Source organism: Alligator mississippiensis, chromosome 2 (assembly GCF_030867095.1).
Source record: "Alligator mississippiensis isolate rAllMis1 chromosome 2, rAllMis1, whole genome shotgun sequence".
Taxonomy (NCBI): domain Eukaryota; kingdom Metazoa; phylum Chordata; order Crocodylia; family Alligatoridae; genus Alligator; species Alligator mississippiensis.
The window spans coordinates 160,641,915-160,786,093 of record NC_081825.1 but is presented as its reverse complement, the minus strand read 5'-3'; the positions used below and the strand labels follow the sequence as shown (position 1 = coordinate 160,786,093).

The window sequence follows — 144,179 nt, the reverse complement described above, 5'->3', positions numbered from 1 at the left end:
GGCAGAGGGTAGATTCAGACTAGACATCAGGAGGCGCTACTTCACAGTCAGGACGGCTAGGATCTGGAACCAACTTCTAAGGGAAGTGGTGCTCGCTCCTACCCTGGGGGTCTTCAAAAGGAGGCTAGATAATCACCTAGCCAGGGTTGTTTGACCCCAGTACTCTTTCCTGCCATGGCAGGGGGTCGGACTTAATGATCTTCTCAGGTCCCTTCCGACCCTACCTACTATGAAACTATGAAGTACTGTTCAAAATTCATTCACTCCTCAGACAATGGTAATGGAGACATTCTCAGCCATGGAGACCCCAGACATGGAGTAGAGAGGCTACACCTGGACCAGCACACATTGACCCTGAGTGAAAGGTGCATATGAGTCGGACATCCTGACAGCTCAGAACCAAGGGCGTGGGGATAGCATTTTCTTTTCTATACATATATGCCAAGCTTACAAATGCCAAGCTTACAAATCTAGATAGATAGATAGATAGATGGATAGATAGATAGATAGATTTGTAAGCTTGGCATTTTAATAAGGGGTGGAGATTTTGATTATTTATGCAGTAATTGAAGATGTAAACCTGTTCTGAAGATTCGGGAATTAATTAAGGGTCCTGAATTGATTACAGTCTGTGCTAATTTGAGGGAATGTCCAAATTGAATAACTTTTAAGATTGATGAGGAATCCGGATGTTGTGACCTGTGAATTAATTATTTTTATTTATGGATTTGATCAAGGACTTTGATGATTTCTCAATTGATTGTGAAGCTCTTCTGTTTTGTGAATTAATCATGGAAAATATTGATAGGTAACATCCTAGTGCAGCTGAATCAACCATACGTGAAGCATCTCATGATTAGGACATTTTTAAGAAAGAAAAACTATACCAAACACACTGGTTGCATATGCCCAAGATACCAAGCACCATAAGGCTGATGAGCTTTGGCTGGCGAGTGGACAGGGTGTAGGAGACGAGGAGCCCCAACAAACATCTATGAATACAGCATACCCAAGGGCAGTTGATAACATACTTGGAACCTACCTTTCTTTTTCATGAAGACCAAGGTATGCATCTTAAAAACCTACAAGGATAAAGAATCCACAACCTCTCTGGGTAACCTGTTCCAGTGCGTTACTACCTTCCTTGTGAGAGAGTTTTTCCTAATATCTAACCTAAACTTCCTTTGCTGCAACTTGAGACCATTGCTCCTTGTTCTGTCATCTGCCACCACTGAGAACAGTCTAGTTCCATCCTTTATGAAACCAGCTTTCAGGTAATTGAAGGTTGCTATTAAATCTGCTCTCCATTTTCTCTTTGCGAGACAAAATAAGCCAAGTTCTGTCAGCCTCTCCTCATAAGTTATGTGCCTCAGCTCCCTAACCATTTTCATTGCCCTCCACAGGACTCTCTCCAATTTCTCTAAATCCTTTCTGTAGTGGGGGACCCAAAACTGAACACAGTACTCCAGATGTGGCCTCACCAGTGCTGAATAGAGGGGAAGAATCACTTCCCTCATTCTGCTATCAGTTTCTATTAATGCAGCACAGTATGCCATTAGCCTTCCTCACAACAAGGGCACACTATTGGCTCATATTCAGCTTATTGTCCTAGGTCCTTTTCTGCAGAGCTGCAGCTTAGCCAGTCGGTCCCCAGCCTGTACTGGTGCATGGAATTGTTCTGTCCTAAGTGCAGGACTTTACACTTGTCCTTATTGAACCTCATGATATTTTTGTTGGTCCAATCCTTCCATTTCTCTAGGTCTCTGAATCCTAGCCCTACCCTCCAGTTTATCTACTACTTCCCTCCCCCCCAAGCTTGGTGTCATCTGCAAATTTGCTGAGGGTGCACTCCATTCCATCTTCTAGGTTGCTGAACAAAACCAAAACCACTTGACACTGGCTGCCGACTAGACATCAAGCCATTGATTACTATGCTCTGAGCCCAATAATCAATCCAACTTTCTATCTACCTTATGTCCATTAATCCAACCCATACTTCCTTAGCTTGTTTGTGAGAATGTTGGTGAATCCATGCTGACTGTTCCTAATCACCTTTCTCTACTCCAGGTGCTTAGAAATTGATTCCTTGAGGACCTGCTCCATGATTTTTCCAGGAATTGAAATGAGCCTGAGTGGTCTGTTCCCTGGATCCTTCTATTTCTCTTTCTTAAAGATGGGCACTATACTTGCCCTTTTCCAAACATCTGGGACCTCTTCCAATCACTATAGTTTTTTAAAGATAATGGCCAGTAGCTCTGCAATCACATTGGCCAACTCCCTCTGCACCCTTGGGTGCATTACATCTGGCCACATGGACTTGTGCATGTCCATCTTTCCTAAATAGCCCCTAACCTGTTCTTTCACCATAACTGGCTACTCACGTCCTACCCAGACTGTGCTGCCAGGTGGAGTAGTCTGTGAGTGGGCCTTGCTTGTCGCCAGTTACTCCCTTGTATAGGCTTCAGCCTTCTTAGTCTTTGTTTACAGGTTACTCTGGCTATTGACTGATAGCCTAGGCCCACTGTCTCTGGCCTGGCCTTTCAGTCCCAGCCTCTTGTCAGCTCCTGGCCACCTCATTCACCCCTTCTGGGCTCAGGCCCCAGCCCTTTTGACCTCAAGCTACCTATATTGCCCCCTCTAGCCTCAGGCCCCTGTCTTCTTGTCCCCCTACTCTCAAATTCAAGCCCTGGCCTTTTTATTTTCAGCCAGATTCTGTCTTGCACCCTGCTCCTGGCAGGGTTCAAAACTTGGCATGCCACTTAGGCTCCCCTGTCATTTCCTATTTTACCTCTCCAACCGCACCTGATCATCTGGTATAAACTAGAACAAAAATCCAAGCAACCACCTTTGAACTCAGACACTCCCCCTCTGGGTCACCATACTACTGCCAAGCCACCTTCCTGCTCTCTGGCTTTCTCAGCCTCAAAAGTACCTACCATGGCTTGCAACTCTCACTCCCCAGCATCCTGAACTGGCAGGAGCTCCTCTCCCTGCTGAGTTTAGGGTCACACCACCCTTCTGCCTCAGATGCCCAGGCTTATATCCCCTGGCTCCTCCCCTTCCAGTCAGGTACTACCTTAACTGGCCGTAGGTGTGTCCCTTCAGCCTCCAATCCAACTCTCCTACTGCTAGGCAGCTAGCCCAAAATGTACAGTCTTCCCTAATCTGTGGATAACCCTGTTGCAGCTTCTTAAAAGTAACAGGAGCCCATGGCTCCATTACAGGACAATATTCTCAGTGCCCCCCCCCCCCCCCCAACACACACACACACACCCCTCTCTAGCCTTCCTAAACAAGCTATACCTATCCAAAACTCTACTGCAGTCATGTAAATGATGCCAAAATGTCTCAGTTATATTCATTACACCATAATTAAGCAATTGTAAGAAGACCACCAATTCTCTTTGTTCCCAGGATTCCTGCATTACTATATAAACATTTTAGGTATCTAATGGATTATTCTCTCTTCTACTTGAGAACATCACAAAGGCTACAGCTATTTCTTCCACTTCCTAAGAACTAGGTGACCTGGATAAAAGTTTATTTATATAATAAGATGAGAAAAAATAAGGTATAACTGTCTAGAAAAAATGTTCTGACTGGAGTTCTCCCATAATTCTTTCTTACTTATATACCAATATGACTCTTTCATTTTTTCTTCATTTATAATATCTTATTTTATGATTTAAGAAAGGGTCAAACACCCTTAAACATTACAAGAAGAAAAATGTAAATGTTGAAAGATGAAAAAAAAAATCAAGAAAAACAAAATAGTGATCTTGAATTTTAGCAAGCTCCACAGGCACAAGGCAAAAAGAATGACTCCCAGCCTGGAATGGGAAGTTGCACAGAAGATACAGAATGCCATGGCCACAAGGTTGAGAAATGGTTGGGGAAAGAAAGGACCTGATCATTTGGTGCAGCACTCCACAATGGAGGTGAAACAGGAAATCTGATGCCTGGAGAAGAAAAGCAAGGTAGTCCACTGAGGGCGAGGCTTTGGGAAGCTTTAAATGGAGATGGGAGGCTGAATGGTAAAGGAGGAAGACTCCTGTTAACTGATGCAGTCACTGCACTGAGAGGAAGAAAAGGACCAAAACCCTCAAACATGACAGACAGCAGAAAGGTAAGTGTTGAAATGTGTAACAAACTCTAAAAACAAATCCAGCAATGGGAAATACAGAGTGAAAATGGCATAAATGGAAGAAAGGGGAGGGAAAGCAAGTAGGATAGAGGATAGGAAGAGAAGACCAAAGGGCATAGGTTTCCAGGGAATATTTGCTCCCTGAAAAGAAACAAGGCAAACAAACTGGTAAAGGCGACTCATTGAGAGGGTGTGTGAACTTTTGCAAACCTGCTGATTAAAGCACTATTAAGGAGATGCCTCTCAGCATCTCCTTCACCTGCCCAGGACTATTGATGATAGAGCTTGCCTCCAGGCCCCACTCAGTCTGAAGAACCTGTTAGCAGGAATAAGCCTTCTGACACACTGCCAGCATAAAACCACTGCAGCTGTCACTGAGGTGCTCATTCATGCAGCAGCAACCAATCACTCCATCCCAGAAACAGCTCATGGAAAGGCCTAACTCCAAATAATGGGAAACCATTGTTCTGGGTGGGGAGAAGTCTGACAAGGGTGCAGAAGCCTGAAGTATTGGGCAACGCCCGGGTCCCCAAATGAGAGGCCAAAGAAAGGCTGCCAGACTGATATGAGGAATCAGCAAAGAGACTCAGAGTGCCTTGGCCACACGATTGCCAGCTGGTCAAGAAAAGAAGAGCTCTGATTATTTGGCACAGTGCTCCACATGGGTGACGAAACAGGAATTCTGCCTACTGAAATAGAAGAGCAAGACACTTCATTGGAGGTGAGGCTTGGGGCGGCTATAGGGGAGATGGGAGGCCGCATAGTCAAAGAAGACAGCACCTCTTCAGTGGGGTACTCGCCAAAATTAGAGGAAGAAAAGAACTAAGACCCTCAAACAGGATGCACAACACAAAGATAAGTGTTGAAAGACCACAAGGACACCATTTTTTAAAATGAAAACCAGCAGTGGAAAATGGAAAGGGAGGAAAGGAATGAATGGAGGAAAGGTAAAGGAAAGCAAGTAGGATAGAGTTGAGGGTTCAGAATACCAACGAGCACAGGTTTCCATGGGAGATTTGCTCCCTCAAAGGAAGTGGGGGGGAGAACCAGGTGAAGGGGGGGTCACTGAGTAAGCATATGATATTTTCCAAACCTTGCTGCTTAAAGTACTGTTAAGGAGATGCCTCTCAGCATCTCTTTCACCTGACCAGGACTGCTTGACAATGGAGCTTAGCTCCAGGCCCCACTAGGTCTGACAAGCCTGTTAGGAGGAACAAGCCTTCTGGCACATCACTGGCAGACAACCACTGAAGCTGTCACTGAGGTGCTGTTTCATGCAGCAACAATCAACCATTTTCTGTCCCAGAAACAGCTCAGGAAAAGCCCCAATTACAGATATGGAGAACCCATTGCTCTGAACAGGGAAAAGTCTGACAAGGGTGCAGAAACCTAAGATATTGGGCACAGCCAGGATCTCCAGGTGGGGGTTTAGAGGAAATGCTGCCAGCCTGGTATCAGAGTTGCTCAGGAGGCTCACAGTGCCTCAGCCACAACATTACCATTAGCAGTCACACCATCACGGTCAAGGATGATCACTCACACAAGTCAAGTAAAGGGTTTTTAATGAGTCCATTGATGGCTAAGAAGGATGATCCCAGGGCCAAAGAATCTGGAAAATGCCACAGGTGGTAGTTAAAGGAAGGGTCGGACTATAGATTTCTCGGTCTTGTTTCCGTTCTTTCCCTTTCTATCAGTTTTTGCCTCTAAGGCAAGACGGTCTTCCTCATATAAGATTTACTTTCTCTCACAAGACATCGCCATTTAGCCCTGTCCTGGGCTAGTTTTCCCAAGTTGTGATGTCAGTCCCATACTTCTTGATGTTCACCTTGAGGGTATTCTTGAAACATTTTCTCTGCCCCCTACACATCCTTTGTGCATGGCCAAGTTAACAGTAGGGCAGTTGTTTTGGTAAACGTACATCAGGCATGTGCACATAGTGCCCTGTCCGCTGCAGTTGATGTTGAGTAGTCAGTGCTCCCATACTGATGGTGTTAGCATTGGTGATGACACTGACATTTGTGCAATGATTCTCCCACTTTATGCCAAGGAATTTCTGGATGTAGCTCTGGTGATGGTGTTCCAGGCTTTTCAGGTGGTCCCTGTAGGTCACCCGAGCTTCACAGACGTAAGGAGGAGTTGGGAGTATCGCAGCCTTATATAGTTAGAGCTTGATTCGAGTCCTGAGCACACGATGATTCAGTCTTCTGTAGGCAGAGCTGGCACATTGGCTCCTACACTGGATCTTCTCATTGATGCTGGCCTCCTTTGAGAGATGGCTGCCAAGGTATGCAAAGTGTTCAACATTCTCCAGCTCCTGTCTGTTAATGAGGATCTTTCCAGAAGTGGGTGGGTGAAGGGGGGGTGTTGATTAGCCTGGAGCAGGCTGGTGAAGCACCTTTGTTTTTCTGATATTAAGATTCAGTCCCAGGCACTATGCTTGGGACAGGTAATTAAGGGCTGTTTGGAGGTCCTCCCTGCAGCGACCCAAGCCCCAGGGGTTGAGACATGCACAGTGTCTCCACTGTGCTTTAGAAGCATGTTTTTCCTGCGTGTGGGAGAGCATGCTACCATTGAGTTCATAAAAGAGCAGCTGGGGCATTGGCAAGCTCTGGGAAGCGGCACAGGAGCAAAGGCACTATGGGCTGTAAGGAGCGCCCTTGCAGACCTGGTAGAAGTCAGAGAAGACGCTGAGGGAACACCACTATGCTGGCATGGAGGAGAACCAGGAGCACCTTGACCCCTGAAAACCAGCAGTGAAGCCCCAGAGCATGACTGGTGGGACCCATCGTGAAAGTGAATCCATCCGACGGAACCTCAGACATGTGAGTCCTGTTCCCCGAGTGGCACCATGCCAGATGCCAGGGTATTTCTAAAGTTTTTGGTTTTCTTTTATTTTGAAGGTTTCATTGCCATGGGAAGCGGTGTCAGCCCAGGGGGAGTACCCCGGCATGACCCCAGGAGGTCTGGTAGGGAGAGCCGGTAGCCACAGACTTCCCCCCTGTAAAGGGGATAGCTAGAGCAAGGCAGCTTCGGCCAGTTATCCCGGACTTTGAACTAAGCAGGGGATTAGATTTAATCCAAGCCCAGGAGGGGTGCTACAGATGAAGTCAAGCATGCAGCGACTGGGTACCTGATTGGTGCTGTGACTTTAGTTTGCTTGGTGAGTGGACAGGGTGTAGAGGAGTCGCAGCCTCAGGTCACTCACCCTTGAACCAAGCCAGCCTGAGAGGTTCGTATTACTCTCCTCTGGACCTGTCTGTCATCTGATACCCCAGGTAACCTGCTACCAGCTGACCACCTGCATTCCTTCACACATTTCCCTCCCTCCCCCCACCCATCTCTACCCATTCATTGTCTTCCAAACTTCCACCCATTTGCATTTTCATAGATCTGCATGTTGTAAATCAGTTCTTTTCTACCTTGGAGAACACATAACACCAGTAGAGTCTCCCTATGCCTGATCATGGGTGTTTGTGCCCAAAAGCTTGCAAAGAACTTTTCCCCAACTATTTAGCTGGCCTAATAAAAGTTCTCACATTTATCCAAAGAACCAACCTGAGAGTGGAAGGAAATTTCATCTCCAGAGGAACCTCCCAACTTTCTTATACCATCAAGACATGGCAGGTGAGCAGGAGGAAGATCCACCCCAGGTAGAGAAGCTCTAAATACTCAATTCATCCTTGCCAGGTACACCCTATTTATAGATATAGCTATCATCCCCTTCACCCTTGTACCCAGAGTTCTATAGTCACTCTTGATCTGCTGAGGGTCACCCCTCGCAGTATCACTGATGCTCACATGGATAAGCAGCATGGGGTACTAAGAGAGCTGGACAAGTCTCAGTAATCCTTTTGTGACATCTCAAATCTAGGCTCCAGCCAAGCAGCAGACATTCTGGGAAAACAGGTCAGGCTGACAGATGGATCCCTCCATCCCCCATAGAAGGGAGTCACCAACCACCACCACCCATCGTTTCCTTTTCTAGCAATGGAATGCGCTCCTCCTTCTCTGTTGCTAGTGTTCCATATCTGTTCTCCAAGCAAACCACTGCACATGGGGATGACAACTTCTTCTTGCTGCCAGAAGATACAAGCTTCCAGCTTTCACCTTCCTGGGAGCTCTGATCATTTGGTGCAGAACTCTACACTGGAATGGGAATTCTGCCTCCTGAAGAAGAGCAAGGTCTTTCATTGGAGGTGAGGCTTTGAGGTGGCTATTAGTGGAGATGGGAGGCCACTTGGTGAAAGAGAAAGGCTTCTGTTCACTGGTGCCTTCCATGCACCATATGAAAGAAACATACAGAGATCCTCCAATGGGACAGATAACAAAAAGGAAATTGCTGAAAGAGGGAAGAAGAAAATATACAAAGGGAAGTCAACAATGAAATATATATAATGAGAAGAGAAATGAATTGAAGAAAGATGAGGGAAAGCAAGCAAGAAAGAGAAGAGTGGGAGAATGCCAATGAGCATAGGATTCCCCAGGAGATATGCTCTCTGAATAAGACCAGGAGAAAACCCAGTGCTACAAAGTCATTTTGCTAATATTTGATCTTTTTCATCTCCTGCTGCTTAGACCATCTCTGAGGAGATGGTTCTAAGCCTAGTGCTGACCTGACTAGATCTTCCTGACAACGGGGCTTTGCTCAGGGCTCCATTCAGGTTGTATATATTGTTAATAGAAACAAGCATTATGGCACATCACCAGGAAACCACAGCTGAGGCTGACTGAATTGTTCTTTCATGCCACAACTATCAACTACAGTACACCACTGTCACAGCTACAGGAAAGGCCTGACTGTACAGATGGGGAGTCTGTTGTTGTGGATAAGAAGTCAGACATGGAAGAGCTCTGATCATTTGGTACTGTACTCCATAGTGACAGTGAAACTGGAATTCTGCATCCTGAAGAGGAAAAGCACAGTAGCTCCGCTTGGGCAAGGCTTGGGGCAGCTATCAGAGGAAGTGGGAAGTTACATGTTCCTGTCCACTGATATATTATTCAGCATGCTGAGAAGAAGTTCAATGGCTCTTCAAATGCACAGGGAAAAGAAAGGGAAGTGATGAGAGAGAAAGGGAAAAAAAAAGGTGAAATTATATAATAAGTAGGGGTCTACCAAACTCAAGGAGGTGACTGGATGATTTCATGGGCAGGTCCTGGGGCCAGCCACCATTTTCATGGGCTCAACACAGCAGACTCCCCCACCTCCACCCGCCCCACACACCTCTGACTGGCTGAGGGGTCCCAGCAGTCCCGTCCCTTGCCACAGATTGGCCAGATGGCCCGAAACCACAAATTAAATTACCCTGATTAAGCCCAGAGAAGCCATTAATCTATGTATTAATAAGAGTGGATTAATGGCTTCCACAGGTTTAATCAGGGTGTCGCAGAGCAGTGAGGTGCCCTGCTCCTAGAGAGGGGAAACTGCCAGGGAAAGAGCCCTAGCAGGGAATAAGGAGCCCACCTGTGTGTTGCCAGGGCAAATGGAGGCAGCAAATGACCCACACCTGCCAGCGGTCAGCTGCCTGTAAGGGGCAAGACCTGGCTCTTATAAAGCCCAGGAGCTGAGGCCAGGGCAGGCCCTGCCAGCAGCCAGAGAGAAAGGAGCTCCTGGAGCAAAGATGCGAGGAGAAGCCTGACCGTAGGTACTGCTCTAGCAGAGTAAAGGATGGCATCTCGAAGATGTCTGAGCAATGTTGTTATAGCCAGGTGGTTTATGTTTAAGTTGTAGCCAAGAGGCTTGTGTTTTGCTTTGTTGTTATTTATTACACTGGTGGTTTGGGTGAGGCTATTAGGGGTTAGAGGAGGCCTCATAGGGACCCACAGTGGTGTGGGGGCCCCAGCGCCAGTAAGGGCGCGGTGTAAGGGATGCATAGACCCCAGCCCCAGAGAGGGGGCACTACTAAGAAGCCCCAGTGCGGGCATGGCGAGCCCCAGAGAGGGGGTATTACTGAGAAGCCCCAGTGCGGGCGTAGTGACCCCTGAGAAAGGGCGTAGCGTTGCGGTAAACCTTGGAGACGGGCGTAGCGTTGCGATAAACCCTGGAGAGAGGGGGTAGTAGTGCGGTGAGCCCTGGAGAAAGGGGGTAGCAGTGCAGTGGGCCTGAGAGACAGGCAGCTTTACAGAGAAGTCCCCAGGAGAAGGGCGGCTTTACAGAGAAGTCCCCAGGAGAGGGGCGCGAGAGTAGACCGAGAGACCGAACAACGTCTATTCCACCTGCAAGGCTTGGGGCGTGGTATAAGGGGTGGTAGGAGCCACGCATAGCCCATAAGGCTAGGGTGCCCTTGAAGTACCCATTGTAGAGTGGGACCCACGAAGAGTCCGGGAGTTCATGGGGCCAGAAGTAACTGTGTCCAAGGAGACGTAAGGCAGCCTCCCTAATATACATTGGAACATCAAAGATGTGGCGGGCAAGAATTAGAGGGTGCCCTTGGGCCGACTTGGCACGGAGAAAGGGGGCCTTAAGGAGATCACAGCCCTCCTGTAGGACCCCGCTGTGACACAGGGTAATAAAGTTGCAGGTTTGGGCAATCCCCACAGGCAGGTCGCACAAGCAACTGCAGCAGGTTCCTGGGTTGGCTGTGGCAAGCAGCCAAGAAACTTGCACCAGGGTCCATGGAGCCCCTGTGTGAGACCCACAAAGACAGCAAGCAAAAGCAAAGAAAATATTGAAAAGGACTAAAAAAGAAAAAGCCAGCAATGGAATTGAATGAAAGAAAAGGGTAAGTAAGTAATATACACAAGAGTGTGAGAATGCTAGAGGAGGCAGGTTTTCCAGGAGAGGTAGCTGGCTGCCTAGTGTTGGCCTATGTTAGCCATTGAAGAAGGGATTCTTCAACGAAGTGATTACAAACTTTATTTAATAATAAATCTGGTGTCAATCCTCTCTACTCATTGAAATCTATGGCAAAGCTCTTTTTGATTTAAGTAAGAGAATGAGTCCTTAATGTTTTAATATCTGTACCTGCCAGGCAGACTCTTAAGTTATGGCAAGATATACACTCAAGGCATGCCTCCGTTATAACTAATCCTTTAGTCATTTATAGAAATTTCCATTGAAGAACCTCAGAACACTTCACAAAAACTGATAATATAATCTGATGATGCGAAGGGACTTTAGGGCATACCACTAGAATGAAGCCCAACTTGGTTAACAACTCTGTCTTTCTGCACTACTGATAAATCAATCATAATTAACACTTCAGAATAAAGGAAACCATCTTTTCTCTCTTGATGCAGTTAGAACATTCCTCATTAATATCAGTTTCCTCATCAGATTTCTCCTGAAAAATTCAAACTATGTTGTTATGAGTCAACTCTGTTTACTAACTAACTATCTCTTTGAATATTATAGAGATTTTTAAAATAGCCACAGACTCCTTTGACATTATTCTGTAGTGTCAAACATATACCAGGAAGCTTCCAAGACAAAGATTAATTCCCACATAATTATTTTTGCTTGTGGCTCACTAATTAAAATAAAAACATAACAAAAACAGAAAAGCAAGTTTTACATTTGAAAAGCAAAAGGTATACTATCATCTGCTTATACAAAGATCCTATGGATGGAGAGATAAGAACAGCAAATTAGTTATTTGGATAATGCAAGACATGTGGCATACACTGTTACAGTGATAGCCATAATAAGAGGGTATCTTGATGCAGAATTTCACTGAAATAAATCTCTTTCCAACGAGCAACACATTCCATAAAAACTCATAAAGCTTTCTCCATGTAGTCTTAATACACACTGTCCAAGAGATATGAAAAAAAATCAAAACTTGTTGAAAAATAATATTTCCCTGGAATTCTCACTGAAAATACAAGTTTGCAAGTCAAACTTTCTGGCACGGCATAACCCACAAAGTAGTTCTATTAGTATGTTTGTCACAAAGGATGTGCAAAGGAGATAATTAAACATTTTCAGTAAATGCTGGTTATATTTAAAGCAAATCAGATCTCTCATTGCAAAACTGACTTAAATTTCAATACAGGCAAACTCAAGTAAGAACTTCAAAAATTAACACATTCAAGTTATGTAGAACTTACATAAAAATATTAGTAAAATAAGTGAGCTTCTTGAAAATACAGGTTCTGCAGCTGACACAATGATCCATAATGCATAATCAAATATATGAAGGTAAAGCAAAAAAGGTAATGTACCCACCTCTGCTCTACCAGGTGTTCCCGCGCCGCCTTTGCCTGGGCCCAAGGCTTCGTGTGCCCTGGCTTCGTGAATGCACCCCGGAGGTTACCCCTGCTGGTACCAGGGGGACCCCTGAACTCGCCTGCCACGACTTTGATGGTACCTTCAGTGGGAGGTCCACCCTTGGGGTATCCACCGGTGTCGGCGCGTTCCTCGGCGGGTAACCTCGGGGCTCCGTCCTCCCCTACACCCCGGCCACTCGCCACCTTAGGCTCTTCCTCTTATGGCCTCAACGTCGCTCCTGGCTTGCCACCCTCTTGCCTCAATACGCCGGCCGTCAACAACAATCTTCGGGCTGGGCGTACTGCCTATAGGGATGCCAGCCCGGTCCCTCCAGCCTGGTACCTGCATTCCTCCAGGGGTCCGCGAAGTCGCCGTATCTCCCGCTGGCTCTCCTCTGTATGAGGCACCCGGTTACCTCACCAATGCCCTCTTTCTCGATGCAGCTGGCCTCTCCGCCGCTCCTGCCGCTCACACTGCAGCTGCCTTCACTATCAGCTCTGCGGCTTGGGATCCAGCTAGCTCCTCCCCCGGCTCTCTTGCCGGTGCCGCAGCTGGTTTCTTCCCCAGCTATGCTGATTAGGATCCTGCCAGCTCCTCCTCTGGTCCTGCTACCGGTGCTGCCGCCGGTTTCCCCACCGGCTAAGCCGATAGCCACAGTGCTGGCCTCTCCACCAGCACTGCTGCCAGCTGCTCCGCTCCGTCTCTCGGAGCCGGGTCTGGCTCTGCCTCCTTCCCTCCCACACTCCGTGGGTGGCGGCTTACTCCCCGCTCGCTGAGGCTTCTCGCTCCAGCTTCCTCCGTCCAGCTGCCCCGTTGCCTCGGCAGGGTCGCCTTTTGTTCCTCCCGGAAGGCGTCCCCCGCCCCCGCTGTTTTGCCACAGCCGGATAAATGCCCAGCTGACAACCCGTGCCGGCGTTCTCAGCACGTGGGCCTCCCTCAGTTCTTTCGGCCCTGCAGGAGGTAAGCAGGACCCTTTGCTGCCCCGGGGGCCTTCCAGCATCCCAGCTCCCCTGGGACAGGTAAATTGCATCTGCCATGTTTAATGCAATTGAAATAATACCAAGATATTTCAACCTAAAGCCCCAGTTCTGCAATGCTTATTCATGTCAATAACACTGAATGCGAGTCGTCCCACTTCACTCATTCAGGGAATCAAACATATGGAACCATACATATACACATATAAATACATACATACATAATGTTGTTCATGTATGCATGTGTTTGGCATCTGGCATCCAAGACTGCAACACAAAACACACAAACACACCAAAATTTTGCAAAAAAACTACTACTACTGTAGTAGTTTTCAGACCAATACAAAAAATAAGCCTGCAAACTATCCTTCCTGCCTTTGCAATTAATATAGAAACAAATGTTTAAAGTTTTCTAATTCAAAAAAAGTTAACTCTTATTTGGTTAAAATATTGAGAATTAGCTTTTATATATGTATTCTAAAACTGTAATTATAAAGTGACAAAAGCAGATGAATTTGTTATTTGAAATAATTTAAACCATGATTGCACATACAACCCTGGCACCTGACTGACCTCCTGTGGTTCAACTCCTGTGGCAACAAGTTCCACAACTACATGCTGTATGAAAAAAAAAAAAAGTACTTCCTCATGTGCATTTTATACCAGTCTCCCTATTTCAGCAGGTGCCACCTAGTTCTTGTATTCTGTGTCATGACCCAAAGGTCTGATTTTTTTGTGTGTGCTTCGGCACTACGAATTATCCCCATGGGTTTACAACTTCACTGCACGGAGGAGTTCTGCTGCACAGAGAACCCACGTGCAAAGAAGTTTTCCCGCCACTTTGCAGGGATCTTTGCAGGGTGCATTTCCTTTGCAGCACAGAAATGCCGGTGCAAAGGTTTCCCGCTCGTCGTATGCAAATTCGTGCCCCGCAATTGGCTAGTTCTAAATTATTCACACGTGGCGACTAGCGATTGGCCTGCTAGCTGTATAAGAGGCTTGAGCAGTTTCCGCCCAAGCTGAAGAGGACTCCGCATCCATCTCGTGGGGACTCTGGGTGTACGCGGCAGGGTAATAGAAACCCTGTGTGTCGCTCAGAGGAGTTTGGCGGCCTGATCCACCGCCCACCTCTTCCCGTCCTCGAACGGAGCCTACTATAGGACATAACGACGAGTTTAATGCGCGCTTGTCCTGGACATCCGGAGTTTGTCGTGTTCTGTCTGCGTGGAGCCTTGCAACCTCCACGTGTGTTCATGTTTTTTGTTGTAACCACAGCTCAAGCAAGTTCTCAGCCTACACCACGACCATCTCGGTGTAAGTAAAATAATCTTAAAATCAACCGTTACGTGTCTGTGCCTAATTCTAGCTTGGCGCCCGCCCTCTCCGACCCAGCCTGCCCGGGCTGCTGGCCACAGCCCGCGTGCAGAGCGACGTAAGCGACCCGGGGTCAGACCCGGCGCGCACATTCTGGAACTCAGTAAATAACAGTTCGTGCTTCATTTTATCTATACTCTTCATAATTTTATAGACCTCTACTGTATTCCCCCTCAGCCTTCTTTCCAAACTGAAGAGTCCTACTATTTTAGTCTCTTCTGTTATGGCAACAGTTCCATACCCCTGATTATCTTTTTTTCCCTTATCTGTCTCTTTTCTAATTCCATTGCATTCTTTTTGAGATGTAGAGACCATAACTGCTCAAAAGATTTCATAGATTTCATAGATTTCATAGACATTAGGGCTGGAAGGGACCTCGGAAGATCATCGAGTCCAGCCCCCCGCCCAAAGGGCAGGACGTCAGCTGGGGTCATAGGATCCCAGCAAGATAAGCATCCAGTTTCATCTTGAAGGTGTTCAATGAAGGCGCTTGAACAACCTCCGGTGGCAGGCTGTTCCAGACCTTGGGGGCTCGGACAGTAAAGAAATTCTTCCTTATGTCCAGCCTGAAACGATCTTGTAGCAGTTTGTGACCATTCGTCCTCGTCATCCCTTGGGGCGCTCTGGTGAACAAACGTTCCCCTAGATACTGGTGGTCACCCCTGATAAACTTGTAGGTGGCCATCAGATCACCCCTGAGCCTGCGCTTTTCCAGGCTAAAGAGCCCCCAGATGACCTTTTATTGTGAAACTCACAAATTAATATAGTATATAGGAGTCACAGCCAAGGACCAAGCCTTCCAAAAAATTACATTAGGAAAGACAACAGATGGAGCCAAGAGAGCATGTGGGGAACACAGTGATACATGATGGTCAACATGATGAGCCATAGTCATAATACAGCCTAAATCTTGTGCATCCTAAATGGTGGCTACCAGCAGGGCAAAACTGCATCGATGGAAGCCAGGGAAAAGGATGTTCCAGCAACCAAGACAGAAAATTATGAGAACTTCAGTCAAAGTTATGAGAACTTTCGGTGTCGATGCCAACACAGTCAGATGGGTCGCAAATTGGCTGGAGGGTCGCACCCAGAGAGTGGTGGTGGATGAGTCTTTTTCAACCTAGAGGAATATGGGCAGTGGGGTCCCCCAGGGCTCGGTCCTCGGGCCTGCACTGTTCAACATCTTCATCAGCGACTTGGACGGGGGGGTGGGGAAGCACCTTGTTCAAATTCGCAGATGACGCTAAAATGTGGGAAGAAGTGGGAGAGTTGGAGGAGAGGAACAGGCTGCAACTAGATCTAGACAGGTTACAGGGGTGGGTGGGAGAGAACAGGATGGGATTCAATACTGACAAGCGCAAGGTACTGCACCTGAGGAGGAAGAACCAACAGCATACCTACAGGCTGGGGAACTCCCTTCTTGTCAGCACAGAGGCAGAAAAGGATCTTGGTGTCATTACTGATTGTAAAATGAACACGGGCCACCAATGTGGGGATGCAGTCAGGAAGGCCAACCACACCTTGTCATGCATCCACAGATGCATCACAAGCAGGTCCAAGGAGGTGATCCTCCCCCTCTATGTGACACTGGTCAGGCCGCAGTTGGAGTATTGCATCCAGTTCTGGGCGCTGCACTTCAGGAGGGATGTGGACAGCATCAAGAGGGTCCAGAAGACGGCCACTCGCATGATCAGGGAGCAGCAAGGCAGGCCCTATAAGCGGAGGCTACAGGACCCGAACATGTTAAGCCTCCACAAGAGAAGGCTGAGAGGGGATCTGGTGGCTGTCTACCAGCTGGCCAAGGGGGACCAGCAGGCTATGGGAGAGTCCCTGTTCCCCCCGAGCACTACCGGGAGTAATGAGGAATAATGGCCATAAGTTGACCGAGAGTAGATTCAGGCTAGATATCAGGAGGCACTACTTCACAGTCAAGGCGGCTAGGATCTGGAACCAACTTCCAAGGGAAGTGGTGCTCACTCCTGCCCTGGGGGTCTTCAAAAGGAGGCTAGATAATCACCTAGCCGGGGTCATTTGACCCCAGCATTCTTTCCTGCCCATGGCAAGGGGTCAGACTTGATGATTTGCTCAGGTCCTTTCCGACCCTACCTACTATGAAACTAAGAGTTTTAGCTGTGACTTTGGAGAAGCCACTTAACATCTCTGTTACTGTTATTTCTCCCGTCAGGAAAATGGTTTGAATAATAATAGAAGGCTGCAAAAGTAACTGAACATCTAGATGAAGAAGAAGGAACAAGGAAGGTACTTACCAAGAGCCGGCAGCAGCCGACGAAAGAGAGAGGAGTGCCCTGGGAGCCGTGGTTCTGCAGCAGCTGCTCCATACAGCTAGAGCAGCCCCAGAGGGTGGAAAAGAAACATGGAGAGACAGAAGTAGAGAAGTGTGGGGAGCTCAGAATGCTGAGGAGCAGGCATCTGGGAGCTCAATTAGGCTGAGAAACTGCTGCAGTGAAAGAGCCAACTGAAAGGAGAGCGGCTGAGCCCAGTTATAAGGGTACTGACTTTGAAGTTACTTTCTTTTCTTTTTGTTTGCTTAGTCTGTCATGCCTTTGCCTCAATGGGCTGGCAACATACTGAGTCAGGCAGCCGGAAACCCACCCTGATGAACATAAAGGGGAAAATCCCCAAACTGATTAATATGCCCTGGGGCCAGGAGTAGACCAGGAACATCAGCCTGGGTGGGCTTTGTTTCTTTTTTGTTACATTGTTTCCTTTCACTTGTTTGTACTACTAGAGGGCTTAACCCTCGAGTGAGACCAACTGCAAGACTCACCTGAGACTGGAGAAGAAGCCCAGTAGCCCAAGTTGATTCTACTCTGTTGAGACGCATGTGAGCCTAAAATAGAAAAGAAAAGTCACCAGCTAAGACAGATGCAAGCAAATGATGGTGTAATATCTGTGTGGAACTCGGCTGAGGTGTAGGGGAGGTTGAAGCCCCAGAAGAGAGCTACATCGAGATATCATTGTCCAGTGGCAATTAGAATTACCACCTCCCGAATGATATCACCCTAAAACATCAAGATGTGGCAGAAGAGAATCAGGATCACTCCTACGGAATACACACAAGTGTTCATGAGACTGACAGTCAGGGCTGGGAAGGTACTCAGTAGCAGTGCACATAACTTTAACTGGGCCTACACCTTACAAGCTATATTTGATCCAACCCACTGTCTGCTTTTTAGACAACAAACTAATATCCTTTTATAAATACTACATACATGGTATTTAATATTGAATACAATAATCTAGAGAGATTTGAATTGGATTCTGGGAAATATGAAATACATCTAATTATACATATTGTCCCAGGGGAACACAAATGGAGGTCCTGGAACACCCTCTCACGGCGGGACCCAAGGCCAGGGTGAGCTTCCAGAAGGACAAAGCCAAAAGCCCTAAGGAGGGGGCATACTTACCTTTGACAGAAAAAGCCGTGCCGCGCTGAGAAGAGCCACCAGCATGGTTCATCAGCTGCTTTTATTTGCAGCTGGGAGTGGCCGCTGCCCAGCTGGCTGATTTAAAAGCCAGTGGCGGGGAAACAGCGGGGGCAGCAGCTAAGCCTGAGACAGGAGGCAAAGCTGCTCCCCGGGCTACTGGACTGCAGAAGAAACAGATCTGTGGGGGACCAGATGGGGACTCACCAGAAGGGTCCTGGCTCCCTTAAAGGATAAACACCTGGCTCAGCAGGGCAGCTGGGCCAAGGAGGATAGCGTGGAGGGATCCTGATGACCACAGACACCAGAACCGTGAGTGGGTTGAATGCAGTCAAGCACCAAAGTCCTAGGAACACATCCCACGGCCAAAACTAGGTGTGCTCTCTAAGGCTGCTAGAGATCACCTATACCAAACTAGACAGGTGCATATATCTTCATGAACACACACACACACACACACACACACTTTAGTATCACACTGTGCTAGGTCCTACACAGACCAGCTCTGGAAAACGTATCAGGCACAAATGTTTCTTTTTCCTTGAGAATTTGTAAAGTAATTTCAAATCCTAAGAAGAGGGCTTTAAAGGGCTTTAAGGAACTCAGATGAAAGAGAATCATATACATGAAGAATATTATCATCAATAATAAAAGGAGACTTGTACATTTGTCACAGTTTAAAATGTAGACATACCAGTTAGGGCATTTTTGGTTTACAGCTTCTGGAGTTCAGAATTATATCCTGCTCCCATCTGCTTCATTGGGCACATCTACACATCCATAATTATGGCACGTTAAGTTTAGTGCCTGTAATAGCAGGCACTAACTTAATGTGTTGTAATCGGTGCTACTGTGCGTTAGTGCAGATGGATGCTTTCTTTGATGTTAATGTGCATTAGACTAAGTCTACTGTGCATTAGCGTATTAGCACTTTTTTTGCCAGCCTTGCTAATGTACAGTACACTTAGTCTTCTGAGCATTAAGCGTCCCATGTAGACGCATCCAATGACACTAAGTTCAGGCCCAGAATCTCTTTCAGTGAAGTCAGCACTACATAGAGCCAAATTTCAAAGTGTATCATAAACAGAATCAATCTGGATTTTATAAAAAGTTATGCCGAATTAAGGTTTGTATTGCTAGTTACTACATCCACTAATGCTAACACAGTCTAAAAGAAACAATTTAAATCAATGAACATTAAGGCTAGGACTATATCCTGCACTGCAGTAATTGCCCACTGAAATGATGTTTTCAAGAGACCCTAAAAATTATCACTAAGGGTTTTATTTTAGCATTGGGAACCTGTCTGGCAATTATTTTGAAAATTAATAAGACTCAGAATTATTTTTGTGATACCACTGTAACCAATGGCTTCACACTACATTTAATTTTAGCAGAGTTTTACTTTTAAAATGAATCCTGGTCAGTTTGTCAAAAGGATACTATAATTTGGCTGTAAGGAACAGCAATAAATCAAGTCCCTTCCTGTCTTATACTTGTTAATCGGAATTTATTGGCTAAAGCAAAGTAGGCAATGTTAAACAGTTCCTTTTGAAAGCAAAAATATTGACCATCCCAAGCAAACAGAAGAATGAGTAAATCAAAAAGGGTGAAGTAGGGAGAAGGGAGAGCTGAAATGGGAGGAAGGTAAAGTACTAAAGGGAGGAGAGGAGAGAGCTGCTGAGATGGGAGGGGAAAGGGGCGTGGAGTGAGGGAAATTCTAGCTGTTATTTAGTCCAATGTAGGCAGTGCCCAGAACACAGACTTATCTGGGCAGCAGCTGGCAAGTTGCTAGCACTGCTGCTCTGAACAGGACGCTCCAAGATCAGACTCTCTCTCGAGAAACACTAGAGAGGGGAAGAAGATGAGCACCCTAGGCAAAGTAAGACAATGGTGTGTTTGCTTATTGTTCGACTAATTCTCCTGTTTCTCTGCAGTATGGGCATATCTCCCAGAAGTGTTGTTTAAGTATTAACATGCTGTGCTCTCCCTCTGCAGCAGTGACACTGTGAGGTTGCACAGACAGCTAATTCAGGGTGTTCTAAGAATCCTCATCTCTCCTGAGGAGAATACTGTTAGCACAAGAAAAGAAGAGAGCCTTTTGGCTCCCTTGATACCAAAGGGAGCTTTGGGAGATTATTGACCAAACAACAGAATAGAGAGTAGCAGGGTCAGGCTGAGAGCAATACTCCAGGGCTGCAAAGTTGGGCTAGGTACTGTTGTGCAGCGAGGGCATTTCTGAAATTAAAATGCACCAGATAGTGTTTTATTTTAAATGAATTTTAAAAATATTGGATCAAGACAAAATGCAGTAAATCAAAGAATAAAGCATGATCCCATCAAATATTCTGCTCTGAAGTGTATAGTGGTTTACCTGTTATTCCCTGTAGCTCTTTACTATTCTCTGTACTCTGGGCAGAAATGTAGCTGTGAATGTTAATAGGAATTTGAGTATATGCATTTTAGAGAAGTGAGTTTTAAGAAGAGTACATGGGACACATTCAGTGTTTGCTTCAGTATTGCTTAACAGGACTTTCAGTGTTGGCGATATATTCCAGTCTGGGCACATTGACACATGATGTTTACCTGTGCAGTTGACTAATTAGATGTGCAACAAACATCTTGGTGTCTACACATGCAATCCTATTAAGCTAAAGGAAATTAATTTACAACACAGAAGGACAGTACTTGTAAATACAAGTTCTATCCTGCTGTAGAGAAAACCCCCCACAGCAGCACATGTATAGACACTTGAGGGGCTGGCAGGGGCACAAGGGTGCTTGAGTGCAGGGGCTGCCTGCAGGCTAGCCCCGTGCTGAAGCACCCTCATGGTAGAGGGTTTGGCTGGGGCATATGTTGAGCTGGGGGGCTGGCAGGGTGACTCCTGGGGCCCCCTGTCAGCTGGGACTGCTCTTCCCCAGCTCAATGTGCTGCGATCCCAGGCACATGTGCAAATGTGCACCTAACAGCAGTAAGCTCTGGAACAATAAGTTCTGGTACTTATTGCTGTGCATTAGTAAGCATGTGTAGATGTGCCCTCTAAAAAGCAAGATTACCTAGAACTTCAGGTTTGCCAGGAATCTGCTCAATGCACCCAAGCAAGGAGCAAGGTAACCGGGGCTTGAGAAGCTCATAAATTAGTGAGAAATCACTGGAGTGCAGAGCATCCCAGCCATGCCCGCTTCAGTCTGATCTCACCTTCAAAATATCACTCCCCTCCCAGACTAAGATAGCACCTTATGCAACTTAACAGCCCCAAAAGGGACAAGATCATAGACCATAATCTGGCCTAAATTAAAAATGTTTCTTTCTCCAAAAGATCACATACTCTAAGGGCGTGATTGTACAAATATATATATACTCTTCTTTGGCAAACCCTCACAGTCAAGGATGATTGTCTCCCACAATTGTCTTATCTGTGTGTCCAAAGATGGCTGGTGAGGCCTATCTGGGATGGACAGACTCTACTGCAGCTTGGACATGCATTTGCGTGTGGGGTGAATAGCACTGGATTCTTGATTTGGTTTGCAACATGCTGTTTCTGCTGCTCCCACTTTTCCATCTCCTATTTTTTTCATGCGTTTTCAAAGTACTGAGATCCCTGCAGCAGACTCTTCCTCCATTTGGGGAAGTCCTGGGCAATAGTTTTCCACAAGTTGAAATCAATACTGAATTTTTTAAAGTTGGCCTTGCCTGAAGTGACATGCCTGAAGTGCTTTCTCTGCCCTACTCTTGAGCATCTGCCTTGGCTGAGTTGGAAGAACAAAACTGGTTTCCGGAGTCTGGAGGCAGATATCCAGATGATGTGGCCAGCCCAGGGAAATTGATGTCAGATGATCATCACCTCAAAGCTCATGGTGTTTGCTTGCAAAAGGATGCTAATGTTGGTGCATCTGTCTTCCCACTGGATTTGAAGGGTCTTCCATAAGCAGCATTAATGGTACTTCTCCAGCAACTTTAGATGTCTCCTGCACATTGTCCATGTCTTAGCTCTATACAGCAACGTAGGGATCATGACTGCTTGATAAACCATGTGCTTGGTTTCAGATTCAATGTCATGATCTTTAAACACATGTTTCTTCAGGCATCCAAAGGCTGCACTTACACATTTGAGATGATGTTGATTTCTTGGTCAACGCCAGCCTTCTGAGAGACAGAGCTTCTGAGATACAAGAAATACTTGGCATTCTCCAGCATCTCACCATGGATTGGATTACTGAAGCTGGGGACTGTTCATTAGGATCTTTTTGGTGGAGGACCAATGCCAAGCATCAGTCCTATTTTCTTGTATGCCTCAGTAAAGACATCGATGATTGTCTGAAGGTCTGCTTCTGAGTGAGAACACACTACACAATCATTAGTGTACTGGAGCTCAATGGTTGAGGTTGGGGTGCTTTTGGCTCTGAGTCTGCTCAGGTTAAACAGCTTACCATCCATTTGGTAGTTTAACTCCACTTAGCTGGAAGCTTGTTGGTAGCATCATGGCAAGGAATATTGAGAAGAGTGTTGGAGTGATGACGCAGCCTTGCTTAACTCCTGTTATACCCTCAAAGGGATCTGTAATAGATCCATTACTAAGAACCACAGCTTGCATACTGTCATGGAGCAAGCAGAGAATGGTGACAAATTTCGGTGAGCATCCATACTTCAGAAGGATACTCCACAACATTTCTCAGCTGACAGAATCAAAAGCTTTCATGAGGTCAAAGAAGGCCATGTAGAGAGGCTTATATTGTTCCCACCATTTCTCCTGCAGCTGGCAAGCTGTGAAAATCATGTCAGTTGTGCCTCTTGATACCCTAAACCCACACTGAGATTCCAGGAGGAGCTCTTCAGCAAGTGGAAGAAGATGGTTCAGAAGAGTTCTCACAATGATCTTTCCTGTGGTGGACAGCAAGGGAATCTCTCTGTAGTTTCCACAGTTGGACTTGTCTCCTTTCTTGAAGACTGTCACAATCATGGCATCCCTGAGGTCATCTGGAATTTCCTCATCATTCCAGAACCTTATGATGAGAGCATGCAGCTGTGATGTGAGCTCCTTTCCCCGCTGCTTGAAGATTTTCATGAGGATTCCAGCTGCTCCGGATGTCTGTCATTCTTCATCTGTTTAATGGCTTTCCACACCTTGTCAAGGGTTGGAGGGATTGCAAAATCATCTCTGACTGGGTGTTACGGGATGGAGTTGAGAACATTCTCATCAACAGCAGAGTCTCAATTGAGAATATCTTCAAAATGCTCCTTCCAATGGGCATTGATGGCTTCCCTTCCCTTGATCAGGTCTCTTCCATCCTTAGGTCTCAAGGGACTTGGTCCCTGAGTGCTCAGACTGTAGATGGCTTTGATGGCACTGAAGAAACTGCACATATTGTGGATATCAGTGAGATGTTGAATCTCTTTAGCTTTGTCTTCCCACCATTTCTTCTTCATATTGCAGGTCTTCCTTTGGACCTCTGCCTTGGCTTGTTGGAGAATCAATTTCTTTTGCTTGGAGTTGGTGTCATTTTGTCAAGCATAAAAAGCCTTACGCTTGTGATTGATCAATGCTTGGATATCCTGCTCATTCTCATCAAACCAGTCTTAATGTTTCCTGGTAGAGAACCCAAGCGTCTCTTCACAGGTGCTGATAACAATGGCCTTGAGGGCACCCCACATGCTGCTGACATTCTCCCATTGTTGTTGATTGGAATTCACCAGTGTTTCATTGAGGCACTGAGGTCTTGCTTGAGTCCTTCAGTGTTGATTTTCTGTCAGCGTTGCTTCTGTTGCAGCTGTCGTTTGGGAGCCAGTCTGAATAACATAACCAACCAGATGAGTCAGTGATCAGTCCAGCAATCAGTGTGAAAGGGGCAGTAAAAGCCCCTCTAGTGTGTCCCAGACCCCCACCCCATGTGCCCCAATACTCACTGCAGAGGCCCAAATGAGCAGCAGCTGGGAGGGAACGCGGACCCAGGCTCCATGACTCCAGAGCTCCCTGAAGCTGTGGATCGGCAAGGGATGGGGGCAGAGCTTCGGCAAGACATGGGATGCTCAAATAGCAGCTGGGAGAGCAGCTGAGCAGCTGGCGCGGGAAGAGGGAAATGCCGGGTAGGAGACACCAGAAGCTGAAGAGAGGATTGCCCAGCTGGAGAGCAGGCAAGAGGGACGGAGTGGCAACCAGAGGGATCTGGCACAGCAGGGAAGAAACTCAAGCCTGGGGAGTCAAGAGACGCTCAGGAGCGACACCACAGCCCCACCAGGGAATACAGATACGGTGGCTAGGGAAGGCGGCACTGAGCTGCTAGCTCTCACAAGCAGCTCAGCAGGGAGAAAAGAACAGCCCAAAGTGTGAACTGTGTGCCCCTCCAGCTCGGGAGGAGCAAGAGAGTGACCCCAGGTCAGTAGGGATCTGGAGGCAGTCGCATTGGGAAGAAGGATCGTGGAGGGACACAGGGTGGCTGCCCACCCCCATAATCACTAGGAGGGAAGGGACGAGCAAGTGCCCACCTTATCCTTTCTCCTTTGTTTTGAGTAACAAGCAGGCACTGGGAGACAGGATCCTGGGGATTGGTCGGGAGACGCCCGATGCCTTCTGTTAAATTCATGTGAAGTCCTAGTCAGCTCTAAGGCAGGGTAGGTTTATGTACCCAAGTCAGCCTGAAACTCAGGAACTGGCTGTGGGAGGAAGATTGAACTGGCCAAGAAGGCTGGACCCATCCCAGGGTGGGAAATCTGGATGAGAGAAGATATCATCCAGAGGAAGACCTTCAGAGTGCAGCATTTGTCTAGGCCGTGGACGTGGTAAGGGTGGGTAAAGGAGAGGTTTAGAGCCCCACGAAGAAAAGACCGGGCTCGAGACCTCTTCACATTTGTGGGCCACCTGAAGGGAACTGCCTCTCTGTGGTGGAAACTTACCTGAGGCAGGGGAGACACGGTGGGACACCGCACCAGCCACCGATCACGGCAAAAGTGAATCCCTGAGAGTGGTATCGAGTGGTGCCCCCCATCAGGATGCACTGTATACATGGCAAGACAGAACAGTACAAAAGGGTCTTCATGGACATGAGGATCGCCGGCCACAAGGGCAAATTATGCATCGAATTTGCACCACAGTTAGATGGCCAGATGATTGAGGGGAAGGATTGGCCACCACTCTGAGGTATTAGAAGAAGTGCACACGGAGATAAAATGTAGAAGATGGCCCCAGGGGAAAGGTTGGATAGTGGAAGAGGGTTGAGCTTCATCTGACGAGGAAAAGTGGGTTAGCCTCGGGACAGGCACTGAGGGTGTCCACTTCCGAATGGCCCAGGAAGAGGACGACGAGCTACGAAGGATCTGGGAGATGGAGATTGCTTGGGTAGAGGAAGAGATCATACGGCCTGGAATGAATGTAAGTGAGGCATATTTTTGGGTACACGGGGGTCTCTTATACTGAGTAAAGAAGTGTCCGGTCTGAGGGGAGTGGACCCAGCAGCTAGTAGTCCCTAGAAGGCTCCGCAAGAGGGTATGGAGGTTGGCACACGCTAGCCCGATGGGCGGCCACCTCAGAGCAGACAAGACAGTGACCCAAATAGGGCAGTGGTTTTTTTGGCTGGGGATGAGGGATGACATTACACGGTGTTGTGAGGCTTGTCCAGAATGTCAGAGGGTACAAGAGAGACAGTCCCCACGGGTGCCATTACAACCAATGCCACTCATTGAGGTACCCTTCAACCGAATAGCGCTAGATATAGTGGGGCACTTAGCAAAGAGTAGTGCCGGACACCAATATATATTAGTCATCACTGATTATGCTACATGCTACCCAGATGCAATTGGCAATGGCCCCACGAATTGCAGAGGAATTATTAAAATGGGTGTCCCAGGTGGGAGTTCCGAGAGAAATAATTACAGATCGGGGACAAATTTTATGTCCGGAGTTATCTAGGCTGTGTGTCAACTGTTGAGGATACAGCAACTCTGTACCTCAGTATACCATCCACAAACTAACGGGCTGGTGGAATGCCTGAATGGTACAATTAAACGACTATTGCGGCGATGTGCCCAGGATGAACCGAGGAGGTGGGACTTGATCCTAATATCTTTCCTCTTAGCTCTGAGAGAGACCCTGCAAGCGTCCATGAGATTGTCCCTGTTTGAATTAATATATGGTCATAAACCACAAAGGCTGTTACAAGGGATAAGAGAGGAATGGGAAAATGCGGGATGACTAGGAGTCAGGGGTACAATGCTACCAACAGGAAATGATAGAGTGGCTGGCAAAAGCCAGACAGCTCACTCAGGAGCACTTGGCCGAGGCTCAGCAGAAGCAACAGCGGGAGTATGATAAAGGGGCCCGCGCAAAAGTTTCACATCGGAGATAAGGTCCTCATACTACTCCCCACTACAGCTGACAAGTTGTTGACGCGATGGTAAGGCCTGTTTGAGATGGTAGTTGACAGGCCCAGCTTGCCGCACAAAGTACATCACCCTGGGCATAGAAAAGAGCAATAAATTTATCATGTCAACTTACTGAAGGTGTGGTGAGAGCCGGAGGGTTGGCTGTTGAGCCCAGAAGATCCACAGGAGGAATTAGGACCCGAGGCAGAGGAGTCACCGGAAGGGCAAAAACCAGGTGGTCAACCAGCATATGGGCCAGAACTCGATGCCCAACAGTGCGACCAGTTGAGGAGGTTGGTGGCAAGGTTCACTGAAGTGTTTGATGAAAAACACGGCCAGGCCCAAGGAATACAGCATGAGATTCACACACCAAAAGGGACTGTTGTGTGAGAGAGGTGGAGGCCCATCCCCCATCACTGGCGTGAGAAGGTCCGAGGCGAACTATGGAAGATGTTGGCTCAAGGGATCATCATGCCATTTTGCAGTCCTTGGCGAAGCCCGATAGTAATAGTGCCGAACAACAACGGTACACTCAGGATATGCATTGATTTTCGAAAGATTAATGAAGTCGCCAGATTCGATGCCTTCCCCATGCCACATGTGGAGGAGTTGCTAGAACACATAGGGCAGGCTCGGTATATGGCCACTATCGACATGGCAAAGGGATACTGGCAGATTCCTGTAGCAGAAAAGGATCGGCCAAAAATGGCCTTCGGCACCCCCTGGGGACTGTTCGAGTTTACAAGGATACCTTTTGGCCTGCACAGGGCCACAGCAACCTTTCAATGGTTGATGAACCACATTCTAGCCCCACACACGATGTATGCAGCTGCATATACCAACGATGTAGTAATTTACTTGCAGACATGGGAGCAGCACTTACGCCACGCCACGTAGGGGCAGTGCTATGAGAAATACTATGAGATGGGCATGACGGTGAATCCAATAAAAAAGTACCTTTGGGGTGCAAGAGATGAATTATTTGGAGTTTAGAGTAGGGCAAGGTAGAATACACCCTCTAACTAGTAAAATAGACATAATAAGAAGATATCCACCTCCACAGATGAAGCAACAGACATGGGCTTTTTTAGGACTGGCAAATTATTCTAGGAGGTTCATTCCCTGCTTTGTGGAAAAAAATGCAGCCCTAACAGATGCCATCAGAGGGAAGGTACAGGGCCCTACTGGATGGACTCCTGAGATGGAAGGAGGTTTTGAAGATATCAAGAGAGATTTGTGTAGTGAGGTAGTTGTCGTAACACCTGATTTTTCTAAAACTTTAATCCTACAGACGGATGCCTCCAAGACAGCTGTAGGCACGGTGCTGTGCCAGGAGCAAAGGGGCATAGAATGCCCAAATGCCTACGCTAGCCGGAAATTAAACAACACAGAAACCAAGTATTCCACCATTGAGAGGGAGTGCCTGGCCATAAAGTGGGTGGTAAACTATTTTAGATATTACTTAATGGGGTGAGAGTTAGATCTAGTTACTGATCATGCGCCTTTACAATGGCTGAATAAATTTAGACGTGATAACGCCCGAATAATGCAGTGGGCATTGTCACTGCAGCCATTTAAGTTTAGTGTGAGATATCAACCAGGGATGACTAACCACATTGCTGATTTGCTGTCAAGGTGTATTGAGAGAGAAAAGACAGATAATGAGACACCTCAAGGCAACTTAAACAGGGGGGGTATGTGGTGGAAACTTACCTGAGGCAGGGGAGAGGCAGCGAGATGCTGCGCCAGCCGCTGATCACAGTGGAAGTGATCATCCATGGCTCCAGCTGCAGTGGACAAAGATCAAAGGAAAAACCCACGGCGGAGCAGGGAGGAGCCAGGAACAGCTCCCACATCCGCCTGAGCATGCTTTATAAAAGCGTGCCGAGTGTGATTGGCTGGGCAGATGCCCAGTGCCGAGAGAAAAGGCCCGGCAGGAAGGAAGCTGGGGGGACCGGAAGCAGTGTCCCCAACCGGCCCGGAGGGGCCACAGCACCCAGACGACCCTGGTGAGGGGACATGGTGGCTCCCTCGGAAGGGGAGCACGAAGGGAACAGTGGGCCAGTGAGAGCCCAAGGAGTCACTTACAGAGCTAGCATGGAGTGAGGTTGGCAGCAGCAGCAACTGGGACACTGGTGGACACAATGAGGACAGAACCCTGACCCAGATGACAGGTGGCAGGTACCGAACTCAGGGAGGAAGGAAACAACGCGTCAAGGGGAGTTGGAGCCCAGGCAGAGTCCAGCTCCGCGTAATCCAAGAGCAAAGAGGGGCCGTGGGGGACGCTCGGTACGGGTATTACCAGCAGCCAACAACCATAGCCCCTAAGAAACCAAGCACCAGGGAAGGCCAGAGCATCGGCCCTGCTGGACAACACCACAGTTGGTGTTAGGCGGGGTGTAGGGGAGGTAAAGCCCCAAGAAAAAATAACTGTGCGGACGGCCGAGGGAAAGTACCAAGGGAGGCAGTACGAAACATCATCCTCCCAATAGAAAACTACTTATCAAAGACATGGCAGGAGAGACCCCTGGGGAACTGACCTGAGGCCACTCCCAATAGCCTAGCCATGCAGCCCAAGAAGCCACGGTGAGGTTCGTGAAGAACCCAAACGTGCAACGCTCGGGGGAGAGGCACAGAAGATTACACTCCCCAACAAGGACCATCAAAGATATGGCAGGAAAATAAGAGCAGCACCCATACTATCTAGGTGGCACCTGAACCCAAGTCTCACCCTGACGTCGCTTCGGGACAAGGCACCTATCAAGAAGAGGCCGAAGCCCTACAACACCTACCAGTGACAATCAGCTCCTAGCATAGTTCAAGTGATGTGAACATCTTTGTAATCCTAGGCATGGATGATGGCATAATCAATCAGGTGCCAATGTTTAGATCATGGGTGTTGCCCTGATATCTTGTGCCTGCTTTGCTAGTGGAACAGGGTATTGGTGATGGCAAGTCCATGTTCTGTGCATTTGGTCAAGAGGAGGATGTTAATGAAGTTGACCTTTCTTACTCCTTTTTTGCCAAAGAAGAGGCTAGAGTCCCTTCTGACTCTGGCGTTGAAATCACCAAGAATAAGTTTGTCTCCCTCTGGAATATCAGAAAGGATTTGGTCAAGGTTGGTGTAGAATTCCTCCTTGGTTTCACTGGCAGCGTCAAGAGTCAGGGCACACACGTTAATGACAGTGGCATATTGGCTCCCCACCAGTTTAAGATGGAGAGTCATGAGACACTTATTCATTCTGATAGGGATCTCAATGATTTGGTTTATAAGTTCATTCTTAATGGTAAAACCAACTCCATGAGGTTGGTGTTCTCTTTGCTGTACCCTTCCAGAAGAAGATATGGATGAGTCCATATTCTTTGAGCCACCCATCTCATGCTTGCTGCGTCTCGCTCCATGCAGCTACATTGATGTTGTGTCACCTGAGTTCTTGGGCCATGATTGTAGTGTGGCATTCTGGGCATTCACTATTAGGGTTGTCCATGAGAGTCCTCCTAATGTTCCATGTCCCAAAAATGATGGTATGTCTTCACTGGTATTGTTGACCACACTAAAAGTGACCCCACTGGCCACGGTTATCCAGTCAGGAAGAAAATAGGCAGGCTATGTTTAGGGCACTTTTTCTATCCCTCTCCCCATGTTGGGTGAGCAGAGTGGATCCTGAAGAGGGCTGTTCAATCAGTTACTGCTGCCAAATCACACTTCTGTCTTGTCCATGGAGGACCTGGAGGCGAGCAGCAGGGTGGGGAGCCTGAGTCTGCAGCAGGCTCCCCACCCCCACCCTGTGCATAGATCTGAGGGGCACAGGTCACCTCTGCCCCCACCTACGAGTACATGCAGCAGCAGGGAGATGGCCTCCCCAGCCCAAGCCTGCAGCAGGCAGCCCACACCCACCCCTGCCCGCAGATCTGGGGGCACATGTCTTCATGCCCCTGAGTATGCGTGCAGTGGTGGGGAGCCAGCCCTACCCCCCCGCCCCTTGGACAAGCCACCCACTCCCTGCCAGGGCCTTTGGCTGTGCATTGTAGCCCCAGGTCCCAAGCCCCATGCACCACCCAGCTGGGCAGCAGCCCCAGCCTCACCTCTGCCCAACTCCTTCCCTATGGGGTCTTCAATTCCCCCCTCCTCCAGACTTCTCTGCAGGAGCTGCTTTCCAGGCTGCCTGGTGGCCATGGCACCTCCTGCCTGACCACCCTCCTCCTGGCTCCCCCCAACCCCTTGTCTGCCAGCCTGCAGAGAGCACTTCGCATAAGAGCAAAATCCATTAATTTCTTCACTAACTGTGAATTTTTCATTCTTTCTTGGTTAAAATGGAAAATCCATGGGTTTTTTCCATTTTTCTGTGAGAAATAGAAAACCTGGATCCCTGTTCATCAGAGTTACCTCTGCCTATTTCACAGCTAACCTTCCCTAAAGATCTGTCCACTGTCTACTACCTGTGGATGTGCTGGGTAGCTTGTAAACTTATCAGTGCACTATGGATCAAGATGTGTCTGAAACCAGATTTTAATAAGGGTATGAACAAACATTACATTTGGAGCTGTACAGCTCTGCCACACAGATACATATGCATATACACAAATAATTGCATCAACATGATTTGAAACAGAGCACTCAGGCAAGTAAAATTACTCACATAAACAAATGTGTATAGGACCAGTATTTAAAACAGGAGTGGGCAAAATGTGGCCCATGGGCCAGATGCAGCCCACCAGGCCATTCTATCCGGTCCCTAAAAAATTTAGGAAATTAGTATTTATCTGCTCCTGGTTGCCTGTGAAAAATGACAGGAGCCAGGGGCAGTAGGACCCAGGCGGAGCCAACAGCAGGATGCAGGCAGCCCAGTGCCACCCCACCCCCGGCTATTTCCCTGTCTTCCTGCCCCTGCACTGCTCCAGCACCACATGGCTCATGGTTGCATCACTGGACTGGGGAGCACAGGGCCGCTCTGGTACTGGGTGTGTATGTGAGAATGTTTTAGATGCTTGCTTTTTAGAATATAATTTGGTATTTTTCTGGTTTGGAGATAGCAAAGCTGAAAGGAGGACTTTCAGGGACAAGGGGAGGGACTTCTGCTGACAAAGGTCAGGGGTTAGGGGGTGGAACTTCTGGTCACAAGATGGTGACTAGGGGGCAGGGCACTTGTCAAGGGACAGGACTACCCATGAAGCCCTCGACAGCTTGCCAAAACTCAGTAAGCGGCCCTCTGCCCAAAATAATTGCCTGCCCCGATCTAAAACATACATACTCAGGGCAAAACCAGAGGAATCCATTTCCTTATTTTTCAGTAACTTGTAAACTTACCAGTGCACTATGGATCAAGATGTGACTGAACCCAAATTTTAATAAGGTTATGGACAAATATTACATTTGGAACACTACAAACACCCTGGTAGCACTAAAAAGTGAGTGTCCACATATTCAAGCCACCTATAGCACCACAAAAATGGTGGATCTGCCATTCCTTTTTCTCTATCTGGGCTCATCCACAGTAGCTATGATGTCTCTGAGAATAAACACATCTGCTATTATTTAACAAAAATATTTGGGACGGAAACAAAAAGGAAAAATAAATATATTAAAATTAAAAGCATTATCAATCTAAACACTGCGTATGATGACTTGGTGTCTGATTTTGAAACTCACAACTTACTTCTCAAATACACTTTCCCTGCAAAGTTTGCCATAGGAACTTGCCATAGGCCTCAAATTCAAGCTGTTTTAAGATAGCATGTTGCCCAATTCTGATTTCATTTACAAGACATTTTAATTTATGAAACATCAAAGACTTAAATGGAGTTACTTAAAATTCTCACCAAGGTAAATATAATCCGGATCAGACTCCCTAATTATTTTTGTAATGCACTGTAAATAAAGTAATTTAATATGTTGGATGTGTTGACTTCATTCCCAGGTTATTAAATGCAAGGCAGCCATTGCCTGGGAAGCAGGAAAACCTTTTTCTATTGAGGAAGTTGAAGTTGCCCCACCTAAGAATCATGAAATTCGAGTAAAGGTAAGTTATCTAGATTTGCACTAAGGTTATACTGGGGTTAAACTGGGGTAATTCAGTAGTAAACCAGGTACAAGGACTGTTATGTTTGAATGCAGTGAATGAGTATGTCACAGGGTACCCAAAATTTTTTGAGATACCCTGCTCTATGAGCAGTCTGCCCAGCATACTCCTGCCATATCTTGATGTTTGTTGTTATATAGAGTGCGGGAGGCTGCCTTGGTTTTATTACAGTGACTATCCAGAATGTGGCTACAACCTTATGGGCCAAACGCATGGCTCTGTACCTTCCCTATACCATGCCCCATGCCTCACAGATGGCATCCTTACAGATGTTCTACCAATTGCTGATGCAGCCCCTCTCTGGGAACTTTCGACCCCTTGACCTCTATCAGCCCCACTCTTGGCCCTCAGATCTCTGCACAGACTCTTCCTGGGCTACCAGACCCCTCAGTCTCCCTCTCAGCCCCACTCAGTTTGCCAGACCCCTTGGTCTCTCCTTCACCCCTCTCTGGGCCCTCAGACCCTCAGTCTCATACAACCACTCCCTGGCCTACCAGCCTTCTCAGTCTTCCTCCTGGCCCCTATCTGAGCTTCCAGCCCCTTTTAGTCCCTCATCCTAGACCTTTTTTGTTCTCCACCTTCCTGGCCACTCCCAGGCCCTTGGACCCATCTGGTCCTGAACTCTATTCCCAGCTCCTTCCTGGGCCACTGGACCCTTCCAATCCCATTATGCTCACTGGGTCTCTCTATATTCCTCAGGCCCTGCACTGGGCCTTACTATCCTATCCAGGCCTTTCAACCTATATGGTCCTGCACTCCATTCCCTGGGCCCTCACTAGGCCTCTGACCCCATGTACCCCGGCCTTCCTTGCTAAGTGCTTTTGTGTCAGGGTGTGCTCCCCTACCCTTCCCCCTCCATGCAGTAACCCACAAGGCAGTGGAAGCTGAGGCTTTCCAGTGCCCCATCCTCACCTTTTGCTGGAGTGGCCCATATATGGCATTTCATGGGGGCTGCCCTGCCACAGGCAGCCCCCACCGCACTAACCAGCCCTAGTAGGGTGCAGTTTCAGGTCTTACCCAGAACAGGTCTTCAGGCCCTCCTGATCTTACTTGTCCCTCTCTAGGCTCCCACAGATGTCCTATGCCTCTCCTGGCCTGCTAGCAACTGGGCCCCCTGGCCCTGGCTTCATCTCCCATCTGAGTCCTCCATCTCAAGCCCCCAACTTACTCTCGGACCCCTTTCCTTGATCTCTCCTCATCAGATGGCCTAGCACCAGCTATCATCATCCTGAGCTGCATGCCCCTTGACCCCTTCCTCTCAGCTGTGGCCATAAAAAGACCTTCAGGCCTCTCCTATGCCCTGGCCTCACCTCATGACAGTTGAGAACTCCAGGCTCTCCCAGCTCTGGCAGTCTCTGCCATTGCCATGGTCCATTTCACCCTTCAGCCCCTCCTGAGCCCTGGCCCTGCACAGGGTGGTTGAGATTCCTAAAGTCAGCCCTCCAGCTGTCAGCCATCTTGTTTCTGTGGGTCCACCTTCTTAAGATCACAGCCTCTCTCTGGGCTCACCTGGAGCCCTCTATAGGTCTTCCCTAACACATCCCCTTCCTTTCCTGGACTCATCTGGACTCTTCAATACGCCCTCACACTCTTCCCCACTCATTGGGGTCACCCACACCCTTCACGAGGTCTCCCAAACATGCAGCCCCTCTCTCAAGGCTCACCTGGCCTCTAAATAGGCCCACAGACTCCCAGCCCCTCTCCCAGGTCTCAACTGGCTTCTCACTAGGCCCCTGTGCACTCATCCCCTCTCTCTCTCTGGGCTCATCCAGACTCTCAGCAGGCCCCAGGAGCTCAGCCCCCTTCTCAGGGCCCTGGATCCCCATGCTGGGTCTCCAGGAACCTCCTCCATCCCCTTAGTTCCTACGCGAACCTCCAGATGTCATTCTCCTTGCTGGCATTCAGGAGCAGCAGCCTTCCTGCTGGGTGATGTTCTTTTACCAGCTCCTAAGATGTTACTGCCAGCCCTACTCTCAGGATCTGGGCTTATACCCTGTCTACACCCAGCCCTCTTCTAATTAGATGACTCCCTTGATCCGGACTAGCCTCACCTGCCAGCCCATGGGTCAGCTGATTCTGCAATTAGCCCTGACCCCCACCCACCGGTGGCTCCTCAGGCTGCCTGACCTCTTAAAGCAGCAGGCACCCCAAGTGCTCTGCCACAGAAAGTTCTCAGGACACACCACCTATGCAAAACAGCCAGAGAGAGCCTGTGGGTCTACCCCCAGATATTCCTTAACTAACACCAAGATGCCTAAACCAGCAGTATTATAGAATAAAGTGCCTTAATTCAATTTTTCAGTTTTGCTTTAAAAAAAAATAGTGTGGTCATTTTGGGGTTTATGGTTCTCCATTTTGAATTAATACTTCTCCGTAAAAAGGGCATTAAAATAATTATCTTCTACTGCATGTGATGATGCAGAAACCAGAACACTAACAAAGTTCTAGTGACTGGTATTATCTGCAAATAGCCCCAAGTTCCCATCACACTCAGTGGTACAATGGTAACAGTAGCTCTCTAATCTGACTCAAGTCATTGTTGCAGTTCTCCATCATCAGCTGTCCTGTAAATGTGAAGGTGTCATTGCCTTGCAGATTGCTGCCACTGGGGTGTGCCACACTGATGCTCATGCTGTGAATCCTTGTTTTAAGGCGGGCCTTTTCCCAGTGATTTTGGGCCATGAAGGAGCAGGAATTGTGGAGAGCACTGGACCAGGAGTGACTAAGTTTAAGCCAGGTACAGAGATATTACACAGATATTTCAAGCCTTATTCTTCAGTCATAGAATCATAGAGAATTAGGGTTAGAAGGGACGTCAGGAGACCATATAGTCCAACCCCCTCTCACACACCAGTGTAATCCTGTTGAAAGCTAGAGCATATTATAATTAGACATTCTTCAGTGCTTAGGCAAGTAAAGAACTAGGGCCTGCATCTGAAATAAAGTAGTCATAATTACACCTCAGTATTTATGCACTGAGGGTGTAAAATGTGATGAGATACAGCAGGGGTGCTCAACCTCTGGTCTGCAGGCCAAATGTGGCCTGTGGAAGCATAACATCCAGCCCACAGGGCTCCCCCATGGGTTGGAAACTCGGCCGTGGGGAATGATGGAAGCTCCACACAGTTGGCTCTGGCCTCATTAGGACCATTGCCCACACAGCAAGATTAGGGCCGGGCCCAGTCCTCACACATCCATTCAGATCAGGCTGTTCCCCCACCCCCAACCATGCACAACCAGATTGAGTTTTCTCTGTGTCCTCCCCACCCATGTTCAGACCAGGACTGGGACCAGGCTGTTCTCCCTGTTTCTTCCCCCTGCCTCTGGATTGGGGCTGCCCCCCTCACACACACACACACACACACACACACAGACCAGAGCTACTCCACCATGTTCCTACCCCAGGCAGGCAGATAAAGGTTGGGCCTATCTGGCCCTCAGGGCAAAAAGGTTGAGCACCACTGAGATACATACAGCATTCTTCTTCTGAAAGTGTGTTATGCCACAAGACACAAAAACTAGCAACTTCATTTGACAAGTGCAATGACTGAATACTGATCCACAAATGAAATAAACACTAACTCCAATCTAGATAATCAGGCACTGTCAGCAACAAGTGATCTAAGAGCAAAACAGATGGCTTCACTGCCTCCCATTTGATGATCAGCTATTAATGTAACAGAGTCAAGCACTTATATTCCTCTCTGTGACCTTTATTTTTCACATGGTAATTAAGCATGCAGAGTCCTATGCAAGTTCAGTGTTTGAAAAATGTTTAAGACTGTATGACCATGAGACTCTGGGGGAAACTGCAATCTATTCTACAATATTTTTAAAGAAATGATTATGATTAAATCTGTTTTTCTTAGGTGACAAGGTTATCCCCCTGTACATGCCTCAGTGTGGCAACTGCAAATTCTGTTTGAGTCCTAAAACCAACCTTTGTGAAAGGATAAGGTAGGTACTGTAAATTAGTTACTTGTAGGGAGCAAGATTAGGTACAGCATGGGAAGGTGTGGGAGGGGTAGAACACTAAGCAACAGTAGCTGATGCTGTTACAGCTCCATGATTCCCAGTCTAGCTTCACAAGCTTGAGACAGACCATATGGAGGGTTCTGGCACAGCATCCCATTCCTCCAGCATGTCTCATCCTTCCCTGCTCCCAAGATGTCCTTTACACTGAAATGGGAAAGATAGTGCATAAGGCTCGGGACAGAAATTACACATAAACCGTTTTAAGTTATCAGAAACTGGTTTAAACCTGTAACAACAAAAATTCAGTACACATAAACCAGTTTCAAAATGGCCAAAACTGGTTTAAGATAAACCTGGTTGAATGCAGACTTAACTGATTGAGGTCAAACTGGTTTATGGAACTTCTGTCCCAGACCCCTTCCTGGTTTAAGTTAAATCAGTGTCCCCGAGCATCCCAGCATGCTTTTCAGCCCTGGGCTGGGCTGGGCTGTCTGCTTCAGAGAGCAGAGCTGGCACCACCCCTAGCCGGAGTGCTGTTATTGCTCTGGCTGGCTGAGAAGCGGGTGGGAGACTGCAGCCGGGGTCTGCCTGGCAGGGGCACAGCAGCATCCGACAGGCTTATTGAGAGGCCAGGTAAGCCCTGAGAGAGGGGATGAGTATTTGGGAAACCTCATGAATGGTCCGGGTGGACCCCAGTAAGTGGGGAAGAGTACAGGGCCTATTGAGCAGTCCTGGTGAGCCCAGAGAAAGAAGCTGTGTAGGAAGACCTATGGTAGACTGAGCCCAGAGAGGGAGACCCACAGGGACGAGAGGGCTGACAGCTGGAGGACTGACCCTGGGAATCTCAACTGGACTGTGCAGGGCTGGGGCCTGGGGGGAAGGGGCAAAGGGTGAAATAGACCATGACAGAGACTGCCAGAGCTGGGAGATCCTGGAGTTCTCAACTGGCCTGAGGCAGGGCCAGGGCCTAGGAGAGGCTGAAGGTCCTTGTGTGGCCATAGCCTAGAGGAAGGGGTCAAGGGGTATCAGCCCAGGATGAGGATGGCTGGTGCTAGGCCATCTGATGAGGAAGGATCAAGGAAAGGAAGCTGAGGGCTGGAGATGAAGAACTTGGATGGGAGGTGGAGCCAGGGCAAAGAGGCCCAGTGGTTAGCAGCCCAGGAGGAATGTTGGACATGTAGGGGGAGTCCAGGGAGGGAGGAGTAAGATCAGGTAGGCCTGAAAGCTGGTCCTTGGTAAGACCTGAAACTGCACTCTACTAGGGCTGGTTAGTGTGTTGGGGCTGCCTGTGGTAGGGCAGCCCCCATGAAATGCCACACATGGGCCACTCCAGCAAAAGGTGAGGATGGGGCACCAGAAAGCCTCAGCTCTCACTGCCTTGTGGGTTACCCTGTGCAAAGGAAAGGCTAAGGGAGCACACCCCGACAGAAAAGCACTTAGCAAAGAGACCAGGGCCACATGGGTACAGGGGACCAGCAAGGGGCAGAAGAATAGAGTACCAGACCAGATGGGTCCAAGGGTCTGGATAGTAAGGCCCAGAATGAAGCCTGAGGCATAGAGTGAGGCCCAGTGAGTATAGTGGGACCAGAAGGGTCCAGCATCCAAGTGAGGGCCCAGGAAATAGAGTATAGGACTGTATGGGTCTGAGGGCCTGTAGAAGGGCCAGGAAAGTGTAGAACTAAAAGGGTCTAGGACTGTAGAACTAAAAGTGTAGAACTGAAAGGGGCTGGCAGCCTGGAAAGGGGCTAGGAGAGAGACCAAGGGCCAGGTAGCCCAGGGAGTGGCTGTGTGAGACTGAGGGGACAGAAGGCCCAGAGAGGAGCCGGAGAAGAGACCAAGGGGTCTGGCAACCTGAGTGGGGTTGATAGAGAGACTGAGGGGTCTGGCATCCCAGGAAGGGGCTGTGCAGAGAGACAGAGAGGTCTGAGGGTCCAGAGTGGGGCTAAGAGAGTCCAAGGGGTCAGAAGGCCCAGAGAGGGGCTGCATCTGCAAATGGTAGAATATATGTAAGGATGCCATCTGCAAGGCATGGGGCATGGTAGATATGGAGCCATGCAATTGGCCCATAAGGGCGGAACCACAATCCAAGGCGGTCATGGTAATAAGACCAGGGCGGCCTCCCGCACTCCTTATAACAAGTACCACTAAGGGCGCATCCTAATAAGTGTGCATGTGCAGTTTGAGGCACTGCAAACTGCACACAGTGCATGTGTACCCATTCAATGCACTGCTAATTAGCAGCATAGTGGGGAAGGGTTTAACACAGGGAGAGCCTAGTGTCAAAAAAAACACCACTGAAAAAAGTGGTGCAGCACATGCTGCAGCATAATGCTCTGCCAAAAAGGGAACCTGACCAGCCAGGGCCATGCTCTGGCTACTAGCCAGGCACTGAGCAACTGGCTTGGCACCACTGCTGCCCTGGGAGGCTCCCAGGACCCTGGGTAAGGCTGCTGGGGCCAGCACAGGTGATGGCCCTAGTATCCCCTACCCCATTCAGGTCACTTTGCAGCACGCTGGAGCATGAGTGCAGGGGCATGACTGAGAACAAATAGCAGTGGCACAAATGCAGGAAATGAGTGCCCTTATAAGTGTGTAATTGTCAGGACTTTCCCTAAGGTAGCAAAGAGTATGGGAAGTCAGAGTAGAGAGATACTCAGTCTTGGCTCTTCTTTCTTCCCTACCTAGCAAAATTAAGACACCTATTTCTGATCAAGACCTGATGCCTGATGGTACCAGCAGGTTTACCTGCAAAGGGAAGCAAATTTACCACTTCATGGGGACTAGCACTTTCTCTGAATATACTGTTGTAGCAGAAACCTCTCTTGCCAAAATTGATGCTGCTGCTCCTCTGGATAAAGTCTGTCTAATAGGATGTGGATTTTCCACTGGTTACGGGGCTGCCATCAATACTGCCAAGGTAAGCTAATTAAGGCTGAATTCTTAATTATTTTAGTAACATGAACAATTGCACAGATTTAATTTCAGGAACACCTGTCCCACGTGACTATACTGAATTTAATGCATCTACTTGCATCAAAAATAAGAGCAGTTTTGGCCTGAAGGTACATTTTTAAAAGACTATTCCTTTATGGAGCATTAGACTTGTCCATTCCAGTACGTGTGAGATGGTATCATTATAATGTAAAATAGCTTAAAGAAGTAAAAACAAATCAATTTGTCAGCTATTATTAGGAGGAATTTTACAAAGTTTACATATGATTAATTTTTAAAGTATTTTACACAATTCCTTTTTTAAAAATAAAACTGTATTTGACTGTGTTCGTCTTACCTCGGTCCTGGGGAACCTCTTTGAAAAAATTATCCATCTGCGAGGGGCCAGCAGGGAAGATTATGCTCAGGGGCAACCAACATGGGTTCATTAGAGGCATATCCTTTCAGGCCAACCTGGTGGCCTTCTATGACCAGGTCACAAAATCCTTGGACGCAGTTGTTGTGTTGGATGTAGTCCTTCTGGACTTTAGGAAAGCCTTCGACACTGTCTCTCACCCCATTCTCATTAAAAAATTAGGCGACTGTGGTATTGATGCCTACGGAGTCAGGTGGGTCATAAATTAATTGGAGGGCCGCACCCAGAGAGGGGTGGTGGACAGGTCATTTTCGACCTGGAGGATGTAGGCAGTGCGGTTCCCCGGGGCTCGGTCATCAGGCCCGCACTGTTCAACATCTTCATCAGCAACTCAGACGAGGGGGTGAAAAGCACCTTGTTCAAATTCGCAGATGACACTAAGATGTGGGGAGAAGTGGGCATGCTAGAGGAGAGGAACAGGTTGCAACTAGATCTGGACAAGTTACAGGGGTGGGCAGATGAGAACAGGATGGGTTTCAATACTGACAAGTGCAAGGTACTGTACCTGGGGAGGAAGAACCAAAAGCATACCTACAGGCTGGGGAACTCCCTTCTTGTCAGCACACAGACAGAAAAGGATCTTGGAGTCATTATTGATTCCTAGATGAACATGGGCCACCAATGTAAGGACGCGATCAGGAAAGCTAACCGCACCTTGTCATGCATCCACAGATGCATCATGAGCAGGTCCAAGGAGGTGATCCCTCTATGCGACACTGGTCAGGCCACAGTTGGAGTACTGTGTCCAGTTCTGGGCACCGCACTTCAGGAGGGATGTGGCCAGCATCGAGAGGGCCCAGAGGAGGGCCACTCGCATGTTCAGGGGGCAGCAAGGCAGGCCCTACAAGGGGACGCTACAGGACCTGAACTTGTTCAGTCTCCACAAGAGAAGGCTGAGAGGAAATCTGGTGGCCGTTTACAAACTGGCCAAGGGAGACCAGCAGGCAATGGGAGAGTCCCTGTTCCCCCGAGCACTACTGGGAGTAACAAAGAATAACGGCCATAAGTTGACTGAGAGTAGATTCAGGCTAGATATCAGGAGGCACTAGTTCACAGTCAGGGTGGCTAGGATCTGGAATCAACTTCTAAGGGAAGTGGTGCTCGCTCCTACCCTGGGGGTCTTCAAAAGGAGGCTAGATAATCACCTAGCCAGGGTCGTTTGACCCCAGCATTCTTTTCTTCCCATGGCAGGAGGTTGGACTTGATGATCTGCTCAGGTCCCTTCCAACCCTACCAACTATGAAACTGACTGTTTTCATATAATCACAGTTCCTATGCATTTACTATGGTTTACTGATGCAGGCCTGAGAACAGAGACCTATGTTCAGGAAGTCCTCTTTATTTCCAGATTTCCAAAACCACTTACTAACCTTTCTTGTTACTTTAGGTAGAACCTGGTTCTATTTGTGTCGTCTTTGGCTTAGGAGGAGTTGGCCTTTCAGCTGTCATGGGCTGCAAAGCTGCTGGAGCTTCCAGGATTTTGGGGATTGACATCAACAGTAATAAATTTGCACTGGCAAAAGAGTTAGGAGCCACTGACTGCCTGAATCCTCAGGATTTCAAGAAACCCATCCAGGAGGTTATAACTGAACTGACTAATGGTGGTGTGGATTTTGCCATTGAGTGCATCGGCAATATTGATGTGATGGTATGTATACTACTGAATGATCTGCCCTCTAATACAGAGGTGAGAAATGCTATATGAGAGTTTAAAACATAAATAATTGAACACATTAAGATTGGTGTTTTTTATTTTAAAAACCTAATAATTCATTAGAGTTAATACTCCCAAATATCATATTCTTGGCGGACTGGCCAAGTTTGCCGAAGACACTAAACTTTGGGGCAAAGCATCCACACCAGAAGACAGGCGGGTGATCCAGGCTGACCTGGACAGGTTCAGCAAGTGGGCAGACGAGAATCTGATGGTGATCAATGCCGATAAATGCAAGGTTCTCCACCTTGGGAAGAAAAACCACAGCATCCTTATAGGCTCGGCAGTGCTACGTTGGCTAGCACTATGGAAGAAAGAGACTTGAGGGTCATCATTGACCACAAGATGAACATGAGCCTGCAATGCGATGCTGCAGCTAGTAAAGCGACGAAAACGCTGGCTTGCATCCATAGATGCTTCTCAAGCAAATCCCGGGACATCATTCTCCCCTTGTACTCGGCCTTAGTGAGGCCGCAGCTGGAGTACTGTGTCCAGTTTTGGGCTCCACAATTCAAAAAGGATGTGGAGAAGCTTGAGAGAGTCCAGAGAAGAGCCACGTGCATGATCAGAGGTCAGGGAAGCAGACCCTATGATGACAGGCTGAGAGCCATGGGGCTCTTTAGCCTGGAAAAGCGCAGGCTCAGGGGTGATCTGATGGCCACCTATAAGTTTATCAGGGGTGACCACCAGTATCTGGGGGAACGTTTGTTCACCAGAGCGCCCCAAGGGACAACGACTAGGTAGAACGGTCATAAACTACTACAAGACCGTTTCAGGCTGGACATAAGGAAGAATTTCTTTACTGTCCGAGCCCCCAAGGTCTGGAACAGCCTGCCACCGGAGGTGGTTCAAGCGCCTACATTGAACACCTTCAAGAGCAAACTGGATGCTTATCTTGCTGGGGTCCTATGACCCCAGCTGACTTCCTACCCTTTGGGCAGGGGGCTGGACTCGATGATCTTCCGAGGTCCCTTCCAGCCCTAATGTCTATGAAATCTATGAAATAAAGAGTGACCGTCATTGGAAGGAGTTTAATATTGTGTACTCCCAGCAGGTCATCCTAACGTGGCATAGTCTTGACAAAGGACTTAAGAATAAAATTGACAACGTGTGTCAAGTATCCAGGGTGTAGCTGTATTGGTCTAGACCAGGGGTGGGCAAAATATGGTCTTCAGGCCAAATCCAGCCTGCCAGACCATTCTATCCAGCCTGCAGGGCCCCTAAAAAGTTTAGAAAATTAATATTCATCTGCCCCTGGCTCCTGTCAAAGATGACAGGGGCAGTAGGACCCAGGGGAAGCCCCAGCAGGCTCCTGCAGGGCCCTGGCCCCACCGCGCTCCCCAGCCAGAAGCCCTTGCTCAGCAGGGGCTTCTGGCCTGGAATCATAGGGCTGTTTGTGGCTGCACCTGTGCAGGAAACTCAGGTAAGATGTAGCGGGGGAAGGGGGAGGCAGGGGAGGACCATGGAGATTTCCCCAGTCCTCGGGGCTGGGCCAGGTCCTGCTGAGCCCCACAGTCTAGCCATGCATCTGGGAGCTGGCAGGGGGGTGGGAAAGTGGTGGCAGGGGCAGGGGGACTGGAAGCAAGTGGGAGCACGGGGTCTGTGGTGGTGTCCCAGGCCCAACGCTGATGGGGCCCAGAGTGGGGTGGTAGGAGTGCAGGGTGTGGGCTGGCAGGGGTCTATGGAGACGAGCTGGGCTGCACCAGCAGCCCCACCATACAGGCAGGAAGCAGCGCACATCCCTGACCCTGCACTTGCCTGTGGGGAACGAGCTGGTACTCAGCACAGGGGAAAAGTGCCCCCCCCCCACCGCCAGCGCTTCCTGCTACAGCCACTTGCAGCCTGTGTGGGGCTGTCCTGCCTCTCTGCCGCATCACCGCCGCCCCATGGGGCAGCGGTGGCAATGGAGAGCAGGCACAGGCAGCCCCGCACAGGCTCTGAGCTGCTGCAGCACAGGGTGCTGGCCATGACGGGTGGGGGCTGCTTTTCTCCCGCGCTGAGCACCAGCTTGTTCCCCAGAAGCTGCTGCTTGGCATCAGGCAGTGTTTGCCCCAGCCGCCTGCCTGGAGCCTGCACTGTGCTAGGTTGTGGTGCAGCGGTGAAGCAGCTGGTCAGTGCAGTACTTCCACTCCCCCCCGCCACTTTCCACACTTTCCTGCCCACCCACTCTGCACTACATGACTTCCATACCCACACACACACATCCACCCATCCGCACAAACCCTCATATGCAATCAGTCCTGCATATACACCACAAATGCCCACAAACCAGGGCAAAAATATCTTTAAATTAAATTAAAATATATTATTATGGATGTTTGATTTTTAGTGTGTAATTTGGTTTTTTTCCTCCTAAGATGACTAACCCTCTTCCCCAAAGGAGTACTTCCAGGGGCAAGGGGAGGGACTTCCAGTGGCAAAGGTCAGAAGTTATGGGTAGGACTTCCAGTCCCAAGATGGCAACCAGGGGGCAGGGCATGTGTCAAGGGGTGCAGCTACCCATGCAGCCCTCAACTGCTTGACAAAACTCGGTAAGTGGCCCTCCACCTGAAATAATTGCACACCCCTGGTCTAGAGGAAAAAGCAATCGGGACTCGCAGTAGAGATGTTATCTTTTATTAGATCAAGAAGATTTTTGCAAAAAAACATTTTTTAATTGCAAGCTTTTGTGTACAAACACCCTTCATCAGGCATTGGAGAAAAGATTGTAAAAGTTCTGCTAGGTAGAAATGATAGTTCATATTTCATAGGATTTCACAGAGGAATCAATAGATGGAAAACTCCTCTGGGCAGTCAATCCATAGCTGGTATGGAAGTCTCTCAACCTCTTGTGAGGTTCTGTGATGATGCAAATTACCTTGAAACAAAGGCAGGAGCAAGATCTCAGGTTTCAGTTGGTCACAGTTGATTTCTGCTTAGGAAAATATGAATATTTCATTTAAAAAATCAGCTAAAATTCAGTATCTTCCATGTATAGGCTACAACCTAGATACCTGACACATGGAAGATTTTTTAAAATGAAATCTTCATATTTTCCCAAGCAGCAAACAGTGACCACCTGAAACCTGAGCTCTTGCTCCTGCCTTTGTTCCAAGGTAATTTGCATCATCACAGAACAACCTCACAAGAGAGGAAAGACTCCATACCAGCTATGAACTGACTGCCCAGAGGAGTTTTCTATCTAATGACTCCTCTGTGAAATCCTATGAAATATGAACTTTCATTTCTACCTAGGAGAACTTTTACAATCTTTTCTCCCATGCCTGATGAAGGGTGTTTGTACCCGAAAGCTTGCAATTAAAGATTATTTTTTTGCAAAAATCTTGTTGGTCTAATAAAAGATATCATCTCTGCTATGAGCCCTGATTAAATTGACAACATTACATTTGTGTGCTTCATAGTGGCTCCAAGGAGGCTATTAGGAAAGATGCCTTCCCAGGCTGTAACTCCCTAAGGTGTTATAGCAAAATGTTTCAGGGAACTCACCAGACATTTTTTTAACAGAGAAGAAGCACCCTGTCCTCCTTGGAACTACCTTCTTAGGATGGTCTTCATAGTCAAGATTCCCTTCTTTCAAATCAGGAGTACAAGGAGCTACATTTTACATGGCCACTTCAAAGCTTTGTTCAGGAGTGAAATCTAGTAATATGCCTTCACTTGGCTATTGCAATAGATCCAAAGGAAAAGGCAATCTTAACTTTTCCTGCTTGATGCCAAGTTATAAGCACTTCCTGTAGCCCAGTATGTGAAGGGGAAGCATATAAGCAAGCTGTTGCATATCTATACAAGAGGATTTCCATTATAGTTTTCCTTTCTCACTAACTGCTTTAAGCATGGGTGACTGGTGCCTCTGATACTGGGGGGGCACCAGCACCCAATCGCTGACCAGGGAGTCCCCAGCAGCCAATTGCTGCCACCGGTGAAAGTGCCAGCAGCAAACCAGAAGTGCTGCTGGAGCTTCTGTCAGTGCCCCCACAATCTCGGGGGGGGGCACTGGTCTGCCGATTGTTGACCGCCTGCTGTATTGGCAGGGGGGAAGAGGGGGTGGGAGGGACAGGGATGGTAAGCGGCAACTGCCCACAGATGCCACCAGCAGCGGTGGCCAATCTCAGGGGGTGCACATGCACCTGCGTGTACCCCCTATGCATCACCACTGGCTTTAAGCAATGAGCCTCTCAACAGGCCATAGACCCATAAAGTTCAGTTCCCATACACACTACAATTCAGCCTGACTGTTCTTGTCACTTTTCAGTGTTATACCCAGAACTGTGCATCCAAAGCTATTCCAGAGAAATTTTTGGAATGGCATAATTCATATGGTAACACTTCACAAGCCAGAAATCTTCAAAAATAAAGTTACTAAATGATTAGATTTTTTTTTCCTTGGGAATTCCCAACTTCTTCTGCCCTACTTAAGCCTGTGCAAAACTGTGGCAAGTACTCCGTAGATTTGTAACATGCATACTTCCTGAATCGCAACAAGGTTTGGAATTCATGATTTAATAGCTCATAGGATACCCTCTATAAATCTAATTATTGTTATATTAAGCATCTATGTTTACAACCATATGCTTGATGGTCCAAATCCTGGTTCTGTTCAAGCCAAAGAAAGTTTTACCACAGACTTTAATGAGATCCAGATTGACCTTCAATACAAATGAAATAAGACTGGGCAATGAAAGCAAGCTTAACTTCTATGAAATATCATAAAATTTAAGACAGCTGGTCATGATATTTGCCAGGTAAGACTAAGTGCAGTACTAACATTGTTAGGATAGGTGTTGTGCAACCTGTGTCCATAATCACATTAAGTAAACTTAAATATTACACTTCAGCAAATACTATGTTTTGGAAAATTCTCAGATCCCCTTTTTGTTGAGCGGAATTGCAATGGTGAGAGAGAGGTGGACTTCTTCTGTCTTTTCTTTAATAGCACTTCAATCACACGGTCAATTTTCAATATGGCTTAACATTTCTTCCTAATGTTTGTCTCTCTATCAGTTAGCCAATTTGTGTGTGACAGTACTTTACTTCTCACCTCTCGCATCACAGTCCTTACTCAAGCTACCACAGAGGTCCAGATTTTAACAGAGTAAGACTTGAGTTAGTTACCATGGCACAAATAAAGAGAAGAGCCACCCGTATGATCAGATACTTGCATGGCAAGCCATACAAGGAAAGGCTGAGGGACCTGGGACTCATCAGCCTAAAAAAGAGAAGGCTGAGAGGGGACTTGGTGGCAGCTTACTGCTACATCAGGGGAGTACATTAAGGGCTTGGCAAGCAACTGTTCACCAGAGCACCCTTGGAGAAATCCAGGAGTAATGGCCACAAACTCCTGGAAGACTATTTCAGGCTCAACATTAGGAAAAACTTCTTCACAGTTAGGGTGTCCAGACTGTGGAATAAGCTCCCTCCAGAGGTGGTGCAATCACCTACCGAGGAAATCTTCAAGAGGAGACTGGACGGTCACCTTGCTGGGGACACCTGACCCCAGTTGTCTTTCCTGCTTGGTGCAGGGGGCTGGACCCGATGATCTTCCGAGGTCCCTTCCCGCCTTGCAATCTATGAATCTATGAAAAATCATCCTGTTAATTTTCATTTGTTTTTTTTTTTCAGAAAGCTGCCACTGAATGCACCTCAGTGGGATGGGGGAGTTGCACACTTGTTGGAGTGCCTGCAGGTGGAGAATCAGTCCCTGTTTCTCCAATGAAGCTGATAATGGGACGGAAAATAAATGCCACTTTCTTTGGAGGTCAGTTTTCCCACATAGCCATCAATGTGAAAGAGGAAGGGTACTGGAAGGATAGGCTTCTATTTGAAGTCAACCATGGCATGGCTGTATTTCCCCAAATGCTTGTTTTTTAAAACAAACACATATCAGGTTGGCCAGCCATTTCAAAAGTTAAGCCACAGTTGTACAACCTCATCCTCTTTTCAAAACTGCATGCTTGGGAGTTTTATTGGAAAAAATCATAGAGGGGGGTGGGGTTGGGGGGGAGGGCGGTATTTGGTTGGTTTGTTTTTTGGGAGCTGTTTTCGGAGGGTGAAGGAAGAGAAGTCTGGAAGTCAAATATATATAATGTATATCTGCCAAAACCATATTATGATGCCTGGTGTAAGGGAAAGTACCTAAGGCAGTGAGGACAGACAGTAAGTGATTAGGTGGTCAGGTGGCTGAGGATTTGCCACCCCAATCTCTGCCCAAGAAAAAAAATATTTCCATACATAAAAAGATGAAACCATGAGTTGGATCCAATGAAAGATTTTGGTGCCTGCATAACAGGTGCTGCGATGCCTATTATGTGCTTGGCCCTCTGAGTTTTGGGTTCCACTGAGTTAGGCACCTGACTCAGGGATGAAAATTATGTGCTTACAAGCACCAAAAAGGTAGGTGCCTCTCCGATATGTGGCAGTGGTGTCATCTACTTATTGTGTAATGGCCTAGAATGGGGGTCAGCAACCTATCAGAAACAGTGGGCTGAATTAATACAGATTGGTCCTAAAGAAGGACAGAAGCAGAAACAGTTGCCTAGATTTCTCCAGTAATATAGGAGAAATGACACTTTCTTTAATTAAGATTCCCACAAGCTAGAATTTGGGGCCAAAAAATTGCAAAGCTCCAAATGGATTCAGTCCTGGGTCCAAATTTTTGCATCACTGACCCAGGAGGGTGCATCAAGGTCCAGTGGCTTTAGTACTGTGTTGTTGTGCAATAGCGGTAGCTATATTTGTTCTCAGATTATGCAATGGAAATTGGGTTTGGGACATAAATTAGATAAATCCCTGAGGATCCATATCCTAAACCCTTCTTGTTGGTTGCCCTCAAACACCAAGATGCACAAGGTTCAACAACTGTTTAAGTGCAGGAGGAAAAGTTTTACTTATTCTCTATTGAAACAGTTGAATTTGTAGGCTTAGGTCCAAAATGTGACGAGATTCAGCAGCCTGAGTGCTAATGCTCCAGGATGCGTTGGTACCTGGATTTGCTGTATCAAAGTGACTAGATGTGTACTAGAATGACTAGTTCTTTATTTTAATGGCAGAATTTAGGAAGCTGGGCCAAAAATGAAAAATGAACAAGATAAAGCAGGGTCCTCCATACTGGGGGAATCATGCACCCAGACACTACCATGGGCCTGTTGAGCAGTAGTTGGCAGTTAAGCAGCATATACATTTCGAGGGAGGCCCCATTCTTGTGGATTCTAAATAAGCCACTGAACACTCTCCTCTATGCCTTTCCCACCCAAAAGCTTGCTTTGAGCAAGTTCCAGAACAGTGTCAGTACAGCTTCATAATATTGATGGATTGCAAGTAGTGTGCCTTCCATCCTCTTCCGCCACTGTGAGGAGCCCTACTTATTTGGACAGTGACTGACGCATTAGCTTTTTAAACCTTGTATCTGTTTGTTATGCAGTGTTGAGAGGAAAGGAGGGCCTGACTCCTGACAAATTTAAGCAGCTAGATGGCCAAAGCAAGCCATAATTGGCCTAGGGGCAAGGGAAGTAAAAGTAAGAGAACAAAGGTTGGGGGAATCTCTCTTGTACCCCATCTTTCAGGGATCATGCACTGTCTGTGAGCCTCTTGCCTTACCAATACTGTTGTAATGCAGCACCTACTGCTGTGGTTCAGTAGCAGAATCCTTATCTGACATGCAAAAGGCCTGGGTTCAAATACTAGTTGTGCATATAACTGCAGCCATCGAGGCACCAAACATCCAGACTTGGTCTGTCTTGGTTGTCTGAAGGGGGGCTGGAAGATCTGGGCAACCTCTGCTCTTGCCTAGACATGTCTTAAAGGCACTAGTGACCTCTCGCACATGCACCATGATCTAGAAGTCTCAATGGTCGCTACTTGTAGCACAGCACTTTAGAAATGTAAGTGACAAGCATGGGCTAGCAAGATCCCAACTCCCAGCGCTGCAGCCAGGGCTGCACTTGAAGGACCTGCTCACTCCAGAGGAAGCTAGAGTCAAAACAGAAGGAGCACCACCCACTACTCTATGCCCAGGGGTATCCCCCAAAAGTGGGTGCAGACCATGAAGCAGAGAGGAGCAGCCTAACTGGGATCACCACCGTACCTAGGTTCCTGGTGGCTCTGGGCAGCCCCCTCCCCTTCACCAGAGATAGCAATAGTAATAATTGGACAATGGAAAAAAAATATTATTTTTGGGCCCCCTTTCTGTCCAGGCCCTGGGCAGCTACTCAGTTCACCCATACCTGTGTCTGGCCCTGATTACAATCCTCACCCCCTGCAGGGCAATCTACTCTTCTGTTCCATTTTCTCCCCAGCAGCCAGGGACCTGATGCTGATTTTGAAGCCATGTCAAATCATTCCAGCCAGTTGGCACCAGAACCCAGAAGCTCCTGTGGCAGAGCTTGAGGAGTGGAGCTGGGCTGTGGCAGTGCTTCCCCCATCTCCCTTAACCCTGCCCCACAGTGGCTTATTTCCTCCTGGGCATAAAGGAGACCCCACCTAAGGCTGGAAAACAGATTAGCCCCTGCCCATCCCTCTGTCCTCCTACAACTCCCAGGCAGGCAGCAGTGTGCTTGGTAGGCCAGATAAAATCTCTTCTTGAGTGGGATGCAGTCAGTAGAACATAAGTTACTGACCCCTGGTCCAGTGGTTGAGCACTTGCTCAAGAAGTGGAAAAACTGGATTCTAGTCCCTTGTGCCCTGAGGACGTTCAAACCCACATCTTCCACTTCCCAAGACAGTGCAGTAACCACTGGGCTAGAGAAACAGGGGAGAGAAATTAAACAAACCTATAAAAATTATGTATTTTGGCAAGCGTCTAGTGCTGAAACAAAACTATCTTTCCTATTATATAAGCTCAGTCTGTTTAATTTGGTGTATTATGGTCTTGCCGCAGGGTGGAAGAGTGTAGAGTGTGTACCCAAGCTGGTGGCTGATTATATGGCAAAGAAATTCAGTTTGGATGCCTTGGTGACATACACATTGCCCTTTGACAAACTCAATGAAGCTTTTGACCTCATGCATGAAGGAAAGAGGTACGTTTTCTAGCAACTATGTTGGCCTCACCCTGTAAATTGTGGGGGAGGTGGGTGCATATGCTTCCATAGAGGAATGCTATGGTAAATGTCTGAAAATATCTGCCATCTGGTACAACCTAGCCTATACCAAAAGCAGAAAAAAAAATCTTCCCACTATTTCTGTGACATTCTCCCTTTATGTGATCTGTAGGAGAGGTAATTTAGCAAAGAGTACCTCCCCATCCAATGCACAAAAATATTCTCAAATCTTCCTGTAGCAAGATGATGGTTTTAACAGGGGCCCTAAAAAGTCATTGCAACAATCTCTCTAAAATGTAGCACTTCAGGCTCCCAACCCAAGAGAACCATGTGTCTGACATGGGCAACAGCTGCTGGTGGTGGGAATGCCAAAGGCTTTAAAACAGGTGTGACAAACTGAAATGAGCTGGTGAGCCGGATCCATACAAAGGGACTTCTACCAGGCCAGGCAACCCACATCTGGATTTGGCCTGCAGGGCTTCTTACTGTGGCTGCCAGAACTGCTGTGTCAGCAGAGCCTATACCCTGGGGTTTATAACAGTGGCTGCAAGAGCTGCTGTATTGGCAGCTACACCACCATTCAACCCCTATTGCCTTCTGCCACCACAGCAATCAAAAACAATAAATTTGGTGGTAGCATTAGCCCCTTGGGCCAGGGTAGATAAAAATAAACCTTTTAAAGTAAAAAAAAAAACCCAAAAACCCAGGTTTTTATTTAAATCATATTCAGATGCTTTTTAAAAAATAAATAAATAAACCTATATGAAGATAGCATTAATTTAAGCTCAAAGATCTGATCATGAAATAGGGATCATAACTTCTAATTATATACTATTTGAGAAAATATATTCATGTAATTTTTTAGAAAAGTGTTATAAATAGGTCACAACAGGCCATGGACTATATTAGGGGTCCAATTTCATGGGGTTCCCAGAGGCTCCTCTATAGATTAGTAAAGAATTAAAGAAAAGCACTCTACCCAACGGTACTCAGTGCTCAGTCTAGAAGATCCCCTTAAGCACCACTGATGCTTAGTTTCAGTTCGCAAACTGTGGATTTGTGTCTCCAGAGATAACATCCTTGTTAACAGCAGTATTGGAGATGAGAGATAACAGATCAGGTTACCTACACATCAGCCCTATCATCTCTGAAAGTTTGTGTACACAGAGTCAAGCCCTAAACTCTCTCAAAGTGCAAAGTTTCAAGAAGTTAAATGAATAGAGGATTGCTTGGGGTGGAGTAGATCTGGGCAAGGAGGAGGAGTCTGGAAATAAAATGCAAAGAAGGAGGGGCAGTAGACACGAGAGAGAAGCACTTTGAACAGAATATTCTAGAAGTCTTGAGGGATAAATTTCTGAGAATAGCTTCTTCATTGATTTGAGATCTACTGAGGGAATGGTATGATACAAAGGAAAACCTATCATGGTAGCAGGCTTGCCAGGCTGTAAAAGAGACCCTGTTTGGGAATATTTTAATGAAGGCTATATTAAACAACAAGAATGCACTTTTTATAGAAAACAATGATTAAAACAAGGCTTCCTGACCAGTGATTTAAATCATGATTTAAATCAAAACCACCCTGCCCCTGGGTGCTGGCCCCACCAACACAGAGGGTCCAGCAACTGCAGCGTTGGGGTTTCAGTGAGAGTGGCATTAACTCCTTCACTGGTGGCAACTGCATCAGAAAGCTTCTGAGATATTTGACATCCCTGTTTTAAACCTCAGGAGCTCCCTAAAGATAAAATGGTTCACATTATCCATACGCAGATGCTATGCATAAATGTTAAGTAGGTAAAAAAATTCAGAAATAAGCATCTAAATGATTGCATTATTTATATTCTGTTTGTAGCATCCGAACTGTCCTGGTTTTCTAAGAACTCAGCTTAAATTTTTGAAGACTTTCATCAGAACTCAAGCATTAACCTCAGCCTGACTCACTGTTTAATGATTCAATATTCCTTCCATTATATACAGTAAATGACAAGATGGAATTATTAGTAACTACAAATCATAATAGACAGAAGCTATAATGACAAAGCTAAGTGCTTTGCAAAGATATGCATGTCCTTTTCAGGGTTGTATAAAGGTGATACTAATACTAATACTTTTGTACATTATTTTTAATTGTTTTGGTTCCTAATTTTGTGATAAATAAATTATATAGAATGTGTTTCCCAGTTTTTATGCTAAGCATTTTTATTTCATTATATTTGTATGGCATTGTCACACAGGGTTCTGTAGGAAAGTTAAGGTGAAACATCTAAGCACATCCCATTCTGAACTTTCTGATCCTCCCACACTTGGAGCACAATCCTCCCCAACTAGTCTATATTCTCTGCTCCACATCAAGACCCAGCCATGAACAGACTCAGCTGGTCCCAGATCAAGTCAATTTTGTTATGCAAAATGGCGCTCCACTTCGGTGTTATCCCAGTAGCCAGAACTGCTGCATCCCAATCATATGGAGATCAGGTCCTAACACAATCACCATATGGCCAGTAGAGCTGCCCTGACAGCCAAGGAGTGCTGCGTCCCAGCCATATGGAGATCAGGGTCAGAACCCAATCTCCACATGGCCAGGAGAGCTGCCCTGACAGCCAAGAATGCTGCATCCCAGCCACATGGAGATCAGGGAAGGTCTCAATCCCCACATGGCTGGGAGAGCCATCCCTGCTTGGTGGAGACTCTGCCTTTCAGTCACGTGGGTACTGGGAAAAACTCAGTTTGATAAAACAGGTGTTCTCATTGCAAAACTGAACTCACCTTGACAATGAAGCACTCATGCTGAAGCATCAAGATCTGTCTCAAGGACTGGGCTGTTTTTCAAGTGAACATACAATATGTAAACATAAGTACATTCCTCCATTTACATATTCATGTCAAAGGGTACCACTGAAAAACGATTGCATCTAAGATTTTATGTAGTCCACATAGATGAAGGAAAGATGGTTCAGTGAAGTCAAAAGGGATAAACATAATACCCAAAGAGTTCAGGCACATTGATAGCTGCTCATGACTTGGACAGTTCACAACCAGATGACTATTTGCTATCCTGGGCCCTGTAGAAAACGAGAGCAACAAGTACACTGAGATAAGTGTACTGGTAGAACTAGTAAAGTTTTCCTGCCTAAATGAGCCCAAAATGTAATAGACAGGGAAAAGAACAAAACTTCTTTTGATACATTGTTAAACAGTATCTATGATTCCAAGACTGCAAATACCATCATCATGCTAGTGACTAATCCCACTGAATTATTCAATTTGTACTGAATTATTCAGTCACTAAATTATTCAGTTCACAATTAAGCATATGTAAATGTTCTTGAAGGACTGGAGCCAAAAAGTTTACATATTAACATTACACAACACTCTTGGGTCAGAGACCAAGCCGACTTGAGTAGGGTGCAGGGCCTGGGGCAAGTCAGCCCAAGCAGGGCCCCACCCCAATCCTGCGTGCCCCAGACCCGTAGAAGCTGCTGCTACCATCAGCAGTGGCAGCGGTGGTGGCAGCAGTGGGGGGTAGCAAGCAACCAGATGCAAAGGTGGTGGCGGCAGTGCAGAGATGCTGCAGATGCTCTGCCCAGCTCTGCAGGACCCCCCAAAGCCCTGATTTGCGCCCCCCCTAGAGACAGCTGTCAGAAGCAATATCTTTTTTTAGACCAACTAAATAGTAGCAAAAAAAAATTCTCTTTGCAAGCTTTCAGGTACATACACCCTTCTTCAGGCTGAGGAGAGTCCAAAGATTGTAAAAGTCCTGCTAGATAGAAATTTCATTTTGCACAGAGAGGTAGAGGGTGGACGTTTATTCCCCCGGGTAACTCAGAGTCCTTTTGTGAACGTGTTGCTCTGTGATGTGCAGATTAGGCTGGCTGTTTCTTAGAAGTGTCCCATGTCAAACAGGGAGGTAAAAAATCTTTCTTGGTTAGCAATGAAGTTTACATTTCCAAATAGCTAAAATATGGTATCTTCCATACAAGAACTTCCACCCTCTACCTCTCCTGTGCAAAACGAAGTTTCTTTTCTACAGGAGTAGTTTTACAATCTTTGAAATCTCCTCACCCTAAAGAAGAGCGTATATATCTGAAAGCTTACAAAAAAAGAATTTTTTTCCCTACTATTTAGTTGGTCTAAAAAAAGATATCACCTCGGACCCAAGAGCTTTATTTATGTCTATTTCTCAGACCAACACAGCTACAACATAGATCCCTGATACATTAACATTACACCTTTATAAGTATACCAATTCTAACAACCTTGTATATTCTTGTATATTATACAACATTGTATATTCTTGCTGACTTTTGCAAAAGTAACTGAATCAAACCATCTTTGTTTCACTTAACCCTATATTATAAAGGTAATACCTACCTAAATACATTGGTAGATGAAAATTAATATTATTGGTACAAATTAACACCATCCTTAGACAATTTAAACTTGTATTAAAAAAACACTTTTAAGAACTGCTAATGATACGATATTCTAATTAAACATTTGACAAGCAAGTTAAAATTGTAAGAAGTTGTTATAATGCCACCTAGTGCTCATTTTATTTTATTTTTCTCTGTACTGATTTCTTACTGTTCAATATTCTTAAGGCAGAGTAGTTATTTGACTTTTGCATATTGCAAACACCTGGCAATAAGTTTCTAGCAGACTTATCTGAATGCCACCATTTCCATGCTATAGTTAAAAATGATGTCTGGAAATAAAATGTAAAAGTGATGTCTAAAAAGCCTGACCTCACATAGAAGTCAGTAATCCTAACTTCTTGTGATTTACAGACAACAGCTGCAAGATAAGTGAAAAAATTCTACAATTCTTACTTTCTGATCCAAGAGGAGTTTTGTTAACATTTAATCCCTTGAAGTTGCTCTTATAGTTGATCATTGTGACCAGCAAGGGCTGGGGTAGCATTGGTGCATGGATGATAGACCAGAGGTTGCAAATTTAAGGCCACAGCAGATGCGCTCACGGCATGGCCATGTCAGATTCCAACAAATTTGTGAATTTTGCTAAATACCTTGTCACAAGGACACGAGAAGGAAGGATAATGACCTGTGTCTGGACAGGACCCTAGATATAAAAGAAAAACACAGGTTGATGTTAGCAAATAGGGGTAGAGCTCCCCAAATCACACTCATTTTCAAACAATTTTTTAGTTATGGCTTGACCAAAAATCCTATTTTAAAAGGACCGGCAAAAAACCTTTTAGCTACGTATCATAGCATCTACACTAAAAATAAAATATTTTCAATTCAAGTTGTTATATATCCCTATAAGTACAATCTTGCATATATCTCTGTGAATGCAACCCTGCAATTTACAGGTGGCAGATATCCCTACGACTAATTATTTTATTTCCCTCTTGACTAACTGCATTTCATTCAGACTATGTATATAGAATTGACTTGAAAGAAACCAAGTTTTCCTTTTTCTGTTGTGTTTTTAAATAAAATATAATGCAAAAAGTCACTATAATGATGCACGTAATACAGGGGTGGGCAATTATTTCAGCTGCAGGGCTGCTTAACGAGTTTTGGTGAACTATTGAGGGCCGCAAGGGTAGCTCTGTCCCTTGATAAGTGCCTCATCCCCTGGTTGCCATCTTGGGACCAGCAGTCGCACCCTTAATCCCTGACCTTTGCCACCTGAAGTCCCTTCCCTTGCCCCAGAAGTACTCCTTTGAGAGCAGGAGAGGGGAGCGCTACCTTGGAACCAGAAAAAAAAATCATATACTAAAAAAATTAACATCAAACATCTACTATAACATATTTTGATTTAATTAAAAAAATATTTTGTCCTGATTTATGTGCATCTGCATAGTGTATATAGAGGTGTGGCATCTCAGGTGGACACTGTGAGTACCACACTGCCCCCTTGCTTGGGGTCCCCCAACTCGCCTGCCACAACTTGTTGTTACCAGAAGAAAGGAGGGGGTCGTTGGTGTTCTTGTTCCCAAGCGACCCAACGACGAGGTACTTACAGCAGTGCCGCAGTGTTCCTCAGGGCTCCGCCTTCCCTACACCCTGTCCACTTGCCAACTCAGGTGTTCTGCTCATGGATCCGCCATTCCCAGCAAGCCCCTTTTCAAAGGGGTCCAGCATCAGCTTCAGTGCCAGTGAGTTGTCTGCATGTTAAGGCACCTGGGGCCTCAGACCCTGATCCCAGAGGGCTGAGCTCCCGTTCTCTGGCGTCCTTCTCCCATCAGGAGAGAGAGACACTCATATGAGCTTTGAAATTAAGGTGACTCGGGAAAGACCGTCCCCAGCCTGAAGCAGGATGCTGCTCCCCCTGCCTTGGATGCAGGGACAGCGCCTGTAATGCTGCTATTGCCAGCCTCCAGAGCAACCGCCTGCCTGGCGAGCTCCCCGCTGGCTCTCTCCCTCTCTCCCCCTGCTGGTTTCTGGCAGGGTTTTTAAATTTCCCACGGTGGCAGCATCAGCTGCTGCAATTAGCCGGCCTCTGCCCTGTCATGACCCAATGATTGTGTGCGCGCTTCGGCACTGCAGAATTATTTCCCGCCACATGGAGCTTTCTTTGCACGGTGTAATTCTCAGCTGCAGAGAGAAAACCCCGGTGCAAAGGAGTTCCTGCCACCCGTATGCAAATTCGTACCCTATTATTGGCTGATTCTAAATTATTCCTACGTGGCGGCTAGCAATTGGCTCGCTAGCCGTATAAAAGGTTAGAGCAGTTTCCGCCCAAGTTGTAGAGGACTCCACAACCATCTCGTGGGGACTCTGAGCACACGGCAGAGTAATAGAAACTTTGTGTGTGTCTCAGAGGAGTTCGGCGGCCTGATCAACCACCAACCTCTTCCCGTCTCGTTCGTTAAATTCTTAAGACGTATCTACGGTTTTGCACGCTCATCAAGGGTATCCAGAGCTCTGTCGTGTTTGTTTTTGTGGAGCCTAGCAAACTCCATGCATGTGTCTTCAGTGGAGCCTAGCAAACTCCACTTGTGTTTGTCTGTAACTGCAACTCAAGAAAGTTTTTCCTGCCTGCACCGCGACCACCTACAGTGTAAGTAAAACAATCTTTAATTAACCGCTACGAGTCCATGCCTAATTCTAGTCCGTCGTGCAAAAGTACCCGCCCTACCGTTGCGGGCTCCCGGCCACAGCCCGCCACGCACCCCCAAAAGCCTCGGACCGCTCCCGGCCCGCACATGGCAACGAGGATGGGATCTGGGGAAAGCACGATGGAACTAGAATTAGTTAAGAACTGCCCTTGGCACAGTGGAAAACGCCAAGTAGAAAACATCATGGAACTGGAGGTGCATATCACTTACCACCAGGCGGGCGGAACGGGTGAAAGGTTTATCAGTGGACATCTTTTGCTGAAGAGAGAAGAGGGAGCTTCCGAAGATGGAGCCCCAAGAGAGAGGGAAGCGTATCTTCACCCCACGGCATTCGGGTGTATAATGAATGATGAGCGGGTCCTGTTTAGGCCCCTCGAGACTGTGTCCCTCGCCAGAGTCAACCCAGCAGGCGCAGTAAACCCGACCCTCACCCAGGAGTGTGCCCGTTGCTCGCAATGTGCTCAGGAGAGTGAAGAACCGGTGCCGATCGACCGGTTCGCCCCCTTTATGCTGGCGTCTAAATTGAGGGGTTGTGAGCGTCTATCCGAGCTCCGCGAAGATCTGGAGACGGAGGAACGCGCCACAGATGAGAGGGTAGCCCCGAGGTACGACAAGGGGAAAATGTTGGTTGCAACTTTCCGTACTGTAACTGATCTAATGCAGCAAAATGCAAGTTTGAGAGCCCAGCTGTGTATGGCCGTTCAAGCGGTCAAAGAGGCGGCTGCGAAAGAAAATCTTGTGATGCCACTCCAAGATGGCGCCAAGCAAGAGGGAGACCGCGTGGAAGAACCGGAAGAGAAGGATGGAGCTTCGGAGGAACACGCGAGAGTTCAGCCGGCGACCCCGCCCACCAACGCAGCATCGCTTCCGGCGACCACGCCTTCTTGCCGACGAAAGGGAGAATTGAGCGGAGGAGTGCATCCGCCCCTCCTGCCTGAAACAATAACAGCATCGACTCCCGCAGTAACAGTTCATCCTGTAGCAACAACCAGCCAAGTCGCTACTGCCTATTACGCTCGCACCAGAACTGAACTACAGGATTTGTGCAGAGAATCAAGAATCCAACCTGAAGAAACTCTAGCTGTATGGTTGGGACGTTTGGTCGTGGAACTTGGGTCTGACCTGCTGAACCGGGAAGAAGCAAGCTTCTTGGTCAGACAAGCTTTGTGGAGTAGAGGACATGTCACTGACATCGACATGGTGACGTTTAACGTTCACTGGCCTATTCCACTTCCAGCGCTTGTTGCAGGACTAATCGGTCAAAAAGTCCACGCATGGCATGACGGACGGCCAGAACATACCGGCGCAGAGCACCTTATGCTAGCGATTATCGGAGTCTCATACTGTGCCTGGAACCCCAGAACATGTACACTGGGACTGACACCGCTCCAACAAATAAGACCATGGCCTCACCGTAATCTACGAAACCCTGGAGCCGTTCCAGTAACCATCCACGACATAGACAGCTGTCTTGAAGTTTATGGACGAAAGAACATCATGTCCTCCGCATTCTGCTTAACCCGATGGTTAACCAACCTGTGAGTAATCTTCTTCGTCAGTTGTCACGACTGCGTATCCTAATGGAGCCCAGAATATCCAGCAATCGGGAACATAGACACCCGATCGAGGCTCAAAGCGCAAGACATCGCGAATCCGATCTCCCACCGTTGCCGCAGAGAACACCAGAGAAGCAATTCATGTTTGGATTTCTCCTGCAGCGTTCTGGACTCAATAAGCGGCAACTTTGGATTTTAGGGGACACAGGACAATGGCAACTGGCGTATGAGTTAGGTTTTCATTATTTAGAAGAACTGGATGACGAATCCTCAACGCTTTCATCTTGTTGAGTGTACAAGAGAGGGTTGTCCAGAGTAGAGTTGTGTTCAAACACCTGTATTATATGTTTTGGGAGTGATAGTGAGTTTAATTGACCGCCTTGTCGTGCAGTTCCATGTGAATTTTGTAATATTAGTGAAATAACTGTTTTAAGAGAATTCTTTTCACAGATCCGGAATTCAGAGTGTGTGGCAGAGAGAAGCCCCAAGAAGGACAACATCATTGAAGAAGTGAGGGCTTGACGCGCGACTTCGCCATGACGCCCACTGAAGCCCTGATAGTTCAATTCTTTATTATGAATATAATTGCGTGTGTATGTGTTTGTGCTGGCTATTATTTGATTCGATCCCTGGAGGACGAACTTATTATGTTGTCTGATTTTGTGTTTACCCGTTTAGTTCAACAACCCATTGTAAGAGCTACTGGCGACCCGAGTAACGAGCATGTAGTATAATTCAGCTGTGCCTTCAGCAAGGGGGGATGTCATGGCCCAATGATTGTGTGCGCGCTTCGGCACTGCAGAATTATTTCCCGCCACATGGAGCTTTCTTTGCACGGTGTAATTCTCAGCTGCAGAGAGAAAACCCTGGTGCAAAGGAGTTCCCGCTACCCGTATGCAAATTTGTACCCTGTTATTGGCTGATTCTAAATTATTCCTACGTGGTGGCTAGCAATTGGCTCGCTAGCCGTATAAAAGGTTAGAGCAGTTTCCGCCCAAGTTGTAGAGGACTCCACAACCATCTTGTGGGGACTCTGAGCACGCGGCAGAGTAATAGAAACTTTGTGTGCGTCTCCGAGGAGTTCGGCGGCCTGATCAACCACCAACCTCTTCCCGTCTCGTTCGTTAAATTCTTAAGACATATCTATGGTTTTGCACGCTCGTCAAGGGTATCCAGAGCTCTGTCGTGTTTGTTTTGCGGAGCCTAGCAAACTCTGTGAGTGTGTCTTCGGTGGAGCCTAGCAAACTCCACTTGTGTTTGTCTGTAACTGCAACTCAAGAAAGTTTTTCCTGCCTGCACCGCAACCACCTACAGTGTAAGTAAAACAATCTTTAATTAACCGCTACAAGTCCGTGCCTAATTCTAGTCCGTCGTGCAAAAGTACCCGCCCTATCGTTGCGGGCTCCCGGCCACAGCCCGCCGCGCGCCCCCGAAAGCCTCGGACCGCTCCCGACCTGCACACGCCCCACCCGGGAAGCAGCTGTTTGAAAAGCTGGCATAACACCGGCTTCAGCTCTGGCTCCGGCTCCTGCTCTGGGAGAAGTTTACCAGGGCACGGGGGGCCTGCTTGTTCACCCCAGGAATGCCCGGGGCTGCCCCCAGCACTCTTAGTGCCTGTGGGGGCTTCTCACTGCCACAGACCTCCCTACTTAAGCCACCTTGTGGTGTTTTGACATTTTGCTGGGCATCCAGAGTTGTCTGGTATTTCTTCTCATGTGCTTGGTGTGCCTCCTCGGCTGGATCCTCCGAGCTGATATATCTAGAAAGGAAATTCGCCATGAGGTTATCCTTGCCAGGGCAGTGCACTACCATGAACTTGAAAGGTTGAAGAGCAAGTGCCCAGCGGGTTATGTGGATATTTTCTATCTGGGTTTTGGTTAACCACTGCAGTGGAGCATGATCCATCACCACCATGAACTCCCAGCCCATCAAATAGTATATATAATACTCTATCACCCAGCATATAGCTAGGCATTAAATCTCTATTGTGGCATATCTGGTTTTGGCTTGGCTAAGTTTGCGGCTTGCAAATGCGACCAGGCACTTATCTTCCCCCCATCTTTGTAGTAAGACTGCCCCTAGGGCGCTGCCAGATGCATCGGTCTGAAAGATAAAAGGGGCAGAGAAGTCAGGAGTATGTACTACCACATCATGATGCATAGCCTCCTTCAGATTCTCAAAGCTTTTTGTCATTTCAGACGTCTATCTTAGGGTCCCTGATGCCTGTCCTCTGAGTGCATCTGTGAGGGATGTGGCAAGCTCTGCAAAGTGTGCTATAAACCTGCAATAATAGTTAATGAGCCCCAAGAAGGACCGGAGTTGACAACAGTTGCACAGCTCTTGGAAATGGTGTATTGCCTCCACTTTGCCTGCAAAGGGGTCAGATAGTTCCCCGGCCTACACGAAACCCCAGGTACTTGGTCTCTTTACCCGCCAGTTTACATTTTTTTCAATTGGCAGTCATCCTGGCTGCTTTGAGGTCTCCCAGGACAGCCTTCAGGGCATCAAGGTGTTGTGGCCAATCCGAGGTGAAGATGATTATGTCGTTAATGTATGCAGCCACATATGCTGCGTGTGGTGCCAGCAGGGAATCCATAAGCCTCTGGAAGGTGGCTGCAGTTCCATTCAGCCTGAAGGGCATTCGTACAAACTCAAATAGGCCCCAGGGTGTTCCAAAAGCTGTCTTGGCACAGTCAGCCAGTCTCATTGGAATTTGCCAGCACCCTTTGGCTAAGTCAATAGTAAATATATACCTCGCTTCCCTGATTTTCTCAATGAGGTGGGTGATATGGGGCATGGGGAAGGCGTCAAAGGTCGCTAGCGTATTCAACTTTCAGAAGTCGACGCACAGGTGGAGTGACCCATCAGATTTGGCCACTGGTATGATTGGACTGTGCCAAGGACTTTGAGAAGGCCAGATAATTCCTTCCTTCTGCATCTTTTCTATTTCTTTCCGTATTTCCTGTTGTAATTGATGAGGTATAGGCCTCCATTGTTCCCTGACTAGTGCGCCTGGCAGCGTTCTGATCTCGTGTTCTATTCCTCGTGCCCATCCTGGGGTTTCTTGGAATACATCCCGGAAGGTTTCTATCACCCCCGTCAGTTCCCACCATTGCTCAACATTCAAATATTCCCCAAGCTGAACTTGCACCCTCTGTGTTGTTCCATCCCCTAACTCATGGCAGGGGGGTCCCAACTTCCTTCCAACTTCCTGCTTCCTCGTGTTGCGCCATCCAGCCCTGTGGTGCCCTCCATTCTTTGAGGAGGGAGGCTGACATGGTAGATTTGGTGCTCATGGAGGTGTCCGGTCTTGAGTACCTCATAATCAACTGGACCTACCTGACGGGTCACTTTAAATGGGCCTTGCCACATCGAGAGGTGCTTACTTGTCAAAGCTGGAAGTGTTACTAGTCCAATGTCTCCAGGTTGGAATGTCCTGGGTTTCCTTCTCTGATCATACTGGGTCTTCTGCCATTCTTGCGCGACTTGAAGATTCTGGCAGGCAATCCGCTGGGCCTTGTTTATGCGATCTTGTAGTTCCTGTCGATACCTTTCTGCCATCACTCCTGGTCCCACTGGCCTTTCCCACTCTTCTTGGATGATCTGTTATAGACCTCTGGGGCTGTAGTCATACACCAGCTGAAAGGGTGAAAACTGTGTAGACTCTTATGGTGCATCCCGCAGGGCAAATAATATTGGGGTTAACATTGTGTCCCATCTGCATGGGTCATCTTGTGCGCAATGCCTGAGCATCCCTTTGATGGTCCCATTAAGTCTTTCCACTAAGCCACTAGTCTGGGGGTGGTAAACAGATGTTTTCAGATGGGTGATGCCCAGGGCAAAGCAAAGTGCCTTCATTACACCCAACATAAAATTTGTCCCCTTGTCAGTGAGCATTTCTTGTGGGATTCCCACACGGGTGATCCTCTTTAGGAGCTCTTCCGCCACCCGGGTAGCCGTAACGGACCTAAGTGGAACTGCTTCCAGAAAACACATGACGTAATCCACCAGGACTAATACGTATTGGTACCCTCCATGAGATTTTGGGAGGGGACCCACAATGTCCAGCTCTATGCGGGAAAACGGCATCTCAATTATTGGCATGGGTTGCAAAGATGCCTTCTGATGTCTCCATTCCTGGGCTCTCTGGCACTCTGGACATGCCGCACCCCACCTATCCACATTCTTTTGTAGACAGGGCCAAAAGAAACCCCAGACCAGTCTCGCCCTTGTTTTGGTATGCCCTAAATGGCCGCCTAGTGGGGAGTCGTATGCCAGTCTCCAAATTTGCCAGCGGAATGGGGCCGGGACCACTAGGTGCCGCCTCTCTGCCATCCCCTCCTGACCCCTCTGGACCCAGTACAGCAGTCCTCAAATTACCTCAAAGTCAGGGTGACTCCGGGAGGTCCCCTCTCCTGGGTCCTCGGTTACTAGCCATTGCAGCTCTGGATCATCTTGTTGTGCTCAACAAAATTGCACCGCACTTGCTACCTGCTCCATGTCAATGCTGTCCTGGACAGGTCCATCCTGCGGGGACGCTGTTTCTCCTGCCCAGCCCTCGCCTATTCTTAATCGCTTTCCTTCCTCTTCGGTCGCTCTTACACGCTCTAGCGCCATGTAAAATGGTCCCCGCTCTTGGCCTAAGATCATCTCACAGGCCAACACTGGAGCCAGGCTGACCCTCAGTTCACCTTGGAACTCCATTACTCTCAGGGGGAGGTAGCAACTCTGGAAGGGTATCTCGCTACCCAAAATGCAGGTCATCACTAAAGGTCCGGCCTCCTTCACTCCCATTTTTGAGGCCAGATCTGCATGGAGTAGGGACTGTGAACATCCCATGTACGGGGTTGCTCGCACCACCCGATCCCCGATCCAGGCCATCATGACCAGATGTTCCCAGCCTCCCTCCTGTGAGGTAGTACCAAAACTACAATCCATAGGCTCGCCTCAGTCAGCTTCCCTTGCTTTCTCTCTAGGCAGGGTGGATGTTGCCAACCCACGACTTAGTTCGCTAAAACCCAGTCCGTACTACCTTGCAATATGGCCAGTACGACCACAACGGTAGCAGACTTCACCCCTCGTCATCCCCTTCTGAGGCCCTATCCTCTTTTCCTCTTCTTGGGTCATGCTCCCAGTTGGGGCATGGAGGTCTTGCCCCCAACTATGCTCATTCTCTGAGCTGGCGAAAGCCTCTGCAAGGCGGAGGGCTTCTTCACTGCTCCATGGTTGGTGTCTTCTCACCCATACCTGAGTGTCCTCCTCCAGGTCCCAAAGGAATTGTTCTAACAAGACCTGGTCTATGACCCCATCTTGGTTGAACCAACCCACGGGAAGCCATTTATTCAGCGTGTCTCACAGATACTGTAGTAAGCTGCGAGGCTTCTTGACATCCTTTGATTTCTGGGCTCGGAAGGCCTGCCTATGGCTTTCAAGAGAAATCTCAAGCTGGTACAAGATCGCAACCTTCACTGTATCATAGTTATGGGTATCTTCCCTCAACAGCACCCGGTAGGCCTCTTGGGCTTGGTCTACCACTAGGGCACCCAACTGGTGGGCCCACTGAGTGCAGTCTAGCCCAGTTTGGAGGGCCGTCCTCTCAAATGCCTCAATGTAGGCCTCGTGGTCATCACCCCATGGCATCCACAGCATCTTAAACAGGGCGGCATTATGTTGCATCCATTCCTGCTGGTGGGCACCCTGCAGCTGTTGTATTTCCAGCACTTGCCCTATCGCCTGGATGGATTGCGTCAGCAGCTCCACGTGGGCTACAGCCAGTGTCTGCATGACTACTTCCACCCAGGTTGGGATCACTGATCCTCTAGCGTAGGAATTTCGCTTCCTGGCCAATACACCACTGTGGCATCTCTAGTGGACGCTATGAGTACCACACCGCCCCTTTGGTCAGGGTCCCCCAACTCACCTGCCATGACTTGTTGTTACCTGAAGAAAGGAGGGGTTCAGTGGTGTTCTTCCTCTCGAGCGACCTGACGACAGGTTACTCACAGCAGTGCTGCAGTGTTCCTTAGGGCTCCGCCTTCCCTACACCCCATCCACTCGCCAACTGCTCGGGTGTTCTGCTCATGGTTCCACCGTTCCCAGCAAGCCCCTTTTCAAAGGGGTCCAGAGTCAGCTTCAGCGCCGGTCAGCTGTCTGCATGTTAAGGTGCCTGGAGCCTCAGACCCTGATCCCAGAGGGCTGAGCTCCCGTTCTCTAGCATCCTTCTCCCACCAAAGGAGAGGGACACTCCTATAAGCTTTGAAATTAAGGTGACTCAGGAAAGAACATCCCCAGCCTGAAGCAGGATGCTGCTTCCCCTGCCTTGGATGTGGGGGCAGCGCCTGAAACACTGCTATTGCCAGCCTCCGGAGCAACCGCCTGCCTGGTGAGCTCCCCACTGGCTCTCTCCCTCTCTCCCCCTGCTGGTTTCCATCGGGGTTTTTTAAATTTCCCACGGCAGTGGCATCAGCTGCTGGAATTAGCCAGCTGCCACCCTGCCCAGGAAGCAGCTGTTTGAAAAGCCAGCATAACGCCGGCATAATGCCAGCTCGCGCAGCTCCGACTGTGGCTGCAGCTCTGCTCCCAGTCGTAAGTTTACCAGGGCACAGGGGGCCTGTTTGTTCACCCCGGAATGCCCAGGGCTGCCCCCAGCACCCTTAGTACCTGTGGGGGCTTCTCACCGCCATAAGAGGTGATTGAATAATAGCTCAAAATACACAACCGTACTCTTGTATATTGTGTAGGGGGGGAGGTGTGTGGTTGGGGAGTGGGTGGGTGTATGTGCTGGGATGTAGGTATGGTGGGGGGTCAGTGTGGGTGTATGTATACGTGTGAGGGTATGTGGGCCTGGGGTATGTGGGGACAGTGGGAGGGTAGGGTGGGGTGTGTGGAGGGACGTGGGAGTATGTTGGGGGAGGGTGTGGGTGTATGGTGGGGTATAGTGTGTTCTGTAGGGGAGTATGTGCGGGAGGGTGTGGGTGTGTGTGAGGGAAAGGGGAGGTGGTCCTTGGAGTCCCCAGAGTGTGTAAGTCCCCAGGCTGGGGTGAGGGTTGGTTGCTTAACAACCAGAGCTACACCTCCTGCATGGAGGCCCCAGTTTGCAGAGGGGCAGCCAAGACTTAGGGCCTGTGATAATTCTTTCAGATTATGGAGGGGGCCCTGCACGCCAGATGGAATCAGCTGGCGGGACAGTTTTTGCCTGCTCCTGGTATAGATGAAGGTGTCCAGTAGCAACATTGGGACATGTATAAAACACAAGGCCGAACAAAATTTTGTTTGAGTGGGCAACTAAAGTTGCATCATGACATCCCCCTCCCATTTAATAACTTGACAACATGAAAATAAATTACAAAAAAAGTCTCTCGTGTTCTGTGCTGCCTTCACACATGTGCCACAAAATGCGGATTTCCACCTCCAGTCAATACTGAGAAGCAATACACACCCCGAATTCGAGTACAAAACTTTAATAGTGACTTCATATCATCTCACAGCAACATCTTAACATGTCTTACTACCATACAATCTATTCATTTGGAAAGCCATTTTACTTTAGCATTACTGACATAACATTTTCCTTCTCAAACAAAACATTTCTGTAACTCTTTAGATAAGTTTTTTTATTTAAAAAAGTATCTTCATTGTAATTGAAAATAATATTTAAAAATTAATCACAGGCCAGTTTTAACCATTTTGAAATTAAAACAATTTTGAATTTTCTTGTAAAACTAAGCTTTACATTTTCAACCAACTCTAATTTAAAGAAATAGTTCATAATAATACCTAGTAGTTCTATGGAACTCAAGAGTTCCAGGCTCCCAGCCTTATTTACAGCTGCTTCTCTCCCGTTAAAATACAGGCTCAAATTTTGCAAACAGGACCCTTGCGCTCAGTGAGACTCTCACCGGAACCAATGGAGTTTCACAACAGTTAATTTGCATGGAGCAGCCTGCAAAATCAAGGTTTAGCCAGAAGAGCAAGTAATCCCGAGTCCAAATTCAGTTATCCTGATTCAAAAAAGGCTGAGGTGATATAAGCCCAGTGTAAATTGGGAAATTTCAACAAGTTTCATTCCAGTGTCATTTTATTTTGTGCCAAATAGCTTCTAGGAGATGTTCACAAGCACACCTTCTTACCTCAGTGCATTCCACTGATCTGCCGATTGCTTACCCATGCTGCTTTGTGTGCTAGCCTGACCTAGCCACTCAGTTAATTTGTGTGGCCTCTATGCCTCAGCTCACTTCAAACCCAGATGTGGGGGTTTTTCATGGCCATATTTTTCCTTTTATACTCAGGTCAGCCACTCCTTTTTAATGAACGCTGTTCACCAACCTGGCAAAATGCTCATTGCCTTTTAGTGCCAGACAAAGACAGAGGTCTCAACACAGGTCTAGAAGCAGGCATGCGAGGCAGGCAAGAAATGGGTAAACCTCTCCTGCTTCCCTTTCCAATTCGAGCCAAGTCTCTCCATCTTGTTGCAAATGCCAGCCAGGACCCCTCCACTGAACCTACTTCACTGCTTCCCATGTCTTTTGGGATACCCGCCTTTGCCTCTGCACAGGTTCCAACCACAGCAAATTCAAAAGGCAGTCCAAAAGGTTTTTCTTTACTATGGTCTTCCATTTATTGAGCAATGACTCTGTAAGAGGTTTGCCAACAAGAGCTCAGTACAACATGAGTGTCAGTCCAGAAAAAGCATTTTGCAGAATCTCTCTAGAACTGTAAACATCTTTGTATCAAAGTAATTCCAATTTCTCCATTAGCCCCTGAAAGAACCAGGACTAAACTAAAAAACCTAAAAATTATTCCAAGTTAGAAGACAAAAACAGTAACCCTCCCTAAATATACAGTCACTGCAGAGAGCGTTTGTGATACAGCAAGCTTTGAGCATAACCAGTGGGGAGATATTATGAAACCTGAGATTTATAAAGTGTTCTAGCAAAGCCCTATGGCTGCCAGGCAAAGTTGACTTTTTTCTTATCTCTCAATAGGCTTCTAGGCCTTTCCATTTATGCAAGCCCTCTGAAGCCATCATCCAGGTGAACAACAGCCATGTACATCTAGCACTCATATTTAAACAGGCTGTCCAATTTCTAAGTAACCAGGGGCCGCACACTATATGGGCCATACCGGGTGAAGCCACGGACCCCCTGAGCCACACACCATGCAGATGCCCCCATCCTGTACCACACACCCAAGTGAGTGACCACCCACACCACTACACCACATACTCACATGGGAATGCCCCTCTCTTGCCCCCCACTCCCATGCTGCGCCATATTTCCCTGCCCCCTGAGGTGGGGGCAGGCAGTGAAAGCTGGAGGAAGGAAGGGGTGCCTGCATAAAATCTGGCTATAATATATTCAAAGGAATGACCCCACTTTACTAGGGCTCAACCCTCTCTCAGAAGATTTCCAATTATAGCCACTTATAGACATTTTCAGAGCAGCAACACAATCATTCACATTTACCAAATGTTATGCCATTACATTGGACTCTAGATCTGATGCAGAAAAAAAGTCTTGAGAAATCTGTGCTGTGATCAGTCTTCAGACAATCAAACCCCTATCACCAAAAGGGATACTGTTTACTAACTGCCTACGAAGGGAATATATGCAAGCATACAAAGATGAAATTGCCTATCTCTTCTGTAACTGTTTTTCTGTGAGATTTGTGTCACACACAAATATATTTGGGGTGTCTTCATGTCTGTATAGGGCTGGCAGCCAGCTCATCCCACAGTGCCAGCAACAGCAATGTACCTAGCTCCGTCCTGATGCCTTTGCACACTTGAGCCATGCCTTCTTCAGCTCTTGGTGCAGCAGGTTGCCTGGGGACTGACAGGGGGGTGCTGAGGCCGCAGCAGGCTGGGGGGCTCACCAGGCTGCAAGTGCTGGCCAGCAGGATTGCGGTATGCTGTGAGTCACTGCTGTTGCAGGGGCTCCTGCAGGGCTGCACATGGGCCACAGAACTGGTGTGCGATCAAGTAAAGAAATTAGACATGTAAGTCAGTAGGACTCGATTAACTCCATCTGAGGGTGCTGAAGGAACTGGCTAACGTCATCAGGGAGCCCCTGACAAAACTGTTCCAAACACGTGGCGCTCTGGAGAGGTCTCTGAGGGCTGGAAGAGGACCAATATTGTGCCCATCTTCAAGAAGGGGAGGAGGGAGGACCCGGGTAACTATAGGCCAGTTAGCCTAACTTCTATCCCAAGGAAAAACCTGGAAAAATCCATTAAGGAGTCTATGTGCAATAGGCTTGCAGAAGATAGGATTCTGAATGACAGCCAGAATGGCTTAGTCATGGGCAGGTCTTGTCTAACCAACCTCATCTCCTTTTATGATCAGGTAACTTGCCACCTGGATAAGAGAGAAGTGGTGGATATTGTACACCTTGACTTCCAAAAAGCCTTTGACCTGGTATCCCACAATGTTCTTGCGAGAAAATTGGAAGATAGTGGGCTTAACTGCAAGATGGTTAAGTGGGTATAAAGCTGGATGCAAGGTAGGACCCAGAGATTCCTAATGAATGGATCTGTATCATCCTGGCGAGAAGTGGGCAGCAGTGTCCCTCAGGGGTCAGTGCTTGGTCCTGTACTTTTCAACATCTTCATCAATGATTTGGATGAGGGCATAAAGAGATCAGTGGCCAAGTTTGCAGATGACACCAAGTTATGGGGAAGCATAGTCATGTTTGAAGATAGGTTACAAATACAGGAGGATCTAGACAGACTAGCAAGTTGGGCGAGTCAGAACCAGATGAAGTTCAATGTTGAGAAATGTAAAGTGCTCCAGCCTGGGGATGAACAATCCCCTGCACACCTACAGGCTTTGCAAAGCCAATTTGACCAGCACTATGAATGAAAGAGACCTGGGGGTAATAATAGACCACAGCATGAATATGAGTCAGCAATGCGACACTGTTGCCAGCAGGACAAATCATACTCTGGCATGCATCAATCAATGCATCTCCATCAAGACCAAGGAGGTGATTCTTCTACACTACCCAGCACCGGTGAGACCTCATTTGGAGTACTGTGTCCAGTTCTGGGCACCGTGCTTTAACAAGGACATGGTACAACTTGAGAGAGGCCAGAGAAGGGCCACCCATATGATTAGAGGCTTGCATGGCAAGCCATATGTGGAAAGGCTAAGGGACCTGGGACTCTTCAGCCTGAAAACAGAAGGCTGAGAAGGGAGTTGGTAGCAGTTTACCACTACATCAGCAGAGTACATCAGGGGCTCAGTGAACAACTGTTCACCAGGGTGCCCTTGAGGAGAACCAGGAGTAATGGCCACAAACTCCTGGAAGACCATTTCAGGCTCAACAACAGGAAAAACTTCTTCATAGTTAGGGTGTCCAGACTGTGGAATAAGCTCCCTCCAGAGGTGGTGCAATCACCAAACCTGGAAGTCTTCAAAAGGAGATTGGATCTTGCTGGGGTCACCTGACACCAGTTTTCTTTCCTGCCTTGTGCAGGGGGCTGGACCCGATGATCTTCCAAGGTTCATTCTAGTCTTACAATCTATGAATCTATGGGCTGAGCCACATGGCCCTGGAGTGCATGGTGATACCGGGGTTTCAAGGGGGTTTCACCCCTCCTTGCCCCATCCCTGCAGGTGCTAAGCTCTCTCGCAGTGGGGGGGTCATGGTGTTGTGCTGTGCAGCCTCCTGCCTGTGTGTCCTGGCTGTGGCCCAGGGCGGGTGGCAGTGCTCCTCCATGGCCCGGGTACACATGGGGGGAGGGACTCCATCCATGAATCCCTGTGCCTGATGCCTGTGCTTGTTCCAGGCATCATGGCCTGAGGATCCAGGCACGACACGTGACAGTGCCATGGGGGAGCGATGGTGGCCAGACAGCCCTGCCCAGCACCCAGCACCTTGCCCACCACCTGCCAGCAGCTCCTCACAGAGCTTTGCTGCTACTGCCCCCACCCCATGAGACGGCCTCAGTGCAGCCCTCACACCCTGCACGCTGCTTTTAGTGGTTGTATTTATTAAAGATTAAATTTGTCTGTTCCTCCTTCCCCCTGGTCACCTTGCCTCTGCCAGCTGGGGTCCAGATGGGTCAAGGCTGCAACCCCCTGGGCTGCGTCATGCAGAGGGACAGTGGGAAGCTCAGTTCAGTGCAGGAAGGGCCCCGCGGGCCCTATGCAAGCGGCCAGGCTGCCTGTGAGCCAGGGCTCTGAGCACAGCTGGAGCTGTGGGGATGAGGCTAGGGTGGAAGCGGGGTGGGGGCCAGTCTTCCCTGCCAGCTGTGCCTTGCCCAAGCTGGAGCCAGCACTTCTGGCCCTTGATGCCACATGCTGCCTGTGGGGCAGGTATATGGTGGTAACAGAGGCCTGGCCCTGGTCCCTGCTGTGGGAAGCACCTGCAGCTGTACACACAGGCTGCTTGCTGCAGAGCCTCCAGCCTGTGCCAGTGAGGGCCCTGCAGCACCACCAGGATCCTCCCTTCTCCCACAGAGGTGACAGCCAGTGTGTGGCCTGACTGCCACCCAAGAGGAGCTGGCTCCGGTGAGTCCCAGCAAGGACATGCTGATGCTGACTGGCAGAGGGACCCAGCCCAGAGCACCTATAGTGCCCTGGCTCCTGGGCCAAAATGAGGGCACTTGCTGTCTGCTCTGCCTCTGCCTTTCCTGCTTGTACCTGCCCCAGCTGCAGACAGAGACTGCCCACAAGGAACCAGGGGATTTAGGCACCATCTGTGGACTGGCAGCAAAGCAAAGTGACCCCGTGACAGGGGGCCATCCTCGGATCTGTCCAATGTTGACCTCACCCTTTGTTTCTGGGCTAATCACCCATCTCTATCCTGCCATGCCTTGATGGAACAATAATTATGATGTTACTTAGGTGGGAGACTGCCCATTTACTACCCCGATACCAGGGGTCACTATCCACCATTCCAAACCTCTCCTACACAGTGGCCCATGCCTCACAGATGATATCGAAAGACTAGCACTTTTAATTCTGACTTGGCCTTGAGAGGCCTCGGGCTCACTGCAGCCCTGTCTCTGCACCCTCTCCGGTGCTGGGGCTCTACACCATAGTGTGCCCTCCTATGAGGCCACCGCCTCCTCCTCAGTAGCCTCAGCCTGGTCCACCATTTAAAACAACAGCATAAATATGAGCCCCTGGGCTATAACATAATACGAGTCATGCAAGCCACACACTGCCTCTTTAAAAACCCAAACTGCTCCTTGAGTACTGAGTGCCTCCCAGCCTTGGGTACCTCCTTGACTCCTGGAGCCTCATTAGCCCTGTAAACAGTCTACCCAGCAGCCACAGCATTCCTGGGTAGTTCTTCCCTTCAAGAGCACCTTCCCCTGGCAGCTTGCCAGAGAACTAACTTATGCCAGCCTTGGTCCTGGGGTTTATATGTGCCCAGAGCTCTATCTCTTTCCAATCAGCTGACCAGCCTGTGTGCTTGAGCTTTTAACCTCTGCTGTCCTGGTACTTGATGTTCCTAGAGACTCTGACTTCAAAGGGGTATCTCTGCCTCCTAGTAACAGGGCTAGGGTTTCCTGTTACAGATCCAAAGCCGCTTCACAAGAGGTGCTGCTGAGCAGACATTCTGTATGTGGGGAGCAAGGCAGCCAGACAGGAGGCTCTGCCCGCAGTGGCAGGTGGGATAAAAGAAACCAGCAAGACCATCATGACAGCATCACCTGGTCTCTGTCTCTGGGATCATGCCCAGCACAGCGGGTGAACCTGCTGCCAGGTGAGGAAAGCTGCATATGTGCCTGCAGATGTACCCATCCCCTTCTTGCCCTGACCCGGGTGCTGGCTGGGCCTTGCTCCTGAGTGGGGCAGTCTAGGCCTCCCAGGGCATTGCCTGCATCGGGGCCATTGGGGAGGGGCCAGGGTCTGATCTACGGCCAGAGTTGTGAGTGCCTCTGTGCCTGGATGAGGGGCCCATGAGTGCCCAGCTGTGTCTGAGAGGCTGAGGGGAGGCCTTTCCGGCTGCTGTGCTGGAGCAGAGCTGGAGGCAGAAGGGCGCTCTGCCAGGCAGGCCGATGGAGGTGCAAAGTCTGCTGCCCAGGTGCAGGACAGGGAGCCCCAGGCAAGCTCCCCCAATAAGTCGGTGCCAGGCATGGGCATGGGGCACAAGCACCTCCCGCCTGCCTAGGGCAGCCCCAGGGCAGCCCTGCTCAGTCTCCACTGCTGCAGCAATGCTTCTGGGTCATGGCAGCATGCTGTGGTGGCTGCATGGACGTAAGCATTTGCTGGATGAGTGGGCCATGGAACAGGATGGAGCACCAGCAAGCTGGCCGTAGGGTGCGCTGTGCTGGGTGTGTGAGGGGCACTGCTGCACCTGGAGGGCACAGCTGACCCTGAGCCCTGATCACAGCATGGGAAGAGGAGGTAATGCCCCCCTGGCAGGAGAGGCAAGGCTGCAGGGAGTGCCTTTGATGTGGTGCCTAGGCTAATCCCAGACCAAGGCTGTGACATTCCTGGCAGCTCTCACTGGAAATCCAGGGCAATCTGAGGACATGGCAGTTTCCGTTCCTGTCCATGGGCGCCATGGACTGACCAAGCATCCGGCAGCTGCTGCAGCAGATGCAGCTCTGGGGCTGCATGTCCAGCTCGTGGCACTGGTGTTTCCGTGTCCAGGCACGTACTCAGAGCAGTGTCACAAGGAGCTGCTGGCTCTGATTTCAGTGTGGGAATTCCTTGCTGACTTACTGGTGGGCTCCACTCAATGCCAACACCCCTGGCCTGGGACCACCAGGGCTGGATGCTGGGTGAAAGCACCTAGCCCTGAGTGAGTGGAGGGCAGTGGCGCAGCCCCCAAGAAGATCCCTAGAGAGGTGTCAGGCTTGGCACGGGGAAGGGCCTGGGAGCCAGGATCCTCGATGGGCAGTTTCTTTGCATCAAGACTAGCAGCAATCGAGCATCAGCTGGCTTTTGGTCCCAGTTAGGTGACAGCGAGGCTGTGGTAGAGCACAGAGATCCAGACAAGCCACCTCACTGCCCCACATCCCCAGGCTTCCCCCATGAGGACAATCATATTTGATAAAGGTCGACTATTACTCCAAGTACCCTGAAGTTTTGCACCTGCCTGATAACACAGCTGGCATGGCAATAGCTAAAATGAAGTCTGTATTTGCTCACCATGGTATACCCAAAGAAATTGTTTGTGATCACATGCCATTTGCAAGTCACATGATGAAACAATCTGCAACTGATTGGGGCATAACCATCACCCATTCTAGTCTGGATTATCCACAATCCAATGGTCAGGCTGAATGCACGGTTCAGACCATCAAAATCAATGTTTAAGAAGACTTTGCAGGACGACTCAGATCTATATCTGGCTTTACTAAATCTGAGGAACACGCCCATTACCAGTCTTGAGTATGCTCCAACGCAGCTTCTGATGTGGAGACTTTTGCGCAAAACCCTCCCTGCTACAACACCTAAACTATTATCAAATACCTCCCACAAGTTGCAGAACCTTCAAAGGTGCCAAACAACACACTATGACCGCACAGCTGCATTCTTGCCATCTCTATGAGAGGGGAATAAAGTAAGAAAGCAAACAAGTGCAGGTTGGATACCAGCATCCATTATGGCAAAAAAGGATGAACCGCATTCTTACATGGTAAAACCCCCCAGCAGTAATGTCTACAGGAGAAGCAGAAGACACTTAAGGAAAGATTACTCATCAGTACCAGCAGAACAAGTTGATTCACCTCAAGAGACAGCAGCAGAACAAGCATCAGAAGTAAAACCATACCACCAAGAGCAAGAGTTTCATTACATTTCAGAGGATCCACCAATACCCACAGAGAGACCTGATGACAACATGCAAACTAAGAGTGGACATGTGGTGAAGTTGCCTATGAAGTACAAGGACAATGGGATAGCAGTAAAGGCTAGACCCCATCGGTGAGCCAAGTGCTAAGAATCTCTGGCTCCATGATCCCAAAATGTTCTAAGTTAAAGTAGCTACTGATGAACATTCAACTACTTAAGAGGGAGCTCCCAAAATAAAGAAGGCGGCATTGGTGATGCATAGGGGGTGCACGTGCACCCTCTGAGATTGGCGGTGCACCCCCTAAAAGAAGCACCACTGACATTGCCAGCAGTGCCTGCAGGCATTCGCCACTTGCCACCCCTCCCTTGGTTGCTGCTGACACCGCTGGTGGCATCTGTGAGCAGTTACCAACCACTGGTCAGCGCTCGCCCGCCCCCTGCTGCCAACACAGCCACGGCTGCCTGCAGGAGCTCCCCACTTGTCACCACCATGCCCCCACCACTGCTGCTGCTGCTTGCAGGCAGTTGCCGTGCCCCCCCAGCCTCTGGGGGCATGCATTGGTCATGGAAGGGGGACGTGGTATATGGAATATACCTTTAAGGGGCCTGCAGTGGAAGGTCCAGTCTTTCCCCACCATTCCTTGTGGGTGCGGCTTGGTGGTGATAGGTCATTGTTCTCCCTGCAAGCTGTGAGTGTGCATGTTGCTGGATCCTGTTCCTAATAAAAATAAAGCCATTTACCATCCCTCTACTGAATGCTGACTCAAGGACAGAACCCCAGGTGCATGGAGGTCTGAGTAAGTACCCCATCCCAGAAACCCAGTGGCCAAGGGCAAAAACACTATAGGGTGTACCAGTGTCTCTACTGGGACTTAAAACCAGAGGCTCCTGGCTAGAGCATCTTTCCTCTCTGCTCAGGGTCAGAGCAATCAGCATATTTAGGGTCAGGAAAGAGTTTTATCTCATGAGCAGATTGGAACAGACTGTGGCCAGTCCTGCCTTCCGCTGGAGGGGAGGGCAAGGCCGTCTGGAATCCTGTGAGTGTGCATTAACAACCTGGTATAGAAGCAGGACATTGGTGGTCCTGGTCGCCCTACTTTACCCCTGGTAGTTCCGGTGTTACCTCTCATGTGTGCAGTTTTACTGAGGATTTTTATTTTTATATCTTTTTTGGGGGGGTGGGGAGGGTTATATATAATTTGTATCTGAGGCCAAATTAGCCAAAACGAATTTCATATCCAAGAGTCCAGAACCAGAAGAGGCCCTACTACCAGCACACATCCTCCACCCGCACCTGGGGCTTCAGATGTTTCCAAATCTATTGGTGGGCATCTTAGCACAGGCCCAAGCCCGGAGGCTTGAGGTTGGGAAGCCCCGAGTTTTGGTTGCCCTCGGCCATCAGGCCCTCGGAGCAAGCAAGGGAGATGCCTCTCATCGCCATGAAGTGGGCTTAAAGCCACCGCACCTGGGCGGGTCCGGAGCCACGCCAGAAGAGCAGTTCTCCCGCGGAGCGGTTCAGGAAAACTGCCTTCACGGACACAGATACGTGGTATTTCCTCTGCCAGGGTAAGAAGCCACCACGCTTGTCCTGAGCCTTCAAGAGGTTACACAATGGCTTTTTGTAGGAGGGTTTGGATAGGGATTCCGCCGCCTCAGGGACTAATGACCTCTCTGGAAATCGCCCCCAGCCCTGCTCCTCGTGCCACTCGAGTGTCTTGCACAGCTGGGCTTCAACCAGGCCTTGGACCGGGCCGCTACCCCCAAGCCTCACCCCGCCTCAAGAGCCTTGCCCCCAGCACAGCTCCGCTCCTAGTGCTCCGCAGCCCCTTCAAGTCTCCGAGCCGCAGGCTGCCACGGGCAGACGAACAGCGAATCAGGCGCTCGCACGGCGACCCCTCCCCCCCGGGGGCGGGCAGCGGGGCTTCGCGGCAGCGCGCATGCTCGGGCTGCGGAGTGGGTGACGCTGCGAGCGCTGGGCCGGATGGCGGGCGCGGTAAGCGGGCGCGGGGCCGGGGGCGGCGAGATGTGCGCGGGGGTGGGGTCCCGCTGTCCGGCGCTGACTGACACCCGTGGGGTGACGTCACAGAGCGCCGCGTTCGGCCCCGCGGAGCGGAGCTCTGTGATGTCGGGGCGGAAGGGGCCAGGGTTGGTGCCGGAGGCGAGGACCTTGCGGGGTCAGGGAGGCATGGAGAGGTCGGGCGGGGGGCGGCGTCCGGAGCGCAGCTTGTCCTGCCCCTGCCCGAGGCAGGAGCATCCCCACCCAAATCCTCCCCTGCAAATCCAGTGTCTAACCTCTTAGAAAAGCTGCTCTGAGTTACAGCAGGTGGGAGCAGACCCCATCGAGTCTGGTGCAGCGTGTGTCCCCAGCAGCCTTCAGTGTGTCCGCATCCTCGCACTTCAAATGGTAGCGGGTGGGAGCACTTTATCTAAAGCTCCTTGGACCAGCTTTAGATAATATGTCCCTGCCGCCATTTTTAAGCGACACGAATACACGACAGGGACACGAATACACGACGCTTGGGGGGAACTGCTCTAATTAAAATCCCCTCCCCCCCTCCCGAGCTGCTCTAATTAAAGTGGCCCCCACTCCCAGAGCATGTATACAAATGCCCCATGAGACCTGAAGAGTGCCCAGTGTCCCACAGCTTGACTCCATCCCAGCTCTCCAGTAGGTCCAATAAAGGATACGGCCCTAACAAAGCTTTGCCTCTCTCCTTGCAAGAGGGGCTGCCGTTTGGTGAGAAGGGCCGTAGTATTGGGATACCCTGCTGCAGCACCAGTTCATTATCTTAATAAGACCATAGGCCCTTTTCTCTCTACCTGACAAGCCTCCGCCCTCCTCTCCTTTTAAGAAATAGCAGGATAATCCTTATTAGACTGAAGGAGTTTCTGACCAGTCCTACCGAACCACAACGTGAAGGAAGCCTGTGGCTTGCATGGAAACGTGCTGGTTTTGAATTCTGAAATAAGATGATTGAACAGAGGTTGCCGTGGAAGTTTTTTTTAAGCAAGACCCTGTTGGGCCCAGGAAAAATGAATTGGCTGCTTTCAAAACTGCTTTCTTCTGTCAACTGCATCGTACCCCAGCAGCTGGAGTCAGCCAGACTGTTTGTTAAAAGCTTGTCCTGTCTAACAGTTGTATCGAGAAAGTATGCAGCTTCCCTTACTGTTGCTAGAGTGCAGCTGTAATTCCATATGTAAAAGAGAATGGTGTGTTTTGGAAGACCAGCTATTAAGTTAGTACAATTGTGCTAATATTAGTAATAAAGAACAGGAAATGAAAAATAACAAATAGGTTCCTTGGTACCAAATAACTAATACATGGTGTTTGTAATTCCTCTTTCTATATCAAATACAAGCTTTCCTAATTGTTTCTTCCATGAAAGATTTGGAAAAGAAAACAACAGAAAGGTCAAACTTCAGCTCTAATTCTTGAAATTAGCTATCCTTTGATACCCAAATGCTACTTCTGAATACTCAGTAAGCCTTGATAAACATGTTAACTATTTGTTATTTCACTTCATCTTTAGGAAAAAATAATGCTGTTTGATTAAACCATTTTTCAGACTGACATGGTTTCAATGAGCCTATGAAATTCTAACTTTTTGTGCAAAGGAAAGGAAGATGTTAAAATATTTGTTACAATTCTGCTTTAGACATTTTCTTTTAACCTTTATTCATTTAATAACTGGTACGTAACTCTTGTCTTGAAAACAGTTGCTGTAAAATGCTCATACTTAAGTTTGGGAGGATGAGCGTTTTTAATGGAATTGAAAAAAGAGATTTGAAAATGGTAAATAATTTACTGGGTGATGGATCCTTTTGAACTTTGAACTTCCATGCCTTCTTCCTCCCCCTTAAAAGCTGACTAGATTTGCTACAAACTCACAGGCTTCTATTCATTGTCTCCCAGCATTGTAGCTAATGGTTTCTTTGCAGCTAGTTTGCCAAAGTGCATGTAGGTGCAGGATGTTCATAAAGCCAACAGAATAAATGAGCCTTAGAGTTGTGAAAAAGGCTTGGAAAGAGGTCAGAGTTCCAGAGTTGATTACCTCTCTCTCCCCCTCTTGACCTCCACAGCAGCACCATTATAGGTTGGCTGACCATAAGGAGATAGATCCTGGACAACCAGGACATCTGGGATACTGCCTCCCTCCCCCTGCTCACTCCCCCCTCCCATCCCACCCTCATGCTCTCAAACCAGCAAGGTGCCAGGCCACCTTCCAGGAAGGTAGCCATGTCTGCCTGCCACTTGCAAACTGTCTTGCCACTCTGACTCCCTGCCCTGCGCCCTTGCTGTTCTGGCATGATCATTATAATTCTACTCAGCCGGCCCAAACTGGCCTCTTCAATCTGGGACTGTCCCAGTTGGTCACCCTGATTATAGGTCTCTGAACTCTAGCTGTCCCCTTCCCAGGATGAAAACTTACATTGCTTACTCCAAGCCAGCATTTTAGGGCTCTAAGCCCCTTACAGTTATTGGGCATTTTTACATGTGCAAGTGCTGCAGTGCTGAGCACTTTGAAATGTGCCTGGCACTGCAATGCTTGCAGTTGTATAAGTGGTGAAATATGCGTTAACACAAAGAAAATGGCAGTGGTGCACTTCTGAACTAAAACACTTCGGAGGTGCTTCAGTTCAAAAGCGCACTGCTGCTATTTTCTCCACGCTGATGTGCATTTCACCACTTATACAACTGCACGCGGCCCAGTGCGCATCAGCTCACATGGAGCAGACTCGATTAATCAAATCTGCTCAGAAGTGGCAGATCTCCAACACATCGCCAAACAAAAAGGTACGTGTATAAATTCCCACTGTGACTTGTGCAGTAGATCTGAGTTTACTTAACACCTGAGCACCATCTTTCTGGTGTTCTGCTTTTTCTGGGGCAGTGAGTTAACTGGTGGCCGGCGAGCTAGCTCTTGCAAAGCATAGTAGTTCTTATGTTAGAATAAGAGCATTCTACAGAAAACATCATAAAACAATAGAGTCTACTTGGATGCTAAATTTACTAGTTATGCTCCATCACCCATACAGAGTGCATTACGTAAGTTTGTCCATTTTTAGTTCTAGAAGTATACGAAGGCTCTGCCTTATACAGGTTAACTTCTTTGTCAAGCCTCCTGAGCCAGGTTAAAGCCAGTCAATGCTGTTTTCTCTAGGAATTTACATTAATTACCCCACAAAGATTGTATATAAATAGCTTTTGCTTGAAAGCAGTCTCTTTAAATCATCTGTAAAATATCAAAATGCTTATAGCTGAAATCTCCACCCATGCAAAATATTAAGCCTGTTACAGAGGTAACTTAAGCCTCATCTACCTGGGAAAACTGATTGGCACACTGTTATAAGCAGTGTTCCCTCTAAGCTGCATGGTGAGCGCAGCTGAGCAAGCATGCTTGGCAGTGCGGTATAAGCACACCTGCATGGCCACACACGCCACACAGCTAAGAGGGAACACTGGTTATAAGTCAGCTATTCTAGAATAAGTCTCCTGGGGTGGACACTATTCTGGTTTGTCATGTTTATTCTGAAATAGTGGCCACATACCACTACTCACAGATTAGTTTGTTCCATAGTAGTTATGCTGGTTAGTTTTTCTGTTTAGCAAAAGCTGTATAAGCTCAACCTCCAAATTAATTCAAACTGGCCTATATGTTCTGTGACAGCTGACACGAGATCTTTCTGAAAAATCTCAAACGACAAAGCTGGAGACTCGTTAAAAAAAACCCTAAAAAACAAAAAAAACCCTAAAATCTAAAATCAGCCCAATCCTTGTTGTGATGTGATCTGATATTTTTGCTCTTGGTTATGTGGCTATGGCTTCCATTTACTTGCTTGGTGCACAACATAGCCAAAGGCAGAATTGGACCCATAGATGCTACAAATGTCCTTTTTGTTTTTAAGAATCTAAACTCTATTTACCTTCAAAATAAACCCATCTTTTTGTGGTGGCAAAGATGAGTTTCCTTCTGTGATCCCTGTTAACTGTAGTATTTGAGTATTTTCCTTGGTCAGACTTCTTATATAACGTATTTACTCAAATCCAAGATAAGCTTTTTTTTCTCATGCAGTGGAGGGGAAGCCCCTTATCTTGGATTTAAGTACAAGGAGGATGTGGGGCAGGTGGCCGCTTGGCTCTAGGTCTGGCCCCAAACCTGGGTTAGGGCCAGTCTGAGATACGGCAGCCACCTGCCCCCCACTCTATCCTTGGCTCCATTCCCTGCCAGGTATGGAGCACACACAAATTCTGGCTCCTGCCCAGTAACACAGCAGCGACAGCTCCAGCCCCATTATATGTGGCCAGACAGGCCAGAGCTTGCATGTTCTATGTTCCCAGGAGGGCATGAAACCAGAGCTGGAGTTGTAAGCAGTGCAGGGGAGGTGGCAGAGGCTGCGTGGAGCAGGTGCTGCTTTTTCTCTTCAGTAAACAACGAGACATTTATTATAAGTGAAATTCTTTGTTCTCATTTAGGTTATTAAATGCAAGGCCGCTGTTGCCTGGGAGGCAGGTAAACCATTATCTATTGAGGAGGTAGAAGTTGCTCCACCAAAAGCTCGTGAAGTTCGGATCAAGGTAATCATGCAAGTGTTTATTGCTTACTTTCATCTTTGTACTTTGGGAGATTAAATATTTAAGCTTAATCATGTGTTTGCCTTTATAAGAGAAATGTTGAATTAAGGTTATGAGTTTGTTTGAAACTTAGGTAAGATATTACAGGGTGTGTCACTGTGAAATAATGTGAAATGGTTGCTGGTCCAAGACCAAATAGTTGTTTTAGTTTTTTGTTTAGGCCAAAAAAATTACTGTTAGTCTCTCAGGGACCAGTGACAGTTCTAAAGACTGAGCTCTTTATGAGCCATTTGAGCTAGAAATATAGCTCATCCCAGTGGAAAGGTGTAGCGTTTCGTTTTTCCAGTGATTTAATACATTCAGTTTTAGCTGATCCTTGCTGTAGATTATCAGACTTGAAACTGTTGCTGTGAAACCTCTTGCCTTCTCCAAACATTCACCCCTAATCAATAGCTCCTATCTCCCAAACTACTACACACAAAGGTACAGTTTGCCTCCATACAAGGCCCAGGTCCTGTTCACTGTTTAAGACTTGAATTAAGGTCTTAAATTAGATTTATGTAACACAGGGGGCTTTATGAAAGCCCTGTGGGCAGGGGTGATTTTTACTCTTGGAAATTGAGATTATATCCTATTTAAAATCTGGGGTGCCATGTTGCTTTCAGATAATTGAGGGCACTGGTTTCTGGCTTTAGCAGCCCATGAGCTGTCGGCTGTTAATTTCATGATAGAACTCCCTTGAGAGAGTGAGGAAGCAAGAAGAGATTGTGCTGATGTTTTTTTTTTTCCTGGGTCCACATATTTTGTGACTTGCCAGAACTAAAAACATTGTTTTTTAGTGAAGCTGCAAACATTGGTTCGGGTTACTGCAAAAGTTGTCATCCTTAGTAAATTCTTCCTAGGACTACTTCTGGATTACTGCCAAGGAAAAAAAAATAGTTCCAGTGTATTGTTAGATATCTCTCTACAACTTCCAGAATATTACAAATATTTTTGCCATTCTTTTAGATTGTTGCCACTGCTGTTTGTCACACTGATGCCTACACTCTGAGTGGTGCTGACCCTGAAGGATGTTTCCCAGTGATCTTGGGTCATGAAGGAGCAGGAATTGTTGAGAGTGTTGGGGAAGGAGTAACTAAATTAAAACCAGGTAAGAAAACATTAGGATTGCACGAAGAAACAGCAGTGTAACAAACAGTCTTAAGATAACAGTTGTCTAAATGTAGGTTGTAGCCGTGTTGGTCTAAGGACATGGGCAGACAAGGTTCTTCAGGTGAATCTGATATCTTTTGTTAGACCAACTTAAATAGTTGGAAAACAATTTTTAAGCAAGCTTTCAGGTTCAAAAACCCTTCGTCAGGCTAAGGAAGTTTCTGTAGTTGGTGTGTGATCTTCCTGGATGGAATGAAAAGTAAAGAAGCCAGAGGCTGGGCTGGTATGCATACAGGACAGGCAGTCAGTGAAAATGTAGATTCAGGAGTCAATGGATGAGAGACAGGCTGGATGGAGGGGGGAGAGAAGGTGGATAAATAGTGGAGAAGTACCTGGGAAGTCGGCTGTCAGGCAGGTTATAATGTGTCATAAATCCAATGTCTATATTTAGTCCATGATTTTTAGTATCCGGGAGGTTGATGAAGTGGAGTTCATAGGCTCGTCTCTGGGAAGTGTTGTGTAAGTTTCCTTTGAAGATCAGGACTGAGAGATTGGAGAGAGAGTGGTTTTCTTGTGAGAAATGTGCCCCCACAGGTATTGGGTATTCCTGTCTTTGATAGATTTCTGGTGTGCGTTCATTCTGGTGCGCAGTTGTTGTTTGCTCTCTCCTACGTATTTTCCATCAGGGCATTTGGTGCGCTGGATAAGATATATTACATTTCTGGAGGTGCAGCTGTAAGATCCAGGAATGCTGATGGCTCTGTTGTGGGGTGTAGTAATTGTGGGGGTGGTGGAGATGTGTTGGCGGGTTTTGCATTTTTTGTCATGGCATGGTCTGGATCCTTTTGGTGTGTTCTGGGTCTGAGGAAGTTTGCTTCTGGTGATGAGGTTAGCGAGGTTCGGTGCTTGTTTGAAGGCTAGGATGGGTGGCTCTGGGAAGATCTCTTTAAGAATAGGGTCTCTTTCTAGTATAGGTTGCAATTGTTTGAGGATTTTCCATATGGGTTCAAGGGAGGGGTGATATGTCACAACCAGCAGTGTGCAATTTGTGGGGGTTTTTCTTCTGTACTGCAGCAATTCTTCACATGGTATCCAGGTGGCTCTTTCAAACATGCGATCTATCTCTCTGGAGGCGTGTCCTCATTGGGCGAAAGCCTTTTTAAAATTGGTGAGGTGGCAATCCCAGGTGTTCTCTTCAGTGCAAATTCGGTGGTATCTGAGGGCTTTTTTTGGTGTGTTTAGGGTGATTGCTGGTTCTGTGCAGATGTGTGTGTTGGTCTGTGAGTTTCTTGTATAACATGGTCTGTATTTTATCATTCTGGATACTGATCATCATGTCTAAAAAGGAGATTTGGTGCTGGAGTATTCTAGAGAAAGTCGGATGGAGGGATGGTGATTGTTGAATGTCTGATGGAATTCAATCAAAAATTGCAGGTTTTCAGTCTAAATGATGAAGATGTCATCGATGTATCTTAAGTATAGTAAGGGTTTGATGGTGCAGTTCATGAGGAAGTCGTCTTCCAGGTGGCTCATAAAAAGGTTGGCATACTGTGGGGCCATTTTGGTGCCCATAGCTGTTTTTTCCTATGGGTTTTACATTTGTGTTCTCGTTTTTTATGGAGCATTTATTCTCCTGTAAAATTCTTAATTTTACATGCGTGTTTTCTTCCTATTCAGACATTAAACAATCAGAATTTTCTAATGCATTGCACTCTACAAGATCTGTACTTGTCTCTCTAGGTTTGTGAGCATTTTCAGTTTCATAGTTGGTAGGGTCAGAAGGGACCTGAGCAGATCATCAAGTCCGACCCCCTGCCATGGCAGAAAAGAGTACTGGGGTCAAACGACCCCGGCAAGCCTCCTTTTAAAGACCCCCAGGGTAGGAGCCAGCACCACTTCTCTTAGAAGTTGGTTCCAGATCCTAGCCGCCCTGACAGTGAAGTAGCGCCTCCTGATGTCTAGTCTGAATCTACCCTCTGCCAACTTGTGACCATTATTTCTTGTCACTCCTGGGGGTGCTCGGGGGAACAGGGACTCTCCCAATGCCTGCTGGTCCCCTCTGACTAGTTTGTAAACGGCCACTAGATCCCCCCCTCAGCCTTCTCTTGTGGAGGCTGAACAGGTTCAGGTCCCTTAGCCTTTCCTCGTAGGGCCTGCCCTGCTGGCCCCTGATCATGTGGGTGGCCCTCCTCTGAACCCTCTCCATGTTGTCCACATCCCTCCTGAAGTGCAGCGCCCAGAACTGGATGCAGTACTCCAACTGCGGCCTGACTAGCGTCACATAGAGGGGGAGGATCACCTCCTTGGACCTGCTTGAGATGCATCTGTGGATGCATGACAAGGTATGGTTGGCCTTCCTGACTGTGTCCCCACACTGTCAGCCCATGTTCATTTTGGCATCAATAATGACTCCAAGATCCTTTTCTGCTTCTGCACTGACAAGAAGGGAGTTTTGATTATCTTTTAATCCGTGAATCATCAAATACTATAAGATTTTAACCATGTGGTGTTTTTTTTTTTTTAAACTTACTGGCCTTCCTTTAACTAGCTAGCTTGTAAAATATATCTATTCTTTTGCCTAGGTGACACAGTCATCCCTCTCTATGTCCCACAATGTGGAGAATGCAAGTTCTGTTTAAACCCTAAAACCAATCTCTGCCAGAAGATAAGGTTGGTAAACTCCTTTTTCTTATGACACGCAAAACATTTGTTTTGTAATTCATCGGTGTATGCTCACTTCTGTACAAAAGCCAAGTGGCCTGGCTTTGTATCAGATGGTTCAGACATCAAGTGCAACATGATTTAACACACAGCAAAGTCCTGCAGTTGTAAGAGGGCATATGTTGGATTTTTCTGTGAATAAATTACTTTTCCCTCCTTTTGAAATTCAGCCAACTTTTCTTCTTTTCTGACCTAATTGAAATTTACTTCATGGTGTGTACGCAGGTGTGTGAACTATTGGTTCATTGTTCCAGCCCATCAAGGACCAGCATCACACCCAAATCTCTGTTCTTACTCCCTTACAAAATGGTTTATTGACTCAGATAGCTTGCACTTCACTCTGCTGCTGGGCCTGAGTTCCCTTCCCCAACCTTCACCTGTGCTGCATCTGATAATCAAGCAGTACTACCTGGCTCCATGCCCTTTGGCCCTTAAAGAGCTTACAACCAGAGCTGCACCTCCTGCAGGGACATGCTGCCTTGCAGAGGGCTTGTGGAGGGGCCCCATAGGCTGGCTAGAATTGCCTGGCTTGCCAGATGCAGCCCACCTCTGGTTTAGACTATGCTATAAATTTCAGTAACTATACTAGATCAGGGGTCAGCAACCCCTGGCACACATGCTGAGCGTGGCACGTGAGGCCATTTTGCTTGGCACACTGCTGCCAGCCATGGAGCCCAGGCTGCTCCCAGCCAGCAGGTGGGAGGCTACAAGCCCTGCTGCAAGCAGACTGGGCTCTGTGGGCTGGCTGCAAACAGTTGCTCCGGGCTCTGGCATGTCGGCACTCCGGCACCTTCCAAGGTAGACATTGTGATTTTTTTGGCATTCCGGCCAAAAAACATTGTCTACCCCTGTACTAGATCTTGTTGTGATGTTTCATTTTAGAGTTACCCAAGGAAAAGGACTGATGCCTGATGGGACCAGCAGATTCACCTGCAAAGGAAAACCAATTCATCATTTCATGGGAACTAGCACCTTCTCCCAGTATACTGTTGTGGCTGACATCTCAGTTACTAAAGTAGATGCTGCAGCTCCTCTGGATAAAGTCTGTCTGTTAGGCTGTGGCATTTCAACAGGCTATGGAGCTGCCATTAACACTGCCAAGGTACAGGCTCTGATTATCTTTGACTCTTCCCAGTAATGTTGTGTCTTAACGATATTAAACTGGAGGCAAACCACTAGCATAAGAATTTGTTAGGACTGGGCTTGGAGAAAGCAAGACCAGAAATATAACCGCTAGGTCAGCAGTTTCCAACCCCCGACAGATCGCGCACTACCGATCTTAAAATGATACAACCTACACTCCCACCAACACTTAAGGTGTGGGAGGAGGTGTGCATGCATGTGTTGAGTGGGTGCCTGTGTTGGGGAGGGTTGTGAGGGAATGTGTGTGGCGGGGAGCATAGGGCATGTTGGGTGGTTGCATGTATGTGGGGGGTTTGTGGGGGGCACCCCTGGTACTCCCCACATAGTGCAGCAGCAGGCAGCCTGTGGGGTGCATCTCTGGCCAGCACTGCACATCACAGCGAGAGGCGCATCCTCTGCTGGACCATCTGTATCACCAGTGCTCCCTGCACTCGCTGGGGATGGGAGGGAAGCCCTGCATGCTGGACCTGGCTGCCTTTCCCACCCCCCAGAGGAAGGCACCTGGGGCTTCCCTCGTGTGTTGTGTAGCCCTGGCCAGCCAGCTCCAACACGTGGGGCTTCCCTCCCATGCCTGGCGAATGCGATAGCTGCATGTGCATGCGGAGAGCACTGGTGATACAGATAGCCTGGCAGAGGCTGTGCACCTCACCGCGATGTGCAGCACTGGCCAGAGCCATGCCCCACCGGGTGCCTGCACTGGGCATGAGCACCAAGTGCTCCCACCTGCTGCTACCACTACCATTGCCTGCCTGGGCTGTGCACCATGGGGGAAGTGTGTGTGTGTGTGTGTTGGGGTGGGGGGTGTCTTCACACCCCACGCTCTCCCTCACACTTGCACACTGCCCAGCCAGGCTCCATGCTGCTGCTGCCCCCTGGACACGTCCTTCACGTTTCCACCAGCTCCTGCTCACCTGTAGCCCTGCCCCTGCTCCCACCACTTCCTGACCTGGTTATTTGGATGCTGGTTGTAGTAGGAAGAAAGACACCTGACCTGTGCTTTTGACCAAAGCAGGCAGTGTGAGGTATAAACAGATACAAGTTCCAATTAGTTGCGCTTAGCCCTTGTGGCAGTTCACCTGCTGGGTTCAGTCCTTTTTCCAGCTCCCCCTCACACAGTTCAGAGGCCTGCCTGGCCTTTGTGGAGAAAAGAAGACTGTTGATACTTTTCTCCAGGGAAGAAAGAACTGTGGTCTATCTCTTTCTTCTCCTGGTCTGTAGTATTGGTGAAGGGAAAACTGATGTTCTTTTCAATGAAGGTCAGGTCAGAAGAAGGAATTTGGTAGCTAGATCTGCCCTGAGGAGCCTGGAAGACAGACTCCCACTGGCATGCTTCCCTTCTGATCACAGTCACAGAATTTCTCATCTCAACTCCTCAGATGGAAGGTTAAGATGAGACAGAGTAGAGGATCAGTGGTGAATACATGTGTCCAAGTATGGGGATGGAAAAGGGGCTGCCTGCCATGGAGAAGTGGATATGGGTAGCAGCCATTCCGTGCTGTTAAGAAACTTGTTTGTGAATGGGTATTATCACAGGTGTTTGCAGGGGGTGGGGGGATACCTTAAGGCAGTGATTCTCAACCAGGGTGCTCTGAGATCCTTTTAAGGGTACAGTGCAGTATTAGCACTGTTCGGTGTGCAAACACATTCCTGTGATTCACAATATAAACAGAGATTTAAAATAGGAATTCACAGTGTCAAAAAAATTCTGATCTGTTGTATCTTTCTGAGTTCTTTGCAGCACAGGAATTGCTCTATTGGTTGGGTTTTTTTGTAGTCAAGAAATGAGTGAGTGGTAAAAGCTAGTATTTTTTCAAAGGGGTGCCTTGAGTTTAAAATGGCTGGGAACCACTGCTTTAAGATAAGGAGAGGATAGTACAGGGGTGGGCAAAATGCGGCCTGCCAGGCCATTCTATCTGGCCTGTGGGGCCCCTAAAAAAATTAGAAAATTAATATTAATCTGCCCTGGGCTGCCTGTCATGCGGCCCTCGATGGCTTACCAAAACTCGGTAAGCGGCCCTCTGCCCAAAATAATTGCCTGCCCCTGGGATAGTATGTGTTGTTGGTCTATCAAAGCTACTTTGTGACCCACATCAAAAAGTTGGCCCTGTTTCTGCTTGCTTATGTACTATTTCTTTGTCTGTCAAGTTATCCTTCTTTTGTTGGGGAACACTTTCCACAGGCCTAGTGAGGGCCCCAAACTATTTTCCACCTTTTGGAACAGAAAGGGAACCATAGCTTTTTCATAGCATTTCATAAACAAATCTTTGACAAAAAAAGTCAAAGGCAAAGGTGTAGTTCCCTTTATCTAAACTATAGTGATTTGCAACATGGGGGTTGTACTTCTGTTTTTAATTAAAAATTGCCTAATCTGTGTATTCCTATGCAAGTGAAAGGATGTGTGTTTGTTTAGTCTACTGCTATATGTCCTTCAACTGTTCTTTCTCATCTGGCAGGTGGAACCTGGTTCTACCTGTGCTGTCTTTGGTTTAGGAGGAGTTGGCCTGGCAGTGATTATGGGCTGTAAAGTGGCAGGAGCCTCCCGGATCATTGGTGTTGATCTCAACAAAGATAAATTTGCAAAGGCCAAAGAGTTTGGAGCCACTGAGTGTATCAATCCTAAGGACTTCAGTAAGCCCATTCAGGAGGTGCTAGTTGAGATGACGGATGGTGGTGTGGACTATTCTTTTGAATGCATTGGTAATGTTGGTGTCATGGTAAGTGTGTGCAATGCATTACTTAGTGGGGAGGGAAAAGTTCATTGCAACTTGGGGCAATTCATTACTTTAATAAGAAATAAGTCCCTTTCTCTTTACATGGAAACATTCTGTCCTCCTTGTTTGGAATTGAGAAACAATAGGATAATTCTTAGACTGAAGGTATCTCTTATGAATCCTAACCATAAAATGAAAATACTGTGGCTTATATGGACGCATGGGGCACTTTTACATGTGCTCTGGGACACTGTGCTGGGCATAGGCAATGCGCCGGGGGGGGGGGGGGGGGGGGGGGGGAGGGGCAGGCACATGGCCCCCCTGAGATTGGCCCTCGCCAGCTGGGGAGTAGGGGTACCACATGAAGTGCCAGCAGGGTGATCAGCCACTGGGGATGCCCTCCCCCCCCCCCCATCAGCAATCAGCTGCTGGGGGGCCCCCTGGAGGCACCAGTTGCCCATGGTGCTGGGTACTTTTAATTAGCGTGGCTTGCTAATTAAAGTGCCCACACATTGCATGTCTATCAGTGTCCCCATGCTGAAAAAAATTGCAGCAGGGTGCTTTGAACCAAAGCTCATCGCACATGTTTTATTTCAAAGTGCCCTGTCACCATATTTTCAGCGCAGGGACACAAGGGGATGCTGATGCATGTGACATGGAAGGCTGCTGGAGTAAGTCAGTTTCTGTGCTCCAGCAGACTTGATTAATTGAGTCTGCTCTGACACACTGGATTTCCAGCATGTCAGAGCAGGCTCCCCACACATCTGTAAGAACTCAGGAATATAATAATTGAACAGAGTTTGTCATGGAAGATTTTTGATGAAATCTTATGAGGATTCTGATTTTGTAAAAAAAAAAAAAAAAAAAAAGGTAGCATTCCATCTTTTTTTTTTTCCTGTTTTCACTCTAGAATAGTGGAGAACATCAATCTCAACAATAGACCTTTCTTACTGGTGTTTGGGTTTTGTTGTATTTCTGTGCAGAGGGCTGCCTTGGAAGCATGTCATAAGGGCTGGGGAGTCAGTGTGATAGTTGGAGTAGCTGCTGCAGGTCAAGAGATCTCTACCCGACCATTCCAGCTAGTGACTGGGCGAACTTGGAAAGGGACTGCCTTTGGAGGTAAAGATTTGACATACTTGTAGAGAAAATATCTTCTGGATTAAAAGAGCAAAAAATACAAATACAAAGCAAGACAGTGCAAGAGGCTTTTCTAAACACTTTTTTAGTGACCGTTATACTGGTTTCAAAGCAAACACTCCTACTGCACATCATGAATTCAAAATGAAGAGTTGTCTTGATGGCAGTAGTTCTCCTGTACAGTTCATTATAATGCTATTTTGTATTATAGTAGAATTGCCTAATTATGAGTTGCAGTTTTAAACTATAACAAGACAACCTGCTCACATGGGAAACCAGGACTAAGGTAAACATGTTTGTGTACTTCTGTCCTGTTCATTCATTGAGCAAGTAGAATTGCAGGACTGCACTGTGAGGATGAACATGGTATGGTTCTCAAAGGCCCTGTTGTAGTGTGCAAGAAGTTACTAACATAACAGAAAACAAATCTGTGATTGACTTTTTGCCTATTGGATTAAAAGTATTAAGTGACTTTCCCACAACCCTTGCTGTCTATCAAGAGGGTGATGAACAACTCGGGAATTAGAGCCAGCTGAAGTCTTTACTTGATGTTACATCAGCTGTCTCCAAAGCTTTGCAAAACAGCCTAGAGTACTGGCTATAACAAATATACAACCAAGGACTAGGAGAGCCTAATGCTCAGTTTCGGATCTCAGCTACACATTGCTCTCTCCAGAGACAAAACAATGCATGAATCTGTTTGGCCCTCAGGGACCTTGTATTGTTTTTATTATTTTGTAATCAAGCTTTTTCTAAAGCAGTGCTAATCTATAGCTGGATGGGATTGATTCAGAAGTTCCTTAATATATACTAAGAAAGCTGACAAGCTAATGTAAGGCTAGTACACTTTTCCATGTCCACGTGTGACAATTTTTTTCTCCCCAGGTTGGAAGAGTGTAGAAAGCGTACCAAATCTGGTAGCTGAATATATGGCAAAAAAGATCAAAGTCGATGAATTCATAACTCACAATCTGCCTTTTGACAAAATTAATGAGGCTTTTGAACTGATGCACACAGGGAAAAGGTAACATACATAACATTACAGGGAATGTTTATAGGTTTCCTTTTAAGAACGTACCATATTTACCCAAATGTAAGACAGCTGTGAATTTGAGACAATCCCTCCCCCAACACTTACATTTGCTACAACTTTTCATATCTGGAATCTATCATTTTCCACATCTAGAATCTATTGGGGGGGGGGGGAATGAAGTTATCTTAAACTTGTTCTGTCCTGTCCCCCACTTCTTACTGCAGCAGCAGGGCAAGCAGAAGCAATGGAGTAGATGGAGGAGGGGGAGCACCCTTGCTGCCCTGGTGATGCCCCTTCAGCACAGGTGACGCCCCATAGGTGCCCCATGCAGCTGGGAGCCTGGCTGCGCAAGTGTAGGTTCCTCCTTCCCTGCCCTATTTCTCTCCCCTGCTCAGCCTGCTCCTGGTCAGTAGGGGGGACAGGGGAAGGGGAAAATAGAAGGGCAGAGAAGGAGAAAACCGTGCACTGCAGAGCTGGGCTCCTGGCACAGCTGCATCCTACAGTGAAGGACAGGAATAGCTTTCAAGCTCCCCTGTGTCTGCCACAATTGAGGGCTGTGTAGAGCCACTGTATAGAAAGCCTGGTGGGCTGGAGACTGCAGCAATATACAGATGCCTCTTTACCTGCCAGTGAAGGAGAGAAGAGGATAGGAGCTAGGCAGGGAGCAGACATCTGCAAGCTGCTGATGCTGTCCCTGACCCACCGGGCTCTGTGCACAGCCACTCCACAGCTCCCAACAGCAGCGGTCTGATACTCAGTTGTAAGTCAAGGCTTTTTTTCCCCCAGGATGAATGGGGAAAGAAAAATCTCATCTTGGAATTGAGCAAATACAGTATCTAATTATCTACTCAGCAGAAATTCTTAAAAAAGCATAATGCAGAGATCCAATAACAGGAACCAATATAACTAGCCTATTTCTTAGAAGCATTTAAGAAACATTCACTTTAAAAAAAAAAAAAAAGACAAAAGAGCCAGCCTAAGGTTAGTTTCAGGGATAATAGGCTGACTGATCTTATTCTTGTTATGGATTCATCTCTCCCCTCCCCCACCTTTTTTTTTCTCTCTGAAAGCATTCGAACTGTTCTGAAATTTTAAGGAGTCAGAAGATGGATCCTGCCTGTCCTAGCTGCCATAGTCTACTAGCTAAACCTAAGGTTCTTGAAGAGAACTGGGATCAGAAAGACACAGATTCAGGTTGGGATGGGAAAACCACCTGCTTCATAATCATAGTCTCTTAAATGTTAACTGACCTCAAAATAACGGTAAATGCTAAATCCAGTTGTATAATTAACCCTGGTTCCAGACTTCGTTCCATGTTAGTAACGTCTGAATTTTGACAGTGCCTAAATCATAAAAACTACTTAATAAAAAAGTATATTTCTCAGTACTGGATGGAAGTTCTCATTCCTTCAGCCATCACGTGCATTTCACTACTACTACTACTAAAAGGAATCAGGAGAAGCACTTACTAGAGGGCTGTGCCCTGCAAAGATGCACTTAGAGCATGTTCTTTCCCCTTTTGTGTTCACCATGCAAAAGAGGTAAGGGCGAAAGCAGCACTTTTCTGAAACTCAAACTCCGTTCTGGCCTGTGGAGCCATGCGTTCTGGCCCACAGAAGTCTGAGAACTTGGTGGCAGAGGAGCAGTAATAGCAATTGTCACTCCCCTGCTGCCAAGTTTCCAGACTTGTGGGGAGCCCTGCAGGCTGAATAACACACAGGATCTGCATGCACAGTTGGCCCAGGGCTGGCAGGCCCACAGACCAGCCCTGAGGTGGATCACCACTGGGTTGAGCAGCACTGGATACAGCATTTTGGATATTTTCCTGTTAAGCACTAGTGCAGTATGTGCAGTTGTTTTACACTGCATAGACAAATCAGTAGGACAGAAAAAAACAAGATTCTGTAGATCCATGATTATAGGTACTCACCTGGAGGCACAGACCTGAATAATTACTTCAAAACACTTAAAATTATCTGGAGCAAGAACTGGAATGCAGATCTAGGTCCTGAGGCAAGTGCCCCAACCACATTGCTAGTCCTTCTTTAGTCCACTCTATACAATTATAGTACAATGAGTACTCCAACTTTGAGTATAACCTATAGCAGTTTCTCAAGCCTGGTACACGTACCCCCAGGGTTACGCAAGACACGGGCAGGGAGTACACAGGTGCTGCGTTTTGGTCTTTGCCTGCTTAGGCTAAATGTTCCAGCCACTGTCCCGCCCCCCCTGGAGTGTCTGGTGAGCCGGGGCTTTCACTCCCCAGCATCAGTGTGCTGGGGGGGTAGGGAGGGAGGCCCCACACAGGCTGCTTTGCCCTGGACCGTGGTGGAAAAAGTGGGACTCAGCTCGCGGCAGCGAAATTGGAAGTGCCACGGTGGGACTTACGGTTTTGATTTTGCTGCATTGATCGGCAGAAGGTGCACAAGGGACCAAAGGTTGAGAACCACTGACCTATAGCATGGATAGGCAACCCACAGCATGGGGCCAGAGCATAGCACGCAAAGGCATTTTGCTTGGCACATGTGCCTTGGGGTGAATGACAGGGAAGAGGCCAGGGCTGCACTGCCACAACAAGGATTGGGTCTCTTGTGGCTCCCCAACCATCTGCATGCCAACATCTGCCAAGTTGAGGTTGTGAGTGTTTTGGGCACTGCCCAAAAAAGTTGCCAACCCCTGCCCTATAGCCTAGTTAATGCACTTCAGGGATGAGGAGGCTGTAGGTTCATGTTCTCTCCCACCTGATACTCTAACCCTAACCGTTCTCATTTTGCATTTTATGTGATCAATCTCCAACCACCTTTGTGAGGAACAGGATGACTTACATGGTTAAAAAGAGATCACAGCTGCTATTGCTAAGTGGAAAAAGGCACTTTGCTTTTGCCCAAAGCTAGGCATTTTCAGGAGTGAGCCTTAACTCTTACTTTTCTCTGGGACTTTCTACTGGCTCAGTTAAGTTGCTTCCTGCTTAGCATGCTGGTTTCTCTAGATCAAGCATCTGCTTCAGGGCTGTAGATTCTGAAGTGCCAAGGTATACAAGTCTTTCTTTAGATCTACCTAGTCTTAGGTCATGTTGTATTAATAACTAAATAATGAACTCTGCTGTACTGCTATGGCTGCATGGGGCAACCTGCTGTTAGAACTGCTATTGGTTGATCACTGCAAGCTGTAGGCCAGCTGATGCAGTCATTTTTAAACATTTTCTTATAGCGGCGTCCTTCTCCAAATCTTCCAATTTGTTAATTGCAGTCTGCTTACCAGGATAGATGCCTTCACTTCCCCAGCTGGCTAATTTTATAGATAACGTGTACTGAAGATACACATTAGCATGCCACAATTAAAGGCTTTATAGTGCCTCAAGTTGTTACTTTTTTGGTGGGGGAAAAGGGGAGTATCATTTCACTTTTAAATTCTTATCTAACATAATAAAAGTGTTTGTCTGTCTGTAATGCCTTATGAGCACTCTGACTGGTTGTCTCTACAGCCAATCACAATGCTTACTGAAACAACCAATTAGAGTGCTCTGCACAGATATACATGGCAGAGCGCTGCCATGACAGTGGGGCCTGAGGGGCAGAGGGGGATGACGGGACAGACTGGCACGGCAGAGCACCGCCAGTCTGGCACAGCGGAGACAGAGGGAACAGAGCGAGAGCCTCGCCTCCTCCTCTCCCTGGCCTTGCTCCTTGGAGAGGGCAGTGGCACTGGCCAGCTTCGGCCCTGCCATCACGGCAGCACTCTGTCCCCAGCAGAGGGGGATGCAGGGGACAGTAGGGATGGACTGGCACAGCAGAGCGCCACCATGACAGAGTGGACGGAACAATGGGGCAAGGCCAGACTCGCCAGCACCCCACGCTGCCACCGCCTCCAAGAAGCAGGGCTGGGGGGAGGGGGCAAGGCCAGGCCATTGCTTGGATGTGGCGGCAGCGCCAGGGCGCAGACAGCAGGGCAAGCCCTGGCAAGCAGCAGCAGCACAGGATGGTGGGTAGTGGCGTTCTGTCCCTGCCTTTCCTTCTCCCACCCCACCCCCAGCAGAGAGGGGGAGGGGAAGGAGGCAGCAGCAGGAAAGGAAGGAGAGAAGGAGCAGGACAGGGAATCTGGGTTTCTGGTGACAGCACCCCCTGCTGCCACTGCACCCCACCCCACTGCCACTGCCCAGCCCCAACAACAGCCAGCGGACCGGGGGGGGGGGGGGGGGGGGGGGGGGGGGAAGGGAAGTTGCGTGTGGCCAGATGTGGACCAGCAGCAGTGCAGGGCACTGAGTGTCAGCAGCTGCTGCAGTTTGCAAACTCCCCTACCCCGCTGTTCCTGGGAGCTGGCTGTGGTGTTTGGGCCGGGGGGGGGGGGGGGGGGGGGGGGGTGGGGCATGGGGCCAGATGCAGGGGATGGGGGCTTTTTTTTAAAGCACCAGGAGCTGAGGTGGGCAGGGCAGCCATGGCAGGGTGCTGGGGGGGCAGGCAAGGGATGGGGCCTGGCAGGGGTCCCCCCCCCCAGTGTCCCCTCCCCCGCCCCTTACTTACCTGCTCTGAGTCCAGCTCCAGCTCTTTGCTGCAGCGGGTGGGGACTGCCCAAATCATCAAAGCTCTCCAAATCAATTCGGAGTTTTTTATTGGTCCCCCGATTCGATTTGGATTTAGAGATTTAGCCACCAAATTAGGACAAATCTCCTCCAAATTGAGTCAGCACCTGAAGCTTCACACAGCCCTACCACCAGGTAGTTTGTGGAATCCATTGGAGAAAGGCTGGGTGGGCCTTAGGGCCACGCTAGAAGTGGAAATAATGAGTAAACACCCACAGCCTTTGCCTGAAATCAAACCCAGGCCTTTTTAATCTGTATCCAATCACCCTATCAGCTGAACTACATGACTCCCTGTACAGTGAATTGAAACTTGCTGGCTTTACATTTAGTAGGTTTTATCACAGTAATTCAGTGATTGTCAGCCAGGGTGAACAGGGGTGCCATGACATCCTTTCAAGAGTGTTGCATAATATTACACTGTTACATGTGCAAACACTTACACAGGATTCACAAGATAAGCCCAGAGATTTCAAATAGGAATGCACACTTTCAAAACCATTCTGATCTGTTGTGGTTTTTTGAGTTCTTTGCAACAGAACTGTTTTTTATTTTCCATAGGCAAGAAATAAGTAAAAGCTAAAAGCTAGCATTGTCTGAGAGGTGACTGCAGGTGATAAGATTAGAACCACTGCAGTAAATGCACTGTTGCAGTCCTTAGCTGTTTATGAGAAAAGGGCATCAACAGCTCCTTCACAGTGAGGAAAGATAGCTGTCAAGAGGCAAGGCCTGAAGCAAGTGGTTGAATCAAAAGAAAAACAAGGTCTAGTCATGTGAAAGGATTTTCTATAGCAATTGCCTCCTGACTGAGCATTCTATCACACATCTTTATGCCCCAAGAAAAGATAATAGGGAAGGAATCATTACAATATTCTGAAATGGGAGACATCTACATTTCTAGTTTAGCCTAGGGTGAGACAAGTGAAAAAACTACCTCACTTGAACTGTGTAAAGATAGAAACTCCTCTAGAGGCCAGGATAGAAGAAAGTATTTAAAGTATAATCACAAAAATCCAGGAAGCGGGATGGGGGGCAGGAGTAGGGATTACTGTATACTGTATTTACTCAAAGATAACCACCCCTCCAAAAAAAGATTCATTATTATCTAGAAAATGTATACATTTGTAATATAATATTCCAAGTGTGGAATCTAAATATTGGAGGGTTGTCTTGAATTCATCCACCTCCCACTGCTACTGCAGGGAAAATCGGGGCCAGAGGGATGAGGTGGCCCTCTTGCCCTCTACCCCCCCCCCCCCCCCCCGCAGCCTTCCTGCCAGACCCTGATCAGGCTGTTCCCCCTGGGAGCACAACTGTGGAAGGAAGTGAGCACAATGCAGTGGGGGACAGGCAGACGCTGCACAGGACAAACAGAAGGGGACAGGAGACTGCTGGGGGTCTGACTGGCCCTGACCCAGGCTCAAGGCCAGAGTCAGAACCACAGCAGTTGCCTGCCCTTTCCCCCTTACCCCCCTTTAATTTGAAATGCAAGGGACCAAAAAAATATACTGACTTCACAATAAACATACCCACAATAACTTACATATAGGCAAATTACTATAGGTAAATTCATCTAGAATTGATGTTTTAACTTGTTGCAAACTGCTGCAAGTTTCAGTACAGGTACACCATAAGCACACTTCAGAGCAGCACTTGTGTACTAGGGATGTGCAAAACGAGCCGTATTCAAATTCGTATTTGGCCCGAACTGGCAACAGTGATTCAATTCATTGAGATCACTGTCCCTGATTCAATTTGGCCAAATCCCAAGATTCAATGCTGATTCAGAGAAGCAGCAATTCTGCCATAGACACAGCTTTAAATGTTTTGCCTACTACCTCGAGGTACTGTGGTTCATGAGCGCTGCAATGTTGGGGTGTATGGAACATCCCATAGGAGTGCGGGGGGGCCCCCCCACGTGCTCAGCAGTGAACCTGGAAGTAGACCAGAAGTACTTCCAGTCCACTTCTGGGTCCGCTGGGGAGCATGCAGGCCCCGCCCCCCACCCCACCCCACCGGCTCAGCGATCGGCCATGGGGAGACCCCAGCTACCCTCCCCAGACCCAGGAGGCACTAGTTGCCAGGCCAGGGGGTGTGGGAGGACCCCCCCCCCCCCCCCCGATATGCTCACCAGTGGACCGGAAGTGCTTCTGGTCCACTTCCAGGTCCACTGCCAAGTGCACTGGGGAGCCCCCATGCTCCTGTAGGACATGTGCCCCAGCATCTCAGCATTCACAAGCCACCTGGTACCTCAAGTTACATAGAAAAAACATTTAAAGCTGTATCTACGTCTGAGTCTCCAAGTCAATTGGGAGGGTTCCAATTCAATTCAGAGAGATTAAAGGGTCTCCAGATTCGATTCGGATTCAGAGATTTGGCCACTAAATCAGGCTGAATCTCTGCCGAATCAAATCAGCGACCAAAGCTTCGCACAGCCCTATTGTGTACCTATTCATATATAGTACAAACTATGCATATTTGTCCAGAGCCAAAAGGCCCATGATTTATCATATAGCTACTTGGCTGAGCCCCATCAGTCAACAGCATTTCAAGCCTCGGTGACCCCACAGTGCAGTGCTGCTCAGTATGCATCTGTTCTCCAGATACCTGCCCTTCCACCTGTGAGGATCCACATGCTAATTATTGCCCCCCAACTCACAACCGGAACTAAGCGTTGTCACAAGTCCTGGAACCCTCTAAAAATGTTTATGCAGATAAGGCACAGACCTACCTCATCTGTCTTCACTTCATAGAGGGCACAGCCACACTACTCGCATGCAACAGGCTGAGAGGGTGTGACAGTCTCTCAGATGAACAGAAGTTTGGAGATGTTTACCAGACATTTAAGGTTCGAAGAAGCAGAAATCATTGGAAGTAGGGGGAAAAAAAAAAAAGGCACTGCTCAGGTGTGGGAGTGAAGAGGAAGGTGAAATGTATTTGATGTAGTGGTTCACCACGCCTTGAGAGTTGTCCCTGAGGAAGACTAAGCACAAAGATGGGCTGCACTAACCTAAATCTTGTCTTAGAAAAGAAACCATAATCAAGAAGGTAGTTTCCCAGGGTGAGGCCTGTCCCTTGTACTCCAGGCAGGCTGACCCCTGCAAGTTTCCCCAAAAGCAGAAAACCCGACTGCAAAATTTTGTGGCAATAGGATACTGCTTTCTTGCCTTTCCCCTGGCCTGCACCCTAGCTTTTTGGCCACGAGCAAGATGAGGGGGCATCTGAACCCTGGGCTTGCATGTAGGATGCCTGCCACAGATTTGGGGAGTATCTGAAGCCCCACACTTATAGGTCTGGGAAAGAACTTACCTGGTGGTAGAGATGCACAGAATTGAACAAATGAGCTCTGCTAAGTCAAAATTTGGAACCTGACCATTGGGGGCTTTGCCCAATAGAATTTAGAACCTATTTGGCCCTTAAAACTAAATTTAAAAAAAAAATTCCTGTAAATTCCTATCACTGTGTTTGCCCAATGTGAGCCAGGCATTAGTTGGTTTCCATGACTAAATACTCGTTGCTTCTAGCAGCAGTTTAATGATAGATAATGTATTTAATTGAGGGAGGAAAGGGAAGGTTTGCTGGGATGTGAATACAAGATAAGGGGCTTTTTCTTCCCATGCTGAGGGGGAGGCGGGGGGAGAGGAACCTCACCTTATAGTTGAGTAAATAAGGTACCCAGGTAGAATGTGTCTTGTCACTGAAAACATTTCCATTGTAGCTGTCCATTTTATATGAATATGTGAAGAACTGAATATGATGCTACCTTTTTAAAATCACTGCAGTGGTTATAATAAAAGAAAAAAAAGCAACCATTTTCACCTTGAGAACGTTTTGATTCTCTGTTGTAAATACCAAACCAAGAAAATAACACACTGCAAGCCAGCTTTAAAAAAATATCACAATGGTGATATATACATTTAGATCAGCTGGTCTCCAACTCCAAATATCTCAGTTTAAGAAAAACCTACATTTACATGCCTGGGTAAACAAACAGATGTAGACAGTTCCTGAGAACTCCTGTGAAAGATTTAAACCCTCCTCCAATGCATCATTCTGGCATCTCTTCGGTTCTATGCTGCATTTTTACCTATCATTAACTATTCAAGTCTTGTTTCCTGAAAATTAGTCCATGAGAAATCAGCAAAAATGGCATGTTTGAAGAAAACATAAGCTATTTCCCTATTCTCATGGTTTTGGAACTGGAAGAGGTGGTATAGATCAGCATTCCTCAACCTGTGGGTCATAACCCAAAAGTGGGTCGCAAGAATATATGAAAGGGCTGCAAACTTTAAAAATGGATTCTCCTTTAAAGGAGAAAAACATGGGAAACGGGCTTTTTCCCTGCAGGCTGGCAGAGCTGCAGCCTGCGAGGGGCTGCTTGGGGTCCTCCATGTCTCTGCCCCACACATTGGAGAGCTAAGACCTGGGGGCAGCGGGCAGTAGGTTGGGAGTGAGGGGCACTGGCTCGGGACTGGCCACTAGTGTTTAAAAATGGGTCCTGGTACAAAAATGGTTGAGAATGTTAGGAGACGACACAAACACCTAATTGTTCTAGCAAAACCATTATAGGTGGAAATTTTTATAAGATTGGAAGTAGATTATTTCCAAAGCTTTGCACACACAGAATCTAGCTTGCATGTGTAAGCAAAATCTATAACTAGGTATGTTTGAAAATCAACTAGAAACTGCAAAATACGCAGTCAGATTTGAAAAAAATCCAAGAGAAACAATTAATTACTCTGCCCTTCAGACAGCTTTGCTATCCAATGATTAAAGCAATATGTTTTGGGCTGCCTATGCTAAAAAGCTTGCACTGGTCAATGTGGGGTGGGGGGAGGGGGTGGAACCCAGTTTTCAAACCAGATTGACGATAGGTTAACAAATCAGTAAATGATTGGTTTAAACATCACTGATTTACATATAATTTTAAAATGAGTTAAGTTCAAAGTGTGGCTAGCCCACAGAGATGCTATATCATGAAAATGTGGCCTCCATTCAGTACAGCTGCAACTTTTATTTTATATGCCAAGAAAAAGGGGGAGGGAGGGGGGAGTGGAAATCAAGCTTCAAGCGTACCCATCTCTCTCTCTCACACATGAGAAGAAATCTACCAATTTTAAATGATTGATATCGTGGGCAAATCTCTGGGATAGCCATCCAGACTTTTAATCTCCTCATAATTTTACATATGCAGCATTCAACACGGGCAATTCCACTCAAGTACTGCAGTCCATTTACTTACACTCTCTCTCTCTCTCTCTCTCTCTCTGTGCCATTTCAGGTCATTTTTACTGTATCATTAAAAATTATAAATGTAATGAAAATGTTATCACAATGGTATCTTACAGCAAAAAAAAAAGGTCCAAGGCACTCCAGGAATCGAAGACATTTCCTGGTAAGTTTGGTGTTTAGTCATGCCCAAGATGGGTCCGTGTCTATACAGAACAAGCCCTCACATTCTACCAGTGCCAATAAGAGTTCAGAGCACTCAGTAGCTTGTAAGATCAAGCCCTATGGGACAAGAAGTCACAAGACACCTAGCAAAATGTGCATTTTATGCCCATGATTTTATGATTTGATTTGTCTTCATTGGTTTAATTTTTTTTTTTTTTTTTGCATTACAGTGGTATAAGGAAAACTGCAAGTGAAATCATTTTCATTACCAATTCAGAAAATAAAAATCTCAACAGACAACAAAGATTGAGAGGACCAAGAGCTTGAGGCTAACTCAACCCCACAGTTCTTGAAGTGATATCTTACAGGTCAGGATCATACCAAATTAGAAGAATGGGATGCCACAGAACTGGCCACTCTATACCCAGTTGTAGGGCATAGGCATTGAGTTTCCAAGGCTGCCTACCCACACGTTTTCAAACAACATGAAATTCACTTAAAAAAAAATTTTAATTAAAAAAATACCCTAACACAGCAGCAGTATAGAAGATGTTTCCTATTTACTCAAACATTTAAGCATTCTTTTCAGGCAGTTTTCATTTGTCTTGCTGTAATGTCCTGCACCTTGCAATTCCCATCCCATAGCTACTCTGGATCTGTTTAGGAAACGTGAATCAGTTAAAATACACTGGAGCCTGCAAATCATGTTTTCGTTTGGTTATTTGTTTCATTCCTTTCCCAACTTGGGTCTGAAACAGCAGTTTCACAGTGAACTTCCAGAGTACCATACTCTGCTAACCACTACTCCTCAGAGGGGCAACTCTTTTGGGGAAACAAATACAAAATAGTATTTTAGTGATCTCCCAGCATGGAACCAGCATTAACAATTTCCAGCAAGAGGAAGTAAATCCCACCAAAAGCACATGGCATCATCTATAGTCACAATCACAGCAGAGGTAACAACATAGAGATGGGACAGAGCTAAAATGTAAACTACTCTTGGCAATTTGCATTTTCTTGAGTATATCTTTCCCCTATCTCAGGTCATAAACAAAACAAGGCCCAGCCTGTGAGAACAGTGTTTGCAGAAGTAGCTAAGCAGGTCTTTGGAATAGAAATCTTTAAAATCCCAGGTGCCGCGCACACACTAATAAAGGCAGGGCACACTGAAGAAATGGAGATACCTGGATACCCAAAACATCAAGTCCCCAGTGTGAAAGAAACCTGCATTTTCCAGCTAGTATCATGAGAGTGATAGAAGCAACTGCAGGCCTGATTAGAAGAAAGGTGCTAAAGAGGCAACTGAAGAAAAACAAACAAAATACAGTATGAGTGTCTTGGGTAGGAGGGAAGCGGAAAAAAATGTAAATTCTTTTCTGCTTATTGACACTGGGTCAAGTTCTTCAAAATATACACCAAATGCTGTATTCTGCTCTTATCTACAGTCAATGAGAACAAAACAAGTGATAAAATCCCCCTCTATCCAGTACGCTCAGTAAAATGCATAGTACAGAAATAAAAAGATCCTCCAGCTCAGTCTAAACTAACACTGGGACATGAAGTGAGGACGAGTGCTATCCAACCGCCGAGTTAAGATGTCACAGCCAGTATCTGTGACCAGAAGTGTGTGCTCAAACTGGGCAGATCTTTTTCCATCTCTTGTCACCGCAGTCCAGCCATCAGGCCACGTTTCATCTTGCCAATCTTGCCACCCACCTAAAAAAAAAAAAAAAAAAATCACCACAAAAATTGAAGACTGTTCATGGATGTTCTATTTTTGTCTTGTCTGTTCTTATATTTATTAGAAAAAAATTAAAAAATCATACAGAAGTATGCTAAGGACTATCACTACATCACTTCTTAAATTAATCCCTTCTTGCCACCATACTAACAGTGACTGCTATAAATAGAAATGCAAGTGTACTTTCAATCGGAAAAATATATGAAGGACAATAAATCAAAATGGCTCTTCAAACCCATTCTTCCCTCCAGTTACTGCACTCTTTCAGAGCTTATTCACAGTAGCAACCTCATCCTGTGATCCACAGCACTGAGTCCATGGGCTGTGTATACAAATCTGACTGGTAAGAAAAAAAGTGTTCTTTAGCTGTATCTAATTGTAGAGCATCTCTTTATTTTATTGAACTGTCTTTAAAAGCAATATCAACCTTGACTAAATAAATACATTAATGAAACTTTCCCTCCCTACCTATTCACTTTCCTTCTGCATTCTGGTAATACTGGTCATACTCACCATCATCTTGTGAAATTTTCCTACACTGTCTTATTCTGGATATTGCCAATGACACTGCCCCACCCTCCTATATTTGGAAGACTGCCACTCTTCCCTCCATATCCCTCTTTCTCCTTGCTAGTAGTGGATCATCTCCTCACTGCCCACTCTTCCCATCTCATCTTGGCCCTGACAAGTCCTGCTCCCTGGAACAGGAAGAAAGAAGCACCAGTTTCCCAGAACCTACTCCATCAGTGGTAAGCAGCAGCCCAGCAGAGGGTGGGGATCCCTGCAGGGCTCCAGCAACAGGAACAGGGTGTGAAAGGAGGAAAAAAGAAAGAGAAATCAGGTTCCTGCAGGGTTCAGTAAGGACTGGAGGTTGGAAAAGTGCTTCTTCAGAACCCTCACAGGTAGGTGCAAAGCATTACTGCTAGAAAAGGTAGGAAGGGCATGGGAAGTAGCCTGAGTCTGGTTGGACGCAGGCTCCTTCACCAGCTCTGCCAGCCCTTCAGACAGGGCCGGATTAACGCATAGGCAAACTAGGCACGTGCATAGGGCCCTGAGCTGCAAGGGGGCCCAAGTTCTTCCGGTCCAGTGGCACAAATAGCCCTGTCTGCCTCCCTTCCCTTCGCTTCCCTTCACCTCCCCCACCCCTCTACTGGCCTCACCACTGCGGCGGCTACTCCCGAGCAGTGGCTCTGAGCCAGTGTTGCCAAGTTTGCATATACTAAGCAGAGTTGGGCTTCTTTTTTTAAAAAGTTTCTTTGATTTTTAGTCACAGGTTGCAGTTTTTGGGGCATTTTTTTTTTTTTTTTAGGGGTTGCTTATTTTGGGTTTTTCTGCAATACAGTGGTTCCCAAACTGTAGGTCCTGGTTGCAGAAACAAGATGGGGTTGCAGAAGGACCCAGCCCAGCCAGCATGCAGCTTTCAGGTGGGGCTGCTGCTGCTGCCCCAAGGACCTGCATGCCTTCCCCAGCCTCTGGCTTCTTCTGGGCACCAAGTAGGGAAAGGGCAGGTGGGAGAGGTTCCCACTGGGCAGGAGTTTGGAGCCCATGCCCAGGGGCCAGCAGGAACACGAAGCTCAGGTGGGCAGGGTGTGGATGTGGGGACCCCTCCACTCACCCCCCCACATGGCACAGCCCCAACCGCCAGCAGCAGTATCCAGCCTTGGGGCACTCATGGCCCATGTAGGCCTGGGTGCAGCTCCAGCCATAGCTGTATGGTGGGAGCGAGCAAGAAGCATAGGCTGCCAGCTGCCCCTCTCATGCCAGGCTCCCTGTAGTACACATGCATCTCCACACTACCAGGGAAAGCCTGGAGCTGGCTGCCTTCCCCACCCCCTGCCATGCAAGTCCCAGGAAGCAGGGGGCATCCAGGGGAAGGCAGCTGGCTCCAGCCCCCACCGCTTCCCCCAGTAGTGCAGAGCTGTACGTGGGCTGCACAGAGCCCAGTGCAAGGGAGGCAGGCAGCAGGGCTGCACTCTTTGCCACCGCTGTGCAGTGCTGGCCAGAGCCACGTGTCATGGGGGGGGCTGGTGCCTGCGCAGGCCCCAAGGGCAGCCACCATTGGTGGCGGGGGCCGTGCGCAATGGGGAGGAGCGTGTGGAGGGTGGGGTCTCCACATATACACCCCAACATGCCCTACTACCCCCACACCCACACCCCATCACACATACCTCCCCCACCCCCATTCCCCTCTCTGAAATGTCCTGGGCTTGTTTTTAAAGGCAGTGCTGCTTCCCCCCCCCCCGAACTTGGCAACACTGCTCCAAGCCCTGCTCCCCACAAGCAGCAGTGCCAGGGTGGGGAAGGGGGTCTTGATAGCCCAGAGCCTATGAGCATGTTTGTCCAGGGCCCACTAAAGGGTTAATCCAACCCTGCCTTCAGAGCTGCCACTACTAGGAAGCGGTTAGTAAGATCCCCAAGTAAACTGTACACAAGGAACTACAGCCTGGAGGAAAGAACCTCAGAAGTCAGATCTAGCCCATGGTCCATATACCTGATACCCCTAGTACAGAGGAAGTTCTGCAACAAGAAGTGACACATTTTTAAAACCCAGATCCTCCCTGTCTCTCTCTATGCTTAGCACTTACCTTCACAGATCATTGGTTCAATTGTAAACACATGACCAGGCTTCATTACTCCAACTGCCTTATTTTCTGAAAAGAAATTAACATGTAAGTTATAAGGGAAAAGCTTATCTTGGAGTAAGAATGAATCCCAGTGAGGGACAGATTGCAAAGTCAGAACATGTTGAATAAGACCCTTCAATTAACCCATTTTATTCAAAATTATGCTTTCCTTAACAGCATAACATGCCATCTTTCTCATCTTCTCTCTTGCTCAAATGTAATTTTTACTGGCAATTACCTGCTGTCTGCCCTGGAACGCAGATCTCATTCCTTTCAAGTAATGGTGGAAAGCAAAAGTAACAGCTCATGTGGAGTAATATTTTTAAAAAAGGTATTCAAATAAGGCTTAAAGGCCTTTTGATTTGTTTCCATCATTGCTCATACTCCCTTCTCCAAGCAAGTAGCCATGTGGGATAGGATTTAGATAATCCTGTAGTTCAACCTCAATTTATGAAAGAGACAAACAGTTCCTTTGTGACCCCTTACTTTCCACAGTAAACATTCTGCTACCAATTATTTTTGCATTACATTTTAATCAGCTGAAGAAGAATGGTAGAAATTTTCAGAGAAATCTAAGGATTTAGATATCATCCTCTAAAACTAAATGTACTAAATGCTAAATTCTAGTAGCGGATGTGTGTGTCTGTATCATGTCCCAGTTTTCCTCTTATCTAATTCAGAAGAAAATCTGCAGACTTGAGAGAGAGAAGTAGGCTTTTTTGCCTTTAAAAAAAAAATCAGTTAAGGCAGAAAATAGCTGTTCACTTCACTCTTTCTTCCTTAAAATTTTCCTTTAAAAATCTCCCAGGCCCTTTCTTTTTGTTTCTGTCACTGGGCTAAGATTAACGGAAAATAAACATTTCCTTCCTTCAAATGGAGCTTGCTTATTACCTCACTCAAAAAAAGCAGCTCATGGTCCCTAATACCCAGGAAGGATGCAGTTATTCCTTTTCTGGGTTTGCCTTTTAGGTAGCATAATATACCCCCTCTATTGCAGAGGCTGTGTACTTTTTTACAGAGGGAAAAAAAAACCTAAAACATCATTTTTTTTTTTTAAATGGTAAGTGGTCACCCTCAGGAATGACTAGAGCAATAACCAATGCTTGTTATGCTGAAATCCAAGGCCTCAACCATTGTGTATTTAAGAAAACTTGCCAAGATTTGGGGAGTTGAAGGCTTTTGGCAGCTCTAGATAAGAAAAGGTCACATCTGAGGAGCTTAAAGCATGGAGTGAGCTGGAGCTGCTTGTTACTGGAAAAGTGGATGTTCTGTGACCTTTGCATACCTCCCTCAATTACTCACTGATCTTTCAGCTTCTCCTCAGTCTTACTTCGACTCTTCCTCTTATCTTTTTTATGATCCTAAGGCCACTGGCTAGCACTTGTTTTTTTCAAAACCAAGCCAAGCTGTGCCACACCCAGACATCCTTCCTTTTCACTGTATTCTTGCATCACTATCTTATCTTCCAAAGTCCACACCACCAAGATCTCACAAGTTTAAATGAGAAAAAAAAGCAGCACACTGGGATCCAGAACAGATACAGCTGTAGCAGCTGCCTAAACTTAATGTTCAGCTCTTCTTCATCAAGTAGTAAGTGGTGTATTGCCTGAAGCAATTCTTATTTATTTCTGACAAGGATGTTCAGCTCAACCTCTCTATTAATGAATGCAGTATAACCAGTGTTATCAATACCAAATATCCAAGAGAAGAAAACCCCGTAAAAATCAAAGTCACTAGGAATTGTCATGCAGTAATCTAGCACTAATCCAGCATAATTAGGGTTCATTCTCTAAACTAGAAGCACATTGGCTCAGCTCTTTCATAAAGCATTTTAAAAGACAAGCTCCAAAAACAAACAAACAAACAAAAAAATATTCTACCAGCACAAAAATCCTGAAGGGCTGTCAAGCAACGTGTATGATTTCAGTACAAGATAAACAAAAGTAGATCACGCTCACTCATGACTGGGCCTGCTGTAACTGATAGCAGGCACTTGGGCAAATACTCACTGGCATAATGTGGCACATTGGGGGCAGTATGGAAAAGCTTATGGATGCCATGCCCGCAGTAGCTCCGAACAACTGAAAACCCATTGGCTTGGGCATGTTTCTGAATGATGTTTCCCAGTTCTCTATACCGAACACCAGGTTTCACTGCAAGACAAGACAAATGTTTTTAAAAAACAGGCTTCCTTCAATGTATCCCTACCCTCAACTTAGTAAAGGAAGAAGTCACCAGCTCCAGTGAAGGCTATACATCAGTCATAGCTAAGTTGTCCATCTACTCTTTTTTTTTTTTTTTTTTTTGAATAAGCAGCCTCCGCCACCATGTTGTCATTTAATTTTATTCAACAGGAGCTGACCTATGCAAGCGAGCTCAGGCACCTAAGAAGGTGGGAGAGCGAAAAGACAAAAAAAGGGTGCATTTTCTCTTTTATCAATCAGCCAGAGGAGAAGGAAGGGGGGGGGAAGAGAGGAAAAAAAAAAAAATCAGAAAAACAGACCCTTCCCAAAAACATGATTCTTCTACTCATGCCTAATCAAAGTTCATGACTTAAAAAGACGTGGAATTTGAAAAATAGTCAATTAAAAAGCGATTAAATTGCCACGGATATTTTGTGGGTTTGCAAATCACATTTTAAAAATGCCTCCCTCTCCATTGTGTGGCTCTCTCAAGAAAACAATCAGGAGAAATGGATGATACACAAAGTAAACGAAAAAGATTAAATGTGGGTCTGTATGCAAGCTGTTATACTACGAAGCAAGCATTTATATGCAGAGCATCATTTTTAACTTAACTCCATCTCTTTAGCAAGTCATCTGAGGCCAAGCAAACAAAAATGCTTCAGAGTAATTATTCTCAGCATTTAAAAATGAAACAGCCGCCATAAGAGATATGATATACCATATATCAAGAACTAAAACTCCATGACAAAAATTGTGGGCTTACAAAAATAAAATCTAGATGCTGTTTTGAGAGCATGTATGCCCACTGGCTCCTCCAATATATACTATATATCTACAGGAGATATGCACAGTTTGACAAAGCAGTGCCATTTTAGGAAGGTAAACAAGATTTAACAGTTGAGAGCTGATGTGAAACAAGACACTGGGTACATTTTCTACTAGTTAAGTAGGCATAGTGAAGCTAATGCAACAGCATCCATTTACACCCACAGTCAATTTGGCCCATTATTGGGACACTGTTCTAATGAAAAAGACTACATGTAAAGCAGGGAGGGGAGGAGCCACGGGAAAAGCCAAACTGTTTTTCAGTGCTAGTTCCTGACAGCCAAGTTGGGAAGATCAAGTCCTTCAGCAGTCACAGGAAGCAAGCAATCCTGATATCAGTTCCCTTGTCCACTTTTTAAGACCTCTCTCTTCACTCCAAAAAAAGTTCCCATTGGCATTACTCCCACACTTGTGGTTCCTAATTAAAATGAAACAGATTCCAGCCCTTCAGGCGTAGTGTACAACAGAGGCTATGGAGCCAGAATCTCAAGCAGTGTAAATAATACAGCTGGTATAAAGTACAATTTACATCAACTGACCAACTTCTATAGGTATCCAGGAAATACTCAGACTCCTGTAAAACCTAAGCAAAATTGTTACTACTACCAATTTTTAAAAGTTACATTCAGAATTACAACCTCATTAAAATACACCCATTATCTCTATAGTTTATGAAACAAAGATAGAGCATGAAAGATCAGTTTGATGACAGATCTCATATCATATTTCCCAAGAAATGAAAGTACATGAGAAGATACGAGATTTTTTGATTTAGCTCTGGAAATGGAAATCTTTATTCTATACTTATCCTACACAAAGACTATAAAACTAGTATTACAATCAAAATATTAATAAAGGAGGGGAGGGAATATATAATCATTGCCCACAGCACTACTTTATAGCACATAAAAAACTACTTTATCGTTATGTAAAAAGTATGGCAGTTTTTATCCATGTGGGTTGTCATCTCTTATACGCACATCTTAATGTAATATCAAGGGTGGGCAATTATTTAGGCTGGAAGGCCATTTACTGAGTTGTTTTAGTGAACTGTTGAGGGCTGCATGCACACACATGCATGTGCTCCCCAACTCTGTTAGCTCTGGGTGGGCCAGCACCTGCTGGCTGCATCCACAACTGGGGGAGCAGGGGATGGAGCCTGGCTATGGGCCTCTGCACTGTCCTGCCCCATCAGAGCTCCTGGCATGCGCGTGCACCCTCCTCTGCCACCCCACAGCTCCAAGGAGCCCTGGTGGTGGGGCAGGACAGGACAGTGCGGAGACCCACAAACAGGCTCCGTTCCCCTCCCCCCATGGGCAGGGGATGGATGAGCCACACAGGGGTTGGAAACAGCTCACCTGCCTACCCAGCACCGTGGAGCAACCAGAGCCAGGAGCCACCTGCCAGCAGAGGCTGAAGACCAAGCGCAGCTTCCTCAAGGCCTGCAGGGCCAGACTCCATCTCCCAGACACCAAAGGAGATGCTGGGTGGAAGCAGCCCCACACACCCAGCAGTGCACAACAGGCACTGGGCAAGCCATGCTTGGGCCCCTGCCTCTGAGGGCAGGTGGCACAGGCAGCAGCTCCAGCCTCTGCTGGCAGTCCCCTGTGGCACCTGGGAGATGGGGTCCAGCCCTGCTGGCCCCAGCCAGGCCAGACTCCATCTCCCAGGCTGACGCACAGCGCAGGGCAGGCAGGGCTGTTTCTGCCCACAGTCCCCTGTACTGCCAGCAGAGGCTGGAGCTGCCACCCACACTGTCCACCAGCAGAGGCAGGGGCCCAAGCATGTCTCATGCACGGCCTGCCACGTGCTGCCGCCACCTGCACTACCAGCCTATGGGTCAGATAAAAATCAATTGGCAGGCAGGATCCAGCCTGCCAATCCCATGGACCATATTTCACCCAGATATCAGTAACTTAATAACTGAATTTTAGGCAACTAAAGAGTATTCATTTAGCTCTAACTATTCAAATACTTGAAGTCTGCATATTCAGGATATAATACCTTATTTACCCAAATCCAAGAGGACCCTGGATTTAAGACAAACCCTCCAATTAGATTCTATACATGGAACATTTAAAGATTTGTTATAATTTTCCATGTACAGAACCTAATTATTAAGCATCTCAAATTTGTCCCCACCACCACTGCAGCAGGGAAGGCAGTACCAGGTGAAGCAGGCGGGGAGCAGTTGGGGACAGGCAATGCAAAGGCACAAGTGATAGGGATGGCAGGAAGCTTACCCTCTGCTGAACACCCCCCCCCCCCTTACCATCCCCTTTTGCCTGCCCCCTACTGTCACTTACGTTGTTTTGGCACCATCCCCCACTGAAACCTGAGGCATTCAGCACAGCCCCAGCCCAGCCCCAAAGCAACGGCATAAAGCCAGCACTGCTGCTCCAGGGTCAGGCTGGGGCCGTGCTTCATGCTCCAAGCTGCAGCAGAGATGGAGCCTGACAGGACTGAGGGGGGCAGGGACCTGAGGCTGTGAGGGGGAGAGACAGGGGGTACAGAGGTGGCTGAGGTAGCGGGGCAAGCAGCAGTTGCAGCTCTTGCCCCAACCCAGGGCCAGAGCCAAAGTCTGTCCCACTGCTTCCTCGTACTCAATTCCAAGACAAAGGACTTCCCTCCCAATGTTACGTGTTGGGGGGAACTTCATCTTGGAATTATGTACCTATAGTACTTTAATTCATAGGGGTCCTGATCCATATCCCAGTGAACTGAACAGAACTCTTTCCAGTCAATTCACTGGATAAAGTTTCACTATACCAAGAACTGTATAGCAAAATCCCATAGCAAATATGAATGTTTTCAAAGGGATTTTTTGTTTGCTTGTTTTAAAGTAAAGACTGACAATATATTTCTCCAGGAACAAGATTTAATTAACACTATCCACCTAAACCTCTGCTTATAAAAGCCATCTAGGATCTTATACACAGTATATTAATACAGAAAGGTGCAGGTGCAATGGAAGCATGAACAGACATAGCTTTAAGGCATCTAGCAAGGGTTACAAAGTAGGGAAGATATGGGCACACTGACTAGCAACTACAGCATAAGCCCTCCCCCAGGACCCCAGATACAAATTCTGATTGCCAGGCTATGATAAACCTTGCACTGTCACATCTTTGCTACCATGATTACCTACCTAACAAGCCTGAAGCTAACAGCGATAGATAGATATATATCTATAGGACAGAAAGAATGTAGCACAGGTGTACTACAGTAGCACCATGCTTTGGCTGGGCAGACACACTTGTTCATACTCTATTTACAGGACCAGAATAACAATTGGAGAATTCTTAGAGTTATTAATTTAGAACAGGGACTGTCCAACTTCTAAGTGGCTGCGCTGCCCAAACCCCACCCTAAGCTGACAGGCTGCAGACCCCCAGGCCACAGGCTCCCACAACACCACAGTCTGTGCTACAGTTCTCAACCCCACTCCCAGAGACAGAGGCAGGAAGTGAAAGCTGGAGGGGGAGCCTGGAGATGCTGGCTGCTGCTGCAACCAGAGCAATGGGGAGAGCAATAGCCAGATGGGAGTTTGGGGGCTGCAAAATTAACCCCTTGCAGGTACCAGATGAACAGCCCTGATTAAAGATTTTTTTTTTTTTTTAATTTCAAATGTTTCAAGTAATGCTTCGTATTCACATCTGATTTAACAATATTTTAAAAATTAGAATGAATACCCCACCTGGTTTACCCAAACTGTGTGTGCACACGTACGCATTCTAGATTGTGAGGAACTCCACACCCAACAGATGTTGTGTGTGGATCAGGAATCAGCTCAGAATCAATTATCATCATTTTTTTCCCTTTCAATACTCATTTGAAATAAATGCTGCAACAACCACAAAGCTAAAATAAAGAATATGAAAGAATGACTTCATTCCACAAGGGTGTATTTTACTAGCAACATCCATGGAATTACAGCTGATGCAGAACTGTAGTCAATAGTATTAGTTCAAACCTAAGAGTTCTAATATGAAAACTAATGTAGCATGAAACTCCAGGATTCAGTAGTGCTCACCTGCATCAATGGCTTGCATTAGGCACTCATAAGTTGTCTGAACTAGTCTTCTTCCACCTTCTTCAACTTCCCCAACATAAAACGTCTCGTTTAGATCCCCATGATAACCACTGCGATAAACAGTAATATCCACTGCAAAGAACATCAAAAATGTCACAAAACTATTACTGTTTTCTCACTTCCTGGCTCTTTTTCAGTTAAACTCAGGTTTCCCAACCCCCTCATCACTCCTTCTGGCACCCTGTCATCATGACAGCATCCAACTGGGCAGAGATGCAGAGCTCAACATTTATTGACAGCCACCTGCAAGGTACATTTTCCAACGGAGGACTGCCCCTAGTGGGATCTACCTTGATTAAATGTAAGCCCTCAGCGTATTTGCAAGTCAAACTGGACCACATATGCAGGTGCATGTGCAGATTAGCAAACAGTCTTACAGTGAGAACACAAAATTTGCTGATCTCCTTTCAACTCCTTTTCATTTAACACAATAGTTTAAGAGAATTAAGGTGGGCCATTGGAATTGCCAAGGTAGGTCATGAGGCCCCCAAAGATTGTGTCCTGCACCCCAGAAGAAGTACCCATGAAATATTATTAAGTTCCTATGTTATACCTTACAACCCAAAATAATCTACCATTATTTTACCATTATTTTACAAATAAAATGAAACAAACTAAGGCTCAGCCCAGGCACTTAAAGTAAAGCACATTAATCCCTTGTGAGAACCAAAACTGAAAAAGCACATGAACAAAAACACTTACTTTCATTGTCGTAACTGAGAGGAAATGCCCAGAGCTAATAAAACAAAATTTAAAAGTAAAGCTACCTCTGTCCAGCCAAATTGCTTGTGGACCCTCAAACACTGCCAGAAAAAAGGGTTGCATTAAATCTGCAAGGTCTTTGAGAAGGACTTGGCAATCTATACGCCTATGAAATGCCTGCACAAAAATGGTGCTACACAAGCACCAGAAATATCTGATGTGTTAACAACTTAATGATCAAAAAACCCATCTTATTGAAAATGCACACAAAACAAGTCAGAGGATTAAATAATTCTGCTAACATTAAAACAGTCATCTTTTCACTTCGTGCTTGTACACTGCCTGTGCAATGGAGTCCTGAGCGATGACTGGGCTTATTAACCACTATACCACAAGGCAAATAACATACTACAATGGACAAACTTCTGACAAATTGTAATGGCTTTAGATACTAACCAGTTCCATGAAACTGAATTTGTAGATTCAGTAAACAAAAAATGTTAAATGCCTGACTAAAAACAAAAGACGGTGTGAAGAAATTACTTTCAGCCAAAATCAAAACCTTGCTCTGCTGAGTGTTTTAGCTGTAAAGATGAGATACAGAGTTGTTAAAATATGTCTGTCTTCCAGATTGCCTACCATTAACAATATCACCCTCTTGCAAAGGCCGTCTGTCAGGAATTCCATGGCAGATCACTTCATTCACAGACGTACAGCATGACTTAGGGAAATTATAATAATTCAGAGGGGAAGGATAGCAATTCCTTGCAATGCAGGCCTAAAACAGATTTAAAAAAACACATACATATTACACTTTAGATTAGCAAAATCATTATAAAAAGGGGTGACAGCACAAGAGTCTTAAAGCCTTTTTTGCCACGTTTTAGCCCTAAGCCATGCTTGCTCACTCTCTCTTTTGCATTTCCTCTCTGACTTGACAATGAAAATAAATGAAGCTAGTCATGTTTGTTTCTGTTCACTTTTACTTCCAATTGTCAATGCTACTGTATAGATTTTTAAAAACTGCATAGGAAATGTGTATTTTTTTAATAACTAGTTTCAAAGGGGGCTTTTTAAATTGAAATGTTTTAGCTAGCCTTTGATGCTATAGAACATGTTTTTTAATTGGACCTTGTGCAAAAAAAAGTTTTGTTTGTTTTTTTAAAAACAAAAGCACTTAAGCATCTGTTTCAACTTCAAGTTCTTTCCTGAAATAGAGCTTTCATTTGCCTAGATTGTGCCTGGCAACTGGCTCTCACGAGACAATGCTAGTTAGTGTGGCCTAAATCCAAGGACTCAAAAAGGCTCCTTCTGTGTTCCTTCAGGCTCTACAATCTGATTCTGGATCCCATAAAACTGAAGGTTTCTTCCCTGCAGACTTCCTGAAGCTCATATTAGCTTCCAAAAACTCTCTATGAGGCTTGCAAATGGTCCAGCAGTCTTGCATATTGCATGCACAGAAATATGAAATACATATAGGCCTTTATATAGCAATACTAAGGTCACAAAGAAATGACGAGAAATGTGTGTTACTGGTGGACAAATCAGAATGAGAAACTTAGATAGCCAGAAACTGGAAAAAATGGAGTAAGAAATGAAATGGAATGAGATTCCCCTCCACCCTGCAGGAGCTTCTGACATGGAGTTTTGTTTTTGCTTTTTTTTTCCCTTTATTAATGCAGCACCTGTGCTTTGCAACTGTGTTAACATCTGTATCAAAACATAGCTTTAAAGTGAAGAGGGAAGGCAGTTTATTCACTGGAAAGCAAAGACAGGTTGGAATTGTAGAAAATGAGAGTGGGCATTTTAGCAATTATATACCAAAGTCACATTAGATAAAGGGAAAAGTTTGCATGCACCAATCCAAAAATACAATAAAGTCAATTTACTAGATGGACAGCATGGTCTATTTCTTCAGTAGTTACACCTGGTTTCACCATCATAGCAGCAACATCCAACACTTCTCTGGCAAGCTGCAAATGAAGAAAGTAGTACTTATTCAAAACTGTATACAACTTGAGCCAGTAAAATACTGAGTAATATCTAGGGGATGAAAAGTCAGTTTCCTGAAGCAACAACCAGGTTCCTAGGAAGTTGCATTGAAGAGGAGAGCTACACTAAGTCTTTGGAATTTTGGAACTCAAGCGTAGTCCTAGCTCACTCGGGTATGTTAAAAAAAAGCCCAAAAATCAGGGATGGGCAAAATATGGCACTCCACATGGGGCCATGCCCTACCCGCTTACATAGGGACAGCCTGCACTGGGCTCCCCCAGCATCTGCTGGCCCTGGCCAGCACGCAGCTTCTGCCAGGGCTGTTTCTGGTGCAGCTGCAGCCCAGTGCTGCTCTGTGCTTCCCACCTCCAGCAGCAGTTCCTGCTTTTGATCTTGCCCGTGCTGTGCTGTGCTGTGCCACGCCAGGTGAGCTGTTTCAGCCAGGTGGCTCCTACCCCAGCACACGAGTCTCTGGCATCAGCTCCCAGCCACCAGATCTGAAGCTGGAGTCCCAGCACTCTGCATGGGGCCAAACTCTGCTCGTTCGCACCAAGGCAGCCCACACCACGCATCCACCAGTGCCCACAGCCCAGCTGGGTACTGTTCTGCACCCCCCCTTTAGTTCCCGGATCTGAAGCCAGACCCCCATGTACCTACCGGGAGTGGTGTAGTGTGGTGCAGCAGGAGCGAGAGAAGCTGCTCCTGCTGCACTGAGTCATACTGCACCATGCCATTCCAGGTAGGCAAGCGGCTTCAGCCAGGTGGATCCTGCCACAGTGCCAGGGCTTCAGCTCCTGGCTGCTTTCCTGGAAACTGAAGCCAGAGCCCCACATACTGGGGCAGGAGCAGCTTCCAACGAGCTGTTCCCACAGTGGCTGCAGCCAGCCATGTGCTGCTCTGCACCCCCCCACCTCCAGCAGCAGCTGCTCCTCTCACTCCCTGCTGCATGGCGCCATGCTACTCCGTACAGGCATGCAGGGGCCTGGCTCCAGATCCTGGATCTGGAGACTGGGCGGGACGCGGCAGGAAACAGAGCAGCACTCGGCCAGGCTGCAGGCACCGGAAGGAGCGCGGCAAGGTGCACCCCGGCACAAACAGGTGGGGCTCGCCCCATGCAGAGTGCCACTGTGAACCGTACTGCACAGGGAGCTCTACTGCACGCGCCCCCCACTCTCCCCTCACCCACAGCAGGCTCCCAGGACCTAGCGCCCAGGCAGCATCCCCTTTCACACATGCATGCATACATGCACACACATGCTCCCCCACCCCAGAGGGCAGGGACATGTGATCCCAGCCTCTCCTATCCATCCCAATCCACTCCTGAACACTGCTCCTGCACACCCACAACCCCATGGGGCATTTTGGTGAGTTTTTTGTGGGGGGGAAGAGAAGTTACTGACTCAGCCTGTGACAACTGATCAAAACTCCCTATGTGGCCCAAGGGCCCAAATAACTGCCGACCCCTGCCCTAAATAGTGCCAAGATAAAATGTACCATTTAAACCTCAAAGCATGGCTGTGATCAGGAAAGTGATCACACTCGCAAAGACCTTATTCAACAGGTCTACTTATTATGGAGACTGAAAAAAGAGTTACTGGTTTTTAGTCTTGTTAGCACCACAGAGACAACATAACTATACACCAGAATTTTCTCCTCTTCTTACTCAGACATTAGCAACAGAATTATTAATAGAATTGCAGCTGCAGAATTATTACTAGTGATTTCAGAACAAAATTACAGCCAAATCTTAGACTGCATTTCAAACTGAAAATTTGACTTTGCAGGACTGATAATTAAAAAGAATATCCTCCTATTTGCAAAATAAGCAGACATGATCTGAGATCAACAGGAGAAAAACAGAAATGAAACTGCCAATTTGCATGCAAACACTTTTCAGAGTGTAACTGCCCTTTCACAGTTCAGACATGAAGATTAATTATCACAAGCTAGTGATATCATTTGTTTTCTGTAGATTTAAGGAAAGCATCCATGCTTTACATAAAAATAAAAAGCCTTACCCTACATACTACTCTCATGCCTTCTATATCTTCAGACGATAGGATTTTTATTTGAGAAGTTCCTTTAAGAGCCTGTTCTGATTCAGACATTCCTAAAAGAAAAAAAAAAGGAAAACAACTTAAGCATAGTATTTAGTGATTTTTTTTTTAAACACATGCACACTTCTAATTTAAGGTACCATACATTTCTTTTGACACACTAACAACAACATACTCTCCAAACAAGGCAATTTTAATATCTACAACCATAATAGTTTACGCACTTTCCCACAGAAAATACAGACACACGTGTATACACAATTCCACACAATTGCTTACATATTGAACTTCCTTCCATTTCCAGCATGTGCAATTACTCAAAATCATGCTCAAAGACTATTTTTATTCCAGAATCAGGATTTTTACAAAACAGGATTTTCTGCCTACAGGCAAAATACAGCAAACTTGCAGACGTTAGAGTTAAGGTTATAGGTTTGCAATGTTTTAAGAACTTACTACAGACAAACTGAACGATTTTTTTTCTATAGGAGTCAGAATATTCCTAAAAATCTGTGATTATAAAACTGATACTGTGGTATCATTGCATATGGCTGACAGAAATGTATACACATTAGTCATATTATTACTCTGTGGAAGGTCACTTTTATATTTTTAGCTAAAAATACAAGAACCACCACAAAAATCAACATTGTATTTTTTTTAATATTTGATCAAAAACAACATAAGTTTTGTCAAATTTTAAAAATAATTCTGAACACATTTTTGTCTCACGTTAACTTATCAGTGTTTCTCAAAATACAACAAAGGAGGACTACAGCAAGTAATTAAGCAAACAAGCATAAAAATGTTTTTCTCCACCTAATTCCACCAGCCTGTCAGGTACATTTTATTTAACCCCCTTCCCCCTCCATTTTCAGGAACAAAGGTTACAAGCCATTTTATAGTATATTTGCAGCAAAAATCTGAATGCCAAAGAAACAGTATTATGGGATCAATCCATGCACTTTTATACAATAAGACACAAAATTAGTCCTGTACTTTGAGAGAAAGAACCCAAAATGCACTTTAGTAGGATAACGAAACACATTTCTGAACTATCTAGGAAACATTTGTAACCTTTTTTCTTGAAAGGAATGTCACCAATGGATTTTAAAAAACAAACCAAAAAAAAAAACCCAACCCCACATTGATATACAGATTCTTTTTCCCATTACTCCATTATGTTCCACAGGTTTTTGCATTTACAACAATAAAAGAAAAATTTTAAACTGGGATTTGCTTCAAATTACCTAATGGGTGATCAGCATAATCAGGTCTCTGAATATAACTTGGCACAGGCCTCGTCGGCGTCTAAATGAATCACAAAATTAGTTAGATTCTTTTTCATTACTGCAAGTACTTTTACAATCAGAGACACAAAATACATTGGCTGCAAAACACAGCTAATCACGCTTTGTGATAATTCACACACAAAGGCAGCCCTCCCACCTTGCTGTGCCTCAGCAATAATTTAGTAGAAACACACTATTGCAAAGACCTGTATTACTAACATTTTGTATTGCTTTTGCACTATTGAACCTCGAGAAGCCAAATGAACAGCTTCAAAAAACTAAATTTTCAAGTCAGAGAAAATTGTTCTTTGAGATGCATTAACCCCACTAATTCCTGATGGATCCTCTAATTACTAGGATGCATTAATGAAGGTCATCTTTTTAACATCTTATTTCTCAAAACTCTTAGCTGCAATTTCATGCCCATCAATCTTGCGGCAGCTATGGCAATAAGCACCCAGCAATAGGACTTTTGTGTTGCAGTGTTCAGCATTTCTCTTTCACCTAACCAAATAATCACACAGATCATGGTATGTGATCAGCAGGGATCCAACTTTCCCCTTTAAAGGAGAAAAACATGGATTTTTCCTTTTGCAAACAGCTCTCCACAAGCTGCAAGAGTTCCAGGCTCCAAGGAGCTGCTTGCAAAAAGGGCACAAAACCCTAAGCCCTGTCTGGGGGGGGGACTTGAGAATCTGAGACCAGGCTGGCTCAGTCTCACTTTGCCTCCTACAGCCCTTGGGATAAGTAGGGGGCTTCAGGCTGGTGGGGGGGCCCTGAGAATCAGGTGCAGGTCATGCTGCCAGGCCTGGAGGGGGACAGAGGAACCTGTGGAAAGAGCTGGCAGGGTGTGCGGGGGCAGGGTAGGAGGGAGTGGGTGACACTGCCAGAGCTGGGGGGTGTCACAACCCAAAGTTGTGATTTTTTGTTTGTGTGCTTTGGCACTGCTAAATTATTTTTCCCGCTAAATTGCAGCTTCCTTGCACGGTGGAGTTTTCTGCTGCAGAAGAGAACCCCAGTGCAACGTAGAATTTCCCGCCAATTTGAAGCTTTCTTTGCATGGTGCATTTCTTTTGCATCCAAGAAATGCACGGTGCAAAGGAGTTCCCGCCATTTGTATGAAGATTCGTGCCACATTATTGGCCGATTCTAAATTATGCACACGTGGCGGCTAGCAACTGGCTTGCTAGCCGTATAAAGAGCTTGGGTGGTTTCCGCCCAAGTTGGAGAGAAGTGAGTTGGAGAGAGAGAGCAATTGCAGTTTGAGAGGGAGAGCGTGAAGATCTCTAAGCGCTACGGATCCTTATGGACCCAACGCATTTCTTAAAAAGGCAACAGAGGCCTAAACAGCCTCTAGCCTCTCCCCATCGCCGATAAATTCCTAGACGTATCCCTTCCTGCATATTGAAGATACGAACCCGCGGAGCTTTAACAACTCCAGGGCAAAAGAACCGAACCCACGGAGCTTCGACAACTCCGTGGGACAGAAACTACCGAACCCGCGGAGCTTTAACAGCTCCGGGGCTAGAACGAATTTGTCGTAGTCCTCCAACGAGGATTTAAGCGAAGCTGCACCTGGAAACTGTCCAGCCTACACCGCGACCATCTTGGGTGTAAGTAAATAATCTTTAAATCAACCATTACGCCTCCGTGACTAATTCTAGCTCGCCCCCGGTCTCCTCCGGCCCCGCGTGCCCGGGCTGCTGGCCACAGCCCACGTGCGCAAAGACGGGCCCGGCTCGCCCCCAGCCCGCACAGGGGGGACCTACAGGGACAACCAACAGAGATGGCAGAGGGCAGGGCAAGGGTGTGAAGGTGGGCAGCCTGGGCCACATGGGGTATAGCGGGAAAAAAAAGACAGTGGCAGTGGCAGCCCCTTGGTGCAGAGGGGGGAGCTGCTGCCAGGAGGGAGTGAGAGGTAGGCAGGGGCTACAACTTGGGAGTGGGGAGCACCAGCATATCAGGGATGCTCAGCGCCACAAAGCAGCGGAGAGAACAGTTGCAGCTGGTGAGTGAAGGGGGACCTCTGATTTTTCCATGATAAAAACCCCCCCACCAAAATCAACCCCGAAAATATATAGGTATTTAGAATTTATTTTATTATGATTGAGGCAGTTATAGGCTTCCAAATGTCTTTAAAATTGTAAATATATCAATAAAACATTGTGTTCAACTAATATATCTAATATCTATATAAGCTGCCCACCTGCCACCCTTGTCCTGCCCCCTGCCAGAGAGAGAGAGAGAGAGAGAGCTACAGATAGATATAGATACACAGATTTATATATCTATCTATCATAGGTAGGCAGGTAGATAAATATATCTATACGCGCACGCACACACACACACACACACGAATGGCGTTTCATTTTAATCATGGAAAAATATGGATTTGGTGTTTTTAAATCAAAGAATTTGGGATCTATTTTTTTTAAATCAGAGAATCTGAATTTTAACAGAGAAAACCAGGATCCCTGGTGTTCAGACTTACTGGGCTGTACTGCCCATCTACTGTACGTAGAGGACATAAGAAGGAAACTAGAGTAATGGGCATCCTCTGTCCGTACCGTGCTTATGTCAGACAGAGAGATGCATAAAAATGCAACTAATCCTGAAAACACCCAGGTCTTCTCCATGTACAAATCTGTAACAGATTAACCAAAGGTGCATTTTAAACCTATTTAATAAAACTAACACCAAATCCTTTGTAGACACACTTATTTTAGCTTGGCTTATTATCAATTAAGCTAAAACAAGCTACTCAAAATTTGTGGTTATACAACATGTTCTGATTTAAACAAACAAGCTTTTAAACCATATTAAATGAAACCAGTATAACTTTCTGATAAAAACAATTCCTTATACAGAGGACTAACTTTCAGCTTTTGAGTGTACTCTCTTTGATTTAGAAGGGACTACTCAATGGGCGCATCCACATGTGAGCTTGACTGTGCAGCTCATTACTGCACAAGTACTAAATGTACTGCACAGTAACCACTGGTACTACACAGTCCCAGTGCCGTGTGGGTCATTTGCAACCCTGCTGCACAGTAGCTCATTGCTACAATGCAGCAGCGTCACAGTTCATGCCCGCCAATGCTACATCACCGTAACATCTCATGTAGATGTACCCTCTGTGTATAAAAATAAAATCAAATTTTAATGAGTAAAAGTTTTTACACAATCAGGACTTTCATTTATTGCATCTTACAGCCACAGAACAAAATTATGGTGTTGGCAGCAATACTTCTGCAGGTTATAATAAGGGATGGATGCATCATAAATCAACGAGTTTTAATCGACTTTAAGTATCTAATTTTGAAAATATATCCCAATCTCCGTACATGCAAATTTTAACAAACCTAGGTTTTATTTTGTTAAATTATTTCCTGCATCCCTGTACTGTGCTATGGTAGAATTAAATTTCTAACTCCCAATATTACTTTAATTATTGCATTCCTTATGAGCTCTCTCTAAAAAATCGTGACAAATATATGTTATCAAGCATCCCTGAATGAAGGAATTACTGTACGAGGTTATCTAAAATAATTAACTAACTAAACAGGGATTGATGAGAGCCACTTCCACATAGTGATCCCTGGTAACGTCTCTGAAGGCCAAGAGCCCCTGACTTGACAGAACGCCAAAGCACACAAAGATAAAGATACCGACACCATTTTTGTCATACAAAAGAACTACATAAATAAAATGAATATATAATCTCACACACATATGGAACCATTTTCTTAGAAAGGACAACAAAATTGCCAACAATCAAGTTATTTCTTGGCACTGATTTTGTTGTTAAAAGCATTTTTTTAAAAGGAAGCAGGTAATATTTCCACCGCTGGCTATACTCACCAGCGGATAATGTGGTCTAAGTTTACCAGTATATCGATATCCAGCCCAAGGATCTGTGTTAATGTCACCTTCCACAGTCCAAGAAGAAACTTGTTTGGCTTTTTCATCTTCTGCAAAACAAAGAATAAGAATTGGGGCATCCTAAGTCACTGTTGGCCAACCTCTTTGGCAAGCATGCCACAGAGTAAACCCTGCCCCATCTAAGTGCCATGTTGATCCCCTTTCCCTGATTAGTCACTTGTTCTTTCTTCTCCCTGCCTGATCCATTCCTCTGCTTTCTACTCCCTTCCCTATCCAGCACTGTGATCCCTGCTCCCTCCTAGACTGTCATGTGCCACACACAGAAGCTGTCCATGTTGTGGTACACATGCTGTGGGTTAGCCACTTCTGCACTAAGTAGTCAATGAACAACAAGAGTTTGGGGTCTGGCCGATGACCCTCCCAAAAAAATCTAGATTTGCATCCATTTTGTTGCTTTTTTCTCGTTTTTATAAAGAGTGTCAGAAAGATTATATAACTATTTACAGTGTTCTCCCTATTTTGTTTTTACATTAAAAAACTTTTAGGCCCAGTTTAACATATTTCTACTCTATGAAAATGAAAGAATAGTAGGGTTATGACACAAAATGCATGAAACCTATTTATCAAGGGGAAATTATTTTTAGTGTTTGTTTTTATTGGTTCTCAGGGGAAAAATACATCTTCACTAAAGACTTAATATTCTTTCCATAATAGTTTCCTTCCAGCATTCAAAGATAGAGGCCATACTAGTTTAACTATTAAGTGCCATGCCAATCCTCAAGAGTTACTAGAAGAAGCAAGTGGAATATTACAGCACAATGGACACATAAGCAGATTTCCTTGGGGCTGCCTGACCTCCAGCTAAAGACTAAGTACTTATTTTTGTTCTTTTTCTTCTTTCAGAGCTCAGAAGCATAACACAAGACATCCAAAAGATTGTCATGGCAGGCTCCAAAACTGATCCATCAGTCTCCAAAACTAGCGTCTGAGCACCTGCCTGTTTAATGGATGATCAAGACAAAACTCTACAGTTTTCGGGCAAATTCATCACAAGACCATTTTAAAGCAAATCACTCCATTAGCACTATTTTAATTAGTAAAGAAGTATGTTTAATTTTCTCAGTACCCTCTTAATTTTGTGGCATCAGAGAAAGGGAAATGACAGAGCTGAAACAGCACACAATTCTTGGCTGCTCTTTACGCAGTTAGAAAAATAGCAGTTTTGCATGGAGTTATCAAAGCACTCTCTAATATGTAGACAGGAGGCCTGTGTGAACAGGGAAGTATTCAATTCAGATTCAAAGGACAGTGATTTGATTCGGATCATTGTCCTGAATCGATTTGGCCGAATCAGCTTCAGAAGATTTGGCACCGATTCAGATCGGCCAGGGAAAGGCAGGCACAGCTGGGCAGCTGCAGGTTCTCCCGCGGCTCCTCTGGTTGTGCCTGCCTTTCCCTGAGCAGTGGGGAGCCATGGGAGAAGCCTCCACAGCTGCCTTGCCCAGCCCCATCCTCCGCCTGGCCCCAGCCTCCCAGCACTTAAAAAAGTCCCACACTGCAGGAGCAGCGATTGAGGCCTCTGGGCACTCATCGCAGAGCCCCCCCATGCAGCCCACGGCAGTGGGGAATCACCCCTCCCCACCTGGCACCCACGTGGCAGCTGCCCCCATGGCTCGGGTACAGTGCAGCTCAGGGGGGCACCACGCGCTGTCTGGGAGCTGGGGCCGCTGGGACTGCCCCCCTGAGCATTAAGCTGCCCCAGCTCCCAGGCAAATGGAACCAGTGGCTGGGGGAATATTCAGGTTCCTGAACATTCCCCCAGTTCCTGGTTCGATACCCCAGCTCTCTGATCGCTTCCCCCAGCTCTTCCCGGGGGGCACGGGCCCCCAAATGATGCGGGATGACAGCAGGCTACTGTTGCCAGCTAGTGATGGCGGCAGCTCTGGGCTATTTCCCCAGCAAGCAGCAGCCGCCTGCTGAAATCCCGCACACAGATCCAGGGGCCGCACCCCCCTGGGAAGAGCTGGGGGAATGATCAGAGCACTGGGGCAAACCAGGAGCTCCGGCTAACAGGTCAAGCCGCCCCAGCTCCCAGACACCATGCAGTGCCCTGCCAAGCTGCACTGCACCCATGCTATGGGACAGCTGCCGCACAGATGCCAGGCCGGGGGGGCTGGCAATCCCCGCTGCCCCGTGCTATATGGGGGGGCTCTGCCACAAGTGCCCAGAGGTCCCAAATCACTGCTCCTGCAGGGAACTTTTATTTTTTAAGTGCCAGGAGGCTGGGGCCAGGTGGGAGATCGGACAGCACAGCCATGGGGGCTTCTCCCATGGCTCCTCTGGCTGTGCCTGCCTCTGACCCAACAGGGGGAGCCATGGGGACTCAGCCCTGCTGCCACTTGCCCAGGTGGCACAGCAGGGAGGAGGGGGCAGGGTACAATGTAGGCACAGCTCGCTCTGGGTAGCAGCAGGGCATAGCCCCCACTCCCAGTGCTGCCGTGCCCGCATCATCCCACCCTGAGTAATGTGCCCCCCGCCCTGGCTGGGCAGCTTGTCCCAGCCCCAGCCCCTCCCTCCTCCACCCCCAGCCCCAACAGACTTACCAGCTGGAGACAGCTGTCAGCTGCCTGTTTAGTCTATGACTGAATCTTTTTCTGAAGCGATTCAAATGCTTCGAATCGATTCGGAGCTTTTACTTGGTCTCTCGATTCAATTCAGAGATTCAGTCCCCAAATCTCATCCGAATCGAATCAGCTACCAAAGCTTCGCACAGCCATGGTAGACAGGTGCATTATGGAACTGCAGTGGCTGGACTAATTACATTTTACATAATGGTGCAAAGGGGCAGAATATACATAAAAGTAGAAAGAACTGCCAAGAGTGAGTTGAGTTCAGACTGAGAAAATTCTTTTGGTTTTTATACTACATTCGATATAAAACAATATACTGAGCACATGAACACTGATTCTGAGAACAAAAATTGTACTAAGTTTTAGGAAGAAGGTAAATGAGTCAAGGGTTTAGCTTTAGTACTCACGTGGACCAATCCTGAAAGGAAATCAGAAGTAAAAAAAAACATATTGAGGGGGTTTTTTGTTTGTTTTTGGGGTGTTTTATATCCCCAAACCCCAGAAAACTGGCACTTATAAAATTCTATAATCAGACAATCAGATCAGGTGGGTTATAAACAGAGCAAGTCACATATATGAAGTACTGTTATTGAGAAAATAACTACACAGGTATGTAAATCAGACACCCACACAATTCAAGAAATTACATAAATGGAAAAAAGGTGTCATGGATCATTAAGGCTGTGTTTACATTTCCAGCAATTTCTAGCAAACGTGAAAGCCATAGTGTAAAGAAGGTGCAGGTATTTTTGCTACTGTATAATTTACTAAAAACACTGAATTCTGGTTAAACTACAGCCTCTATTATTGATAGCACTAATACAGAAAAAAAACGTTAGAACTTGCCTATTTAGAAACATTGCTGAAGTGTGCAGCACTGCTGTATTCTAACTGGCTGATTAGAGCACTTTATCTCAATATAGCCACATAAAGGCATTTAAAAAAAAAATAAAAGAATTACCCTACCTTCCATTATCTCAGGCTTTAAGAATGTCAAAGGAATATTTTGCAATGTTCTTTTGGTCACAATTTATTATCCTTGTCCTCTATTTCCCTGTCCATAAACCTAGTCATTCAGCTCACAGCAATATTTCAGACAAATGGGAATAGCATGAGCAGAAAGAGATTTCCATGCCAACACCTCTAAAGTTATCACAGTAATGTGGGAGATCAGCAGCATCTCAGACATAAGGTACATATTGCCAGGTATTTCAGAAAAATTCAACACCAGTTACATACACATGCTTACTAGAGAAGAAAAAGCAGTATACATCATTGAGTAGAGGCACACCAATACATCGGTCCGATATCAGATCAGTACCAATATAAAGAAAATTGGCTGAATAGGAAGTCAGCCCGACAGAGACGATAAATGCCAGTGCATGTGCACAGCCGCAGCGCAGCACTCAGGCAGCAAAGAGCAAAGCACGGAAGCATGGAGAGCTGCCTCCAGCTGTGGCTTCCGCCTGTGTTTGCACTCTGGGAGGGCAGGCATGTGCCCCCAGATCTGTGCGGGGCAAGTGGGTTGGCTGCAGCTGCGGGCTAGAGCCAGGCTCCTCTCACTGGGTACTGGGCTCAGAGCGGGGGCTATAGAGGAGGCTGCAGCCACCCCAGATTTCGCCGTAGCTCCCTCCCAGTGTCACCACCATGTACCCGGCACAGCCCCTGCTCTTCCTGGCAGCTGGGGGAGGTGGGAGTTGAGTCAGAGCTGCACCAGGCACGCAGGGTGGCAGAAGCACTGGGAGGGAACTACAGTGAAATCTGGGGTGGCTGCAGCCCCCTCCGAGTCCAGCCCTCAGTGAAAACAGCATGGCTCCTGCCACCAGCTGCAGCACACTCACTCACCCCGCACAGATCCGGGGGCACCGCCCCCCCACCCCCAGGGTGCAGGCAGTGGCAGGAGCTGCCCCCAGACAACCCACACCTCCATCCCGCACCCCACCCCGTCCGGGTAGCACCTGCCCCTGCCCCCTCCCTCACCATGGAGGGGGTGGGAGATGATCTTCTTCCTCATGCCCCTTCCCTCCCCCCTCCCCTTCCATCACAATGGACTTACCAGCTGGAAGCAACTCTCCACACTATATCAGAAATCAGATCAGTATCAGCTGATATGCCTCCTTAAAACTCAGTATCGGCTCCAAAAATCACTATCGATGCACCCCTATCATTGAACTAGTCAAAGGATAGCCTTTATTCAACATTTTAAAGCCAGAGTGTGAGGGAAGAAATACATAATAAGGAGAAACAGCTGCACATATACAAATCTGAAACTATTTGAAGACTACATAGAGTTTACTTACTTGCTTTCTTGTGTAGTAGCTTGTGCGTGGCCCAGCTTCCCTTAAAACATTCCTGAACGTGTAAATAATATAAAAAGAGAGAAAAAAAAAAAATCAGTGTTGTCCAGGGGTTTAAAGAGGAAACTAAAGTAAGGACTCTATTATCCACTATGTTCAACAGATTTACAATCTAGGAGGAGAAATGGGAAGACAGACAGCTGCAACCAGTCACAATGGAGCAAGCTGATTTCAACTCATCACCTTACTATTGTCCTAATGTTACATTTTTCTGTAACAAAGAGCTAGAGTTGAAAGGACACTATGCTGTTAACAGAATCATGGCACCCAGAGAAAAAAAAGGCTCATTTTAATCTAATCTAGCGTAGTGGTTCTCAACCGTTTTAGACTCAAGGCCTCTACCCATAACTTTTCGAAATTTAGTGGCACCCCATTTAAAAACTAATTTATTTCCTACAGTGCTTACCTTTTGTACCCTGCTACACCCTTAAAAAGACCTTGGGGGAAGAAGAGGGCAAGGCAGGCAGCAATGGGCAGGGCAACCTTGACAGCATGGCAAGGGAAAGTGTAAAATGTTCAGCACTGGCAGAAGCCACTCAATGGGGCAGACTGGGAAGCTTGGGTTGGGCCATTAAAGCCCTGAAGGAGGCAGATGCCCCCATCGGAAGCAGAAGGGGTGATAGTGGCAGGGTGCAAATTAAGGAGGAGCTCAAGAGGAGCTGAGCCCCCCCATAAGAGATGAGAGCCCCCCTGTTTAAGATTTGAAAATCATAACGGGGGGGGGGGTGTCTCCAATCAGATTGCTCCATCACTTATCAATGAACTAGTTTAATTTATTTTGCAGATCCCCCACCACAAGAGTCAAAGTGTAATTCAAACTCTGGATAGTGGCCACTGGAGGCTCAAGCTAGTGCCAGATGAAGCTGGCAAGGAGCAAAACCCTGCTGTGCCATGCTCTTCCCACCATCTGCCCCCTCCCTGCCCCCAGTTTGTACCTGGGGGGGGCAGCAGGAAGGAAATATGGCCCCCAAGGTTATAGCCACTCTTCCAGCAATTTGTCAGTAACTGGAATCACCTTTCCCTCTGACCCTTCCCACCAGCTCAAAAGCCCAGCCTCACGTCTGCCTGCCCACCCGCAAGAGAGCATGCTGCTCAGAGCACAGCAGGCTGAGGCAGGCCTGGGGGTGTCTGGCCCATGGAAAAGTCACCGCACCCTTCAAAGGATCTCCCAGAACCCCAGGGGAGAATCACTGATCTAGTGCTACCCCATCCTGTAGCACACGTGCCACAAGCTTCATAGAGAGGCTCTGTATCTTGTGGCAGATGTGGGACGGGACAGGCAGCACAGCAGCAGACAGAGCAGGGAACAGAAAGCAAAGAAGCAAATCAGACAAGAGTTACAAGGAAGGAAGCAAAAAACAGAGCAGCAGCTCAGGCATGGGAAGACTGGCACTTGGGGAGGGGTGGCAGGGCTAATTTGTAGCATGCCTGCAAGGTTAGTCCCCTCTGCTCTAGTATACAAAAGAGGTTCTAATTAGGGGTGTGCAAAACACGCCCTATTTGATTCGGATTTGGCCCAAATCAGGGACAGAGATTCAATCTGTTGATTCGGATCACTGTCCCGATTCGATTCAGCTGAATCTGAATCTGACGATTCGATGCTGATTCAGCAAATTAACAAATTTGAACATGGACACAGCTTAAAAGTTTTTTCTACCTATCTTGAGGTAGCAGCATTGCTCATGACTACTGTGGTGCTGGGGCACATGGAGCATCCCACAGGTGTGTGGGGGGCCCTCCATGTGCTCGGTTGTGAACCCAGAAGTAGACCAGCAATCGGCCACAGGGGGACCTCAGGTGCCCCCCCAGACACAGGAGGCACCAGTCACCAAGCCTGGGGTGCACAGGGGGGCCCCCCCAGCACGCTCCCTGGTGGACCTGGTCCTGCTGCTGAGAGCGCTGGGGAATCCCCCGTGCTTCTGTGGGTCGCTACATGAGCTCCAGCACTGCAGACGCCACGAGCCCCGCTACCTAGAAGTATGTAAAAAAAACATATAAAGCTGTATCTACATCTGAATCACCGAATCTGCCCAAATCAATTTGGAGGGTTCCGAATCAATTCGGAAAGATTAAAGGGTCCTCTGATTCAATCTGGATTCGAAGATTTGGTCACCAAATGAAGCCAAATCAAATCAGGGACCAAAGCTTCACACAGCCCTAGTTCTAATCTGTACCCTACAAAGTTATTCACAATATAAAATAGGGATGTAAATATAGTTTTAAAAATTATCTGTTTAATCTCCTCCAGTTACATCAGTTAAACAGTTAACCTAGTTCAGTGACCTCCAGCAGGAATGGCCCTGGCCCCAGACCAGCCCAAGTCCCTTATACCTTCACCATGCACCCACCGCAGTGAGGGCCCCAGGCTACTGGGGGGCTGGCAGTGGGCATGGCTGAGCCACTAGGGGGCACTGCCCAGCTGCAGAGCCATGGCTTCCCTTCACCCCCATGGGAAGAGGCTGCAGACCTTTCCTCTGCTCAAATCCCGCCACCACAGGGAGGAAGAGAGGTGCCAGACCCCCTGCAGGTTTTTTTGTTTTTGTTTTTTTTAAGGAAGCTTTTTCATGTTCCAAGTCAAATCAGACAAATCAATTCCAAAACTGTAAGTTATTCAAGAACCAAATGTGGCACTACTACTGTACTGGTAAATATCCTCCACCCCACCTGGGGCTTCAGATGCTTCCAAATCCTTTGGCAGGGATCCTACCTGTAGGCCCAAGCCCAGAAGCTTGGGGTTCGGAAGCCCTCGAGTTTGACTTGCCCTTGGACATGTGGCTGCAGGAGCAAGCTAGGGAGGAGTCTCCCATTTCCATAAAGATGTTGTGTAGCCAAGATCCTCCCACTGGAAGGTGGCCAGTGGGAAGCTAACTATGAGGCTCTCATAGAGAGTCCTATCCACACGCAAACAAGGGTGCAAACCTCCATTACACAGTGCTAGAGGTGCATCAATACAATGGTCCCATATCGGATCAGCACCGATACAGGGAAAATTGACAGTATCAGTAATCAGCTTCTTTTGCATGCATGCGGCCAGGAGCATAGCCCGGCAGCTTGGAGAGCAGCATCAGCTGGTAAGTCTGGTGTGGAGGAAGAGGCGTTTGGGGGGGGGGGCCACAGATCAAGGCCCTCACAGTGAGGGAGGGAGTGGGGCAGGGCGTGGGGGCAGGCACCGCTCGGCCGGGTGAGGCGCAGGACGGCTCCTACCACTGCACACACCCCTGCCATCGGTATCGACCAAAAAAATCTCTATCGGTGCACCCCTGCACAGTGCCACTTTAACTGTATTACCTCAGTTGGGGTACTTCCCCTACCACCATTGTGGTCATGGTATTTCCCATGCCAGGCCCCCACAGGTGTCAGATGGGGCCTTCCCACCACAGCAGCAAGACTCCCAGCCTCACAGTGGTCTGCCCAAGCCCCTGCAGCAGTGGGGCCCAGGCAGGGCGACAGGCTCCCTGTACCTCCCGCTGCACTTGTGCCTGCTGCTGCAGCCCAGACCTGGAAGGCTCTTCCACGCTGCCAGGCCAGGACCTCCCCAGCTCCTCCAGAGGGAAAACGGGGTCCAGTCCCAGCAGGATGGACTCCACCAGGCACATTGTGTCCTTCCCCCTCCTGTCCATGGCACTGGGACCATGCGGGGCCTGAAGGGGGTTGAGCATGCAGCTGTCTTGGCCCAAGAAGGCTTTATGGCAACTAGAGCAGGCAGTGCTGGATCTGAAGGATCACTGCCAGCCCCTCGCACAGTGAGCGCAGCCTCAGGGGGTTCTTGAGGGGTGGCAGCACAGCAGCTCCAGCCTGGAAGACGGCTGTTGCAGCCCTAATGCTGCCCCCAGAATCCCTGCTGTGCCATCATGCCCCCCCCCCCCAAAGCAGCACAATCTAGGCACAGGAGATGTGCACAGCCCTGGCCCTAGCCCCTACCTGTGCGGGTGAGGGAAAGCCATAGCTCTGCAGCTGGGCAGTGCCCCATGGTGGGTGGCTCAGCTGCACCCGCCATCTCCCACCCCACCAGTAGCCTGGGGCCCGCACAGCACCAGGAGCACAGTTAAGACATAAGGGGGCCAGGGCTGTCCCTGCTAGAGGTTACTAAACAGTAAACAGTAAGCAGTAAAGGTATAAATATAATTGTTTTTTAACTATTTACATCCCTAGTATAGAAGCGTATGAAAACTATGCCTGAGAACATATACTGCCCCATAGTCCTATGGCCTGAAAAGCAGAAGGTTAAGTCACTTCCTCCACCTGCTCTGACCTGCCTGTTCTGGGAACACCTCTCTATACAGACAGTTAGACTGGTTTAACTGGCATGAATGCGTGTGTGTAAACTGAAAACTAAATGCTCATGTGCAAGTATAAGACAGAATGTAAATAGGAAATGGAAAAAAAACAAATGGAAAGACAGTGAAGTGAGCTTGAACAGCAAGTGGAGGCTGTGCATGGGAGAAGTCTGTGAATGGAAAGAACAGAGGGAGGAAAACGTAAGAACACTGAATGGAGAAGTTCACAGGAGGAAATAAGCAAGACGATGCATCAGTATTGAGTCAGGGAGCATCCAGCAATTGTTAGAAAGAAAAGAAAATGGATGAGACCAGAGTAGGGGGTAGAGATTTGGGGACAAACAATAAATTAAGAAGAAAAAAATAGAGTGAGGGAAATAGTAGCTTGGCTCAACAAGGTGTTGAAGAGGAACCCTAAAGGCAGTGGTCACTAATCCATGGCTCAGGTGACATTGCCCATGGGACCCCTCCAACACCACCTGTGGCCACAGGCAATTAGAAAGTTAAAACTGAAGTTGGCAAAGACAATGAAGCATGATGTTGTCTGTAGCATTACTTGCTTAGCACTGCTGCCCACAAGCCAGCATTGATTGGGTACCACTAATTTAAAGTGCTAATGAAGAAACTTCTTGTTCTCATAGATGAGACACTAAATATAACCAAAATGTCCCAATAAATTAAACAGCAATTCTCTGGAGGGGGATAATTTCACTAATTCATAGCAACAGCTGAAATTTCTGAGGAAGGAAGAAAAAAAAAGCAAATAGCAAACTATTTTCCTTTATAAGGAGAGTCTAGTGCTACTGCTGAATCATCATCAACTTAAACAACTGGACATATCCAGTGACCAACTCAAGTCCATGTATAAATGCACCAAACCCATCTGCTATAATACAGCTGAACAACATGCCTGTTGTACAAGTGTTATGCCCCAACCAATTGTAATAATGTAATCCTAGATATGCATCACCTTAAAGGCAAAACACCTTTTTCCCCCCATATCCATTTTTATATTTTAAAATGAACACAGACAATACAATTTATTTTTGAACAAGCAAATGAAAGTGTCATGGTTACAACTTAGCTTGATCCTTCAATATGCCCTCCTCTCAGAATTAAGTTTACAAGGCAGGAGCAAAACTACACAAGAGTAATAGTTGTGGCAAAAGTTATGTACAACTCAAACATTATGATGTACAAAGCCAAAAGTCATGTCTCCTGCAGCCAATAATGGATTTATCTTACTAGTCATGTTATTGTCACATGTCAATACTCTGTTCTTAAAAAAAAAAAAAAAAAATTAAAGACTAGGCCTGACTCAGGCCAGATATATAGGTTTCCTTTGCTTTATGCGGGTTCAGTATGTGCTAATTCACTCTTATGCAATGACCCTTTTTATACAAAAAATGTGTTACATTAAAAGCTCTATTATCTGATCCCCTGGGAATGGGGGATCCCAGACAACAAAATATGCCAGTTAATTGAGCGGCCTGGGCCACTGCTTCGCCCCCCGTGTCTGGGGCGTCCCTCCGCCCCTCCCAAGGCTTCGCTGCCCTGCGGTACAAGGAGATGGGCCCCACACAACCTGTTATGCCCCCAGGCCATGGGGGCTCAGCAGCGCAGGCTGCTGTGCCCCAGGCCATTTGGGCTCGGAGAAACCAGAAGTGCCACGGTGGACACTTCCGGTTTCACTTTATCTTACAAACCGGCATGCCAGTTAATTGAGCATGCCAGCTTGTAAGATGCCAGTTAACAGAACTTTTACTGTACATGCAAGGTAAATTCACTCTTATGTGATCAGTGTGATGGAAGCCCACAGTCAGCTACTCTGTGCAGTGTATTGTGGGAGTGACGCGCACCAAAATATAGTCTCCTGTGTGGATCTGTGCTCCTTGCTCGTTGTCTGCGACACGTGTTTCTGTAGTTGCTATCCCCATTATGACTTATAAGCATCCCGCTAGCTTATCTCCTACCCCTCTTCCTGGTCCATCAGTGAAGCCTTCACCACCCTCTCTTCACACCAACTAAATATTCACCAGCACCCTGTGTAAAGCGGGTTCCCTTTATGCAAATTCCAGTTATGTTCCATTTTTCAGGAATGTATGTGTACAGCATAAAGTGAAGGAAATCTGTACTGGGATCTGCAGGGCTAGAAACTGCTTGCCAGGATGGAAAGGGAATAAGAAAAGGGAAGAAATGAGCCCTTGCTCTAGAACAGGTCAGCAATATTCATCTCACAGAGCCACCGTAACCAGCCCAACAGAGCCTGGAAGCTTCAGCTGCATCGGGGCAGAGCAACTGGAAGCTGTGCCATTCTACAGCTGTGGGATGGGCAGAAGCAACAGCAAGGAAAAGCTGTGGAGAAAGTTGCTGGGTCTGAACACCAGCCCCAACACTTGGACCCAAGCCATGTTATTCTAGCTGGCAGTTCCAAAAAGTTGCTGGCTAATGCTCTAGAACAGTGGTTTTCAACCTGTGGTCTGCAGACCCCTGGAGGTCCACAGACTATGGCTAAGGGGTCCAAGAATGAGGACTATGATTAATCAAAAGTATATGAGTAACCAAACTTACAATTCAAAGGGGTCTCCATCGCCATTCAAAATTTTTTAGGGGTCCACAAACAAAAAAAGGTTGAAACCTACTGCACTAGAATTTAAGTCCCACAGACTAAAATTACCTTACAAACAGCTTGTGCTCTTTCTGTCCTAATCCTTTCCAGGGTGCAAATTTTGGTCCTGCAGTCTTGGCTTCCCTTTGCCGTTAGGCACCACTAATGCCTCTATTTCTACTGCCTTACCTAAGAAACAACCCACATTCCCTACAAAACAGTGACCCCACTGCTCATCAATCCCTCACCAATGCATACAAAGAAGCTGTTCTTTCCCTCTCTCTGGCCCTGTTAATTTTTCTGGATTAACCAATCTGATCAAAGCGCTCCAGTCTTTTACTGAGACTCTTCGTTTAACTTTCCTGTTCTTTTTTAACCACATTTAATGATTCATAGTTGTCATTATGGTATAAACAGATGCACATTCAGCTGGGTAAGTAGAGAAGACCTAGGAAAAATATAGGATGCATTTTAACATTAAATAGAAAAAACAAACCAAAACGGCACACGTCCAAAATAGTGAAGTAACTCTTGGTCACAATAATCTTTTATAACCATAACAGCAACAAAGGGGGAAAAAAGAAGAGATTTTAAGTTGATGGACTCCCTTCACAATTAACATAACATTTTTTGCTTCAAAGTACCTAGAAACCACTACAGCAATTAGGGGTGCAGCAATATATCAGTTGGCTATTGGATCAACACCAATAAAAGCAGAAACAACGTTAGCAGCTATGGGCTTTTTTTTTTTTAAAAAAAACCATAATCGCTGTAGCCAATAATTATGAGCACGTGCCCAGAGCACCCTGGCAAGCATAGTCCTGTCCCTGCACCCCACTGCTGGCCAGAGCCCACAGCTGACTACAGGCCCGGGTGAGCAGCAGGAGGGGAAGGAGGTACCGGGGAGCAGTCACAGGGTGTCATGCTCAGCAACTTCAGGACTGTTACTGGCACCTGCTGCTATTGCCGCTGCCATGGCAACGTCACATGTGCAGCAGGGGCCTGAGCACTGGGGCTGCATGTGAGCAAGGTAAGGCGCTGCATGAGGGACATTTCGCTTCACCGGGCACCAGGCGCTTTTGCAAAAAGCAGCTTCTCCCCAGCGGCCATGGAAGCTCAGCTGTGCAGGGCCCACCAGCGCTGAGGCGGCGATGTGATCTGGGGCTTCAAATATGCCCACTGTCTGCACAAGGGTCCACACTGCCGGGGATGGCAGCATGGGCTGTGCGAGGAGCAGGGCTGCAGGTAGGAGCCATGGGCAAGGGTGAGATGTGCATAGGAATAAATCACTGCCTTCCTCATGGAAGGCAGGCCGGGGGGGGATGTTTATAAATTTAAATCAAGCACACACAAAAAAAAGGTTTGTGTCACTAGTTCAAAATGCCTTGCACTATTACTAAACATCAGTTATCAGATCAGCATCAGCTGATATGGTTGATCATTGGCTATCGGTATCAGCCAAGAAAATCTTTATCAGTGCATCCCTAACAGCAATTCCATATTTAAACATGGTTCAACTTAATACTTCTTAGGAGCAATGCATTTAATTTCACTTGAACCCAAAAAGGTAACCAATGATAAAATCAATGTTAAAACTATAAGGTTATTTTCCTTGCAGGAAAACAGTTTCCATGAATCAATCCAAGTGGATTCTACCTTAGGGAGCCAGCCCAACATCTGCTTAGTGGAACGCTGACATTGCAATGTATTGTAGCAGAATCTGCTTCACAACTGAAAGCATTTTCTAGCACATGGATAGTACAATGGACAGTAAAAACAATGACTCCTATTGAACACTCCATTACAAACTTTTTATTGCTGCTTCACTGGAAAAGCTGTAAAACAAGTTTTACTATGTGGCCACTGACCAATTCAATAAGCAGTGGCTACCAAATGCGTATCATATTTGTATGGCCCCCCTTACTTCAGTACCTGAGAACATTGCATTCTCCTGCTATTTATCCTTACAACACCCCAGTGAGGCAAGGAAGCACTATTTGCTCCATTTTACAAGTGAAAAATGGAGAGATTTTCTCATGGTGCAAATAAAACACAGTTTATTATTAAAAAAAACAAAACAGAATTTGTTATCCCAGCAAATGAGACTACTGACTAATTAACATGTTTAAACTTTGATCCTACAAATCACCAGCACAAACCACCACTAAATCTATAGGAACAACTTAACTCCTCAGGGAGAAGTTACTTGGCACCAGAGTCCTACTAGAAGACTTGGCAAACACTTTTATCAGGGGTTATGCAACTCTTTAATTGGAGACCTCAGACATCCCAGACCAGGTGGGAAGACCAAGGCAAGTACAATGTAAATTACTCTGAGATCAATAATATAAGCAGCACATTTTTGCCTATTCAAATCTGAAAGGCAGCATGACTAAGACTTGTCTGCCATATATGACTGCATAACTTTTAGAATGAATTCATGCGTAAAGGTAGGAACTTGCCAATGACAAGGGAAAGAAAGTGTCTATTTAATGCTGTTATGCAGCTTTACTGCATGATAGTTAGCAACCCTATTTTTAAAGCTGATAATAATCTTAACAAATGTCTTCTAGGAGTGGTCATTCTCTTGGACTAATCTGAAAGTTATGGAGTTTTTGTTTAGCTGGGGGAGTTAATTTTTTTTCCATCTTGTATTATGCAATCATCAAACCAAACATTTTCCAACTAAGACCGAACATTTAAAAACACCCCCAAACCAAAGCTTAGTCTTAAACATTCATATTTGTAAATAAAGAAATCTCATAAAGACTATAAGGTTTCAAAACTTTTAGTTTTGAGATAAAATTCTGAGCTTTTCTTAACAACTGAATTATAGTACATGGGACTGGAGGCACTTGTGCCCAGTTCCTTGCAAACGCATGGAAAGATGAAAGCGCTCTTTTGAGAATGGTAAACTGGTATGAAGGACTACATCAATTGGCAGGGAAATTTCAGCTACACTCTTCTCACAACTGGGGATTTGTGGGATCAGGTCCTACAAAAAGTACCCAAGTAAGGGCAAGAAGTAGAGTTCTACAATTATCCTTTAATTTTTCCCAAGTATTTACTACCTAGCTGTTAATTAGATCAAAATGGATGCACATGAGAAGACATCTGATCACTATTCTTAGTTTGTTTTATTAATTTCCGGGCCTGATCCTGCTCTAACACAGAACAGCCTCTGTACCCTTTCAGGTCTGGCCCTTAGCTCAAACTCTGAGGGAGAGATTGTGTCTAACTCTGTAACTCCCCATGTGGGTTCACTAAGCTAGGCAACAGGGCTATGCAAAGCTTCAGTCGCTGATTCGATTCAACAGAGATTCAGCCCGATTCGGTGGCTGAATCTCTGAATCCAAATCGAATCAGAACCCTCCAAATTGATTTGGAGAGATTTGGAAAGATTCAGAGATTTGGACATAGACACAGCTTTAAATGTTTTTTCTACATACCTCAAGGTACCAGACAGCCTGTGAATGCTGCGATGCTGGGGCGCATGGAGTGTCCCACAGAAGCACAGGGGGCTCCCCAGTGCGCTCAGCAGCAGACACGGAAGTAGACCAGAAGCACTTCCAGTCCACTTCCAAGTCCACCACAGAATGTACGGGGGACCCTCACAGCTCGGCAACTGGTGCTTCCTGTGTCTAGGTGGACACCTGGGGTCCCCCCCCCCCCACAGCCAACTGCCAAGGCGGGGGGGCGCAGCAGGCCCCCCAAGTATGCTCCCTGGCAGACCCAGAAGTGGACCAGAAGTACTTCCGGTCCAGTTCCGGGTTCACCACCCAGCATGTGGGGGCCCCCTGCCTGCACTCCTCTGGGACACTCCATCCATCCTACCATTGCAGCCTTCATGAGCCGCACTGGTACCTCGAGGTATATAGAAAAAACATTTAAAGCTGTGTCTGTCTGAATCGCTGATTCTCCAAATCAGCATTGAATCTTCAGATTCAGCTGAATAGAATCAGGGACAGTGATCCAAATCAAGGAATCGAATCACTGTCCCTGATCTGGGCTGAATCTGAATCAAAGAGGGCCCGTTTCACACACCCCTACTAGGCAGGTGATTCTTAGTATGAATACATTCAAAAATGTCATAGTGAGCAAAGACAAGTGCAATCTTTCAAATTTGCACAGCCATTTGAGTATCAAACAGTAACTGGATGTTCTCTTGAAATAATCTGTTTCTCTTACAAAGAGGAATGACTGCAACACCTTTTTTGCTTCAACAATAAACAGTCATTTATTCAGTGCCACCGATATTTATGGTGCTTTCTGCATAGTAAAGAAAGGCAGGTCTCTTGTCTTAAGAAGCTTACAATCTAAAGCTCGACTGGGCTTGCAAATGGATCTCATTGTACAGAATCAAGTAAATACATCATTTTTCATTTCTAACAGAAGGGCTCCATGCATTTGAAGGAGAGGACAAGTACAGAATCAGCACAGGAGGATAAACCCAAATGCAGTCCAGTGCTTATGTTCTAAGGAAACTGGCACTTTGATAAAATATACAGAATATGGGGGAAGAGGAAAGAGGAGGAGGGAAAAGGATGAAATGGGCCTCTTGTTAGTTCCTGTATATTTTTTAATATTATTTAACTTAAGAGACGGTCCAGAATAAGGGCAAGAAGTAGAGGTCTACCATTATCCTCTCATTTCTCCTAAACACGTACTATCCAGCTGTTCATAAGTCAAGTAATATACAGTCATATACACTGTTCCATATATTAGATATTTTTATATGCAGTGTACACATGGGTGTGTATCCATATAGGAAGGAAGGTTTCAGATGCCTGAATTCATCCTGAGTGTTGAAACAGCATGCTCAAGGTAAGCTGCTGAGCTTCTACATTACTTCTACCTGCCTTCCAAGATACAGTGAGATGCAGTAATTTGATCACAAGCTGACAAATGTATGCATCATTGTGGCATATGCTCTGCCTCTGAGAGGATGAGTGTAGGTTTCCTAAACTGGAGGTGGAAGAAGTTATTTGGTACCAAGTGCACTTTATTAGCTAAGCTAAATGAAGTCATACAGGACGCCCAGGATTCACATCACATAGAGTAAGATTCAAGATTTCTCCAGTGAAGGATGTTCTCTGTTAGTCAATCTCAGACTGAAGACAGAAGCAACCACAGAGGCTCCTAGCAAACTTTTGAGTACACATCTCAGTACTCCAACCCCAATCAACCCTTACTGTATTTCCTTGCCAGTTCCAGACCCTGATACTAATCTTCAAAGTCATGGATGGGACTGGACGAGTTACATCAGTCACATCTCCATGCTTCTCACAGCCAACTGTACTCATGTCAGACATGCCCAGCTCAAAGTGCAGAAGACCAAGAAACTAAAACGTTTTGGTTGCCAAACTTAAGACCATGGAATGAAAGTTCAAAGGTCAAATTACCTTCATGGTAGCCATTTTTAAGGGCACACCACTGAGCTGTCGTCTTTTTGAGAACAGAGGAAGGAAAAAAATTACAAGCACCCTTTATTAAAAGGAGGAATGAAGGTGCAGAAGTCCACATGAGACTTGGTTCTCCAGATATCATTTAATTAGAAACTGCAATTTAATACTATGACTATGGGCACCCACAGAAAACACTAGGACAAATTAAATTGTATCCCCTTATTATTCTACATTTAGTTTTCCAGCCTAAATGGTACATAATCTTAGCTTCTTGCTTAAATTATTTGTGCTGTTTATATTTTATGCACTTGTTGAAATAATTTGTAATTTCATAAAATCATATGTAGGTTCCTGTATCAAGAAACATGGAATGCCAAGGGTACATACTAACATCCAGGATTGAGAGTAATGAAATGCATACATTCAATATTTCTCTTTAATGTGTTTTCTTTTAAATCTAAGGGCATAGACACACAAAGTTACCACAAAGAGGAGGGTGAGGCTTTACCATACATCAGCCACTCTATGATTTCGCTCTCTGTAGCTTACCCCTATTTCAATGAGAAGCACACACTCAGGCAGCACCTGGCATCCAGTAAATAAAGCCTTACCCTCACCTACTTTTCAGTAACTTGTTTGGCGTGATTGAGATAAATGGGGGAAACTTCACAGTTTCATTTTTGTCTGCAGACATCAAATGACAAAACTCTAGTGATTTACCTTTTGAATGTTACCTCCATATAAAGATGGCTAAAGGCATGAAGGTAACATTCAAAAGGTAAATCACTAGAGTTTTGTCATCTGGGTCTGCAGACAGAAATGAAACAACGGTGTGAAGTTCTTTTCATTCATCTCAAAGAGGTGACAACTTCGAAGCAGTTTCAGAAACGAACAAAGTTAGCATTTCCATTACTGACTTTCAGCCAGTTCATATATCTAGTATGTCTGTCCTGAGCATGCAAATGGAACACTGAAATAATTACCAAATGTTTTATTTGTTCATAATGTAGATGTTTGCAGACATTCAGTGAAAAGGGTAAGAAAAATATTTGCAATACTGTCAACAAAAAAACTGTTGCAAGTTTTGGTAAATCTTGCAGTCTAACTTTTAGTATAACCTAGCTTTCCTATGAAGCATTTTACTTATACACTTCAAAGCATCTTACAAATGAAGTAGTTACCACTATCCCTGTTTTACATATCATAAAGTTGAGGCGCAGAAAGAATAAGCAGGTTTCCCAGTGACAAAGCTGAAAACAAAAAAGAAGTCTCCCAGCCCAGTGCTCTATCTATTAAGCCACTCTGTTGAATAACCATTTTGAATAACTTCCTTGCAACTTACAACCAGACACCAGTAATCCAATACAAGATTTCCAAGTATAATAGATAAGAATCCTCCTACCCTAGTCTGAAGATCTAGAAAAGAAAAGAAACCTTGCAGGTATTACCAGAATTTCCCCAAAGACATATGTAGTGGATGCTTATAAAATAACCTGCATACATGGGAAGTTTCTCTGTAACCCCAAGCAGCTAATGGTTGGTTTATGTTCAGAAACAGAACTTCTATATGTAAGGCACATGAATCTCATGTAACTGAATGTTTTTGCTGTCCTCATGTTTACTTTTTTTTCCCCAATCTGCTGAATTTACCTTGAAATATTCTTTCAACATTTAATTCCAACAGTTAATTATGCATCAAATAAGCATTTCCTCACTTGTTTAAATGGGCATTCAACAAACAGAGGGCTTCTGCAATTAGACAGTGTATTTTATTGTGCACTTTACATTTTTCAAACCAGAACAGGGGAGAGAGGTTTCTAAACCAGAGCTAAGCACATTTTAGTTCTGGTAGTAAGACAGTATACCCAAGGCCTACAGATACTGCTTAAATCAGTGGTCCCCAAACTTTGATGGATCACAGTCAACAATACTAAGTAATATGCATCAAATTTTGCTCCCCTTTAAGCCAATATCCCTATGGCCACAAGCAATGCTGCACGTGAAAGACAGATTAAGGGCCACTACTTTAAACGCTCTCTACTGGCTTATAGGCAAGAAACACTCAAACTTTAGTTAAATTAGTAAAATATTTGGATATTATACATTAGGGGATTTAAAAAAAAAAGAGCCAACAATATTCCAAGAACTCTTATTTGATAAGTACAACTAACAAAACAGATGAGTTTTATTTTCAAAGCAACAAGTCTACTTTGTGCATCCCAGAGACAGAAAGGCATTTAAAACAATTTAATCTCTGTGTGCCACTTTCAACCATCAGCAATATATTAAGAGAGGACTATAAAGCTGAGACATGTAGAATACTGTATATTACATTACAGTTGGCCTGTCTGCATGAAGGTGGAACACTGCAGACCTGTAAGAGGCACAGGCACATCCCACAGACCAGCGGTTCTCAACTCTTTTTAGACTTGAAGCACTCCTTGGAAGATGTCAGCTCTTAATTTTCACCTGTTTTTTTCCTTTGACTACAGAAAAATAATAGAGGAATTCTTCTGTTTCAAAGAGCTCCAAAAGGCACGGCAGGTCAAGATGTTTTTAAACACTATGGATTCCTATTTAAAATCTCTAGGCTTATCTTGTGAATTGCATGGAGATGTTACCACACCTCAAAGTGCTATGGTTGCTTGGCATTACACAGCGCCCTTGAAAGGTGCTGTGGCATCCTGGTGGGGAAAAAAAAGTCACAGCTCCAGGTACTGGGAGCATCTGTAAGGCATGAATTAGAGTGACTTCCTCAGTGAAACCTGCAGGCAGGAGACAAGGGGGGGGGAACCTTACAGACTAACTCAGAGGGTCTCCAGCTTTGGTAAGCAACAGCTCCTGCCGCAGGTCTCCATATCCAGCCCTGTCAAAAATAAAAACCACTCCCTCCCTCTGCAAGGGCCTCCTGCTGCCCCTATCTCCCAATACACCCAGCCAGGGCAAGTCAGGCTGCAGAACTTGGGAGTCAGTCAGCGCTGTGGGGGTGCAGCAGACACCACTGCCTCGGGCACCGGGTGCCACAGCCTCCTGGAAGACCCCAGGAGGGCGCACACGTGGTGCCCAAAATGAAGGGAGGCCGGTAGTCCTGCTCTTGCCCAGGTCTCCTCAAACCTGTTCTGCCACGTTTCTGCGGGCCAAGCCCAGGTGAAAAGAGAGGGCCGGCGCTCCCGGGGGCCCGCCGCGCTAGTGGGCCGCGGGTGCGAGTCCATGCAGCCCGAGACGGCCCAGCCCGGCCGCAGGGGCCCCGCGCCCCACGTGCTGCTCGGGCCGGCTCGGCCTCGGCCCCGGCGGGGAGAGGAGGGGACCCAGGCCCGGCCTCCACCAGGATGCGGCCGCCGCGGGGCGGGCTCACCTGAGAGCAGAAGTAGGAGCCCTGGATGCCCAGCTTGAGGCAGGTGGGGCACTGCAGCTTGGCCTCGCTGCCGCAGCCCGCCGTCTCGCAAGCGCGCGGCTCCACGGCCGCCATGCTGCTGCTGCCGCTGCCGCCGCCGCCGCCGGCCGCGGGAAGGGGAGGGGAGGAGAGGGGGAGGAGCCGGCCCAGCGCGGCCGCGGCCTCAGGCTGCCAGGGAGAGAAGGGTGGGGCGGGGCGGGGGCGCCTGAGGCCGGGCCGCCGCCTGCTTGGACGGGGGGTGCGTGGGTGGAGGGGTGTATGTGTATATATGGGCATATATGTGTATCCGTGTATGTGTGTGTATGATGCATGTATGTATGGGCATATGTGTGTATGCATGTATGTGTGTGTATGTGTGCATATATACATATATATATGCATGGGCATATATGCGTATGCTTGTATGTGTATATACATGTACATAGATGCATATGTGTGTGTGTGTCTGTGTGTATATGTTAAGTGTGTTTCTATAACCAGACAAATGAACATAGAAATATAATAAAACATAAATAAAAACTAGTGAGCTAACCATCAGGTTCGAAACATGCCTACACTTTCTGGAAAGGCTCCAAAGCAAAGCCAATCCTATGTAATTCATCT

General features: G+C 46.9%; 3 protein-coding genes across 4 annotated transcripts; 2 read left to right on the top strand and 1 right to left on the bottom strand.

The window, feature by feature from the left end:
* The first annotated feature begins 19,939 nt into the window (after positions 1–19,939).
* On the top strand, positions 19,940–52,846 carry LOC102566949 (all-trans-retinol dehydrogenase [NAD(+)] ADH4). The gene is made up of 9 exons (XM_014599929.2): positions 19,940–20,035; positions 32,427–32,528; positions 35,184–35,325; positions 36,458–36,545; positions 39,249–39,480; positions 41,318–41,578; positions 47,264–47,399; positions 50,517–50,655; positions 52,526–52,846. Exons 1-9 carry the CDS (start codon positions 20,018–20,020, stop codon positions 52,548–52,550), a joined length of 1,143 nt encoding a protein of 380 aa, XP_014455415.1. The 5' UTR covers positions 19,940–20,017; the 3' UTR covers positions 52,551–52,846.
* Positions 52,847–76,967: 24,121 nt separating this feature from the next.
* LOC106737174 (alcohol dehydrogenase class-3) lies at positions 76,968–92,928 on the top strand. Of its 2 annotated transcripts, none has more exons than XM_014600195.3 (9): positions 76,968–77,063; positions 81,546–81,647; positions 82,653–82,794; positions 85,379–85,466; positions 86,400–86,619; positions 89,114–89,374; positions 90,355–90,490; positions 91,394–91,532; positions 92,612–92,928. In XM_014600195.3, exons 1-9 carry the CDS (start codon positions 77,052–77,054, stop codon positions 92,634–92,636), a joined length of 1,125 nt encoding a protein of 374 aa, XP_014455681.1. In that variant the 5' UTR covers positions 76,968–77,051; the 3' UTR covers positions 92,637–92,928. The 2 variants fall into 2 exon arrangements, with proteins under 2 accessions (XP_014455681.1, XP_014455671.2); XM_014600185.2 differs by lacking the exon at positions 76,968–77,063 and adding an exon at positions 78,807–78,863.
* Positions 92,929–101,260: 8,332 nt separating this feature from the next.
* On the bottom strand, positions 101,261–143,691 carry METAP1 (methionyl aminopeptidase 1). Its single transcript, XM_006274431.4, has 11 exons — positions 143,538–143,691; positions 127,836–127,887; positions 122,885–122,994; positions 118,982–119,042; positions 117,693–117,784; positions 115,572–115,655; positions 114,322–114,460; positions 112,921–113,052; positions 107,886–108,029; positions 105,838–105,903; positions 101,261–103,227 (listed from the first exon to the last, which is right to left on the bottom strand). The coding sequence occupies exons 1-11, from the start codon at positions 143,649–143,651 to the stop codon at positions 103,055–103,057; spliced, it is 1,167 nt and encodes a 388-aa protein (XP_006274493.2). The 5' UTR covers positions 143,652–143,691; the 3' UTR covers positions 101,261–103,054.
* Positions 143,692–144,179: the final 488 nt, after the last annotated feature.

Excerpts from the sequence above, each read along its gene's own strand:
- LOC102566949 (XM_014599929.2), top strand. Across the intron at positions 35,326-36,457 it reads AGTGACTAAGTTTAAGCCAG|GTGACAAGGTTATCCCCCTG; the intron begins GTACAGAGATAT and ends TGTTTTTCTTAG. Across the intron at positions 50,656-52,525 it reads CTCATGCATGAAGGAAAGAG|CATCCGAACTGTCCTGGTTT; the intron begins GTACGTTTTCTA and ends TTCTGTTTGTAG.
- LOC106737174 (XM_014600185.2), top strand. The coding sequence starts at position 78,822 with ATGAGCGTTTTTAATGGAATTGAAAAAAGAGATTTGAAAATG. Across the intron at positions 81,648-82,652 it reads CTCGTGAAGTTCGGATCAAG|ATTGTTGCCACTGCTGTTTG; the intron begins GTAATCATGCAA and ends CCATTCTTTTAG. Across the intron at positions 91,533-92,611 it reads CTGATGCACACAGGGAAAAG|CATTCGAACTGTTCTGAAAT; the intron begins GTAACATACATA and ends TCTCTCTGAAAG.
- METAP1 (XM_006274431.4), bottom strand. The coding sequence starts at position 143,651 with ATGGCGGCCGTGGAGCCGCGCGCTTGCGAGACGGCGGGCTGCGGCAGC. Across the intron at positions 117,785-118,981 it reads TTATGCTGATCACCCATTAG|GAATGTCTGAATCAGAACAG; the intron begins GTAATTTGAAGC and ends TTTTTCTTTTAG. Across the intron at positions 105,904-107,885 it reads CAATGTGCCACATTATGCCA|AAAATAAGGCAGTTGGAGTA; the intron begins GTGAGTATTTGC and ends ATTTCTTTTCAG.